The sequence below is a fragment of the Castor canadensis genome, chromosome 2, assembly GCF_047511655.1.
Source record: "Castor canadensis chromosome 2, mCasCan1.hap1v2, whole genome shotgun sequence".
NCBI classification, from domain to species: Eukaryota; Metazoa; Chordata; class Mammalia; order Rodentia; family Castoridae; genus Castor; species Castor canadensis.
The window spans coordinates 162,745,732-162,867,627 of record NC_133387.1 but is presented as its reverse complement, the minus strand read 5'-3'; the positions used below and the strand labels follow the sequence as shown (position 1 = coordinate 162,867,627).

Sequence of the window (121,896 nt, the reverse complement as noted above, 5' to 3'; positions counted from 1 at the left end):
CCATGAATAAGAATGCATGGTTCCTACACCGCAGTGAGCTAATAATTGAGTGGAGTCCGAACCTCATTAGAAAGTGAAGCAGTCACCCTAGAGACCACTTTTGGTGGGTTCTCTGAAACACACGAACAGGTGCAGAGACAGAGATAAGATAGGACACAGATGAGCTCAGTTAAGGGAAGGTGGCTGTGGAAGTCCTTGCGGAGGCTGGCATCTCCGAGGAAGGTGGAGCATTATGGAACAGTGCTCACCATCTCTAGAAAATGCACCGCTCTGGCCCTTCGCATGCCAACGAAGTAGCAGTGATTACCAGAAGGCCAATGCTGTGCTGACTGACAGCAGGACCCTGGCTGGACTTCACAGCTCTAGTCCCAGCTCTGCAGCATGAACCATGTGATGGAAATGGTTTTTCTTCACTGGTAAGTCTCAGTGTCCCTGTCTAAAGTAGTAAGTGCTTCAAATATCATCACATACTAAAGTGAACCAGAGATAAATCCTCAAACTCACCATCTTCCTTCCTTCAGCCCCCAAAAGGCTGGGATTACAGGGCACCACCTTGCCTGGCTCCCCTGTAAGTTTTTATGCTGCTTATGTCCATCAGTGATGGATTGAAGTATTTTCTAACTTCCCTTATGGATGTATTCTTTGACACATAAGATTATTTAGAATAATATTTCTGAATTTCTAAGTGTATTTTCTGAACTTTTTGGATATTTTAGAGTTACCATTTTTGTCATCAATTTCTTACTTAGTTTCCCTGTGTCTGAGTACCTTTAAAAATATAAAGGTATATTAGTTTGACACAGAGTCTTCATTCATACATATTCTGATGTATGCTTGATAGGCTATGCATATTTTGTAGATTTTAGATCAATGTTCATATATATCTGTTTGTTTTATTTTATTAGTTATTTCATTTCAATTGTTGTGTATCTTCACTGGTTTTTGTTTGTTGAAAGTCCTTATGAAACTTTTCATTATCGTTGTGGACTTGTTTATCATTTTTTCAATTGTGCTAACGAATTTTGAGTTATACTTTTAATTTCCCTATAAGATGGTACATATATTCACAGTAAATTCAGATTTTATCATCATGATATAGTCTTCTCTAGTTATTCTTCCTGTCTTAAGGTCTCATTTTTCTGATATTAACAGAGCTATATCACTGGACTATTTCTACTTCACTCTCCTTCTACAGCACAGCCTCTCAGGGTCCCAGCCAAGAGTACATTACTTAACAAGGGTCCCTGTTACCCAGTTTTCCCACTATTATCCTTGTGAGAGTATAAAGGCTCCTCCCACCTTCTTAGTAGCTTTCCTTGAATAAGTAGGTGTTTCTAGTAGAAAAGCTACCTGGATGTCTCCTTGATTCTTTGTTTTCTTCTCCTAGATCTTTGTCTTATAATTCTTTGTTGTAATGCAAACATATTTAAAGGATTGTGTAGCTACTGTCAGCAGTAATGTTCATCTCTGTTACCTAGTACTTCCGTTTGGAAGGACAAGAACCTGTTTTTACAAACTATAACCTGTACATCACAGGGCAGGAGCAAAGGTAGCATCACCATGAAGGGTGATGTTCTCATTCCTAGACAGTAGCACTTTGAAGTCCTAGGCACTTTGTACTCTCAGCTCACCTCCATGCCTAGTGCCATCAGCACTTCACTCTTGCTCTGACTGGCTTTCACTTGCCAGTGTGAATCTGTTCCTACCTCTCAAGTCCTCATCCTTTCCAGGGCTGGGATTATGGGTTTGTGTTCATCAATGGACGTAACCTTGGGCTGCATTAGAAGACTGGGCTTCAAGAAACACTTTACGTTTCTGGGGTCTGGCTTCATCCAGAGGTGAATTATCCCAACCCCTGCCTTGTGGTCTCATAAACTTTCAACTTGGTCTTCATCCTTAGAACACAAGATGCAGTGTCTTCCTCACCTGGAAGTAATGAGGTTTAACCTTTCTTACTGTCAATTTTCCATTCCTCCAGATCATTCTGTTTGAAAAGATGAAAAGTGGTTCATATATGCAGTCTACAGACAAGCCCAACTGAGACTGTTTTAACACATTTCTTGGACTGTTGGAATTTAGCTCTAAGTAGTTCTTCAGATTGCTTTACTGCTAAGAATAAAAAAACACAGTATTGTTTGCAATGGCAAAATCAGAAAATAACCTAATAACTAACAGAATTAACAGGGGAATTGTAATGGATTTTATGGTATATCCACATGATACCTATTTTTAGCCTACAGTCGTCACAATATTTAATGACTGATTTATCTAGTTAAAGGTTAATCTTTAGCAGGTTCTTATTCTCTGATCAAATGTACAAATCCAGTTTTTGCCTTCTCATACTCAAATGAAGGAAAGACAGTGCTCTAGCCTAGGGAAGGTTAAGGAAATTCCTTTCTTGTCTGAGAGAGTACTGCACTGATGGCTGGCACATGCATGGTCTCTGTCCTGTGTGTGTGTGTGTGTGTGTGTGTGTGTGTGTGTGTGTGTGTGTAGGAGAAGGAGGAGGAGGAGGGGCAGAGGAGGGTAGAAGGCAATTATCAATGTCTTTAGGCAGTTTCCTGAAGCTATTTGTCTTCAAGGTGACCTGTTATATCATATCCAACCAAAGATGAAACAGCAAGTTGGTTTTTTGATCCAGACATGTGTAACATATGTAAGTGACAGCAAAGCCTGGTCCCAAGTCCTCTGTGTCTCATTCCTCTTTGGCTATCTGGGTATTGTTGAGTTTCATTCATAACTTGGGAAGATTTTAAAAATCCTTTCAGCAATCAAAAAATCTATTGAAAATAAGATTTAGGGATTATTCTGATAAACTTTTTCTTTTAGCTCTCACAGAGTCAAAATTTTGTCTTCTGAAAGTGCTATCCTAAGTCTGTCCTTTTATATTTGATTAAGAATAAAGTGTGCCTAATCTCTAACACTTTCATCTTTGCTTCATAATTGTTCTTTAGTTCATCTGGATATAAAATGGTTAATCCAGATGTAACTGCATATGATTTTGAAGATTTTTCCCTTATGAAATTGTTAGGTGGCAAGAATTTCTAAAGAAATAAGTAATGTCCCAAAGATCCCTGCGATATTATCTGTAGTCAAACCACAGCAAATGTTATGCACCAAACAATTCTACACTTGATCTTAGCCAAAAGGCCGAGAAGCAATAACAATTCTAAAATACATATTTTATATTTTATTTTATTATCTTTGCTTTGAACTGAGGGCTTCACACACCAGACAGGCACTCTACCACTCAAGCCATATCCCCAGCCTTTTTTGCTTTCATTATTTTTTGAATAGGGTTTCCGATTTTTGCCCTGGGTGGCCTCAGACCATGCTCTTCCTATCTATACCTCCAGTGTAACTGGGATCACAGGCATGTGCTCAGCTTGTTTGTTGAGAAGGAGTCTTGCCAACTTTCTGCCTGGGTTGGCCTTGAACAATCCTCTCTATCTCTGCTTCCAGCATAATCTCACCTTAATCACAGCCTACATTTTATATTCTAAAAATGATATCTTTTATGTGCATTTGTTGGTCAAGAGGATATCATATTCTTCCTAAAGTTATAGCTAATGTGCTTTGCTAATTTATAAAATATTTATTTTCCTGTGTATTTAACTATTAGAAAGTTCTTAATGATTGTTTTTGGAAATTACATTAATAATTTTCCCAGTAACCTTTGACCTTTGTTTTATTTTACTTTAGCTTATTGATAAAACTTTCATATTTCACTTCATGCCACATCTCACATTCATACCTATATTTTGAAAGTGAATGTTCAGTCATTAACCACAAATTCCAAGACACATCCAGTTCTCCATTCTGGTGAAGAACACGGTGCATTTGAAAGTAAGCTGAACTGCAGTGATGCCCTAAACAATGCCAGCTACCCCTTAAAGCACATCTATTTTGCCATCTCAGACTACACTTCGTCTTCTCTTTCTAAACCCATTCCAGTCAACTTCTCCTACCTCATGACCCCAACTCCTTCTGAACTGTCAGTTTGGTCCAGTTACTAATATCTGACACATGCTGCATCCATTGGTCAATTCTCAACCTTTCCTTGATTTGTCTCTCCAGAAGCATTAACACAGTCCATCCCTGGTCACTTTTCTCTCTCTTGGCATTCAGGATACGCTGCTTTCTGACTTTTCTTCCTTCCTCAACTCCTTCTAGCCCAGTTGATTTCTCCTCTTTTCTCATTGAGTGTGCCAGGGCTTATTTTTGGTCCTCTCTGTCATATGTAGTTCATTGCTGATGTCATTTGGGTTATTTTTCTCTGTTAAGTCCTAAATTGATATCTCCATCCCGGGAGTCTTTCCTTCACATTAGCTTGTACATTCACGACCTTACAAGATAGAGTCACTAGGATGTTTCATATACATCTTTTTTTTCTTTATTCATTTATTCATATATGCATACATTGTTTGGGCCATTTCTCCCTGCTGCCCCTCGCCGCCTCCCTTTCTCCCCTACTCCCTCACTTCTAGGCAGAACCTGTTCTGCCCTCTTCTCCAATTTTATTGAAGAGTAGACATAAGCAATAATAAGAAAGACATAGCGTTTTTGCTAGTTGAGATAAGGATAGCTATACATATGTATTACAACCCGAATTGATTAATCTCCACAAGACTTCTTCACTACTTCCAGGTCACTTTCCCATTGACCTCTGTCATTTTAAGGTTACTGTATTAGCTACTCTGCAGTGCGGACATCAAACACTTTCAAGTTTTGGATTTCCTACCTATCCCCCATTCCTCCCATATGTGCTCTCCCCTTAGTGTGTGACCCAAGTCTAACAACATTATTGCATTTGTTTTGGATCTAAAGTCATTCACATCCTTTGTTAAGTTTACTCCTAGGTATTTGATTTTTTGAGGCTATTGTAAATGGAATTGTTTCCATATATTCTTTCTCAGCTTGTTCGTAATTGGTGTATAGAAAAGCTAATGATTTCTGTAAGTTGATTTTGTATCCTGCCACCTTGCTGTAGCTGTTTATGGTGTCTAGGAGTTTTTGTGTACAGTTTTTTGGGTCTTTAAGATATAGGATCATATCATCTGCAAATAGGGATATTTTGACAGTTTCTTTCCTTATTTGTATTCATTTTATTTCTTCTTCTTAACTAATTGCTCTGGCTAGGAATTCCAATACTATGTTGAATAGGAGTGGGGTAGTGGGCACCCTTGTCTCATTCTTGATTTTAGGGGAAATGGCTTCAGTTTTTCACCATTAAGTATGGTGTTGGCTATAGGTTTGTCATATATAGCCTTTACAACGTTCAGGTACATTCCTTCTATTCCTAGTTTTCTTAGATCTTTTATCATGAAGTGGTGTTGGATCTTATCAAAGGCTTTTTCTGCATCTATTGAGATGATCAAGTGGTTTTTGTCTTTGCTTCTGTTGTTGTGCTATATTACATTTATTGATTTGTGTATGTTGAACTACCCCTGCATCTCTGGGATGAAGCTGACTTGGTTGTGGTGAATGATCTTTCTGATAAGTTGTTGGATTTGGTTTGCTATTATTTTATTGAGGATTTTTCCATCAATGTTTATTAAGGAGATTGGCCTATAGTTCTCCTTTTTGGAGGTATCTTTGGTTTTGGGATGAGTGTAATACTGGCTTCACAGAATGAGTTAGGCAGTGTTCCTTCCCTTTCTATTTCGTGGAAAAGTTTAAGGAGAGTTGGTATTACATCTTTTTTAAAGGTCTAATAGAATTCAGCAGAGAATCCATCAGGTCCTGGGCTTTTCTTTTTTGGCAGAATCTTTAATGCTGCTTCAGTTTCATTTTGTGTTATAGAGATATTCAGGTGATTAATATCCTCTTGGTTCAATTTTGAATGGTCATAAGTATCTAGAAATTTGAAATTCAAGATTTTCAAATTTATTGGAATATAGTTCTCAAAGTAGTCTCTGATGATTCCCTGTATTTCCCTGGTGTTTGTTGTTATCTCCCCTTTTGCATTTTTGATTTTCCTGATTTGGGTTTTTTCTCTCCTCATTTTAGTCAGGTTTTCCAGGCATATGTCAATTTTGTTTATTTTTTTCAAAGAATCAGCTTTTTGTTTTGTTGATTCTTTGTATGGTTTTTTTGTTTCTATTTCATTAATTTTGGCCCTTATTTTTAATTATTTCTCTACTTCTATTTGTTTGGGGTTTTGCTTGTTCTTGTTTTTCTAGAAGTTTGAGATATAGCATTAGTTCATTGATTTGTGATCTTTCTGTCCTTTTAATATATGCACTCATGGCTATGAACTTTCTTCTTAGGATTGTCTTTGCTGTGTGCCATAGGTTCTGGTAGGTTGTGTTTTCATTTTCATTAACTTCCAGGAAACTTTAAATTTCCTCTTTTACTTCATCAGTGACCCATTGATCATTGAGCAATGTGTCATTCAATTAGTTGGATATTTTCTGCTGTTGTTTTTGTTGTTGAGTTCTACTTTTATTGCATTGTGATCAGACAGAATGCATGGTATTATTTCTATTTTCTTATATTTGCTGAGGCTTGCTTTGTGCCCTAAGATATGATCAATTTTGGAGAAAGTTCCATGGGCTGCTGAGAAGAATGTATATTACACAGAAGTTGGATGAAATATTCTGTAGACATCAGCTAGGTCCATTTGATCTATGGTATGATTTAGCTCTAGAACTTCTTCATTGATTTTTTTGTTTGGATGACCTATCTATTGGTGATAGGAGGGTGTTAAAGTCTCCCACTACCACTGTGTTGGAGTCTATATATGCTTTTAGGTCCTTCAGAGTATGTTTGATGAAATTGGATGCACTGAAGTGGGGTGCATATAGGTTGATAACTGTTATTTCCTCTTGGTGTATTTCCCCTTTTATTAGTATGGCGTGTCCTTCTTTATCTTGTTTGATCAATGTAAGTTTGAAGTCTACTTTGTCCAAGATAAGTATTGCTAATTCTGCCTGTTTTCAGAGGCCATCGGCTTGGTAAATGTTCTTCCAGCCTTTCACCCTAAGGCAGTGCTTGTTTCTGTCAATGAGATGGGTCTCCTGTAAACAACACATTGTTGGATCTTCCTTTTTAATCCAGCTGCCAAATGGTGTCTTTTGATGTGGAAGTTAAGTCCATTAACATTCAGTGTTAATATTGATAGGTATGTGGTGATTTCTGTCACTTAGTTGTTTTTGTTGTTTAAGGGTTTGATTGTGTGCAGCTGAATCAGTGCTACTCTCTGATTGCTTGTCTTTTCTTCTCCTGTGGTTTGTTATTGCCTGTCCTCTCATGGTTTTGTTTGCTTTCATTTTCTGTGTGCAGAATTCCTTGGAGAATCTTTTGTAGTGGTGACTTGGTGGTCATATATTGTTTTGTTTCTGCTTATTGTGGAAGACTTTTATTGCTCCATCTATTTTGAATTATAGTTTTACTAGGTAGAGTATCTTAGGGTTTAAGTTATTTTCATTCAGTGCCCAAAATACCTCACTCCATGCCCTTCTTGCTTTTAAGGTTTCCATTGAGAAATCTGCTATGGTTTTGATGGGTTTACCTTTGTATGTTATTTGGTTTTTCTCTCTTACAGACTTCAATATTCTTTCTTTATTCTCTGTGCTTGTTGTTTTAATGATAATATATCATGGGGTAGTTCTATTTTGGTGTCCTGGAGGCTTCCTGTACCAGAAAGGGCCTAACTTTCTCTAGATTTGGGGAATTTTCTGTTATTACTTTATTGAATATATTATGAATACCTTTTGTTTGCACCTCTTCTCCTTCTTCAATGCCCATGATTCTCACATTTGGCTTTTTGATGAATTCAGTGAGTTTTTGCATATTCCTTTCACAGGTCTTGAGTTGTGTGACTAATAGCTCTTCAGTTTTCCTTTAATTTCCATTTTATCATCAAGTTCTGAGATTCTGTTTTCCACTTGTTCTAGTCTGCTGGAGTGACCTTCCATTGTGTTTAGTGTTTCTGTTTCATCCTTTTTTCTGAGGTTTTCCATATCATGGGTCATTTCCTCTTTAATGTTGTCTATTTTTGTCTTTAATTCATTTATCTCTCTATTTATAGTGCTCTTTGTTTCACTTTAGTGTTTATTTAGGGCTCCTATGAGTTCATTTATTTGTTTCTGTGTCTTCTCATATTCTTTATTTTTGGTGTCTTGAAGTTTCTTGAGTGCCTCTTGTATGTTTTGGTTAACCATGTCTAGTAACATCTCCATGAAATTCTCAGTGATTACTTGCAGGACTTCTTCTTTGAGAGTGTTTTTATGGACATCATTGGGTTCCTTGGCATTATTTATCTTTATTTTGTTGGAGTCCAGAACTGGTTATCCATTTCTTTCATTTCCCTCTGAATCCTGTATTAAATATTTAGGGGGTGTGGAGAATGGTTTCCATCCCTTTTTCTTCTTCCCATCACTCCACTTGGTACTGTGCAACTATGTTCTTGATAGGCTAGTTGGTGGTTTCAGTCACCCGTTTTCTTTCCCTTGGTTTAATTTTATTTTGTGGCTGTATTGGGTTTTTGACTAAGTGTATGTGTGCTATTTCTGTCCCTGGTCCAGTTGTAACTTAGTATTAACTAATTTGCAATAATAAAACTAACAAAAAAAAAACCCCAAAGAAATCAACAGGGAGAGATGAACAAACAAACAAGCAAAACTCCAGGTTCAGGAGCAATAGAATTTCAGTCTTAGTTTAAGTTCTGGTGTTACTCCTCCAGCCTCCAGTCCTTTGTTGGTATTTAAGCAGAAGCTCTGTCATAGGCTCACCAGGTGTTTGGCTTGCGGGTAGTTTTTTTTTCTTCTGTCTTTCAGCGGCAGCTGCTTGGTCATCTCTTCCCTCAGTGAGGTGTGGCTGTTTAGTTTACATGCTGTCCTCAGGTTCAGGAGATCAGCTCTGTAGTCTACCAGCTGTCCTGTTTTGGAGCTGGCTTTTCTCTGTGCTTGTTTACTGGGGGCTTGTTTCTTTGCTTCACCCCTTTCTCTGGAGCAAGGTCAGTGATCTGTCAGCTGGCCCACTGCTGTCAGTGTATTGTGATGGTTAGTTGTTTGTTTTTCAGTTTTGCAGAGCCGTTTGACTTTGGGTGTTGCTCACTGGCTCAGGAGATGAGCTTTGTAGTCTGCTACCTGCCCTATTTCAGGCAGTGGCTTATCACCCGCCCGCTGTCGGCCTTCCTGCTTTTCCAGCCATTTGTTTACTGATAGTTCTAGCAGAGATTAGCTCCTTGCTCCTCCTCCCCTCTGCAGAGTTCCTGCCCTTTCTGCTGTATGCTAGTTTTCAGTTCATTGTTTATTGTTCAGTGGTTTTTTTTTTTGTGTGTGTGTGGGTAGTCAATCTGCCCAGGGGGCTATGCTGGTTTATCCCTTGGGTGGCTGGGGGAATACTGTGTGACATTTGGTGCTCACCTGTTTGGTCTGCTGAATGTCTCCCAAGCAGGTTTGGAGCCCAAGGCTGGTGGCAGTGGCAGCCCACCTGTTTTCTCAGTGTAACATGGTGTGGAGAAGCTTTCTACGGGCCAGGGGTTCAGGGTGTCAAAGTTTTGATTCTCCATGGTGCTTTATTTCTGCCAAGTGTGGCTCCACCATCTCAGCAAGATTTTTGATTCACAGAGCTCATGCTGTCTGCTTTTGCCCCCTAGTTGCCATCTTTGATCCTCCTCATATATATCTTAAGCTCAACAAGTCCTAACCCAGTTCCTAATATTTCCCACAAACCCATTTCTCTCCCAGTCTTCTCCATCTCAGGCAATGGCAACTCCATTTCTCACAGATTCTCAGGCCCAACATGTTAAAGTCATTTTTGAGCCCTCTTTACTTCTGTCACCCCACAAACAAACCATGAATTGCAACAATCCTCTTGCCTTTGCTTTCCAAATATTTCCAGAAGACTAACACCTCTTACTACCTCCATTGCTCTCCTGTTTGCTTGAACCAACATCATTTCTCACACAGTGCTATATTTTGGATTTTGAATGTTTCCCAAAGGCCTATATTTGAAGCCTTGATCTTCTGAATGGTGTTATTGGGAGATAGTGAAACCTTTAAAAGGTGGGGCCTAGCAGGAAGTCTGTATTTGGTATGCACTCTCAAAGGAGATTGTGGAATCTTGGCCCCTTTCTCATTCTCTTCCTGGCTATTTGCTTCCTGGCCATGGGGTGAGTGGTTTTGCTTGCCACCCACTCTCTGTTATAAGTGTTGCCTCTCAGGCCCAAAGCAACCAGTCCAACTGATCATGGACTGGAATTTCTGAAGCTGTGAGCCAAAATAAACCTTTTTTCTTGTTGATATGAAATAACTACCCTACTTTAAGAAAAACAAGAAAATAGTTTATTCTGAGCTTAATATGAGTAACTACAGTACTGAAACACAATACAAGTTACGCTAATGATATGCTCCACTGTGGAAGAGGTTATAGAAACCTTTATAGTTTCAGAACAAAGGAAAGTTATGAATCAATTTGTTTACAAAATATGCAGGTAAGGTCATCAGGTAGGCTCAGCAAGACAGGTAAATCTCTTCTGTGGAGTTCAGATGTTACCTTATCACATTCTGAGCCTTTTAGTCAGTAGAGGCTAGAGGTCCATCAGGCTTAGCATACATTCCAAGAGTCTTAAAGAGCAGTCGTGAGTATGTTAAGTCAGATGCAGAAGTTGATAGCAGAGAGCTATTAAAAGGAACTAAATACTGCCCAAGATAACTTTAGTGCTTTATCTGCAACATTGCATCTCTTCACAGTCACAATGTTTTTCAGTCTGCTCTTGAATATGGATGTGGCTTTTTCAGAGAACTTGAGTTCACAGTTTTATAAGTTGAATGTCTAAGGTATTTTGTCATAGTAACAGAAAGCTGACTAATATGGACTGCAATAGCCTCCTAAGTGATCTCTTTTTTTCTACTCCTGGAGATTCTTTAACATGTAGCCACAGTGATCCTTCTAAGTTATGATCAATGTCATGTCCAAAGCCTACAGTGACTTCCATTTCATTCAGTCTTAAATACCGTACATGACCTGGCCCTTGCATTTCTCTGACCTCCTTTCCTGCCTTCTCACCTTCACCCTTTTTTTCCCATAATTGACCTCTCCACCTTTCCTGGAACACCTGGTCATGTTCCTGCCTGATCTCCCTTGTACTGGCTGTTCTTTCTGCTTGGGCAGCCTTTCCTCAGGTAGCAACATGCATGGGTAATTCCCACTACTTCCAGCTCTTCACTTAGGAACATTTTCCCAGGAAGACCTCCTCTCTGCATGCCCCTCCCACTTCACTCCTAATCCTCTACCTTTATCGACCTTTTATTTTTGCTATGGAGTTTATTATCTTTGAATATACTCCTGGTTTACTTATTAACTTTTCTTCCTCAGCTAGAATGAGTTTCAAAAGAAAGGGATCTTTGCCTCTTCTGTCCACTGATGTAGCCCAAGCACCTGAAACAGTGTTCAGCAACTAATGGATGATTATTAAAAATTTGCTGTTCATTTCTTAATGAGTAAGGAGGTGTCGAATTTGATGTTCCAATGGTTTGAAGCTGCAAAGTTACACTTTTGGCCTACTAAGGCTAAAAATGAAGTTCATAGCCTCCCCACGAATGCACACAAGCTCCTTTGAGTCCCACTAACACATCTTTTGGGCTTTGAAACCTTGTCTATCTCTTAGCTCTGTTTTCCTTTTTTTCCAAGGCCCAACTCTGCATCCTAGAATTTTCTATGTCCTTTTTGTCTAGAGTGGAAAAGCCCCTCATTTACTCCCAGGAATTTCCGCATGTTCTTAATCTCCTTGCTCAAGACCCTGAACTGTCCAGGATGGGTGGGGAGGGCTGGGTGAAGGTGTCTATCAGCATGAAGGAGGTGTTCCATCTTAGGCAGGGGCTCCAGTGACTGTGATATTATAGAAGTCATATTTTGCATTTTATCCTTACGTCTTAAAAGAGGTCTTGCCAAATATTCTTCTAAAATTCAGATGTACTGTATTTAAAGCATCAGTAGAAATGAGTTATGTGAATGACTGAATGACTGATCTATAAACTTGTTACCTATTCAAAATACAAAGTGAAACAGCGATTGAGCTTAGTTTGATATGATTATTTTTCTTGTGTGTCTCCACTGTGCCATCCTGAATGATGGCAGCTTTTATTCTCCAGGGCTCCGGGGTATAGTGTTACATACATTTCTATTCTCCATTCACTATTTGAAACATGGGAATTTTTTTTCCTGTACTGGGGATTGAACTAAGGGCTTGATGTTGTGCTCTATCACTTGAGCCACACTGTCAGTCCTTTTGCTTTTAGTTTGTTTTTCAGATAGGGTCTTGCACTAACTTTGCCCTGGCTGGCTTCAAACCACCATCCTCCTGTCCACGCCTACCAGGAGCTGAGATTACAGGTATGTGCCACTATGCCCAGAAGAGCATGGTAATTCTTAAGGGAGTGCTGTGGTCCCTAGTTCTGTTGGAACAAAGACTTAAAGCAGGGGGCTGAGGATATCAATTGGACTTTTCTCCTCCTCCTCCTCCTTCTTCTTCAGTGCTGAGGATGGAATGCAGGGCCCCACACAAACTATGAGTAGTGTGAGTCCACAGATCTGGCCTTCCTACAAGATTAAGGACTGATTGATTTCAGCAATGAGTTATGTGATTTATTTCTGACACAAATTTAAAACAAGGGGCATAGGTGTGTGCTGAAGAGTTCAAGGTTTTTTTTTTTTTTTTATTGCTGGGGATCACATCTAGGGCCTTGTGCAAGTGCTCTACCAGGGAGCTACATTCCCAGTACCAATTCAGGGTTTTTAGAGCCCATGTTAGTAAGAGTTTACTAATAAATGAAAAAATGGAGAAGCTGGAATTGCTTGACAACTTGGTACTGTCCTGATGTTTAATAATTCTGCTACTGGTCAGCCACATGCAAGAGTGAGGGATGAATGTGGGATGGGTGTACTTATACAGGTAAAAGTACTACCAACTTTTGACCACAAACTGAGGTCTTTTTCCCTCTCAGAATTTAGGGACCAATCCAAGATATAGTATTCACTGGGCAGAAAAGGAAAGTGTTATTCTTGGCTAAGAATAGAGTGAGAGATAGAAGAGCAAAGAAATTTTCACACTGTTGGGAGTCAGGAGGCTACAGATATTGGGTAAAGGAAATGAAGGAGAGGAACAGACTAATAAAGGAGGAATATCTATGTATTTTCTGTGAATGGGCAGAGATTTTCCAGGAATTCAGGTGCCACCTCTTTTTGTGTCTTTTATGGCTCTTTTTGGCCAATGGTGGTGGTATCATTTACCATGCAGATGCAATTATAAAGAAGTTAGAGGTTGTCTGGTGTTCACTCTGGCAGCTCTTTTCTATACAGCTGGTCTCTATTAGCCCACCTAAAGAGGAACTTCTGGCTTATAGGCACCCCATCTTCAAATATAAACAAGATTAGGATGGGGTAGACATTCATCTATGTCACCTACACAGCACAAGATTATGGCAGGGTAACACACAGGCCAACCTCTGACACTTTGTTTATGTGTCTTTATCATTTAACTATTTATAGTTAAATGAAATGATTTCATCATAGTTGTGTTACCATAACCAGTGACACTCCAGGAAGGAGTACTCCTAAAGGAAGAAGGCCTCCATCTGGCCTCTGGGTACAGAGTTCTTCATGTTGTCGCAAAAAAAAAAGAATTTTAGGGCACATCGAGTTAGAGAACAAGAGTTTCTTAGTAAAGCAAGGCAGAGGAAAGACAGAAATATAGTATTCAATCCAGACACAGGTGCGGGTACATCTGATAACAGGTGCAATGAGTGTGCTAACTTCAGGGGTATTTATGTTGAAAAAGTGGGTTTGGGTTTGGCTCAAATTTGCCTTAGGAAAGAGTGCTCCTCTTTGTTATGACGCCTGGTATATTTACTTGCTTTTGGAGTTACATTGTCTTATCAATTGGGCCCAAAGATTCGAAGGCTGGGTCACAATGACATAGATGTTTGAATACCCCTTTAAACAAAGGATGGGTCCTGCCAGATGCTCCCTTCAGGACAGGTGTCCATCCTTGAGATAAGTATTTTTCTTTGTAGACATTTGTTGTGCCCAAAGGAGTCATTTTCCAAAGACTTATCTCCCAGAATGTGTCTTTCATTATGATATCCTTGCTCAGTTCTCAGAGTGCACTAATTTCTTTTGGGCAAGTGGGCAAAATCAAGGGGAGAAGGCTGCTCTTTTTCCCAGTTTTTTATTTCCTTTTTAGTGAATGTTGCAGTTTGTTGAGGAGGGTGTAAGGCTTAAAGCATAGAAAGCAGTGTCTATTTGTTTTTAATCAAGCTATTTGGTAGTACAATACTTATTTGTAAATTCCTGCCTGCTGCTTCCCATGCCTGAATCTTAGCAACAGTCAAGCAGTCATAGGCATAGCCTTAGCAAAGGAGAAAAGGCACTGATTTTGGAAATTAGTATTTACTGATTTCTGGGGCTTACCACTCTGTCTGCATGCTCTAGGGATGCTTCTGGCCCTGCCGTCACAGCTGCACTAATCGGAAGCCACAGCCCCTACTGTCTGATTTTGGCAGGTTGTTTTTCTGTCTTGTTTACTTGTTTGCTTTTGTCTCTGTTTAAGTTTTGCTTCTTGACTAAAAAGGCCCCTTCCCACCAAACTGCATGCCTTTGTTCCAAGAACTGAAATTTCAAGTAGCTTCTGTCAGCTTTACAAGTTCAATTATGTATATGTGTGGGAAATGGATTTAAAACATGCAACGGGGGAGATAGTCTAGAAACCTTTATGCTCTGAAAAATCATTTGTCCCCCTGAAATTTCCTTCAGTACAGTCTGAATTTTGCTCCTGGAAGGAATTGGTTTGTGATTGCTAGAAAGCATACATTTCACCCAAATATTAGCTACTGTCCTTTGGGACACGATTCTGTACCAGAATCCTTTCCTAAATTGTGAGGATGTTATTTGGACCTTTTATTAATTTATTTTTGGTGGTGGGTTTGAACTGAGGGCCTCCCACTTGCCAGGCAGGCACTCAACCACTTGAGCCATGCTCCCGCCCGGCCCGCCCGGCTTATCTGAACCTTTTAGAAGTAAAAATGACAGTGCGGGGAGTGAGGATCAGAGTAAGACCCAGAAAGCCAAGGACAGAATATTTTGATTTCCACGGGCCACCTCAGAGCTATTACAACATTGAACCAAGCTGAGACATAAAATATGCCTACAGAAAATTCTGCAACGTCCTGGCTTTTCACATGAGTTGTTCTTCAAAGATTTTTTTCCCCCCTTCAAAATCTGAATTTCTCTAAGAGTTTGTCGTTTGCTCCTGCTCGGTGGTCACCTTTAATATCTGCTTCCCAATGCTGTGAGGTGGGGGCTGTCTGCCCCAGCATTCAACGAGCACGAGAGGACTAACACCGACCCAGGGTTTCGGCACCTGTCTGCATTTCACGTGCAGGAAAAGACCTGAAACTTGGAATGTCTCTCAACTAGGGGGAGACCAGCAGCTGCGACCCCGCGAACTTCGGGGGAGCTGTGAACCTCCAGGGACTCGCTCTGTCCCCGCCCGCCGCAGCAGACTCCGCGGAGAACCGCCCCGCCCCGCCCCGCCCCGCCAGGCCAGCACCCGGTCGCTGCCCCTCCCCCCGCCTACGTGAGGCCCTGCGGCGCAGGGGCGGGGCCTCGAGAAGCAACCAATGGGTGTTAGCCGGCCGGCTGGCCAAGGCACAGTTGCCTAGGCGACCAGCACGCGGCCCCGCCCGCCGGGCCAGGGCTCCCGCGCGCTGCAGAGTTCAGGCTGGAGTAGGAGCCCGGGTCTCTGCGCGCCCGAACGCGCGATGACCACGTGGAGCCTCCGGCGGAGGCCGGGCCGAACACTCGGACTCCTGCTGCTGGTTATCTTGAGCTTTCTGGTGCTCCGCAGGTGAGAGAGAGCCCCGCCTAGCACCTGCGGGACTCTGCACATCCCAATCTTGCACACCTCGGGTGCTCAAGTCGCTAATCCCGAGTTCCCTCGGGAAGCAGTCCCCGCCCTTTCTTTTTTCTTTTGGAGCTCTGCAACATCCCGGAGTCCTTTTGCGCCTCCAGGAACTCTGATCCTGCCTGGAGATCCAGGCCTGTCCGTGACACCTGCCAGGCACTGCCCTTTGAGTCCCCAGGCGTCAGCAATGTAGAGCTTTCCAGTCCTCAGCACCTGTGATGCTGGGCTCTGCTACTCGTGGACAGTCAGTCCTCTGGGGAGATCGGCAGAACTGGTCTCCACATCTCAGACGCCGCCCATTACTGCTCTGCCTAACAACCTCCTGCTTTTCTCCCAGACCCCCACAGTTCGTCCCAAGTCTGCAGGGAGTCTTCTCTATGCCCCAGAGACCAGCTCCCCAGCTCCCACAGCCTTGGTCGATTTAGTCCGACCAGTACGGTCACCAGGATGCTTCCAAGAGTCCTCCTAGATCTTTGGCCCTGATTTATTTTCACCATGCTAGTGTTGGTAAATGGATCTTTTCTCTTTCCTTTCACCATCACCAGAGTATTCCTACCCCCACCCCATTTGCAAAACATTGTTTATGGCAAGTTGTAGGATCCAGTGATAGAATGATTTGCCTACCGGCTGTGTAAAAAAGTCTTCTGGGTGGGTGCTGTACCCTATTATTTTTCCAAACTATATCTATTTATAGGAGCCTATAGCCCTGACCATCTTTCAGGTCGATGCCTGGCACTTTCCATATTCAAAACCTGCCTTGTTGCTAGGAAGCAGACCAGCGGCATGGAATGGTCTGGTGTTGGACTTGAGGAGCCACTGGAACTGATGGTGGGCACACCACCCTCAGCTTTGGCTTTGTCTTCTTTTCTGCCCCCCTTTTTCATTCTCTGGACTTCACTTAGGATACAGGGATTTTTTTAAATGGATATAAAGATCTGAGGTTTTTTTTTTCCCCTACCAGAAGAACACAGGTAGAAACTCTTTACATTTACACTGTTTCCAGACATACATTCCTTCTTTGTTTCTGAGATTGTGAGGATGTCATAAGATTTGTTTGGAAGAAGAGAAATGGATCTTTTCTCACTCTGGGACCCAGAAACCTTAGGAGGCATTTCATTTCCCTATTTATTCCCAAGACTTTTCCCATCTTGATAATGATCTCTAGCTTATTCTTCTTTTAAAGATTAGTCCTGGCTTTTGTAGAAAACTCAGGTTTCTGGGAGACACAAGGCTGATGCAACCCCCAGAAGAATCACTGAGGGCAGAGGCAGCAGGAGCATCTTGTATACAGCAGGTGTTAAGAAGCCTGGGCTCCAGAGAGGTGCAGGTGGCTGTTGTCAAACAGGAGTGTAGCTGTCTGTGCACGGGTCCCAGACAGGTCACTGTGAGAGGCAGCATCAAAGGGCTTGGGACTTGTCAGGTAGCATACTATTATAGTCCCCAGGAAAAGGTATGGGAAAGAGGCTGGGTGTTTGTTGTTTTCTGGCAGGTCAGAGATGAGGTGTCAGGGAGCTGACTGGGCTGTCAAGAAGCCTGATCTCCTGACAGGTGAGTTAACTGTGTCTCCACCCAGGTGGATGGCCACAGTAGGGTTCAGGCTGGGGCCTGTGGAGTGGCTGAGGAATGGCAACAGAGAATAAATAGCTGTGACTCAAGCCTGAATGTACTTTGAAATGCTTAGGAAAGTTGTTTCTGCTACCCCTTCTTTCTCAGCAGGTAAGACAGAGGCCAGAGAAGCTCTGAACCAAGTTCAGAACCATCTTTTAGGAGCCTTTAGAGTACATGTCTTTTGGCATTTTTTTGATTGTTTCATTCTCATGGGTGTTTTCTGCCCAATTCCTTCTGTCTGACTTTGGCTGTACACCTGTGAGTATGAGTTGCTCTAATAGTTCTGGAGGTGGGAGGGAGGAGACTCTTTGCCTTTCCTTCTTCCTGGCTTACCCCAGCCTTGACAAGGTCATTACTTGAGTGGGAGGTGGGTGCCTCTCCCAGCTGTTGTTGGGGAATGTTGGTGTGACCAGTGAAATATATAGGTCACATGGAAACTGGCCCCTCAGCTCACAGCTTTGTGGTGCCCAGCATCAGAACCAGCTCTTCTCCTGAACTTCAGAAGGCATGTATTTGGAGGGAAGCTGGGAGGGCAGGTGTTTGGTTTCTAGATTTCTTTTTTTATTTTCCTAGAAACTTTTCCTTTAGTTGATTCATGATCAACCATAGCTGTTGATTATATGAAATCTAAGAAATAAGAGAACCAGATTGGCTTTTGGGGAGGATTTCAACCTTAGATTTTATTTTTTCAGCTTGAGCAATGATTTTTCTTAAGAACTACCTTTACTCAAGTACAATAAGTATACATAGTTGATAAGCTTTTAATATATCTATATATCTGGATATAGATATATATTTCCACCTGGGAAACTACCACCACAATTAAGATCATGATAATATCCATAAGCCTCCCAAATTTCCTTGTTCCTTTTTGTTATCTCTCTCTTTCCCTCCTCCTCACTCCTAGCCCCAAGTAACCACTGATTGCTTTCTGCCACTGTGTGTTGGTTTCCATTTTATAGAGTTTTATTGAAATGTAATCTGAAGTGTGTACTCTTTTTTGGCTTCTTTCACTTAGCAGTTACTGTGAGATCTATGATGTGTATATCAGTGTGAGCCTTGTCTTTGAGCCAGTTGCCTTTCCTCTTCCTTCTTCCTTCTACTCCTTGAACACAAGAATGCCTGCTTGATATGATCAAGGTATGGCTCCCACTGTGATTTTCCCCTTAATATAAATGTATCACTGAACAATAATTTATTCAGCCTTGCATCTCTCAGGCCTGAAATTTTAGCTGGTAAAAGTTGAGAGAGAAGAAAACCTCCAGTAAGCAGCCAGAACTAAGCTCCTATAAAGGATAGATTCATTTTCTCTGTGTCATTCACTATTCCTGCACAGCTATTATTGGGGTTCTAAAAACTCCAAGCTCTTCCTGAGGAAAGAAAATGGAGAAACCTATTAAACTCTTTGATAAAGGCAGATAACTTAGCAATGCAGGTCACTTTCTTTGATCCAAATCATAGCCTGTATTCCAAAACTATGTGGACAAATTGTGCCTGTCTTTCTGAGCTTCTGTAAGGTTATTGATTTTATGAGCTTTGCCTACTGTAGGACTCTACTCTGCTTGAGGCGTGAGTCATAGTCCCTGGAATGTTCAAACTCTTTGCTGCTCTTTCATCTTCTAGTGGTGAAGTTTTCAGCATCCAGGAAGTGTCTCTTCAGCAGGATTCTTATAGCGTCATGCTAGCCAATCACAGAAGGAGACTAGAGTCATCTTGGAGCATTGACGTTATCAAATTTGTAATATAAAGGGTTAGGAAGTGGGGGGAGGGGGGAGAAATGACCCAAACATCGTATGCACATATGAATAAAATAAATAAATAAATAAATAATGCTGCTGAAGCTAAAAAAAAAAAAAGGGTTAGGATGCAAAGAGATGCAGAGCCTCAGCAGCAGATATATCAGAAAGTTGGTGAAAAGGTTGTTCCCACCTTAGGTCAAGGAAGTAGCAAGTGAAATCAAAGTACTTAGTCTTTGATGAACTGACAGAGTTCCATTATGTCAACTCAAATGCTTCTCTAGAGAAGAATTCAGGAGATGCTGGAGTTTGGAGAGTGAGTTCAGGACATTTTGTACCTGAAAAAGACTGGAACCGAGGATCTGCCTCTGACTCTTCCAGTCTGCCGTCTCAGCAGAGGCAGAGTTCTTTTAGCATGGGGATATTTGCTGTTTCCTTTCCACTCAGCCTTTACTTTTTCTTAAATCTGCTGCTCTGCATGTTGAAGGCTATATTGTAAAAGAGATCTCCTTATGTGCAACTGCTCCTGGGATGGAAGGGCAGTCACAGTAAGGAAGCAAATACTTCTTAGCTGGTATCTGCCTGTGGGAAAGTCAGTGGATACTCACTGCTCTGTATTGACACTCAGCAGAACAGTGGGGTCACTCATTTCAAAAACAGATTGTGTTTTCCATAAAAATTTAATGTGAGAAGAGGTAATGGTAACTATTCAGAGGATAAAAGGGGATCTAATGAAAAGAAAGTCTGTCTCCCGGCCCCTAGGAACCCTTTCCCCTCCCTCCCAATAGAAGCATTGCGGATAATGGCTTCTTTTAGAAGTATCCTATATAAGAAGATAGCTATATGTACTCTCCCGTTTGTCCATTAGACACATAATTTATTTAAGCAGCCCTCTATTGATGGGCATTGATTGTCTGTAATCTTTTAGCTACTAAAGTAAATAGAGTCACAATGAATTATCTGTTGGGTATATTTCTATAAATAGAATTGCTGATCATAACCAATATTCATTTTAAATCTTGGTATTTTCAAAATAGCAATTCCAATTTTGCTGGTTCAGTGCAAAGGAGATTTTGAGCTGAATTCTGTTGTCTAGAGAAGAAATTTCGTTTATTTATTTTAGGGCAATATAGCTTCCTTGGGTCTTGTAAAAACTAACCCATCTCTCAAATACCTTTGTCAATGTGATGTGTTGTTTGCTATTTCATGAAATAATTCCATTTAGACTCTCAGAACATCTTCAAGATCAGAGGGTTGCTTTTAAAAGAAGAGCCCTTTTGAATCATCAGACCTTTCGCTTTTCTTTAGGCTGAGACATAATTCATCAATTAATGAGGCTATCAATGGAAAATTTTCCCATAGTGAATGTATAACATCACAGAACATCCCTGTAGTGGTTGCTGTTGTTATGTGTTGAGTTACTAATGAGGAATTTTGTTATTTCACTGTTGGACCTCAATGTGTTGGTCTACTCCAGGCTTCATGTACATGGTTCCTGCAATATTTACAAAGCATTGCCCTCTGAAACACAGTATTGTTTAATGGTCAGGTAGGTAGGCACCTGGCCTGATTCCTGGAGCTTAGGTGCTGACTAGTTCCTGGCTTGCCTGAGAGTCTTTTCAGAGGGAAGGGCCGAGGTGCTAGGATTGTAGTAGTGTCTTGGACGCTGTGTCTTTGAGGAATGCAAAGCTTGCTTTGGGAACAGAAGGTCCATGTTATTTGGGGGTGTTGATGCTTCTTCCAGCAAGCAAGAGCCCAAAGCACTGGGCTCAGACTAAGGGATATCAGGAAGCTGGGCTAGCCACAGGGACTGACTTCTGCTTCTTTGGGGCTGCAAGTTCTTGCACCCAAGGATTGGTCCAAGAAACAGTATTTGGAAATAGAGACCAGAGCCAAAGAGTGAATTGCTCCTACCTTAGGCCTTTCAACTCCAACTGCTGAGGGCAGAGAGAACAGGGTTGACGAGAGGGGGGATTGAAATGCCCCAATTGGACTTCATGGGAGCCTATATCCAAATCAGAATCTTGAGAGCAATGAATAGAAATTTGCATTCTTAACCCAGGTGAGGAGATTGCTACGTAAGATGTCTTGGGCAATTTAACACACTTTCCATCTAAAATCATGGTCTTTAGCCTTGCCCATTAGATGAATGAGTAAGAGAGTGTTTTCTTGGTTGCTGTGTTTTAACATGATGCCCTGGACTTAGATTCACTTGAACCTCTGCTCTTGAAGACACTAGTGGGTAGCAGGGTACCTGGAATTGAATTTGTAAATGGTCATCTCAGAAAACCAAGCATGTATTATGTATATTACCAAAGTAATCAACCCTTGAAATCAGCAAAGACTTGTGATCTGGGAATAAAAGGCTTATTATTGTAGACTTGGACCACAGGTACCCAGCTTTCCCATACCCTTGGGTTCGCCTGCCTTAGACTGTGTGAGTTTTGCCTGGTCTTTGCTGCAGGTCATCAAACTCCTATTTGTATCTGGTGAGACTGTGGTGATCACATGTCTGATGGAAATGATTAGATCCACATAAGGCCTCCCATCCCTGGTACTTACTAATCAGGGTTTGCAGGATCTATAGCCAAGGCAAAGGATGCCCTCAGGCATGGCAAGAGGCATTTCAAGACTGTCTGGATTAGCATACCTCCTTCAGGGAGCTCCTTCAAGGAGGTGACTGGATCTGTTCTCCTCCTACCCCAGCTGTCCTATAAGGCCCTCTTTCAAACTTGAGAATCCATTCATGGGCCCATTCAAAGTGACAGAGGTGCCCTTTTCCATCCCAACATATCCACCCAGCATCCCTTAAATTCCCAGGAACATGTTCCTGCCTCCTGGAGACTGCCTTGTACCTTTTGTCCTCAAGATCCACCTCAGTGATCAATAGTAAAGTTTCATAAATCTTCACTCCTACCCTGCTCCGTCACAGAGCACAGCCTGATGAGAATTCCTCATCCTAGGGTGTGGTACAATCAGGGTCTATTTCATATCCTTTGCTTCTTGCTTCCTTTGCAGCCTGTGTTTTGTCTTTAGAGCTTGCATAGCCTACAACATGAACAGTGAATGCTCTCTTTGCAATTGCCAAAGGGAGCTGGCAGAGATGGGCTGCACAGGTCTGATATGCGTGTGAGGCCTCATCAGGAATCCTGACCCATGTGCCTTCTTCCAGGAACCTTGCCCAGACTGTGAACATGGTCTCCCCTTTTCTAGTGGAGGAACAGAATATGACTGAGTGGAGTGTGCTGAGCGAGCACAGACTGCAGGGCACGGCAAGGCCTGCTGATTGAGCCACTTCCCTAACCATCCAAGATATAGAAGCAATGGAAATGGCAGAAGAAAGTGTTGATATAGATTCCCACTCCAAAGAAGGCAAGTGTCCCTGGTTTCATTCAAGAAAATTTTATCATGAATGAAGTAGTCACTAGCAAAAACAACAGAAATACTGGCTTCTTCAGGGTATGGTTGAGCTCCTTGGTGACAAGCCTAATTTAGGAGTAAAGTCCCTCTGACATTTCAATCAGCCAGAGGTAACCACCCAGTTGATATTTCCTTTATGTTTTTGTTACTGAGTTAACTACTCAGGAAATTATGGGGGTTATTCTTAATACGATGATCATTAGTATTAACGATCATGATTAGTGCTAATGACCATTTGCATAGTGCTTCGTTGTTGGTGCTTGAAGCTCTAACTTGCATCATCTCATTTTCTCATTGTGAGCTCCTTGGAGAAACCCGACATTTATCATCCTTATTTTCTCACCAAATTCATCTCTTTTATTAAGGTATCAACCAGAAAATGTCCAGAAAGGAAACACTTGAATTCTCTAGAATTCAACAGCTAGCTTTTTTGTTTGTGATATTTATTTCCTGCCTCTTGATAACTGCCAAGAAGAAATTTTTTTTGTTAAAATCTAGAAATGGTAGAATACAAAGACACTAAAGAGAAGCTCTATCCAGAGAAAGACTGTATATGCAGAGATCGAGAGAGAAGGCACAGATTGGTGCTTCTTCACCTTTAGCATTGGGATCTGATTAAATTGGAAATTTTGTTTCACTAGGTCTCAGTTTTCCTATGTTTCTATATTTCTAGCCAGCTGTGGATGAAAATCCTGTCTTCAGACCAATCTGGAGAAGTTAGCCTAGATTGTTCACCAGCAGGGCACAGATAAAGGTGTCTATTATTGGCAGGGACCATGTTGAAATGAGGGTCGCAGACAGCCTGTCTCCATCTTTGCCACTGTGTGGAGAGGCGGAAGCTTTTGCACCTGTAGGATCAGTGATGTGTGCTTTGGTCAAGAATGAGAGACTGTGCTTTTCAAATTCTGGCCAGAGAATAAGGATTGCTACCTGGTGAAGTGATCACTAAATTGCATTGTCATTGCCATAGTGAGACTGTGGGAGCTGGGAGTGGTGGTACACATCTGTAATCCCAGCTACTTGGGAGGCAGAGAGAGGATTGCAGTCCAAGGTCATCTTGGACAAAAGTGGAAATCTTAACTAAAAAACAATTAAAGCAAAAGGGCTAGTGGCATGGCTCAAGTGGTAGAGCACTTTGCCTAGCAAGTGCAGGGGCCCTGAGTCCAATCCCCGTTACTGCCATAATAATAACAATAATAACAACAAAAATAATGATGGTGATGATGAGATTGTGCCAGGCTTTGTGGTACACACCTCTATAATCATAGCAGTTTGGAGGCTGAGATAGGAAGGTCACGAGTTTGAGACCATCAAGGGCTACATAGCAATTAGAAACCAGCCTGGGCTACATAATGAGACTGTTTCAAAAAATGAACCCCCCCAATGAGATTGTGTGTGTGTGTGTGTGTGTGTGTGTGTGTGTGTGTGTGTATTTTCACCCTTACACTGTCAAAATACACCCCTCTTATTTTTGAGATAGGCTCTTTTCATAGCCCGGGCTGGCCTTGAATTCATGATCCTCTTGCCTAAGCCTCTGGAGTACTACGACTATAGATGTGTGCCATCACACCCTAATAAAATGCTGGGTTTTTTTTCTTTTATTATTCATATGTGCATACAAGGCTTGGGTTATTTCTCCCCCCTGCCCCCACCCCCTCCCTTACCACGCACTCCGCCCCCTCCCTCTCTCCTCCACCCCCTCAATACCCAGCAGAAACTATTTGCCCTTATTTCTAATTCTGTTATAGAGAGAGTATAAGCAATAATAGGAAGGAACAAGGGTTTTTGCTGGTTGAGATAAGGATAGCTATACAGGGCATTGACTCACATTGATTTCCTGTGCGTGTGTATTACCTTCTAGGTTAATTCTTTTTGATCTAACCTTTTCTCTAGTTCCTGGTCCCCTTTTCCTATTGGCCTCGGTTGCTTTTAAGGTATCTGCTTTAGTTTCTCTGCGTTAAGGGCAACAAATGCTAGCTAATTTTTTAGGTGTCTTACCTATCCTCACCCCTCCCTTGTGTGCTCTCGCTTTTATCATGTGCTCAAAGTCCAATCCCATTGTTGTGTTTGCCCTTGATCTAATGTCCACATATGAGGGAGAACATACAATGTTTGGTCTTTTGGGCCAGGCTAACCTCACTCAGAATGATGTTCTCCAATTCCATCCATTTACCAGCGAATGATAACATTTGGTTCTTCTTCATGGCTGCATAAAATTCCATTGTGTATAGATACCACATTTTCTTAATCCATTCGTCAGTGGTGGGGCATCTTGGCTGTTTCCATAACTTGGCTATTGTGAATAGTGCCGCAATAAACATGGGTGTGCAGGTGCCTCTGGAGTAACCTGTGTCACAGTCTTTTGGGTATATCCCCAAGAGTGGTATTGTTGGATCAAATGATAGATCAATGTCTAGCTTTTTAAGTAGCCTCCAAATTTTTTTCCAGATTGGTTGTACTAGTTTACATTCCCACCCACAGTGTAAGAGGGTTCCTTTTTCCCCGCATCCTTGCCAACACCTGTTGGTGGTGGTGTTGCTGGTGATGGCTATTCTAACAGGGGTGAGGTGGAATCTTAGCGTGGTTTTAATTTGCTAAAATGCTGTTTTTAAGAAAAAAAAAATCTGTCCATCCAGTTCTTGCTCGTATTAGCCTGGGGCGAGTCCAGCAGGTGCCTGGGTGGGAGCTCTAGGGAAGGATCAGGTGAGCCTGCTGAGTACTTCAGGCATGGAAGGCAGAAGGGAAAGCAGAGTGCTTTCTTTGGAGGAGATATGGTCAACATCAAGGGAGACACAAATTCTCCCTTCTGAGGTGTAGGAAACTTCAGACAAAGCTAAATGGTCAGAAGCTTCAGCCAAGGAAAGAGCAGAACAAAGAATGACTAAAGGAAGGCCCAGTGGGAACTTCATCTACTCGGACAGAGATTGGCAGGGTTTACTATTTGGAAAAGGCCAGCTATTAAATATTTTCAGCTTTTTATTTATAGTCCCTATTAAAGTTCCTTATGTGTACTGCAAAGCATCTATGTGTAGATGGTAGATGTGGTGATGTGCCAATAAAACTATTTATGGAAACTGACCTGTGACATTCATGTCATTTTGAATGTGTCCCAAAATACTATTGTTTTGACTTTTTTTCAACTAGTTAAAAATGTGCAAATCATTCTCAGCTTACAGGATTCAGAAAGACGGGCAGGCAGGATCTGGCCACTTGTTGCAGTTGGTTATGCCCAGGCAAGGGGCTGGGTTGGTCTGGTAGGATCTCATTGTCCTTTGTTGTGAGATTTTAGAAACTGTAATAAGATAGAAGCCTAGCGCATAAAATATTATAAACTCAAATTGGGAAAATGGCCAGGTGGGAAGAGTTCCATATTAGGGAAGTAAAACTGACAGAGGCCACTCTCTGTAAGATGCAAACATGCTAGCACAAATTTCTTTCACATCATGGTAAGACGCCTTCAGTACACATCAGAGAGTATTTCATTTTTCCTGACCCTCACAGCTCCTTTCTGAGCAGGTGGGATAGACCGTCTCTATTTTACAGAGGAAGAAACTCATGTTCACAGAGATGGTAACATTAACCCAAGGTGACAGTGCTGCCCAGATTCATGTCTACATCTTCCACTTCCAGATATTGTTTTTGTTTTCTCTCCCCCTTATTGGTTGTCCTTGGAAAGACTGAGTCTTCACACGTGAGTTTCAAGTCACTTGTTGGAACATGAATAGGTCCCTGGTGATCCACAGTAGAAATGTAAACCTATAGTTTCAGAGTGAGTTTTGAGGCTGGGGGCTGTGAGAAGTTGGAAGGAGCAAGTAAAAAATGATTTTATTTGCCCATGAATGACCCTAGAAAATTCCCAAGTGGTCAGTGATAATCATGCACTGGCCATCCTGTTGGCATTGGATCCTCCTGTCTGGCCCTCAGAGTCCAGTCCCTCCTGAAACTCAGGAACTGTTTTATGCAGAGGAGTCCTGCCTAGTAGTACGCCCTCTAGTGCCAGGAGCTGCACTGGAAAGGGGTCAAGGAAAAAGGTACCATCTAAAATTTGCCTTTGCCACAGATGCACTCAAGTTCTTGTTTTCTGTTTTTGACTTTCCTAAACCTTCTGGCTGAGAACTTCCAGCTCCCAGCTGCTCTCTCCACTCTCTTTCATGGCCTTCAGGAGCCTAAGTGGAGAAGGAGAATTCTAGGAGCACTGATGCACTGGGAGCAATTTGAAGGGCTCCCCATGACCAAAACTAAGGATGCCAAGAGGGACTTTTAGATGGACTACAACTGTCTGGCAGCCTTCCCAGGTGGGGCTGTGCCTTGCTGGGTTATCCCTTGACTGATGCTTGATCTTCAGAAAGTAATTAAGATCTGGAAATCTGGTTGATGAATTGATACTGGCTTAACCCAGCTGCCTCTTTCCAGGTGTCTGCATCCCAGATCGGGTACCTGTGACCATGAGGGGGCTCGGAGGTACTGTTTCTAGTAGCTGCTGCTTTAATGTTTGGTCAGATGGCCTAGAACAGCTGGCCGTGGTAGGAGCTGAGTTCCTGATGTTAGAGAGCAGTCCCCTTCCTGTGTAGTGTGACCCTGCCTCGTCCTCTCTCTTTTTAGCACATGTGTCCCTTCATGTTGAACGTTGTGTTTGTCTTGTACCTGGCTGCAGCATCAGCTTGCTCCTCCCCTGCAGTGGAGCACAGCCCAGTGAGTGGTACTGAAGAAAGACAACTTCCAAGGTTTGGCTAAGTGGAGGGTGGGAGCCGTGCCTGACTGCCCCGGGAGCAGGCTCTGTCAAGAGAGAGAGAGAGAGAGAGAGAGAGAGAGAGAGAGAGGCTGAGGGTCTTCGAAGGAGGCAAGGAAAAGGGTCTCCTCTCTGTGCCTGTGCTCACTGCTGCTGAGGAGCTCTGAGGCTCCATGAGGCCCTTTCGCTTTCCAGGTTGGACTGGAGCTCTCTCATCCCTCCATGGCTCCGGCACCGGCAGTTGGGGCTGCAGGCAAAAGGCCAGAACTTTATGCTGGAGGACTCCCCTTTCTGGATCTTTGGGGGCTCCATACACTACTTCCGTGTGCCCAAGGAATACTGGAGGGACCGCCTGCTCAAGATGAGAGCCTGTGGCTTGAATACTGTCACCACGTGAGTGCTGTACCCTTATCCCCAATCAAGCCTGGTTACCAAATGGGGGCTCCTGGTGTCTATAAGAGGAAAAATGTAAGAGGAAGAGCCAGCCCAAGCCTGCTGCTTAGGTCTGCAGGGTAAGATTCTCCCTCCCTCCTAAGCTGTACAGAACTCCCTACTAATGGGCATGAAAAGATATGAAATGGATACAAGGTCTAGAGCACTGTTATGCAAAAGAACAGACTAAGAGAGTTGAGTGTAGATATAGGGGATGATGATTCAGAGATTGCAAATATTTATGCATTATTTAGTGGCTTGAATAATGGAAATTTATCCTCTTACAGTTGTAGAGGCTAGAAGTCCAAGACCAAGGTTTCTCCAGAGGCCTTTCTCCTTGGCTTGCAGAGAACAGTCCTCTCTGTTCCGTCACCTGGCCTTTCCAGGATGCACACCTCTGGTATATCTCCCTCTTTTTATAAGGATACTACAAATAGTTTTCTTCACAAGCAACCTTGAGGCCCTGACTTATGCTGCAGATAAGCATGGTCCTCTTCAGAGCAGCCACCTATTTTGGAATGAGCTTCAGATTGCTGTGGCTGTCATCCTAGCCTGGGGACTGGCACACAGTAGGCATACAATAAAATGTTGAACGTGCAAGTATTTTAAAAACTAGGCCCAGTTTTGAATAATTGTGATCTTTTCATGAGTTTTTTTTCAAAATTGCCAACAGATTCATGGTAATAAAATAAAGAGGGAAATATGTGATTAGAAATCAAGTAGATAGGTTTTCTTAGGTGGTCTACCAAGGACATAGGTTTTAAAGATAATTCCTAGTTCAAAATGTCCTGAGCTATGGCAGCATTGTTGAAAGATGTGGGTAATTTCTCAGAAGGACTCCTGAGGGTTATGGGATAGGAAGTTGCAAGTTATAGGAATGCCCAGCGGGAAGTAGGACAGCCTGTATTTGCCTCAACATGGATCTCTTGGGTCTGAATTGGAAGCCTTCCCTCCCTTCACCTGTGAATATTCTTTGCAGTGGGAGAGGGCCCTGCTAGAGGCCAGCAACTTGGTGCTTGCATTTATCATGCAAGAAGACTCCCTCCCCCTGACTTGCGTTGGCTTCTTTAAGAGCCCCAGTGGGGCAGTGTGGGCAGCCCTGATGCTGGGAGTCAGGGCAAACCCAGCTCTCAGGGCCTCTGGCCTCCGATCTGGTGTCCAGATGCCTTGTTCTCTTGGGCTGGGGCTGAACTTCCTTCCATACTTACTGCATGTCCATATCTTTTCCTTAGAGTTAGAAACTCCATTCTGTGTGAGTTTTGGAAATCCAGATGCTTCAGTAAGAATAGGACCAACAACTGAGCTTTCCTCTTACCCTTCTTTTGTCTGTTTTTCTGAAGTTACTTCTTTCTCTCCAATGAAGGGTGGGGATGGCAAGCTGCCCTGTGGTCATAGAGCTTGGCCTTTTGCTCTGCATGGCTCATGCTTCACCCCAATCTAGTTGACTGTCTCTCTTCCTAAGGAGATGACATACTAGTCCCTCAGGACTTGCCCTGGATGTTCTACGATCCCCAGGTCTATTCAGTCAGTTCTTGGTTCCACTACCAAAGGCCATCAGAAAGGTTTTGGAGATAAAAAATGTTAATCTGGGAGGTAAGGTGAGATGAATGACAAGCTCTTGCCTGTAATTATTTTTTCTATTACAGTTATGTCCCATGGAACCTCCATGAGCCAGAAAGAGGCAAATTCGACTTCTCTGGGAACCTGGACCTGGAGTATGTGGTATTGCTGCTTCTGTGACCTGGGCAGGGCAGGCAGTAGAGAGGTGGTCACTGCGGATTGATTAGGAACCCTAGGGAGGGCTGGGGTCTGGAGCCTTGTTCTCAGGATGCTGAGAGGGGCTCTGAGCCCAGACCCAGGTGCTCCCTAGCTGTGACCGGTCACCCGGGAGGCTGGGCCTGCAGTCTCTAACACCTCTTCTGCAGTGTAGCCCAGGAGGCCCAAGACCCTAGGTGACACCTGGCTCTGCTGTGGGGTCTAGCCACCTGGGCTAGGGCAGGGGCTGCCTCTGGATTAGCAGGTCTGTTGCTCTTGCTCAGGCCCCCAGTGGGGCTGTGTGGGCAGCCCTGACGCTAGGAGCCAGCGTAAACCCAGATCTTAGGGCCTCTGGCCTCCGACCTGGTGTCCAGATGTCCTGTTCTGCTGGACTGGGGTTGAGCTTCCCTCCTCCAGTCTTCCTGGTAGAGAGACTACAGAGAGGGAGGAGCCAGGCCACTCTGACACCCATGATGGCTGTGGCCTCCTCCCTACACAGCATTCCCTCTGGACCATTCTGAGAGGAACTGACTTTGTTTCCCTCCCCAGGGCATTTGTCCTTTTGGCTGCAGAGATTGGGCTGTGGGTGATTCTGCGTCCTGGCCCCTACATCTGCAGTGAGATTGACCTGGGGGGCTTGCCCAGGTGAGTGGGGCATGGCAGGGGAAGGGAGGCTCTCCAGAGTGCTCAGGGTATCTGTATGCTCATGCAAAAACTCCCAGAGGTTGGTTTAGTTTTGCTTTTAAGGTGCAGTTTTGATTCTGGGCTGAATTTCTTTTTCAGAATAAGCGGCACTTATTCTATTTCAGAATAAGGCATCATTTTTGAATGAAGTCATAGTTACTGCCCTTGTAAAATCTCATTGGGTCATTTTGTGTGGCAAGCAGTAGCAGGAGGGCTGGCCATTCTGAGGCATTTTGTTGACACCAGGCAGATCATTTTGCTCTGGACCTTACTTACCCTGACTACAAAATGGGGAAAATGAAACTTGTCCTGTTGTTTCTTAGGGATGTTACCAGTCATTTATTAAAAGTCCAAGGACTAAAAGAAGTAGAAGAGAAGCTGTTGTTACTATTTGTCTTCAAATATCCTAAAGTATAATCTTCCCAAGTGAGGCTCTTTTGAGGTCGGAACACTCAGTGTTCTACAGTTGGAGTGGAAATCTGGGCAGGAGTCAGCCAGGATCATTCATTCCTCATCCTCATCATTATTGCCTTTATTTTCAGTGAGAAGATGTTCTTGTTTATAGAGGTGAGCTTTCCAGTCTCATGCTGTCCCAAATCCCCTACCCTGTGCTTCTCCAAGAGGGAAGAAGGCTGAGCCTGTTCACCCAAAGTCTCCTGGGAAATCCACCTCCCCACAGTGCAAACACTGAGTCCTCGTCTTGTTTCCTCTCTGTTTCCATCACTACACACCATTCCCTCAGGGCTCAACCTCTGTCTCCATCTCTCCAGTACCTAGGCTCATGTCTCTGAGCTGGCAGAGTGTCCCAGACAAGAGCGTGAACACAGCCAGAGCAGCTGCCTCCTCCTTGCAGATTGGATTAGAAATCTGGGCCTTGGTCAGCGATTTCCTGGGGCTCAGCTGGAGCCGGGCATAGGAGGACAATAGGGTTTAACAGTCTTAATTTAGAAGCAGCAGTGATGCTCCCTTCAGACCTTCCTGCAGGGGACATCTGCCCATTTATGAGGGGGTCCTGGGGCAGAGCTTAGGTTGTGGCCCCCAGTGTAGCTAGGAAGTAGGCCTGTTTGATACCACATGTGATGTGGACTCTTGTCTCCTTTTCTACTGTGTGCAACATTGGTACTTTTCTGACTCTGGTCAGAGCTTCCAAATCAGGGCAGAGACGCCTCAGAGCCTTTTGTTAGAAAATGTGTTTCTCAGTGCTTCACTGGAGAAGGAAGTACGCCAGCACTAGTGCATGGTGCTGTGTTCCACCTGCAATTTGTGATCACAGCATAAAGCAGAGAAAGACATCATCTTGCCTTCAGGCCCATCGCAGTCCTGTGAATGAGTCCTTCCACCAGCTTCTCACAGTTTGTCAGGCTCATTTTTTGGGGTGACCTGGGAAGGCTATGCCTGGGTCCTTCTCTAGCCTCAGTGATTCCTAAACCTTTTGACTTTACCCATTTTTGTTTGTTTGGTTTTGGTTTTTTGAGTCAGATCTCTCTATTTAGCCCAGCCTGGCCTCAAACTTGCGATCCTCCTGCCTCTGACTCCCAAATGTTGGCAGCCATAGGGCTGGTAGACTTCTCAGCTGGACGTGGACTTCCCAGGGCTGTGTTAGGTTAGGAAGCAGTGAAGCATAGGCTGGGCCTGTGGCATGCTCGTCCTAAACTGTTTGTACTGATTTCTGGCTTACTGACTGACTAGAGGTGGCAGGGTAGCATGGCTCTTGGCTCGCCCTGGTCTCCAGATTCCTTCCTAAGTTGTTTTGAAGCTGCTTCCCTTTCCCTGCACTGTCAGTCCTCCCAAGGCAAACCCCCAGACCCTGACACTAATGCCCTCTGTCCTCCCTTTTGTCTCCAAGCTGGCTACTCCAAGACCCTGGCATGAGGCTGAGAACAACATATAAAGGCTTCACCGAAGCAGTGGACCTTTACTTTGATCACCTGATGTACAGGGTAGTGCCACTCCAGGTAAAGCAAAAGGACTTTTTGATCTTCATGTATTCCTTCTAAGTAGTGGAATATCCTAGCTTAGTTCTCAGACAAGTGAGGGGCTCATAGTTCTTGTCAACATAGGTACACCCTCTTCCCCACTACCTGAGATTTACATTTAGAATTGGGGGGCTTTACTACTTGTCTTTTCAAATAGCTGTGTATTTCAGTGTGGTCTCAGCCAGTGCAAAACAACACACAGATGGAAGGAATTATACTGTTCCATAGGGTGCCAGAGAACCACTGGAGATGGTAAATAGAATGTTGGTCAGTGTTCTGATAGCACCAGGGCTTGGTTCTGCACAAATCAGAACACATATGGACAGGCCCTGGATAGGACATTAGAATGTTTTATAATTGTAAAATTCCAATTGATTTTTATTATACTTCCCTCTGCTACCAAAAGGTGCTGCACAGTATACATTACTACTCAAAACAAATGTATTAAAATGAATCTTTTTGGGGAAAGTATCTTCATATTTTATGTAATAATTGGAAGCAATAAAAAACAGGAATTGAAATAATTAACCCAGTTTCTTATGTAAAACCACAAAGAGTGACATTGAGAAATTAGTATATCAATAAAAAATTAGTACATCAATAAAAATTGCTCTTGAGTTAACCATTTGGGACATTCATGGTACACATAAATTAAAGTGAGGTACTTGGTGAAACAAAAGATGGCTCGTTAAATTTGAATTTTAGATAGGCAAGGAGTAATTTTTTGTATAAATAACCTCTCAAAATCTCATGAGCCATACTTACATTTAAAAAATTATTCATTGTTTGTATAAAAGTCTTCATTGTAAATTCAAATGGAACTGTATCTTTATTTTCTAAATCTGGTAGCCCTAATCCTGCAAGAAGCCTGGAAGTTATTAGCCTAATTTTCACAGGGAAGATGGCTCTGCAGGTGGCAGCAGTAGATTGGGTGGTGGGGGCTGGGAGGGGGAAGTAGGGAAGGTCATTCTGGGAGCACAGCTCAGACATGTTCTTAGGCACTGCAGTAGTATACCCAAGCCTTTTTCTGGGCATAGCATCATTATTTTATTTATTTTTTATTGTGGAAAAAAGACTTAATGAAAAATTGGCCATTTTAAGTGTGCAGTTCAGTGGCATTAAGTATACGGAAACTCACACTTATCAGTGTGGGATATATTCCAAGATGCCTGAAATCATGGATGGAGGAATGCTACATATGCTGCATTTTTCTTATACATACATTCTTTAAAATAGTTTAACTTATTAATCAGACGCAGTAAGACATTAACAATAACTGATCACAAAATAGAACAGTTAAAGCAAGATAATGTAATAAAATTGCCAGAATCACTAATATTGTACTGTGAAGCCATTTTTAAGTCAAGTAAGGGTTACTTGAACACAAGCACTGTGATACTATAACAATTGATCCAATAACTGAGATGGCTGCTAAGGGACTGACAGGCAGGTAGTGTATACTGCGTGGATACATTGGACAAAGGGATGATTCATGTTCCAGGTTGGGCAGAGTGGAATGTGCGAGATTTCATCACACTACACTCGTGCAGTTTAAAACTTATGAATTGTTTATTTATGGAATTTTCCACTTAATATTTTCATGCTGCAGCGATTCATGGGTAATTGAAACCTGCAAAGCAAAACCTCACATAAGGAGAGGTACCGTATTCATACTGTTGCATGATCATCATCAATATCTTCACTCAGGCTGCCATACAAAGTGTTAATTGGCTGAGTGGCTTAAAAACAGCAGAATTTATTTCTCATGGTTCTGGGGGCTGAAAGTCTGAGGTCCAGATGTCAGCGTGGGCATGTTCTGGTGAGGGCCTTCTCTTCAAGCTGGCAGACACATGGGGAGTAGAGAATGAGAGAACTCTCTAGTGAGTCTCTCTCTCTCTCTCTCTCTCATTCTTTCTGTACTGAGTATTGAACCCTGGACTTGTATAAACTACCACTACCACTGAGCTATCTCTCCAGACTTTGGGTTTTATAAGGACCCTAATATACTCCTGAGGGCCCATCCTCATGACCTAACCACCTCCTGCAGATTCTACCTCTTAATACCATTGGGGGGGGTTAGCATTTCAACATGAATTTTGGGGGAACACAAATATTTACCCATTGCAGCCACCTCTGGAACTTTTCTTCTCCAAATGAAACTCTGTACCCATTAAACTTCCCACCCCTTCTTTTCCACAGTTCCTGGCAGCCACCATTCTATTGTCTATTTGTCTCTGTGAATTATTCTGTCCATCTCATATAAGTGGAATTATTTAATATTATGACTGGCCTATTTTAATTAGCATAATGTTCTTGCAGTTTATTCTTTCCTTTCTTTTTAAAGGTTGATTAATATTCCATTGTCTGAATATACTACTTTGTATTCATTCACTCACTCATTGAGGAACATCTGGATTTTTCCCACATTTTGGCTACTGTGAATAATAATTATGAACATGGGTGTACAAATATCTTTTTGAGTTCCTGCCTTCTCTTCTTTTGGGTGTACACCTAGAAGAGAAACTGCTGGATAAAATTATAGCACTTTTTGAGAAAGTGCTATACTGTTTTCCACAGAACTCACACTGTTTACATTTCTACCAGCAATGTACAGTTGTTTCAGTTTATGCATATCCTAGCCAGCCCTTGTTATTTTCTGTGTATTTGGTGAGAGCCAGCCTCGTGGGTGTGAAGTGGCATCTCATTGTGGTTTTGATCTCTATTTCTCTAATGATAGCTAGTGATGTTGGATATCATTTCATGTGCTTATTAGCTATTCATTTTTTTTTGACACTAGGATTTGGACTCAGGGCCTACACCTTGAGCCACTCCATCAGTCTCCTTTTTTTGTGGTGGTTTTTTTTTTTTTTTTTTTGAGATACAGTCTTGGGAACTATTTTTCCAGGCTGGCTGCAGACTGTATCTTCCTGATCTCAGCCTCCTGAATAGTTAGGATTACAGACTGTGAGCCACTGGTGCATGACTGGCCATTTGTTATCTTTGGAGGAATATTTGTTCAAGTCCCTTGTCTATTGTGGAATCCAGTTTTTTTTTGTTTGTTTTTTATTGTTATTATTGTTGTAGGAGTTCTTTATATATTCTGATATCAGTTCCCTAGCAGATACATGATTTGCAAATATTTTCTGTCATGCCACAGGTTGCCCTTTTACTTTGTTGGTAGTGTTCTTTTATTAACAAAAGTTAGTAATTTTGGAGTTGGAGATACAGCTCAGTGGTAGAGTACTTGCCTAGCATACACATACAGGGAGTCCTGGGTTTAATCCTTAACACTGAAAGAAAAAGTTTTAAATTTTGAGTAAGTCTAACGTGCCTATTTTTGCCCTTCTTGACTTTTCTATTGGTGCCATATACAAGAAATCACTGCCAAATACAAAGCCATGAGGATTTTCTCCTAAGGGCTTTACACTTTTAGCTCTTAGGTTTAGATCTTTGATCCATTTTGAGTTAGTTTTTGTATATGGTACAAGGTAAAGGTCCAACTTCATTTTTTAACATGTGGATATTCAGTTTCCCTCCATTTGTTGAAAAGACTGTCTTTTTCACATTGGAAATATGAAATGATTTTTAGTAGACTATGTCTTTATGCTAGTTCCATATCGCTTTAATGACTGTAACTTTGTAGTGAGTTCTAAAATCAGGAGGTGTGAGAAATCTCTAAATTTGTTCAATTTCAACATTGTTTTGGTGATTTGGTATCCTGTGAGAGCTTGTATTAATTTTAGGATGTCTTTTCTATTTCAACAAATCATTGAGATTTTAACAGGGATTGCATTGAATCTGTAAATCATGTATTGACCTCTTGACAATGTTGAGTCTTCTAATTCATGAGCAACAGAATATCTTTTCTTCATTGGTGTCTTTACTTTCTTTTAGCATCATTTTGTAGTTCTCAGTGTAAGCATTTTGCTTCCTTGATTAAATTTATTCCTATTTATTCTTTTTTGATAGTACTGTAAGTGGAATTGTTCATTGGTGGTATAGAGAGATAGAATTGATTCTTGTGCTTTCATTATGTATCCTGTAAGTTTGTTGAATTTGTTTATTTGCTTTAATATTTTTTGTGAAATCTTAATGATTTTCTATATTTAAAATCATAGTGTCTATGAGTAGAGATAATTTTGTTTTTTAATTTGGATACAAGACTTCTTTATCTTGGCTAAGTTTTCTAGCTCGGCTTCCTGTACTATATTGAATAGAAGTGGTGAAAGGAGGAATCCTTGTCTTGTTCTAATCTTAGAGAAGAAGCTTTCACTCTTTCACCATTGAATATATTAGATGTGGGCTTTTACATCTGTTGTCTTTATTATGTTGAGGTCATTTTCTTCTCTTCCTAGTTTGTTCTTTTTTTTTTTCTTATGAAATCATGTTGAATTTTGTCAAATATTTTTCCTGCATTATTTGAAATCATGCAAGTTTTTCCTCTTAATTTTAATCAACTAATTATTATAATCATTTTTGTATATATAATAATTCTTGCATTCTAGGAACAAATCCCACTTGTTCATGGTGTATAATCCTTTAAAAATATTGCTGAATTCAATTTTGTAGTATTTTGTGGAAGATTTTTTATCTGTATTCATCAGGGGTATTAGTTTCTGATTTTCTTCTTTGTAGTGCTTTTGCCTGGTTTGACAATGCTGGCCTTATAGAATAAGGTAGGAAGTGTTCCTCCTCTTCAGTTGTTGGGAAGAGTTTGAAAAGGATTTGTGTTAATTCTTCTTTAAATCTCTGATAGAGAAGTGAGGTATGGTGGTGCATGCCTATAATCCTAGCACTTTGGAGGCTAAAACAGGAGGATCAAAAGTTAAGGTCAGTCTGGGATACACAGGGAGACCTCTTTCTCTCTCTCTCTTTGTCTCTCTGCCTCTGTCTGTCTCTGTCTCTCTGTTTCTCTTTCTCTCTCTCTCTCTGTGTCTCTGTCTTTGTCTCTCTGTGTGTGTCTCTTGTCTCTCTCTCTATCTCTCTGTGTGTCTCTGTCTTTCTGTTTCTCTGTCTCTGTGTGTGTGTGTGTGTGTGTGTGTGTGTGTGTCTGTCTGTCTCTCTCATATATCCCTGGGCTTTTCTTTGGAGGTTTTTGACTTTTTATTTAACCTCCTTATTAGTTATAGTTCTATTCAGATTTTCTTTTTCTTCATATTCTCTCTTGGTACATTATATGTTTCTAGGAATTCATCTGTTTCATCTAGGTGATTTAATTTGTTGGTGTATACTTGTTCAAACTCCTCTCTTATAATCCTTGTAATTTCTAAAAAAATCAGCAGTAGTATCCCTCTGTTTGATTTCTGATGTTAGATGAGTCTTATCTCTGTTTTTCTTCATCAGTTTAGCTAAACATCTTGGCAGTTTTGTAGTTCTTTTCAAAGAATCAACTCTTAGATTTTCTTTTTCTGTTCTCTCTCTGTTTTAATCGGTGCTCTGATTTCTTCTGCAACCTTTGAGCTTATTTTGTTTCCCTTTTGTACTCCCTCCCTTACTTACTACTACTTTTTAAAAATTTAAATAAGGGGAGTTCTTTCATATGGAAAGAGCTAACACAACCATATGTTTGAAAGGAGAAACAACTGTTACTTAACTGGAGGGAAGGAAGGCCTGAGTGTCCAGCATGGCTGGGTGAATCTGTGATTCCATTTCCCATATGAGATAAAGTTTCCCTAAATCACTTATAAAACAAGCTGCCCAGTTTATCTTAACCATCATCTGCCTTTTCACATGTCTGGTCTAAGGAAAAGACAAAAAGAGGAAAGGTCAAAAACGAAAGGAAGCAAAACCAAAACATAACCTTTCAAAAACAAATAAACAAACCCCAAATCCTTTTTATTCTGCTAGGCATGAGGTTAAAAGCTTAGAGTACAGGACCCCCTTTCAACAATGGAAGAAAGCTATCTGCATGGAGCCTTCATAGGAAATGTCATTCTGAAGCTTTGTGACATGCTGAAGGCAAGGAACTGGGGATGCTGCTATCATATGGGAAACCATCCAAACTGGGTGGGAGAATCAGGAAACTGCAGGTCTCCTGCACCTGGAAGACCCTTGTTCTAATTTCTTAAGGTGCAAAGTTAGATTATTGCTTTGAGACCTTTTGTCTTTTAAATGTGTTTATAGTCATACATTTTTCTCTCAACACTGCTTTCAGTGCATCCCATAAAATTATTGTGTTTTCATTTAAAATATTTTCTAATTTCTCCTGTGATTTCTTCATGATCCATTGATTGTTTACCAGTTTGCTATTTAATTTCCATGTATTTGTGAACATTCCAGTTTTCTTTCCTGTTTGTTGTTTTCTACTTAATTCCATTGTGACTGGATATATATATCCTGGAGAATATTCCATTTGCCCAACAGAAAAATTGTGCATTTGAGGGTAGAGTGTTTTATATATATAGCCATTTAGATACAACTGGTTTATAGTGTCGTCTGAGTCCTTTGTTTTGTTAATTTTCTGTCTGGTTGTTCTTCTATTATTAATATTGGAATACAGAGTCAGCTATTATTATTATAGAACTATCTATTTCTTCCTTCATTTCTCTCAGAGTTTGGCTCATATACATTGGAGTCCTGATACTTGGTGCATATATATTTATAATTGTTATCGTTTCTTGGTGAATTTACTCTTTTATTGTTTTACATATATTATATACTGTACTTCTTTTTCTTCTTGCATAAGAGGTGTTGTGTTTGTTATTAGTAAGGCCACTCCTGCTCCCTTTGGTTGCTATCTTTTCACTTTCACTGTATGTATGTATCTTTGGATCTACTCTGGGCAACTTACAGAACTCATTAGTTGGGTACCCTTTTGTCATTTTTTTATTCATTACCTGTGTGTCATTTTCCCCATTGCTACTTTCCTTTATATCTAGCTGATTTATTGTTGTAACACTTTTTTATGTTTTTTCCTTTTGTGTATATTTTATATATGTTTTTTCCTTTTGTGTATATTTTATAGATTTTTTTCATGGTTACCATGGTATTATATATAATACCCTAAAGTTGTGGTACCCTATCTTTTTTTTTTTTAATTTTGGATTTCTTCTTTTTTTTTTTAATTGTTTTATTATTCATATGTGCATACAAGGCTTGGGTCATTTCTCCCCCCTGCCCCCACCCCCTCCCTTACCACCCACTCTGCCCCCTCCCTCTTCCCCCCACCCCCTCAATACCCAGCATAAACTATTTTGCCCTTATCTCTAATTTTGTTGTAGAGAGAGTATAAGCCATAATAGGAAGGAACAAGGGTTTTTGCTGGTTGAGATAAGGATAGCTATACAGGGAGTTGACTCACATTAATTTCCTGTATGTGTGTGTTGCCTTCTAGGTTAATTCTTTTTGATCTAACCTTTTCTCTAGTTCCTGGTCCCCTTTTCCTATTGGCCTCAGTTGCTTTTAAGGTATCTGCTTTAGTTTCTCTGCGTTAAGGGCAACAAATGCTAGCTAATTTTTTAGGTGTCTTACCTATCCTCGCCCCTCCCTTGTGTGCTAAAGCTTTTATCATGTGCTCAAAGTCCAATCCATTGTTGTGTTTGCCCTTGATCTAATGTCCACATATGAGAGAGAACATACGATTTTTGGTCTTTTGGGTCAGGCTAACCTCACTCAGAATGATGTTCTCCAATTCCATCCATTTACCAGTGAATGATAACATTTCGTTCTTCTTCATGGCTGCATAAAATTCCATTGTGTATAGATACCACATTTTCTTAATCCATTCGTCAGTGGTGGGGCATCTTGGCTGTTTCCATAACTTGGCTATTGTGAATAGTGCCACAATAAACATGGGTGTGCAGGTGCCTCTGAAGTAACCTGTGTCACAGTCTTTTGGGAATATCCCCAAGAGTGGTTTTGCTGGATCAAATGATAGATCAATGTTTAGTGTTTTAAGTAGCCTCCAAATTTTTTTCCAGAGTGGTTGTACTAGTTTATATTCCCACCAACAGTGTATGAGGGTTCCTTTTTCCCCGCATCCTCGTGTGGCACCCTATCTTAAATTGATATCAACTTAATGTTAATTGTACATAAAACTCTACTCCTTTATAGTTCTGTTCTCTCACTGTACTTTATTGATGTCACAGATTGCATCTTTATATATGATGTACCCAATAACTTAGATTCTTATTTTTATTTGTCTTTTAAATCTTACTAAAAACATGTCATTGTAAACTAAAATTACAATGATGTTTTATATATTTTTCCACATATTTACCCTTACTGGAGAACATTATATTTTATATGGGTTCAGGTTTCTTTCTGGCATCCTTTCATTTCAACTTGAAGCATTAATTGGAGAGCAAGTCCAGAGAAGTCCAACACTTTCTCCTTTTTTTTTCTTTCTTTGACAGTATAGGGGTTTGAACTTGGGGTGTCATGCTCACTAGGCAGATGCTCTACCACTTGAATCATGCCTCCTGCCCTCTCCCTCATTTTTGAAAGACAGTTTTTTTAGATATAGAATTTTCAGTTGACATTTTTTTTCTTTTAACACTTTGAATACATCATCCCCCTGCCTTATGACCTGCAAGGTTTCTGCTGAGATATACCTGATAGTCCTATTGGTGGTCATGTGACAACTCACTTTTTCTGCTGTCAAGCATCTCTCTTTCAGTAGTTTGATTATATATGTGTCCCTGTATGGCTGGCTGGGACATCATAGATATAGTTTATTAAGCTTCTGGGATTTGTATATCATATCCTTCCCAAATTGGACAGGTTTTTAGCCATTATTATTATTTTTTTTTTTTGTTCGAGACAGCACCTTGCCAGGTAGCTCAGGCTGACCTTGAACTTGTGATCCTCTTGCCTCAGCCTAATACACACCTGGCTAGCCATTATTTCTTCTAATAATCATTCTGCATCTTTATTCTCCTTTGGGAGTCCCCAGAATGAGTATATTTGTCTGACTAATAGTGCTTCTAAGTCCCTTTGGCTTTGTTCAGCTTTGTTCATTCATTTTTCTTTTTTTCTCTTCAGACTAGATGATTTAAATGACCTGTTTTCAAGTTCATTTATTCCTTTTTTTCTGACTGTATAAATCTGCTTTTAAGTTCCTCTAGTGACTTTTTATTTAGATATTGGCTTTTTCAGCCCCATAATTTCTGTTTTTAAATGTTTTTATTTTCAAATAAATTCTGTTTTATAATAATTTCTCTTTGTTTTTATTCTCATTTTGTTCAAATTTCATTTTCCCAATTTCTTTTAGTTATTTCTCTGATTTTTTTTCTTAAGTTTCTGAACATATTTTTTGACAGTTTCTGTAAGGTCTTTGTCTAGTAAGCCTGGTGTGTGTGTGTGTGTATTTAGTGACTGTTTCTGGACATTCATTTTGTTCCTTTTAATAAGCCATTTTCCCCTATTTTTTGTATTCCTTGTTTCTTTTTTGTTTTTGTTGTTGAATATTTGGCATTTAAAAAAAACAATCATCTCTTGCTGTCTTTGCAGACTGACAGGGAAGACCTTCATTAATTAATGGGCTTCTGAACCTGGAGATCATACCAGGGTGAAGATGTAAGATCCCAGATGCTTTCTGGGCCTATATCTTGTCTGCACTTCTATGTTGCCTCTCCCCCCTGCAACTCTGGCTGCTTTTAAATGTTTTCTTGGATGTTTTATCATATTCTTCTGCCCACAATTCCTTTTCCCCAGGCTTCCACAAGTTTGTGGTCCTCTTCAGTTTTCACATGCTGCAGCATCTGCCACTGTCTTCTGTGGCTTCCGGTCTGAGGTCCAAACTATGCTAATGTTCTTGTCTATGCTCCAAGTCAGATGGACTAGGAACCAGTCCACTAGGCAGCCCATAGCATTAAACACAAGTTCCATTTTGCACCTTCTACCTGGGGGGAGGGAACTGGGAATTTCGCATTTCTCTCACCAAATTATGCTATACTGAGGAGGGTTGGGGGCAAGAGTGAATAAAAACACCACAGATTTTCCTACTATCTTGCATGGGACTGTTTCTTGATTGAGTGGTCACTTTATGTGCTTAGGTCTTTGGCTGGTTTCCAGAGCTCCTATAACGTTGTTTAGTCAGTCTGTGGTTGTTTATTTGATATTCCTGTGGGAGAATAAGTGCCTGCTACCTCCTGCTCCAATGTCTTGATGATATAACTCTCAAATCTTTTGAGACTCTTGTTTTCAAATAGGGCATGTTACTAATAATTGGTAAGAATATGACAAATTTAGATAATATGGTTCCCACTACTAACCCATCTTCTGATTCTGCATCTCCCCCCAGTACAAGCATGGGGGACCCATCATTGCTGTGCAAGTGGAAAATGAATATGGTTCCTATAACAGAGACCCTGCTTACATGCCTTACATCAAGAAGGTAAGAGCCAGCCTGGTTCATTTCTTCATATTCCTTGTTCTGGAACATTATCGGTTGAGACATGTGTGTCTGATAGTTCTCTCATATTAATGCCATGTCTTTCAACACCATTTATTAATTAGTGAGTTTTTCTCCATTGTTTTATTTCAACAGGATTGTACCTTATTTACCTTTTGTTGATTGAGTTTAATTTGGGGTTTGTAGCACATGCATGGTGTTACATGGGCCAAAAATTAAGGAATTGAATTAAGTTTTTTTTTTGTGGCCCTAGGACTTGAACTCAGGGCCTATGCTTACTAGGCAGCCACTTGAACCACTACTCCAGTCCTCTTATGTATTGGTTATTTTTGAGATAGGGTCTCGGCAACTGTTTGCCTGGAGCTGGCTTTAAGCTGTGATCTTCCTAATCCCTGCCACCCCAATAGCTAGAATTACAGGCATGAGCCACTGGGTGCCCAGCAGAATTGACTTAATTGAGTGGTAATGATGAAGGCTTTGTGGAGTGTCTGTCTCATCCCACTGTAAAGCCATCACTCCCAGCCTTGGCTACACATTGGCTTTATCTGGGGATTAAAAAAAAATCCTTATGTGCCAACTATATGCATACTAATTACAGTAACTCTGAGGTAGTACTTACAGACCTGATGTCAATGTGAGGGGGAGATGGAGAACTGCTGATTTAACATATGGCATATCAAAGAAGGGCAGGCCAGACTGACACTCAAGGAACAGGTTAACATTCAGATGTGGTTTCTTTTGCTTGGTAGCTGAGGCCTTGTACAAATACCTTAATTTTTCTAAACTTCCTTTTTCTCTGTTACAAAATTAGTAAAAGAATATCTAAAAAGAATTCTGCCTCTGGCAATTGTATTTTATGAGGTCATGTGGATCCACATGTCCTAGGTATCCAGTAAATTGTCAAAACAGGACTTTGATAAAATCACTGGGCTCATTTTAGAGGACTCTGGAGGTCTGGCCATGGTGTGAGTTGAGGAAACATTAAATGGTCTCTGTGAATCCATCTAACTGAAGGCTGGATAGCCTTGGCTTTGGCTTTTGGTGGCCTGGGTAGCATCTCTTCTGCTGTCACACACAGATTCATGTTTCATCTGGAAATTACTTCTTTTTCTCTAAACTGGCGCTAGAGGCTCAAACACTCTACCTGGTCGGCTCATGGCCTCACCCCCTTCTTCCTACAGAATGCTCTTTTAGTAGGGTACAGGCTGTGTCTGGAGGGCTTTCTTCAGGCTGGATAGGAGCAAGTTCATTCTGATGGTCAAGCCAACGACAGCCTGGATTAAGCATACATCTGGCTTCCTCTTTATCTTTGAATTACCTGGAAAATCCTGCTATAGGTTTAGGATTTGTGAGTTTCTTCTAATACACTTAGTTCCCTCGGACTATCTCTGGGGCCCTGGGATCTCTGGCAGTTGTTTACTTGATGACACAGCTGCAGAGAAGGAAAGCTCCATGGAGCTGCAGAAGGGGAGTATCTAGCTCCTTTGGGGACCTGCTGAGCTTGCTTCCCTGGTACCCAGTGCCCAGCCTCTGCCATCTTGAAGCTCTTGGGAGCACCCTCTCCTGAGCAGCTTGTGGTGTAGCTGAGATGTGGACCCACCAGCATTGGATGACCTTGGGCAAGTTGCCTCACCTTTCTGAGCCTTAGTTTCACCGTGAGCAAAATGGTGACATGAATGACTTTCTCCAAGGCTGCATTCGCCGGGGGCTGGTGCTCAGAAAATAGTAATTGTCCCTGATAGGATGGAGCCAATAAATTAAACCCATGAAAAGATAAATATATGAGTATATGGTAGGAACCTAAGTAAATGTTTGTTATGTCAGTGAATGACTGGGTACTTGAAGGGGGTCAGGCCAAGGGCTTTGGGTAAAGATCTCACCCAAAGACTGTTTAACCTGGGTTAAACAGTCTGGCTACTGTCATTCCTGAAAATTATAGCACATTCTGCTCTGTCCTTGCTGGTGCATAGGATTTGACATAACCTTTTCTCACCCACCAGATCATCTCTCTGCCTCCCCTATTTCTAAAGGAATTAAGTTAAAATAAACAATCTTGTCATGAGATCTTCAGGGAATATTCTAGGAAAATCACCTTTGCAAGGGTTTCTGATCTCAACAAGCCCAAAGCCCCAGAGCTTTGTAGGTGGGCAAATCATGAGTTCAGCTCAAATTCTCATTTTCTTTATTCACCCTTTCTTTGTACTGGCAAGATGTGAATTATAAAGATTGAATGAGACAGTCTGCAAAGTGCTTAGCACCATAACTAATACTCTGTAATTGTTGACAGTTATTCTGAGTGATAACAATCATTACTGCCTCTCCACACAGTGTGCTTCCTATGCTTTGTGCTCAGAGTTAGAGTCGCCCAGGAGTGCTTCCATACTACCGGGTATGGGCAGTGCCCCATGGACATGTCACTGAAGCCCATCCTTGCCCCTGCCCATGACCAAGCCCATGCTAGCTCAGAGAGGGGAAGAAACAGTTTGCTTGTTTGTGGTGTGGGTGAAGGAGACAGGTGGGCATTGTCCCAGAGTTCTGACCCACTCACTACAAGCTGGCCTGGGAACTGCAAATTGGCCAGACCTTCAGAAGCAGCCAGAGGCTGCCATAGCTTAGCAGTCCTATGCCCTGTTGCAGTGGGGGATTGGAGGTGGTGGAAGTGGGGTCGAGCTTACTGGAGCTTTGCTGAATATGGTGGGTACAGACCAGGTACAGAGAAACACCTTCTTGAGATTTCTCCCTCTTGCTGTGGAAGCTGCCCCATCCCCAGCAGGAAGACACTGCAGAAACTTGGAAGAATTGGGACAGATTTGAATTTGTCTTTTATCTTCCCACAGGCCCTGGAGGACCGTGGTATTATAGAGCTGCTCTTCACCTCAGACAACAAGGATGGCCTCAAGAAGGGAGTGGTCAATGGAGGTACCTGCTAGGAAGCTGTGTGGGTGGCTGTGCTGTGCATGTCCCCCCAGGTGGAGAAACAAACAGGAGTTTCCCTGATGTCTTCTTTTTTCTGTGCATGACACAGTGCTGACAGCTCTGGGCTGCAGGGGCTGGACGGTCCCTGCACCGCCCACTGCCCCTTTCTCTTTTTAGCAAATGCTTTACCAAAGGTCTTCCCACTGCCAAGTGTTGTGGCCAGCTGTACTGCTGCTGAACTGCAGCTCTGTGCTCAGGGCGCTGACAGTAGTCTGCAGTTTGCAGGCTTCCTTTTTATCAGAAAGTTGCAGCTGTGCTCCCCCTCAATTGCTCAGGCCCTAAACATTGTTGCTTTCAGCTCCTGTCTTCCTGCCGGACACCCAAGCCATTCACATATCCTTTTATCTTTAGATTTCTCCTCAAAATCCTTTGGTCACCCTCTCCACTATGCCATCGTTTCCCACTTGCGTTATTGCCATAGCATTGCACCAACTTCCCCTTTTCTCAACATAGCAGCCTGTGTAGCCTTTGAAAATGCAGCTCAGATCATCTCGCTGCCCTGCGTGAGCTCCAGGTGCCCTGGAGAGAATGGCACATTCTGAGAATGACCCTGTGTGGTCTCCCTGTCTCCCATCCTGTGACCTCTCCCATGGCCTTTCCCACATAGCCTCCCCCTTTGCCTCTCACAGGCCTCCCCCGTGGCCTCCCGCCATGGCCTCCCAGACTGGCTGAGCTCCCCTCCTGTCCTGTGCTCACTCTGTTCCACCTTCCTTGCTTCCTGGCTGTTTCTCAAGCACACTGAACACTCCAGCCTCAGGAATTTCACTTGCCTTCTAGAGAGCCATGTAGCTGTCCTCGCAAGTCGCCTTTCTGAGCATCCTTCTGAAATTGCACTCTACCTCTCCAGGAAGCTCTCTCTGCCCTTATTTTGTCTTCTGACCTTCAGAGTCAGAGTTGTTTGTTTGCTTGATGTCTCTGTTTCACCCAGCAATGAATTGGTCCTGCATGCCCCACCCAGCAGCACCCTCCTGTTGGTGGCAGTCCAGCTCTTTCTATGGCTCCTGCACCACAATTGCTTCTATCCCAGCACATTCTCTGCTCTATTTTGTTTCTTTTGCATCTCCTTCTATAGAATGCCCTGATTGCAGACAGGGACTTTATCTCTACACCCCTCTAGCAGCGCCTGGTAGGTGGTTGGCTCAGGGTATGACTGCTGGTGAATGGGAAGAAGAAGGCTCTTGTCCCCTGCACAGCTAAAGGACCTGATCCCTGCTTCTTGCAGCAATTCCTGATGTTTCCACCAGGTGGCACTGTATCCCTATGTGATCTGGTCATGGTCCTGGGAGGGCTGTGGCCAGAGTCCTTTTGACTCTGGTGCACAGTTCAGCGTCTCACACCTCACAGTCTGCCGATTAAAGGCCATGCCCTCCCCTCCTCCCCTGCAGGCCCCATGCATCCCTGAGAATGACCATTTTGAAGTCTTTAACTTTTCTCTTTGGTACTTTCCTCCCTGTTTCTGTATAATGTGCACGTAGGGCCCTACATATAGTAATTTAAGAGCCTCCTTACTTTCAGTTCCAGTGGATGACTTAGTGTTCTCTGCCTCCTGTGTCCACCCTTTCCTGCCAGGTCACTGTGAGTGTTGATGGGCACCCTTGACTCAGGAGGTCTTCCTGCAGTGGCTCAGTGGGCCTGGTTTTCACTTTCAATTGCTGTTTTTCTTTGCATGTCAGTTCTTCTCTTTTTCTCCCTCTACCCCTGCCCCCACTGCTCTTTTCTTTTCTTTTTTTCTTAAGAAAATGCTTTGCAAAGATCTTCCAGTCATCCACCACTTTCTCAGGCTGGTGCAGGCCAGATTCCGCTGCTAGCTCATCCACACAGCTTCTGTCCTGAAGGCTAAGCTATGTCCCTCCTGTGTTGGACCCTCTTCCTGGCTTCTTGGAGTTTGTTCCAGCATTTTCCAACATCCACGGGTGCTGCTGAAACCCAGTGACATTCTGGCTCCCAATCCTTTTGCATGTTGTGTGTCCTTTCTCTCCCCCCATATCTAAAATCTTTTAGAATTTCCTTTTTATCTGGGCATTTCACAGTGATGCCATTTGGAGTGAGATTTTTTTGCTCTTGTGTCACTTCTGTGAGTCATTTGAGTTGACACTGTTTTGTTCATCAGTGGTCTTTGTGCTTCTTTGAGAATACTTTACCATCTTTTTCCCTGATCCTTTAGTCATTTGAGTGATTTGTACATGGACCCTCCTATTGATTCTCAGTGTCTCTGATCCTTTCTGATTTTTATTTCTTTGCTTTTTAGTTCTACTTTCTGGGTGCTTCCTCAGCTTTTATCTACTAGTCCTGTTACTTTATCACATTTTCCTTAAATTTATTTCTTTGCTTGTGGCATACTTTTTAAACAGATACTATATTTATTTAAGTATGTTTTCCTATTTTCTTGTGTGTGTGTGTGTAACTAGGGCTTGAACTCAGGGCTTTCAAGCACTCTACCACCACTTGAGCAATGCCTCCAGCCCTTTTTTACTTTCATTGCTTTTCAGATAGGGTCTTGTACTTTTTTTGCTTGGCTGGCCTCAGACCATGACTCCTTCTTCCTCTGCCTCCCTCCTAGCTGGGATTACAGGCGTGAGCCATCATGCCTGGCCCTCTCTTTTTAGTCTTAAGTATTTTATTCATTCCTTTCATTGGTTCTGCTTGCTCTGACTTCTTGTTACCTTTGCTGCCCAGTCTCCCAGATGAAGAAATGTTGTCTGTTTGGTTCTTACCAGGCAGCAGCCACTTGGAGCTCTGAGGTGGAGAGGATGGTGGACAGGAGCCCTTCCTTGTGACCATCTCAAGGAGGGAAACACGTGGGTGTCCAGAGATCCTGTCTTTAGCACTGTTCAATGTTTCTAGTAAAGAAGTCTTTGGTTTCTTGCTGTAGGTACTTGGGGAACAGATGTGAAGAATGGAGAGGAATCGCCTGTTGTGTTTTCACTTCAATCTTCCCTCCCACCTCTCACCCTGCACTTTCAGTTTTCTAATAGTGTATGGGTCCCACTGAGGGATGGGTGTTAGTGGTAAAGGAGGCTTGAGGACAGGGACGTGAAGCTGGGAATGGAGTGGGGGCTTTCACCTGTCTGGGTCTTAGAGTAGGGTAAGGCCCTAGGCTGGATGTGGGAACCACTGGAAACTTCTTCTACTCTCCTAGGCCAGCTACTGTCCCTATGCTTTCTCATTTTCCCAAGATTTCCTTAACACGTCTCCTCTGCTAACGTCTCCTCTGCATTCTTATTCCTTGTGGCCATCTGTCTCTCCCTTGTCTTGTACTTGGCAAGGATCAGGAAGGATAGGACATAGCTGCTTGTGCGCAGCTAGTGTGTGCATCCCATTGACTTGAGGTTTCTGTGTGGTTAGTTTCAGACAGGTCTCCTGAAGGAAGCTTCTGACTTTAGGTGAGGAGGGGTCTGGGGTGTAGGTGTAGGGTCTCGCCCAGTTGGTTGCTGGAGGACAGTGACATCACGGGACAATAGGTTGGTGTCAGAAGGGCCTGAGTTAATAGCTGTTCTCTTCTGCTCACCAATTGTGTGACCTTGAGGTGTGTTATTGTACTTCTGGGGCCTCAGCTGTTGTTTTTCTTCAGTGGTCATTAGGGGCTGATGTCTTGTAGGGTAGCTGGACTCACCAGCTGGACTCAAAGGCTGCACCAGTCTTTGTCATCATTCCTGGGCCCAAGCATGGGAAGCCAACTGTTTAGGTGGATAGCAAGCAGGCAAGGACCCTCAAAGTCAAGCACTGCTACTGGTCTAGGCCAAGGGATCCATGGCAATTAGATCACCATAGTGCCTCTTTCTTGAGCGTACATTTCACTGATGAAAAAACATAAAAGAGCTTTAAAAATTTGGCACTGGGGTTTTAATTCAGGGTCTCACACTTGCTAGGTAAGTGCTCTACCATCTGAACCAGTCCTCCCAACCCTTTTTTGTGTTGGGTATTTTCAAGACGGTCTCAGGAACTATTTGCCAAAGGCTGGCTTTGAATCTCAATCCTCCTGATCTCTGCCTCTTGAGTAGCTACGATTGCTGGTGTGAGCCACTGGTGCAAAGCATCATTTAAAAATTTTAAATGAACACATTATGGGGTAGAGTAGAAAATGAGCCCTCATTGAGAAATAAAGTGACTGTCTTTGTTGAGCTAGTTGTGCTATACTGAATGCTTGGGATACAAAGAGAAGATCAGATTATGGGTCCTATAAAAGAATAGTTAAGAGAAGAGCACATTCTGGCTGTAAAAGTTATACTCAATCAAGAATAGGTGCTGAGTGTGTGACTGCTCTCTCAGCTCTGTGATGAGTGGTGGAATTTCCAAGTTGAGCAAGGTAAGTCTCCTGGTATCAGAGTAGCTAATTCTAATCGGGGTAGGAACCAATGCCCAAAGTAGTTGACCTACTGTGCTGGTGGACTGAGAAAGGTCTGGTGTAGTCAGAAAGTCTTTCTGACTTGAAGACAATGTTTGTTTCTCCTTTCCCTTCCCAGTGCTGGCCACCATCAACTTACAGTCACAACAGGAGCTGCAGTTACTGAACACCTTTCTCTTAAGCGCACAGGTAAGTCTGGCCCAGGGAAAGCAGGGCTTCTCAACACCGTGTAGGTATTAGATGGCCCAGCTGCTGTGCTTAGATTCCCCTGACTGAGAAGGACCCGGGTTCTCCTAGCCTTTCAGCCCTTGGCTGTGTTGCCTCAAGCCTGCAAGGGAAGAAGCAAAGAAGCAGCTCTGAGGTTTTGCTATGTCAGTTGATGCACCATGAGTCAGATTTACTACCTCTTGAGAAAGGGCACTTTGTGAAGTCCACGACCCCCAGACTTGCTCTGAGAGATTGAGAGAGGAGAAACTTCCCTGACCTTTACCTCCAAGGTCTCTTTGGTTCTGGAAAGATTTTTGTCGTCCACCAGACAAGGAGTCTTGGTCCATTCCAGGTTTGGATGGGAGAAGAGTTTCTGGATGTATTTTTTTTGCAGCACTGGAGTTTGAACTCAAGGCCTCATGCTTGCTAGACAGGTACTCTTACCACTTGAGCCACTCCACCAGCCCTTTTTTTTGTGATGGGTTTTTCAAGATAGGGTCTCACAAACTATTTGCCTGGGGCTGGCTTTGAACTGTGGTCTTCCTGATCTCTGCCTCCTCAGTAGCTAGGGTTACAGGAGTGAGCCATCAGTGCTTGTCTCTGGATGTATTTATGGGCATGTGCAATTCTGTTACAATTTAGGAGACAGATGTGATGAGGGTCAAGCTGTAGTCCGTGTGCAGAATTGAGGACCCCGCCTCTTACCCTGGCTTACTGAAGGGTGTGAATGCCGCTAGATTGTCCTGACTGTTGAATTACCTCCTTGATTCCCAGATCAGAGTGGAGTTGTTGGATTGCTTTTATCAGTTGTGAGCAGATGCACATGGTGGTGCTGGGCTGATGACTTGGGCACACTTAATGGTCCATTCATTGAGTAGAATGTCCATTCCAGCTGATGGCCTTTCAGAGCAGGTGTCATGTCCTCAGGCCTGAAAACATGCAGTCACCACAGCAAGATGAGGTCTTTCAGGGTGAGGACTATGTGTGTCTGGTGCTCCTGGAGTGAAGGCTGTCAGAAGGTTCCTAGGAGATGGACGGGGCCCAGATGAGCATCCACTCAGAGAGAGAATGGGTACAGTGGGTCCAGGTGGAATCCCTTTATTCTCTCTTTCCTTCCTCCAGTGTGACCTGAGTGCCTGCTCTGTGCCTGGAGTGGTGCTAGGGCCTATTACACTGTACAACAGACCAAAGGGTCTCTGTCCTTATGGAGTTTGCAACCTGTTTGGAAGTGAGAGACACAGGAAATACATGGCCATACCATAACTAAGTAGAATTGTACTTGAGACTGCCCAAGGAAAGTACAGGATGTTCTTACACCCACTTGGCCACTTCAGCATGTGACCTTGGGCAAGTCACTTAACCCCTTTATGCTTCTTCTTCTTCTTTTTTTTGGTTAAGTGAGGATGAGAGTCCCAATCCAGGGGGCCATTTGGTGACTAAGCATGGCAATATTTGGAAAGCAACACATTACTGCTGCTGATAAGAGTATCTACTCTTGGTCACCTGAAGTAGCCATGCCCATGCCATCTGGACTGACTATCCTGACAACAGACTGGCACTGCTGAAGCACTTTTTTGTGCAGTTAGGTGATGTCTATTTTCCTTAAAAAAGGGCTCTTGGATGCTTCCTTATTTAAATCAAGAGCTCTGGTTAACTGATAGCATGTCTGTGTGCCCATGATGAAGGTGACTGATGCAGATGCTTCTTGAGCATTTCCTGCATGCTAGACACTGTGTACTAAGGGCTTTATGTGCACTCCCTCTTGCAGTTCTCCCAGCAATCACAGGCACTAACTACTGTTACTACTATTTTACAGTCCAGACAGACCCTGGAATGAGTAAAGCACTTAGAAAGTAGTGAACTAGGGGTTCTAGCACAGTCTGATGCAGAGCTCGGGAGCTTTACCACATTGTGCAATGTGGTGATCTGAGCCACTGCTGGACATTCACCTCCCTGCCCCTGAAGCCCTTGAGACAAGGAGCCTGCTCCTGGCACTGGAGATTGCCAAAATATGGGACTTAGAATCTGCTTCTCCCTTTTTTGGTGACCAAATGTGTATAGTATATTCCTTCTTGGGAGGTAGAGAGTTTGTAAAGAAAACAAAGCCCCCAGTCTTGCTAAAAAAAATATTGTGACTGTATTAGCTTTTCCCCAGGAATCACTGATACCTTTGACTCAGTGGATCGTAAGTGTATTCCATGTCCTAGATCAGATTTCATTGCTCTGTGTGTACGTGACCTCAAAATCTGATGCTAACACGGAGGATACTCAACCAGCTGTCACTGAATGTGTGAGAAAGGCTCTTGGCACAGCACCTGAAATCCTAGTAGTTCAGGTGTTGCACCTCCCCTAGGTGCTCTGGGGCTTCTGCAAACATGGTTGGGCAGGGCATGGCCCTGGGAATAACCTCTGCATGCTTGGGCAATCAGGTGCCAAAGTCAATATTCTGAAATAATATTTAAGATTTGTTGAAAGTCCCAGTCAAGATATAAATCCAAGAAGGTAGCTATAGAGACTGTGCTGTGAATAGTTTTGTTGGAAGGCCCTGATTTTCTGATCCAGTTTGGCAAACTTCTGTTTAAGTTAAAACTTGAAGAGGACCCACTGTGCATCCCTCTGCTTCTTCTGAGGGAAGCAGCAACTCTGAGGGGTGTGCATCTACAGTGTTCCTCAGATGTGGAGTCATCCTGGATAGAATGTTCTCCTTCCCCAAGAGGATAAGCAGAAGTTGGCTTGATCCACAAAGCAGCCCAACCAATGTAGGAAAGGGCTTCCAAAGTTGATGCTGAATTCTGAGGAAGGCTTAATTTGAACAGTTACCAATGTCTTCTTACTAACACCTACCATATGAGCCATTAGAACCACATTAAGTCATCAGAGTCTATGAATCAACTCTAGTAGCCTCTTCTACTCTACACTTGTAAGTGTGGAGCCCACACATGTGTGTGAGCTGTCCTCATCTGTGCTCTGCTTCCCCAGGCCTGTCAGGCGACAGGTGTGTGGCCGGGGAATAGGTGGGAGGACAGAGAAGGGCATGCCTTCTCTGGGTTCCCTCCAGGAAGGGCATGCCTCTTTCCTTTATGGCCAACTTGCCTGTCTGACTCTTATCTTATGGCATGCAGGGGATTCAGCCCAAGATGGTGACAGAGTACTGGACCGGGTGGTTTGACTCATGGGGAGGCCCACACAATATCTTGGATTCCTCCGGTGAGTGCTTTACTCTGCCTATATCTGCATGTATGTTGACCCAAGAAGTAAGAATGAGTTTCACATTCCCTGCCAGTTGATTTATGGAGCTTTAGGGTACAAGGCTCCCTGGATCATTTGTGTTAATAATCAGTTCTTCATATCTCATTCATTTCTCTTGACATTTGAAGTGAACATTGCTTTAATGTATGTTTTTATAATTAGAAAAGTAATTCATGCCTATTACAAACATTTAGAAAACAAAGTATAAAGAAGAAATAAGCATCTCAAATCCCAGAGAAAACTTTTTATTTTGTAGTACTGGGGAATTGAACCTTGAACCTAGGGCCTTCAGCTTACTAAGCAAGTGTTCTGCCACTTGAGCTGTGCCCCCAACTCTCCCACGGAAAACATTTTGACCTGTACGGTGCATGCAGCCCTCAGGTATCTCCAGCTGCAGCCCACATGTACATACAGATAGAGGTAGAGACAAATGTGGAAAGATTCTGCCCTCTGTCACCTGCTGGACGTTATTGACACATGTGGACAGGTTCCTATACTACTAAATGTAGCTTTACATTACTGTCTTAATGAATGCAGAGAGCCCTGTTGTACTGATGACTAAACCACTCTGTACAGCCAGCTCTTCTTGATGAACCCTTAGGTTGTCTTCAGTGCTTTTGTTTTAATGAAACACTATTTCAGTGATCATCCTTGAACACCCAGTTTTGCACACCTGGCATATTAATTCCCTATGATAAGGAATAAATTGTGACATCAATGCAAAAAATTTTAGTATATTTATACTGAATTGCCCTCCAAAAAGATTGTAGCAAGTTCATTATTAAATGAGAGCACTTGTTTCCTGTAGATTCAACACTGAGTATTAAATAATTTTTAATATTTGCAAACCCAAGTCATTGTTGAGTTTGCATTTCTTTGGTTCATATTAATAAAATATGTATTTTTAACTATTTTCTCCTCCTATATTATCTTTTCATATCATTGGTTGATTTCCCAGCCAAGGTAGAACTGGGGAGGCAGGTGGGACTGCATCTGTAATAAAGAGTCCCATCTTTGTGCATTTTACTAAGTGAGAATAGACACTGGGAAGTATGCCTGCTGGCAGGGGTGGCTGGCCTGGTGCATGCTGTCCACATGACAGTAAGTAGACTCAATGAAATAAGAAAATAGGGGGCAGATTTTCTTCCTCCTTCCCTAATCTTCTATAGTTCGGGTTTTAGTGGAAACTGAAGGACAGAGTAATAAAGTGGACGTTGAGGAAGGTTGGGAACGTGAGGGACTCCTGAGGGCTTGCCTCGGTTTCTAACTTGCTCTGCATACCCCTCTTCCTCCCCTCCTTCTGAAGAGGTTTTGGAAACAGTGTCTGCCATTGTTGATGCCGGCTCCTCCATCAACCTCTACATGTTCCACGGAGGCACCAATTTTGGCTTCATAAACGGAGCTATGCATTTTCATGAATATAAGTCTGATGTCACCAGCTATGGCAAGTATACCCCAATATTGGCCCTCCCTGTCCTTCTCAGCATTTGCAGGGCCCGGACTTTTTATGCAGAGTCCTTTAGGGACAATTTCAGGCATCTTCAATTGGCTAAAAGGTAGAGGCTTTACCTGAATTGTTGCCTCTGAACTTTGAGTGCAGCAGGAGACTCCAGCCACTTGGTGTCTGTGAGCCGCTTACTCTGCTGAGAGAGCTCTTTGCAGGAAGAGAGCTAGGGGAACTTTCCTCCAAAGGAGGGGAGGCACATCTAGTATGATGGGGATGGGTGTGGCCTGTCCTCCTACTCAGGTGTAACCTGAAAAGATGTGACCTCTGTCTCCCTTTAGATTAAGAGTGCCCGAAGAGTAGGAAAGAGGCCTCATTTTACCCCCACCTGCAGCTAGGAATTCAGGGTCATGCTGGGATGGAGGGCAGTTTTATTTTATAGTATTGAGTATCTATGTCATTTTTACTGAATGGTTCATTCTAGAGGTGTGTTGCCTTCAGAATTGCTGGGCTGGGGACTCTGCTGCCCTTCCCCAGCTCTTCCTCCTTTTTGCTGCCCTGGGCACTGCCTTGTTATAGGGACAAGAGTGAGCCTAACAAACCTATGGATTTCTTGCAGACTATGATGCAGTGTTGACAGAGGCTGGAGATTACACTGCCAAGTACTCCAAGCTTCGAGACTTCTTTGGCTCCCTCTCAGGTACCAGCAAGCAGTGGACTCAAGCACCCATGTGGGCCCCTGCTTTTGCTCTGAACCCTCAGAATTATCATCTCACTGTTCCACCTGAACCATAGTTGATCTGTGCAAGAAGGTCCTGGACTGCTGGGAGGGTCACTCAGTGGTAGAGCACTTGCCTAGTATGCACAAGGCCCTGGGTTCCATCCCCAGCACCCCTCCCCTGGAAAGGAAGTTTGAAAGATTTCTCCACCTCCATCTCCACCTCTTGTTTGCTTGTCTGTCAGTACTGGGGTTTGAACTTAGGGCCTTGCACTTGCCTGGCTGGTGCTCTACCACTTGTGCTCCACCCTAGCCCTGAAAGACTATTTTCACATTATTGTGCATCTTTGTATTTGACAGATGCTAAAACTTCTTGTGTGGAGGACATAAGAAAGTCCTGCCCTAGGAGGCCATGCCTCCTAGAGTGGTGTAAGCATATACTGAGAAGGGGTCTGTTGCTCCTACTGGTGCAGGAGCACATTGTGCCCATGGGTAGGAGGCCAGAGGAAGCAGTGACAATTGGGTCCTTTAGGGATGACCATGTTGTCTGTCTGTTGCAGGTACCCCTCTGCCTCCCCCACCTGACCACCTTCCCAAGATGTCTTATGAGCCAATGATGCCCTCTTTCTACCTGTCACTATGGGACACCCTCAAGTACCTGGAGGAGGTGAGTTCTGTGGGTGGGAGGCAGGGGCAACCTCTGAGCAGGAAGGCCCAGAAACTCTCCAGGTGGGGTGCTGGGAAGAGCAGAGCAATCTTGATGGCTTCGAGGTCTGTTCTCCAACTTGAGAACAGAGTGAAGAGAACAAACTGGTGCTGGAGCACAAAGTGGGAGGGAACAGAAGAACTTGGAAATGATGGGGACTCCTTCAACCAGCCTCAGGGCCTGGAGCTGTTTCTCTAGGGCAAGAGGAGGGTAAGGGGTAGAGAAAGGGCTGACCCCCTCTCTCATGGAGAGGGAGGCAGGCACCTCCGGTAGCCTCATGTGGAATGTTGTGATGCAGAAATGATGGTAGCTTAAGTTACCCCCTTTTCCTATCCTACTCACCCCTGTGACTTTGGGGGGAACCAAAGTTTTAATACAGTGAGATGTCAGAATAGAAAAGAGGTTAGAACTCCCCCTACCTCCTGCCCCCAGTGTCCCTCCAAAGCCAGGCTTTGCCTCTGCCCCTCTAACCTCAGGGATCAGGGTGAGGCAGCAGCCTGGCCCCTGTGCCTCCCCATGTCTTCTGTATGTAGCCAATCAAGTCTGAAAAGCCAATCAACATGGAGAACCTGCCAATAAACAATGGGAATGGACAGGCCTTTGGATATGTTCTGTATGAGACCACCATTGCTTCATCTGGAGTCCTCAGTGGTCTTGTGTGTGATCGGGGGCAGGTAGGAGCATCTCTTCTTAATTCCTGGAGACTTTGAGTGACCAAGCTCTGCAGTATCCATCTTACTCTCTCTGCCCTCAGAATTGGCTTTTGCCAGTGTGTAAAATTGCCCATCCCTGATACCTCTTTTCAGCTGTGATGGCGGGCATTCGTTTTTTTCTCCGTGCCTGCTAAGCCCTCTCCTATGCGCACACACACACACACACACACACACACACACACACAGAGATGCCTGTTTTATTGCCTGGCAGAGGCCCCTCTCTCCCTCCCTCCTGTTGACCATGGATGCTTTTCATCTGCTTGCTCTGGCAGGTATTTGTGAACACAGTGTCCATAGGATTCTTGGACTATAAAACGACGAAGATTGTTATCCCCTTGATCCAGGTTTGTTATCCTCGGGAGCTGGGTGATGGCTATCCCTGGCTGCTTCCAAGGAAGTTTGGTGGGAGTCAAAGAGGAAGACCCAGAAGACAGCAGGCTAACCACAAGCTGCGGATGGAGAGAGACGAGCATGGTTTTCTGACCAGCCAGGGCTCTCACTCCCATCCTCAGAGCATAGGGAAGAACTGGGGGCCATAAACAGACTCCCAGGTGCAGCAATGACCTCATGGCTGGGTCATCAGGCGATCATCATCGGCCACTATGTTCCTGGCAGGGTTACACTGTGCTGAGGATCTTGGTGGAGAATCGTGGGCGAGTCAACTATGGAAATAATATTGATAATCAGCGCAAAGGTGGGTTCTAGCCTAAGCCAAGAGAAGAGTTGCCACTCCTCCTTATAGACATGGCTTTTTTCTCCCTACAGCACATCAAAAGGTCATGGAGGCCCCCTGGAGGGAGGTGGGTTGTGGAGATCCGTCATAGGGAGCTGGGTAGTAGAGGTCCTTGGAGGGAGGTAGGTCATGGAGACCTATTGCAGGGAAATGAGGGCTGAGTTAACCTACACGTGAGGCCAGGTGAGTGGGCTTGAAAAGCTTAGCTGGGGTCTGAGCACTTTCCCTTTAGCATTCCATGAGTATTTTGTCCAGGTGCTCAGGAGGAATTCACATGAATCCTGAGCTGGCCTCTCAGTCTCTCCCTGAGCTGACATCTGCTTTTGCCAGAGGTTGCTTGTGGGGGTAGTGGGTGAGGAACTGGGGATGGGATTTCCAGGAATCCAAAGAGAGGCATAGGACCCCTGCCTTCCTGGATCTCCACATGGAATTTCTTTTCTTCAACTCAGGGAGACTCATAGGGTTATGTTTCTGTGTTAAGGAGGAGGAGCAAGGGATGCAGTAAGAAAATGCCTTTTGTCAGCATGCCCCTCTAGGAATATCCCATCAATACACTTTATTGTTCCTGGCCTTCTGATCTTTTATTCTTTAATTTAGCTCTTCTTTTATCTGTCTACCTAATGTGGGTGGTTTCAAGCAAGCTATTAAAAAAAAAAAAGAGCTCAGATCAAATCACCCTGCTGTGGTGGGGAAGACTGGTGAACTTACAGTTCTCTCCCAGCGGTTCACATTTGTAGTGGAGGAAACTCATCCTTCTCTTCCCTGGCCAGAATTTTAACAGAGAGCCTTCTGGCAGCCTGCCAGGGAAGCATGTGGCTCCGGCACTGGGGCTTTCTCTCCAGAGAGGGCACAGAGTAGCTTCTAGCACCATCCAGGCATGCCTTTCTTTTCCCAAAATAGTTCTATGGTTCCTCTCTGGGTTCCAGTGCCTTCCTCTGCTTCCCTCTCGAGTCCATCTCATTTCCTTTGTTCTCCTGGGGGTTGGAAGGATCTGTCGGCTAGATCCTTGTCGCTGGTCTTTGCTTTCCTAGGGAAGTGTGTGTCCTGACCTGCTGGGGAGTCCTGTTCTCTGGGCCACAGTTTGTAGGGGAGTCCTGTTCTCTGGGCCACAGTTTGTAAGTCCCTGACCTAGCCTCCAGGAATACAAGTACTTGTGCACACACTTGTACCTGCCATGTTAGAGCATCTGCGGGCTCTGAGAAGCCTGTTTGCATTCCTCAGCCTCTCCCAGTCCCCACTGTAGCAGCCCTAGTGGATACACCTTCTGGGCTATCATGGGGCCTGTTCCAGGACCAACAGAGCTGGCCTTGTTCCTAACACACTGATTAATGCCTATTCAGGTGTGCACAGTTCCTTTGTGTTGGATACCCATGTGATGTTGCCATCTGCTTGCAATTTAAATGCTTTTTTAGACCTGAGTTACCAGGTCTGTTTAGTCTGGGACCCTACTGATGCTGACCTTGAAGTTAGACCTTTGTCACCTCTTGATCATGCAGAGCTTCCCTCAGAGAGAGGCAATGCAGTTCTCACCATTGTGACATGCCAGCTCTGTCACTGCCCTTGGATGCATCGTTCTTCCGTGCAAGTGCAAGGGCCTGACAAATAATGTCTTTGTTCATTGTCATCCCCTTTCACATATCTAGGAAAGTTTTAGTCCAAGTGTAGAGCTCCTTAGACAGTGTATGCTTTAGGCAAATCTTCATTTGAGTTTTCTGGGAACTTTCCATGCATAGCCCCAGTCATAGAGGGGTCATCTTCCCCCCATCTTCCTTGTGTTTCTTTGCTTCCTTCCCACAGGTTTAATTGGAGATCTCTATCTGGATAATTCTCCCCTGAAAAACTTCCGAATCTACAGCCTAGATATGAAAAATGGCTTCTTTCAGAGGTGGGTCTCTTCCCTGTGTCAGAGTGTGAGCTCTTAGATAATATGTAGCAGGAGCCAGGAGGGGCCCTGACCTCCCATGTCAGGATCCTGGAGAGGCCTAATTAGACCCAGAGGCCAAAGCCTCTTGCCCCAGGTGAGGGGCTGGGCCAGCAGTGAAACCCCATGTTTTCATTGCTACCTGATTCTCATGTCTGGGTCCTGGTTAAGAGGCAGGGGGCTGGGGGACCTGGGACAGGAAAGAGGTATGCCTTAGGAATTAGATGCCGGCTGGAACCACATCTGAGAAAGTCCCTCCTTCCCTTTCCTGCCCCTGTCCTGTCCTTAGGTTGGACATCCACAAATGGAGTACTCTTCCAGATACTCCCACGTTCCCTGCCTTCTTCTTGGGCAGCTTGTCAGTTGGTCCTAACCCTTCTGACACGTTCCTGAAGCTGGAGGTTTGTAGCCCCTTTCCCTTTCCAGTTTGTTCATCTCTCTCAGGACTCTGAGTCTAAACCCACTTGTGCTTGGCCTGGGTGGGGCACTATGTAGTACCTGGGCCCAGGAGCCTCCCTTTTTGTCACCCTGTCTGACAGGGGCTCTGAGGCCTCCCTGGGGTGGAAGAGGGGGCTCAAAATGGAAGAAACACCTGGTGGTGCTCCTTGGGGCCCAGGTTCCTACATCCAGACCAAGCTTGTGTGCCCTGCATGGAAGGATCTGAGATAGTGAGAATGGGAGGCAGAACAGGTCCCCTGTTAGCCTTCATGGCTGTCAAAACAATGGCTTATTTTGGTCTATTGGAAGCTGAGTAAAGAACTCATATATGTGTCTGTCTGCCTTCTGATGTTACATTATCTTTGGTGACTTTTGTGGTACACTAACACCCTTCCTACTCTTTTTGAAGGGCTGGGAGAAGGGGGTTGTATTCATCAATGGCCAAAACCTTGGACGTTACTGGAACATTGGACCCCAAGAGACCCTCTACCTCCCAGGTGCCTGGCTGAACAAAGGAATCAACCAGGTGAGAACTCTACAAGCCTCCTTCCCTTCTCCTTGTGACTTCCTTTCTATCTCTGCCCTCCCTGGTACCAAATTGCTTCCCTGGAGCCTTTGGTCAATGAGGAGAGGGCAGAAGTTGACCCTCTTCCTTGGTGTCAAGTTGGTCCTTGTTCCTTTAACTCTGTTTTCTAAACCCTTCCCTTTCAACTCCATACCATGTGATTCCCTCATGGTTCCAGGACAGACCTCATAGCCCAGCCCTTCTCTCTCCCACAGATCATCATTTTCGAGGAGATGATGGCAGGCTCCGTGGTCCAGTCCACTGACATCCCCCACCTGGGCCGAAACCAGTACATTCACTGAGTAGCAGCTCCCATTCCCTCCTGTTCTGGTGGGAGGCTCCCTTCTGCCTGCCCTGCAGGAGTCTCCTTAAGTAGCCACCTCAGGGAGCCAAGGGTTATAGGCTCAGTCTAAAACTCTAAACCTGGTGGAATGAAGAGAAAGTTGGGGTGGCCTGGGGATGGGGACCTCCTCATACCTAGATGGCTCTCAGCCTGGCTTTGTGGATAGAGTCTTTTCTGCTTCTCTGATCTTCCTGGAGAGGCTGGAGGGATGTATCTGAGAGGGTGGGAACATTAAGTCAGATCACCAAGGGTTGTCCACCTGGGGCCCTCAGAAAAGGTGCTGAAGGTGGGTGGCACCCGTTCTGGAAGTTGAAACCCTGTTGGCCAGTCTGTTGGCCACAGGTGTGCCTTCTGAATGCTTCTGGTGGGGTTTGGTGACCACCTGCACAGCCTCTTTTTGTTCCTGAGATGCTAGATTTGTTACTGTTAGTAGAGGATAGGGAAGGGGGAGTTATCTCTCACCTGTATCAACTTTTTCTTTCTTCACCACCCTCCTCAATCCAACTGTAGGACTGTGGAAGAAATTCCACTTGAGAAACCTGTGTTTTCTACTTTTATTCCCTTCTCACTGCATCTGATAGGTTGACAGACTGAATCTGAGGATTTGCAGTTGTATTCAGTGGGGAGGAGTGCCAGCTGAGGAGGGATCTTGGGTCCCAGAAGAAACCACATCTTTATCTGAGATTTCAGTGAGGTAAAAGGCAGAGGCCCAGCTAAGTGACAGTGGGAAGGTCTGTCCCCTGGAGTTCTGGGGTAGACCCACAGGGGTTTAGCACAGGTCTTGTCTTCAGCTCAGTGGATCCTCTGCCCCAGTGACCAAGCAGCAAGGAGAGAGGCAGCCTTCTGCCATGTTGTCTCAATGTCAAAACTGCAGGCTCTTGTTCTAGAGATCAAGTGCAATGGTTTGGCTCAAGCTTGCTATTTTGAGTGGCAATAAAGCAACAGAGTGAATCAAACCCTGTTCGACAAGGTCTTCAGTCTCATCTGTGCCACTCTAAGCCATGGGGAGAAGGTGGCACTCTAGGATCCAGACACTGACAGTACTCAGCTGGTGGATGGTCCACACCCCTGTATTCTTACTTCCCCTCCTGACCTCGGTTCTCCTTGAAATGCTGCCGCATTGGAAGTGCCCCTGGAGGTGAGATGTCAAGTACAAGTCCAATCGCATGCTGGTGGGCAGGGGGAAGAATCTGCTGGATAGCTACAAGTTACCTACAGGGGATAGTTTTACTTCACAAACTACATCTGGCACATTCTGCCCCAAACTAATTATCTTCAATAACAGTCAAAGTCAAATAGTGCACACCTTCTGAGCACTGTCCACGTAGGAACCCAGTAAAGACGGGTTGAGGAAGAGTGGGCTGAGGGGCTCACAGGTTGATAGGCTGGCATCCTGTGTATGGCTGAGGACAAGGTCTATGTTCAGGGTGGAGGCTGGTGGAAGGGAGCCACTGAACCAAGAACCCAGCTGGTTCAATGGCAGATGGTCATGGGGCCTGGCCCCAAGTGTCTCACTTGGGGCAGAGAAATGAAGCTTTTTTTTTTTTTTTTGAGGCAGGATCTTGTCCAGACAGGTTTAGAACTTGATTTGTAGCCCACGCTGACCTCAGACTTGTAGTCCTCCTGCCTTAGTCTCCCAAGTGCTGAGATTATAGGCATGTACCAACACACTTGTCTGAAATGGAACTTATTAAAGTGAAGGCTGTGGACAGTGGCTGGAGAGGAAGACAGAAGCAAAGTCCCCAATTTTATCCAAACTCACCAGCTTTTCTGAGATGTCATAGAATGGCAAGCATCAGGCTAAAGAGCCTGGGGGATATTTGAGCATGGCTTGAGCCAGAGAGCAGTGTCACAGCGTCATTTTGTATTGTGTTACATAAGAGTGGGTTTCTGCAGAGCTGAATGTAAGCTGGACCGTGTTGAAAAACGTGTCAGGAAATTGGACTATAAGGGAATCTTACAGTGAATCCTTTTGTAAGGTGAGGAATCCCCTGAATTACTGTTTTATGCAAACCTGAGCAGGGATGCACTGGCCTTTTAAGCGAAGGTTTTCGTCTGTATCTGCTTTCCTATCAAAACATCCTTTGGCAGAGCTTGTTCTCCAGAGTTCAGTAAAAGTTCATTCAGGTCTTGTGCACCATATGGCCCCATCTCAGCCTCTTTGGAAGATTCCTCCTCGTACACCAACTTCTGAATGCTAAGGGTCTCTAGGCTCATTTGCTGGGCTCATTCTTTCCTATGTGCATACTCTGTGTGGTGCCTGTGAGACCTGTGGCTTTGTAAACAGCCTCAACACCAATACCCTCCAATGTCCTTCCCATCCTCGCTCCAGTTATATGGGCCATTGGCCCTCACTATCTCTTGTGTGTGTCTAATAAGCATCTGAAACAAAATTCAGTTTCCCTTACATGATACTTCCTGCAGTCTGTCCCATATCAAGAAATGGAAATTCCATTCTGTATCTCAGGTTTTTTTTTTTTCCCTCTCTATACCTGACATCTAATCCCTTGGCAAATCCTCCAGGCTCTAGCTCTTAAACACATCTGAAATTCAACCACCTCTTCGCTCCAAAACTGTGCCCACAGCCAGCCCACCATCATGTTGTGCCTGGGTTACTGCAGAGCACCTGCCCAGTCAGCCCTCCCCTGCTCCATTTGTCCTCAGAGCAGTGCTTCTAAAAGGTCAGTTAGATTAGTCTGGTCCTCTGCACTGAACCCTCCAAAGACTTCTTATTTCAGTCAGTGTAGAAGCCTACCCTGCTCCCAGGGCCAACAGATTCTGGGCTTCCCCCCTCACATGCCCTTCTCATCTCCCACCCCACCCAGCCCCCTTCCCTGGCCAGGTCAGTTGTAGCCACATGGCCATTCTGCTGGGAGCATGCAAAGCACTCTCCCATCTGGGGAGTTCTCCCTTCTCTGAATGCTCTGACCAGGAAACTGCATTTTTGGGGCATTGCTGCTCTGCACAGTCACCTTATCAGGGAGGCCTTTCTGACACTTTAGAGAACCAAGGTCCTTCTCACTGCTACACACCATCTCCTCCATTCAGCCTCATTCTCATAGGGTCACATCTGGCACGCTATCCAGTTATTCTTTGAGGATCTCCTCTCATTAAAGGGTAAGCTCCATGAAGACAAGTGCTTTGTTTCTTCACTGCTGTCTGCTGGCTTCTAGAATAATACCTGCTTAGAGTAGGTATCCAACAAATGGATGGTTAAGCTAAAAATGAGAAGAAAATAATGCAGGGCTGAAAAGGATTAGGACTGTTAAAAATCACGTTTGACTTTTAATTTTGAAAACAAATTAAATACAGTTAAATTAAAATAGACCAGGTAGTCCAGCTGCTTGGGCTCCACCCTCACCCCAGCCTCTGCCCTCAGAACACCTAACCTCTGGCCTCACTCTTTTGTGGTGAGGCTTGCCAGCGAGGAACCAGGGAACAGACTGGGTTTGAAGAACAAATTGTTACGGTCCCAATTCTGATTTATAACAAACTCATTCTCAACAAAGATGAGGGCTGCAGTCCATCAGGGTTATAATTATAAATAAATACACATGCAGCTAAGAGAGGATATTAGGTGAAAACAACAGAATAGTGTCTGCCCAAAAGAAAAAAAAAAAAAGTCTCCATTAAGTTGTTCATTATCAATTTCCTGAAAATGAGCCCTGGGTTTTTGGCTAAGAAGGCAGCCTCAGAGCAGCCAATTTGACCTTGGCATTCAGGGCTAGTTTCCATGAGCAAGGCAGTAGAGTGCCCAGACATAAATTCATTCATCTGATGGATGCCCTGAGACCACCTCCTCCCTCTCTCCTATGCTACCCCACTTGATGCCACAGGGCCAATTTCCAAAGCAACATCCAAAGTATAAGAAGTTGGGGAAAATGCCCTACAAGGTGGCTACCTTCTGGGCTTATGAATACCATGGGAGGTTAAATACATTTCAAAATAGGCAGCCAATGCTATATTCTCAATGTTAGGTCTTTGGACTGAGTCCCATCCACTCACCACCCACCTAGAAGTGGGTTCTGAATGGCCCTCAGACTTGTCCTGTGAGTTTTAATGGAGTTGGGGGCTGTTAGCAGTTAAAAATAAACATCTCTTCACTGGGCTTGGGCCCTTTCCTTTTCCTCCACTTGGGAAGAAAATTGTGCTTTCCACTTTCAGGAACATGAACAAGATCACCACCAGAAGGCCCACCGGGTCAGAGAGCCAGGGGCCTCTCCCATGGCCTGCATGACCCTGGGGAGATGCTTCACCCAGGGGAGGGCAGCAGCTCCTGGCATACTGTTCTCTCTCTGGGGTGGAGAGGGGCCAACTGAACATGAGGCAGGCTGGCTCTGCACGCTCCCAACTTAGGGATAAATGAGATTTCCTTCACATTCAGTGTTTAAAATAGAATGATTTCCAAAGCAGTGTATGCTTAGGTCTCTTTTCCTTCCAGTGTCCAACTAATCCTTGCCCCCATTCCTAAATCCCTCTGCTAATCCACCCCTGACCCAAGCCAGGGGCAGGAAGGATTTGGGTACTGCCCTGGCCTCCCTTCACTCTCCAGGGCTGGAGGAGCTCACTGCCTGCCCACCACTGCTCGCTCCTGCCCCGAAGTCTTCGGTTATCAGGAATCCCAGAAGAGGGCTTCTCATCTCTCTGGTCCAGGCCAGGCAAGGGGCCCCACAGCTCAGGGGTAGTGGGGAGGCAGTGTGTGGACAGTAGTGTCACATGGTTCTTAGTCCAGGTCGTTGGTGACCTGTGCTGGCTGTAGGCCCACCTCCTTGCCAGTGATGGAGGAGAAGGCTTGAGGGACATGGGCGAGAGAAAGGGGCTCCGCTCCCACCCAGCCTGAGGTACAGGGGGACCTACTGCAGGCCCAGGTTCCCCTCATGCAGGGCTGGGTGCCAGTTGTGATCCAAGACAGCCTTATGCTCTGTAAACATGAACCAGAGGAGAGCCAGAGGTATGTCTGATTGGAGCAGCTCTTAGGAAGAGCAGGTGCTGAGGGTGGGGGGGGGGCACCTGTGATGCCCCAGGGCTGCTCTCTGGTCCTCAGAATTCCCTGGCTGGGCATGCTGAGTGTCGTGCTAGGCCCAGGAGTGGAGAGCCGGGGTGGGCCAAGCTCCACTCGATGGCAGGCTCTTCTCACCTCCCTCCTAGCCCCAGCATCACTGAGGCAGGCCTGGGTACCCACACAACTGCTCTCATGACCCTGTCAATGCAGGAAGCTTCAGGGAGGTGTGCTGGGCATGGGCTTTGCTGGCAGCTGGAACCCAGTCCTCAGGTCCCTCAGGCCCCCTGGTCATGTTAGATGGAGAGAACATCAGGTCTGAGATTTATTTCTGTGCTTAAATTCTCTGTCCTTTGTCCTGGCATCAAGCTGGGCTCCCTTGGAAGCCCACAGAATAGAAAGGAGGTGATGGTGGTTCCTTAGGAGTCTGCCTTGGAGGGACCATCAGCCATGGGAAGGCCTAGAATGGGCTCTGAGAAGGAGGCTCCTGTGGAGAGGAGGAATGAGAGAGGTATCAGCTGAGGGTGTGGTGGAAAGGGGATGGCCAGTGTGGCACACTGCTGGATCCCGAGCTCCTAATGAGTCAGATGGAGCTTCACAGAGCCTCAGACCCTGTGACCTCTGGATTGAATTTAGGGCCTTGGGCTTGCTAGGCAAGCCCTCTACAACTTGAGCCACACCTTCAGCCATTTCTACTCTTAGTTTATTTTTCAGAAAGGATCTTGTGCTTTTGCCTGACCTAGGAGTACAATCCTCTTACTTCCACCTCCTGAGTAGCTGGAATCACAGGAACGAAGCATCACACTTGGCTTGTTTTATAGGTCATGTCTCACTAACTCTATGTCTAGGCAGGCCTCGAACTATGACCCTCCTATCTCCACCTCCTGACTAGCTGAGATCAGGTGTGAGCTGCCGTATCTGGTTTGGAGACCTTTTTCGGGGCAGGTGGGGAAGGCTCTCCCAGTAACCTGGTGGGAACAAGAATCTGTACTGATTCATTCTAAGTGGCCTGGCCAGATAACTTTTTAAGTTCAGGGGACAAAACAAGCAGTGACACCCTGTAGTCCTCTGTGGATAGGATGGCTGCATATGTCCTGGGGCCAGAGGACAGATATTCTTCCACTATCTAAGTGCCCACCTCTATTCGGCATGTGCATAAGGAGTCTTGAGTCAGAGGCAGGCTAATGTCAGAGAAAAGTCCCTTGAAAATTCTTGTGCTAATGTGTCACCTTGGGCAGCTTTTCTGAATATCATTGCTTTACCTCTAAATTGTAGGTCGATCCTGGCCCACCTCCATAGAAGGATTTAAAGAACTATGTAAGAATAGCAACACTTATACAGGATTTGTTATTCTGTGCCATAGGCTGTTCTCAGTGCTCCTAGCAACCCATTTTGCAGGTGAAGAAATTGAAGCACAAGTATAGTTAGACAAAACAGAAAGGTAGTAGGCCTGGGCACTGTAGCGAGCTCTGGGGCCCATGCCTTCACCCTGCATTGTACTGTATTGAGAACCATGGGGCTGCTGGCATGGACTGAGTGACCCTAGCCACAGCCACCTGACTGAATGGGAAGCCAGAGCATCTGGGGAGCAAGTCTCAACAGCAATCCTTGCTGTAGTTCAGACACTATGACCAGCATGACTATGCCATGATAAGCTGTCAGGAGGAAGGTGCTGCCTTTGGATGTGTCTGCTGGCAGAAGGACCCATTTGTGTCCTTCACCTATCAACTGTCAGGTAACACACAGGAAAGGGACTTTGTCATGCCTCTTCCTCTGCTAGCATTTGCCCTATCCTTCCACAACTGAAGACCAAGAGGAAAAGCCCTAAGACTGATGCTGAGTCCAGACCTGGTATTGTGCTGCCCTCTTCCCCACTGTCCTGGTCTTCCCTCCTACCTGTATCCTGAGGCTCAGATCTCCACCGAGGGGTCAGTGAAGCCCTTCTTCCCTTCATTCACCAACACTGGCTTCTCCGTCCGTGTATGCCAGACCAGAATCTGTGTGTCCAGAGACAAAGTGGGGCAGGTCCCCAAATCACTGTGCCACCTCCCAGCTCCTCCCACACCCTAAAAGTATTTCTCCCACCCCTCCCTTTCCTCTTCTGTTCCATCAAGATTTTCTCAATTGTTCTTTATTTCTACCTGCCCCCTCATACTTGCCGTTTGTACACGTGATGCATTCAGAATATCTGTTGCAAATGAGAAGTCTAGAACTACAAAAAACAGACAAATCCCCAGGTTTCCCAAGCACGTGTGTGTGTGTGCACGTTTATGCAGATGCGTGCTTGTGTGCACCTGCCATGGCTTGTGCATGTGGCTGTGTATGTGCTCACTAGGGAGGTGATGGAGCACAGCTGTTCTGAAGGAGGGCAGCAGCCCTTGCTATGGCTCCCTTGTGGTCACCCCTCCTCATTTCTCTGCCTGCCTTCAGTGTGGCACCTTACAGGTGATAAACTTCTTTCCTGGGTGAGGCTGCAGGCAGGCAAGGCTATTTGGAAGCCTCTCTTTCCTTCCCCCTTGATCTATAGAGGGTATGGATGAGCTTGGGAGTGCTTGCATTACAGCTGTGAGTCAGCAGCTTCTTACCTTGGTGCAGTTGGCTGCCTTGGGCTCTAGGTCATTGAGGGTGACAAGTTCTCGCAGGAGGCTGCTTTCCTGGTAGCCTCCCTTCACACCACGCAACTTAAAGTAAGCCTGGCTTCGCTGCAGGATGAGCCGTAGGTTGACAGCAAATCCAGCCATGTCTATTGCAAATGGTCGGTGGGGGTCGAACACCGTCTTCCAGCCAACCACCTTCCCTGCCCCATTCACTCGTGGGGCCTCATACCGAAGGCCACCAACAAAGGCCACAGGCCACACAGACACCTTCCTAGTGGTACGCATCTACAAGGGGAGAAACCAGAATCAGGACACCTGGGTCTTCTGATAGAGGTGAAATCCATGAATTGGCATTGAAGCCATGGGAGGTCCAGTTCAGCCACCTGCAGACACTGTGCCAGATGGGTCCCCACAGAGGAATCTCCCCTAGGCTGTAAGACCTGCCTCAGACCAGCAGGTGGTCACTTTCTTGACATGGCCCTGCTGTTTTCTCCCTTGCATGAAACCTTTCGATTTTACCACTTTATAGTCTGAAATGCCCCCTCCCTTTGCATGGCCCATGAACCCCAAAGAAACTCAAACTGTTTTACTGAAGCTTCTGCTGGTTGTACTGAATGGCCCACTCAGAGGCCTCATCAAAATACACATTTAAGGCCAAGGAACTCTAAACCCACCCGTTTTCCCTTGAAGCGGTGGGGGATGCTTTAATCTGAGTGAGGTTTTTCCATTCCTTTCCTTGGTTCTCTGCTGTCCACATCCAGCCAGCCCAGGGCTCCTTATGTGTGTGTATCCCCACCGTAGCGCCCCCTTCTGTTCTCCACCACCAGAGGCCCCAATACCCACACTGTCACTCTCTCCCGCACCTCTTCAAAGAGCTCCAGACTGTAGGTGTTGTCATCGTCAGCGAAGTACACGACGCCGGGCTGGGTGGAGTTACGCGGGAAGGTCTCTCGCAGCCAGCGCAGAGCCAGGTTGCGCTGCATGGTGCCCCGCGGGATGCGCGGGTCTCGGGCATCACCTCGCAGCTTGTAGTTGCGGGGCGTCTCCACGTGCAGGTGAGTGTAGTTGAGGCCCGTGTCGCGCAGCAGGCGCGCGGTCAGCGGCGTCCTGCGCGGCGCGTCCTCCACCACTAGCCAATGCAAGTTAGGAACGTGCAGCAGTGTGTTGGCCATGCGCGTGAGCTCGGCCTTCTGCACCGGGCGGCTGTAGGTGGGCGTCACCACGTGGATGGTAGGCAGTGTGTCGGACCACGGCGGCGGCCGAGTGTATACGTACTCTGTGCGCACCACCTCCACGATGTCGCGATCCGACATGCAGTACTCCCTGGGGTCCGCACCGGGGGGCGCTTCGCGCCTGGGGTCACCGCCCTCATCTGTGGAGTTGGGAGAAAGGCAGTGTGGGGAGGAAGGCACTGCTCTGACCCCTGATACAGAGCTCTGCCAGGGCAGCCTTCTTCTCTGCCCCTCTGCAGGGCCTACACCGGGGCCCTGTCTCATCTGCATCCCTAGACTTCTCAGGAGTGTCTCTAGTTCTGACTCCTGGGACGACTCAAAAATTACCTCTTCCTGCTATATTTGAGCCCTGCAGCTTTGAGCATAGTTGGCCATATTTCTCGGTTTCTAAATGCCTCCAGTTTTCTGTGACAATGTCCTCACCCTTACCTCCCTTGTTCCCTCATCTGTGAAGCTGACTACACAGTAGAGTGGCACTGCCACTGTTTGTGGTGTGGATGCCACATAGCTGAAGAGCAGTGCTGATGTTGTGGCTGTGACATACTTTGGATCCCAAGGCATCTCAGGGTAGCTTGCCCCAGATTTTTCACAAACCCTCCAATTAAGTGGGCCTCTCTCCTCCTGACCTTAAGTAATCAACTCTTCAAATCTTGGTGCAACTCAGTATTTAACTACTGCATTCCATCCCCAGTGGGTTTTGCCCATGGTTGTCAAGATAGTTTTGAATCCTGAGTGTTATTCCTGATTTTAGACCTTTCTCCATGTGGGCATACAACTGCTTAAGTTCTTCCATAGGTCTGGTGTGAGTCTCCTTATTGGCACTTCCTGGACACAGTCATTTGACCATCCTGAATACTAACTATCCCACTGTCCTGGCATCCAGCTGATGTTTCTTGTCTCCACCTCAAGGATGCCATGAGGGACACTTGGAGAAGCCTGGCCTTTGGTCACACAACTCATGGGTATGGAGAGCCATTACTTCCTGAAGGCATCCTGCTCCTGTTGGGGGCAGATCTAGTGACCAAGGTTTTTTACAACCTGGACATGTTTCTCGTTGGGGAATCTAGCTGTCCCATTAAAGAGGAGAAATCAGGTCCATTGGCATTGTATTCTCCAGGGTCCATCTTTCTGTTTGAAGGGCTCATGTATAAACCAGGTGTCTCACATGCCATCTCAGTGGTAATGGTCAGAGGGCAGACCTAGAAACCTGAATGCCTGAGCTTGGACCCTACCTTCTGCCACCAATTTACATGTCCTTGGGCGAGTTACTTAGCTTCTGCCTTGATTTCATTGATTGTAAATTGGAACTAATAAGAGCATCTTCTTGGGCTGAGTATGGGGCTCATGCCTGTGATCCTAGGTACTTGGGAGGCAAGTACCTCAAACTGAAGTTTGAGGACAGGCCCAGCAAAAAGTTAGCAAGACCCCCATCTCAATCAATAAGCTGAGTATGGTAATGTTCATGTGATCTCAGCTATTCAGGAGGTCATAGGTAAAAGGGTCAAGTCTGAGGCTACACTGCACAAAAACTTGAGACCCTATCTGAAAAACAGCTAAAGCACAAGGGGTCTGGGGGTGTGGCTCAAGTGGCAGAGTACCTGCCTAGCAATGCAAAGTCCTGAATTCAAACTCCACCTCTGACAGCTCTCCCCAGTAATACTGAATTAATGGAGTTATCATGTGGCTTAATGAGTCAATCATGTCAAGTGCTCAGAACACTATCATTGCCTCATGTGTAGGACACTTAGCTGTGGTTCCATGAACTTACAATAAGGATGAAATGAACAAGTCACATGAAAGGCTGGAGTGTGGTCACAGAGAAGACACTTACCTATGAGACTCTGTTCTCTTCCTCTCTTCCACCTTTAGCAGCAGGTGGGTTATGAGAGTACTTGTGAGGAGGCCAGTGTGATGAACCCCTAGAAGGGAGTGCTCACAAGCTAATGGTGCAATAAACACACAGCCACAGCTGGGAGCCTGTTACCCAGGCCACAGACACAATCCTAGGGGTGAGGGTAGGGAGGAACCTGGCAGAGATGGAGGTCATCAAAGGTGGCTTTTGGGGGGAGTTTAGGTCATACCAAAAAGCGAGCAAGGTTGAGGAAAGTGGGATGATGGGTGTCCAGGATTAGGACAAAGATTTAGAGGCATTTTGTCCAACCCTCTGCTACTCAGATCATTCCCAAAAGTCTTGTATCCTGGGGGAGGTTCTCTCTGTATTGGGACTCCCAGCAACCTGCATTCCACCCTTCGCACTGGCTTCAGGCATTCTGCAACTCCACGTCCTAAAGACATCCTGGTGATCCCAACTCCGCTTAGCTTTGGGTTTCTTTCCACCCCTCTTAGCATGCTCTGGGGAATTAGACATTTTATCTATGGTAGTTGTAACCCCTCTGGAATGGTGCATTTATAGGATAACAGTGATTCTAAACTAGCAAGTGCCAAACAGAGGAGCTGGAGTCAGGAGGAGACTGACTTTTGGGAGGCCCAAAGTGCCCAGCTGGGGCAGTGGGGATGCAGCAATCCTGAGCTTGGTCCTTCCCCAAGGAAGCTTCTGGAACTGTAGGGGTGTTGCAGGACATTTCACTGTGTGGAGCAGCACAGCATGGGCTGTGGTTTGTGAGTATGGCCTGCACCTCAGTCACTTGGGGTCACTGGCTATAGTAGATTCCCAGGCTCTACACTAAAGCTGCCATCTTTCGCTGAGAAGGGCTTGGGTGCCTTGCCATTCTATTGAGCCCTCTCTCAGATAAGATGATGCACATTGCGATGGGAGAATTGCTACCTGTTTCATCTAGGTGTGTGGGGGGGTATGTGGGGTTGTGGGGGCAGAAGATAGTGTAAGACTAGAGACTAAAGAATGATGGGTAGCCAGACATACGGGATGCATGGAGGGTTTGGGTATGCAGAGAGCTCAGGTGTGAGAGCAAAAGGTAACCTCTGGACTCAGAGCTGGGAGAAGCAGTTCTTCTAATCCCAGCTTTTCCCCTAGTTCCTGGTAGGACTCCTGCTCTCTCCAGGCTGCTGCCACTAGGTAGTGAGAGTTTCCTAAGCAGGAGAATGGGACAAAGGATACAGTCTCCTTGAAAAGTCTGAAAGCACAATACAGGCTGGGGTGTGGCTCAGGAGTCCTGTACTTGCCTATCATGCACTAGGTTCTGAGTTTGACATGCGACTCCCAAACAAAACAAAACAAACAATGACAATAAAAACACAATACAGGCCAGAACACCTCTTCTTTCCTCCTCACCCCCGGATGAGTGGTTCTGTCCTGCATGTTATGGAATGGGACACAGAGCTATGCAAATGTTTCTGTGTGTGTGTTGATCATTTTTGTTTTAAATTTTTCTATTTTTGATGATGCTTTGACATCTCAGGACCTTGTGGAACTGAAAAGTGACTGCCCCTCCCAGGGGTAGCCCCTTCTTAGAGAGAGTAAATAATTGCCTGCAAACACATCTTTCTTTCATATGTAAACAAATAAAGAGTAAAAAAGAAAAGAAAAAAATATGCAAATGAACCAACCCTGAGCCCACACCCCTAACTGCCACCTTGATCAAACTTGCACACAAGTCAATCTTCCCCTGCCCTAAATCACCCTATGGATAGGTACAGAACATCCTGAAACCACCCCCATATCTAGAATTTACTGAAATTATTCAAACTATCCATTTCTAAGCTTATTAGCTGCTTGTTTGACCCTTTCCTACCTGAAAAAAGCCACAATAAAGGCTTTGGCCCACGCTTGCCTTGCACCCCTCTTTCTCCCGATCAACTGATTCCAGTGCTTCCTCATGTGGTTCCGTATAGCATGATATGCCCCCTCTTTTTGGGAACTGAGAGTAAAACAAGATCTTTCCAACCACTTATCTTAGTATCTGTCATGTTACCATGTTGGATTAAAACAAGTCCTGAGTAGCTTAGAAGTCTGTGTGGGAGTTTTCATTAGCTTCCCAGAAGGACCAGTGCCTCCAAAGAGCCAGGTCATTGGCCCTGATGATGCTTAGCGTTCCTCCTAGTAGCTCAGTGTATAAAAACAAGAACTCCTCTAGACCACATTTGCTGTGGCTTCTCTTAATACTGAAGGTGGGCTGGACAAGGTGGGGCTGGGGGCAGGGCTCACCCTTGTGCACAGCAAGCAGAGGTGCGAGGGTGCTCTGGTGCCAGACAGTGATGAGCAGTGTCCAGGGCAGCACGATGAGGACAATTGCAAGGATGTCCCGTCTTTTCGGCATCTCCAAGGCTGGCTGCACCCACAGTTCCTCATTACCTGATTGGCAGCAAGGTCAGGAGAGAGGTGGCCACGGAGCACCGGCAGCACAGGGGAGAAAAGAATAGGCATGGGCCGGCCGGCCAGGCACGGAGAGACAGAGAAGCCAACACTGGCCAGCAGGTCTTACCAGCGCTCACACCCACCCATTGTGGAAGCAGGTTTGCAGAGTCCAGCCCAGGCAAGTCTGAGAAGGGGTCGTTGTCCAGGGGCGGGGTCAGGAACCCTCAGAGGAGGACACCTGCAAGACAGAATAGGCGAGGATGACCAGAGACCTGGGCCTGGGAGACACCCAGCAAAGGCTGCCCTGCTCTGGGACACAGAATATCACATGAGGAGTTTCTCAGTGGAGTATCCATCTCTGAGGACTTCTTTTGTCCATCTGCCTGGGTGAATGAGACTTCATCCTTCCCTGGGCACAGGGACAGGTCAGTGGTCCATTTACAAGAGCAGTAGAGTGCAGGGGTTAAAGGCACAGACTTTAGACACCTGCCTTGGTTTAATACCAAGTGTGCTATTCACAAGCTGTGTGAGCTTTTATGTCAACTTTCTGTACCCCAGTTTCTCATCTATAAAATTGGGCACTGACTTGCCAAGGTTGTTCTGAGAATTCAGTAAGTTAATACTTGTAAAATCCCTCAGATGGCCCTGATGTAAGTATTCAAGAAACCTTGGCCACCATGTTGTCCAAACATTTGGGCCCAGGTGGTCAGAGTTTGGAGGCCTCCTTTGAGAACCAGAAAAAGTGTTTTGGGGTCAATTCCTAAGTGGAAACATTCAAACTCTGTCAATGTTTTTAGTGAATTTTGTGGAGCACCTGCTCCTCACAGGAGGAGAAAATATGGTCCCTATGGGTCTACTGTGTCGTGGGCAGACCCTTTGTAAAAGTGGTAGCAGCCAGAGCCCCAGGAAAGGCACCTGGAGAGAAGAATATGGCCAACTCAGATTTGTTGTCCGTCTTGCAGAGGATCTGCTGACAGTGACTCCTTCTGCAAGGTGCTTCTTCTCATAGCAAGAAGTTAAGCGAGTATGTGGCTACTTTGGAAATTGTCAAATCCTCTTCCTGTCCTCTTTTACTTCTGTGCCAAGTAAGCACTGTGAAGATGCTGCTGGGCTGGCAGGGGTGGATTGGGCAGAGGGCAGCCTGGCTGGTCCTCTATGCCGGACACGCTCACCACCCCAGAGCTCTGCATGGTGACCAAGTCTCCTCGGAGGCCATGCTGTGTGCTCTAGCCCTGGTTCCCATGTGCCCTTCATCTCTGTCATGGTTGAGAGCCATGGCCACTGAGGGTTTTGGAAATAACGTGCTTTCTTCTCAGGTTTTCTCTTCACAAGTTCCAATGCTTTCTGGAAGACCAAGCTTTGCCTTCCACTAAAGAACATGTGTCCTGCTGGGTCAGCTAGTGTCTCCACCCAGCCCTTCTCACCAAAGGCCCATTGCTTCCAGAATCAGCTTGGGGACAGATGGTGTCACCTTCCTCCCATCATTCCTTAGGGAATGGATGGAACACTGGGGTTCAATGCCACAGGAAGAGGCCAGTGGTGGGACACACAGGAGGGGTCACATGCTGAGCTGTGTGCCATATCCCCCATAGCAACTCCTGGCTGGTGTGGCAAGTGACAGAGACCAGAGCCCACATAAGGATGTTTGTGGGACTTGTGTGAGAAGCAGATTGACCTTATGTTACATCCTGCAGATCAAAGCTTAGCTTTGTCCCCCACACCCAGGTCACTAGCAGGTCTCTATGTCAGGTCACATTTTGACTGGCATGATCTTAGGTCACATTCAATGAAGGATGGGGACTGCTATGGCTTGAATATGCTTTGTTCTCTCTGAAATTCATGTTGAAATTTGTCATGTTGCAGTGTTGGGAGGTAGGGCCTTTAAGAGGTGATTATGTCATTAAGAGGGATGAATGCCTTTCTCATGGGAGTGAGCCTGCAAAAGCATGGCTGTTCCTGTGTTTCGTTTCTCCACACACACCTACCTGTCTTCTGCTTTCCTCCATGAGTTGAAGCAGCAAGTAGATGCCTATGCCTTGGCCTTCCAGCCTCCAGAACTGTGAGCCACATAAACTTCTTTTCTTTATGAATTACCCAGTCTCAGGTATTCTGCTATTGCATCAGAAAATCAACTGAGATAGGGAGGCCAGGCATGGCTGGGGCTTCTAAAATGTCTGGGAAGATTTCTTGTGTGTTCTCAGAGACTCACAAAAGGAGTCTCACAAAAATGTCCTGGTTTGGGTGAAGGTTGTTATTCCATGTTTTAAAAATGGGGAAAAAAGTGAGCACCACATCCCCTCAGCCATGCAGGCCAACTGGGGACGGGACGGCGCTTTCCTGCTTTCACTCCTTTTCCTTATGGGCAGCTGTTCTGTCCTGGCTTGTTCAGCCTCCTGAGTGTTTTCAGGGCTATTGTTAATGGTAACCAGCTTTCCTACAGTACTCATAGTGTCCAAAGACAAAGACGTCAACACTTTGTACACATCTGCTCTGTACTTCACTCACAGCCACCCTGCACAGCAGGTACTGCTGAGGCGCCCCTATTTTCCATCTGGATTCACTGATTCCAGAGGGGTAAGTGATTTGCCCCAGGTCGATGAAGGAGTCAGAACTACATTGAAGCCACTAGCTTGGTGCTGTCCCCAGGGGAGGGGATAGGAGGGCCCAGGTGCTTGAGCACCCAGAACCTGGGTCAGGCACATGTAGATGAAGGACATATACAGGCCAAACACTTTCTCTGGTTAGGACAAACACCACTTTAAGAGCTATCCTGCTCCACCACAACTGCCAACACTGTGTGTCCCAGCACCTGCCTGATGCTGGAGCAGGAAGGAAGGGGAAGAAGGGACAAGACGAGGACAGGGACACTGTGCACGGGAGCTACAGAGAGTGTCTGATTCCATCCAGTTTTTTTTTTTTGGGTGAAAATATCTATAAGAGGAAAGGGAGGGGAGTGAGGGAGAAAAGCTCTAAAAATAAACTTAGCAATAAACCCAGTTGTGCATTAATTACTCTGGAAGCCATTACGGCTTGAAAACCCCATAACTTTAATGGAGGCTATTATAAGCATAGTGGCAAAATCGTGGAGCTAATTACCAGGCAGTTATTAAGTAGAACAGAGAGTACCCCAGCCTTGGAGAAAGCTATCTGGCCAGCAGGGGGCAGGTGGGAGATGGGCCTGGGCATGGGCAGGGGTCTGGTGTGGGAGCTGCACCTATGCCAAGCAGGAGACTGACCAGAGTAGGCCATCCCTCACCATGGACCTCAGAATGGCTTCTGGGCCACATCCAGGAGTTCCCTAGAGAGGAGTAGAGGCAAGGGAGGTCTTTATGGTGAGACAGGAAATACTGGTAGAAGTGTGGGTACCCAGAGTCTGCTGTGCTTATGACTCCCTACCCCAACATTGACACTTATAGTTGTGACTGAACCCAATAATGACTGGTGTCTCTCCACAGCAAGTACAAGAAAGCCTCCCCGTCCTGGGTGTTCTCAAAGCATCCATGGACAGAGACAAAGGCTACATTGTGGGCACAATGGGCCCGGTGGGGGACTGTCACTGGCTAAGGAGCAGGGGATGGGGTAATGGCAGGCAGAGCCCTGTCCTGGCCCCCCCACTGTGGGGACTGTGGTCACACTGCTCACCCACTTTGACCTCACCTTTAAAGCATGGAAATTGGCTGGAAGAATTCTAATGAATTTTCAGTTCTTCCATTTTAGCATCTTCAGGCTGAGACAGCTGGGGCTCTGTGAGAATAAAGAAATGTCCTATATGAGGAAAGTAGGGGCCAGGTGGACATCCAGGCCAGAGTCCAGACCAGAGGGCCAACACAACAGCTCCCCATGGAATAAGTCATGACAAATACTGGGAAGCCCCTGTGTCTGGAAAGACCTGTCAACAGGAATTTATCTACGGGTTTCAGGGTGCAATGGCTGCAGGTGTGAACTAGATGGACAGGCTCTGATCATCTCAGGCTAGGGTAGGCAAATCACACTGGACAGTGCAGGAATGTCTGGGGCCTCAGAGGGCCAGAACTCAAGGCTGGCCAATTCTATAGGCTCAGAAGGGCTTTCTTCTGAGCCGGCAGGTGTTCAAATGAAAGCCTAAGCAATGCTCCTTGATCCTGAAGACTGGGCTTATTGAATTCCATTTGGCAAATATTAATTGTGCATCTGTAGCAGGCTCTGTTAGAACTGTGAACAATACAGCAATGTGGGGAGGAAGCAGGGGCCTCCCTCAAGCATCTCCCAGTCCAGAAGGGAGGAGAGACTTTATACAGGTCACGTCAAGGCAGGCAATGTGGGAGGTGTAGATAATGTTTGAGAGTTGTGTGTGGACATGTGCATGTGTGCACACACATGTGTGACAGAGGTCTGTTACAGCGAACTCAAGACTCATCCTTCCACTCATCTCTGGAGGATGATCAAAGCCTTTCACCCAGTTGTCTGGTCAATTAGAAGGACACACACATTTCAGCACAAGTGAGCCAGTATTCAATGGTTGATGTTTCCCATGATTGTGAACATGTGATTATTTTTCCAAAATCCAAACTGCCTGACCCTGACTGGCTTTTAGCATTCCACTTTATGGATGTCAGGTTGAGTCTGCAGATGGGACTTCTGCATCAACCTTCCATATCACCCTCACCACTGCTAGTACTGCCACCTCCAGTTTTGATGTCTCAGAAGTGACTGGAGGGATGAAGGACACTTCAGAGCAGTCTGAACACAGTGCCTAATAATGCTTACAACTGGTTCCCATAAGTCTTCACCTAACTTGGAGAATTTTTATCCAGACTCACGTTATGGGGTCTTTGAGAACATTCACTTATGTTTTCATAGAAACAACATGGCATTTCAGTGGTTTATATAGCAGTCTGTGTGATAACAAACACTATTATCATCAACAGGCAGGGAACAAGGCTCTGACTCTAGGGAAGTAGGTGCTCAGCCTGTATGAATGGAGACGACCCCACTCTGCACCATTTTTGGGCACTAGCCCTGTCAGGGCTCTTTACAGACTCTGTGGAGTACAATCAGGCAATTTACTAAGTTGATCAAGGAATGACTGCTTAAGAAAGTTCCTGCTGGGCTGGGGATGCTCAGTGTTAAAGTGCTTGCCTAGCACAAGTGAGGCCCTGAGTTCAATCTCCAGCATTGTCAAAAGAATCTCCAAAACAAACAACCCCCCCCAAAGCTTTCTGTTCATGTGCAGAAAAACATGAACACTATCCTGGACCTGAGTCCTGGAACTGGCAGAGGCAAATGCTGAAGCCTCCTCCTCATGCAGGACCATAATCAGCCTCACAGGGGCAGCTGGGGAGCCAACTGGAAAGGCCCCCATCCCTCTGGGCATGGGAGAGGGGAGGTGGTGACAGGAGGAAGGACGAGGGGAAATTGGAAAGAAGATAACAAGAGGATGCCAGCCATGGCTCCAGCATCTTGCTCCAACCTACACAGCACCTCCCCCCTCACCCACGCAAAGAGAAGGAGGTACCAACTTTGTCCCAGAGATCTGCAGGAGCCCCTAATGGGATCAAGGGATTAGTATTGATTCTGTAGGCTGCTCAGGAAAAGCCCAGTGCCAGAGCTAATCAGCTCCCAGCCCAGGCAATCCATACTTCATTAACCCAGCCCAGCCCTCCAGCTGTCAGCGCTGCTGCCCCCAAGTCCCACAGCCCCTGCTAGTGATGGGACACAGGCATTGACCGCTCCCCACGCACAGTCCCCAGAACACATGGACTCTCCTACTCTTCATCTTCCTCTTCTGGCTCAAATCACTTACATGGAAGGGGAGGGAAGAGGAAGAGATCCTCTTGTGGATTTCACTCTGAATCCTACACTGAACCACTAGGGTGCCTTAAAAAAAAAAAAAAAAAGCTCCCAAAAGCCCGGTCCTTTGATTCATGACAGCCTGTGAGGCCGGCAGGGCGATCTTGTCCCTATCTTGCACAGGAGGCCATGGAGGCTTGGAGAGGCTGCATGATGGGCCCAAAGACCTAACTTTAGATGCAGGCAGTGGCCTCAGCCTCTGGATCCAGCTGCCTCCCAGGCTCACGCTGTGTCCTTCCTACAGCTTCTTCTAGGTCTTGCTTTCTGGCTTTTTCAGTCCACCTATGGATCCACCCACTCAGGGGCTTCTGCCAGAGGGCCCAATTACCCTGACCTTGCTAGGCTCTGCCCCTGTCCTGCCCACACTGGTGGCCAGGCCCAGGACCTCCAGGAAGGGGCTACAAAGCTCCCAAGGTTGCAGAGCCCTTATCCCCCTACCCCATTCCCATGGTGCCATGCAGAGGAGGAGAGGAAGGCCTGAACCTGGGCAAGTCCATGTCCTGTCCAGCCTCTGGGCTTGGCATACCGCTGGCTGGCAGTTGTGCATGCTTTGATAGGAAGGGCAGCATACGCTCCAGATCTCCTACTATCTTGCTCTCTTTTAACTGGGAAAACCAAGCTAAGGACTCATACAGAAGGAAGTGTTATATCAGTTCAGACTAAGAGTGTGGAATACTCGTAGGCTTTGGTTCTCTTCTAGCCCGATAGTGTCAAAAAACATGTAATTCACAGAAGTTTGTAAGGTAATTCCTGCACTTTGCTTTTCTTTTCCAGAAATAGGCTTTGGATTAGATTTAGATTATGATACTATGAGAAATGAAAATTGGATTTCTGGTTTAGTTGTGGGTCTTGGCAAGTGAAAGTCCATTCTAAGTCATGGCAGGAATTTGGACAAATACTGGTTTCGGCTAGTTCTACTGAAGTTTCCTGAACTGTGCAGTTGTTGGTCTCCAGGCAGAGATACACAGTACACCACTGGCCCCAGAGCCTCTATGTGGGAGGACCTAAGAGCAAACAAGTGCTTTGTCCTGTTGGGACATCACATGGTCCTGCTCCATGTTGGGACTTAAATAGGCAGGGCACAAGCAAATTATCCACTGCTTGGCTCTTCAGGACAGAGAGAGATGGAGAGGGAGTGATAGCCAAGGATACAAACCTGATGGAGAACTAGGGATAGTTGGACAATAGTCAGCAGGCCTATGGAGGATCCCAGTGAACAGCCACCATGCAGTGGGTATTTCCAGGTATGTGTATGTGGAAAGTCCTCTGATATTTTGAGTAGGGGAAGGCATTCAGCAGGAATGAGGACAATAGGACACCAATAGGGAAGTGGTGAGATCAGCACAAGGCCACTTGAACCTTCCTGTGTGACAGGAGAACAGTGACTATTTTGGGGATTTGCAGGGCTGGGAAGCAATCTTTGCAAAGAACCCTGCAGTCCAACCTGAGGTCAGGGGAGAGGTTTGGTTTTGGAAAGGGCCACTCCCTCCTCTCTGGCCCTTCTTCCTTGCTATCTTCTTCTCCTTGCCCTAGGACATTCTGGCAGCCATGCCTGCTTTTGGAAGAGAATGCCACTATTTCCAAGACAAGAGTATTCATTTTCTCTTGCTGTCTAACAAATTACCACATTCTTGGTGGCTTAAAACAGCACACAATCACTTTTTTCAGTTTCTGAGTCAGGAGTCCATGGCTTTGCAGAGTCTCACCAGGCTGCCGAGGATTAGCTGGGTTGCATTCTCATCTGAAGGGTCACCTGGGGAAGAATCTACTTCCAAGCTTACTCAGATTGTTGCCAGAATCCACTGCCTGTGGAGGTAGGCTGAGGTGTGAGGCCAGCTGCTTGCTGGCTGTGGCTGGGGCTTGTCCTCAGCTACTAGGGGCTGTGAGTCTCACAGTGCCTTTCCTCAGGGTTCCCTCCCACACAGTCTCTTCATCAAGTAAGCAAGTGGAGAATCAGAAGCAGATTGGAGTCCTACATAACAATCTAACTATGAGAATGACAACTCCACTTTTGCTATATTGAGGGTTAGAGGTTAGTGACATGGCCAGCCACACCCCAAGGGAAGGGATCACATAAAGGCATGAACACCTGGAGAAAGGGATTGTGGTGGATGCCTTAGGGTCTGCTTATTACAACCAGGCAGGTGGGCCACCCCTGCCCCTAACTCAACAGCTCTTGCCCAGCCCCCTCCATCCCTGGAGGTGAGCTGCCGGCAGCCATGACTATCTGTCACCTCTCTCCTATCTTCCCTTTTCCTTTGTTCTCCTCTATCCAGGAAGATTGACCCATGGAAAAATGGAATAATAATGGGAAGAGCCTGGGTCTGGACACCTGTTACCCTCTCTCCTACTTCGCTGTGTGACTGGCAAGGGCACCTCTCTGAACCTTAGTTTCCCATTGTAAAATGAGAATCAAATAGTGTTTTCTGGGCTAGGTTGTTAGAATAATTAGAAAAGAATCAGCATTAAACTATCTGATATGTGGTTGGTGCTAATAAACAGAAACCTCTGTAGCTGTCAACCTTGCAGCCTGTCAACCAAGGGAGGGAGGAAAAGAAAGGCTGAGATAGTATGAGACCATTCCATCTCAAGGGCTGACCTTAGCCTTACCATGTGGAGTATAGACACTGAAAATCATCTCATTTACTGATTAAACCCTTCGAGTCCCAAAGCATTGTTTTGTTTTACAGAAAAAACTGAGGCACCAAAGGAGTTTCATGAGTGTCCTAGCCTATGAGCAGTGTGACCCTGTCACATTCCTCCTTGCTTGCTGTACAATACTGGCCTCCTCTAGGACAGTCTCCTCCCACTGTGGCTAGCCGGCCCTCTGCCTTCAGCTCAGTGGGAATGAAGGGTTCTTCCCAGCTGGCAATTGAGACTCCCCTGCCTTTTGCTCATCAGGGCTATTGTGTCCTTATAACTTCTTCAACCAAACTAGGACAGCTGCGAAGGTTTGCTGAGGTGATAAAACAATTAATAGGAGCCAATGATCAACAACAACAGGTATGGTCTGGGACCAAACTGAGCACAGTGGGAATCAGGTCCCTCAACCAGGGCCCATTGTTCCCCCTGTGCAGGCGCCGGGTATGGTAGGGAAAGAGTGCCAAGCACAGATGGGTGCTTGTGCCCGTCCCAGGCAGGGTAGGTCTCCAGCCCTGCATGCAGGCCTCACTGACCAATCTTTAGGAGCTGACAAACTGGAACAGCTGCTTTCCCCATAATGCAGAAGGTTCATAATGCATTATGAACTCTGGGAGCAAGCAAGTCTGACTTGCTCCAGCTAGGAGTATTCCCCATCTTCTACCTACTCCACCTCACCTTGCCCTCCTGGAGACAGAGGTGCCATCCACCTCACCTCAAGGAAAAGGCCACACCAAGATTTGGGTCTTACCCTTGTTCTCCACATATGGCTACAGAAAATATTCTTTTTAAACATACAGACCTTCTTGTTTGGATGCACTCCCCACCCAGCTTTGCAATTCTCAATATAGAGTGAGAGGCTCATGGGCTGCTCAGGACATCAATGGGTGCAGCACTACCTCCAACTGGCACCCACCCACTGCGTTAGCCCTACCACAGGGCACCTGCTTAGCGGAGGAGGGTTTAGCCTATTCTGCTACCAGATGAGCAGTAGGGGCTAGTGAGGCAAAAGAGCAAATTTATAACTGCTAACAAAACAGCAGCAGCAAGGGCCACGTGGGCGGCTGGCCAGGAGGCCCTGTCCCTGCCTCCGCTAGACTGCCATGCACTAGCGTTGGCAGTGAACAGTCCAGAGCCCAGAATGGCTGCAATACCCTGAGAATCCTGGGCTCTGGAAGCTGGGAGGAGTGCCACCCTCACCTTATTAGACCCTCAAGACAGAGAACAGACGTTAGCTGAGTGCTGGTTGCACCGAAGGTGTCTCGTGGCCAGTAAGGTGAGGGTGCCCCCGCAGTGTGGGTACCGGAACTAAGGCCGGGTAACCCTGGTGGGTCTGGCCCTGGAACTTAGTGTACCTTGAGTGGGTTGAGGCAGAGCAGGGAGCCTCTCAGTTCTGGGTGTCCCAGAGGGAGGGTGTGGACTGCCAACACATCTTTCCCCACAGCTCTGTCCTTCCCACTCTGATGCTGTCCCAGGCTGCTTGGTGCCTCAGTTTTCCTTGGTGTTGATGTCTGTGTTACTCTGGCTGAGGATGTCGCCAGGTGAGACTTCTGGGCTTTGTAACTTTTGGCATTCCTTCTCCCCACTCTGTAGCCTTCATTGGTCTGGCCTTCCCCAGGCCAGAGCATTGGAGATGACTACATTGCCAGATGCCCAGCCACGTAACCTGCTATGCATTTGCTCATTTTCACATTTGTCCCCATGTCCCAGGCCATGAGCATTTCTGGGGGCACCAGGTTGCATTCCCATCCTGGGACAATGACCTGACAAAAAGCAGAAGCTCCCCCAATATATCTGTGACTCAGTTTCCTTAACTGTTATCCTTATGGGCTACTTTGGGATCAACTGAGGAAATCATGGGAAACATTTGGCTCATAATTAGCCCTACAAATATCAGGTTATAAAAGTATGATAGTACTGATACCTAAGGAGACACTTCAGCTCCTCCCTTGGGGTCAGCACTGATTGGCTTCCGGGCACTTTCAGCAGATTTCTCTCTCCCCAGGATGAGATGGTGCAGAGACTAAGGCTCCAGGGAAAGCAGGCTGGTTGGCATAAAGTTGTGAGATAAATGGGGGTAGCATTGGGAGGCATGTGAGGCACAGCCTAGACTCTAGCGCTCTGGCCCAGCTCCCTACCTCTGCTCCCAGCAGGCTCTCTCTTGCAGGCACGCACTTCACAGTTTACAATGCATTGCCACTCATATTCTCCCACTGTCTCCCTTAAGATGGTCATTGCTTTTTTCAGATTGGGCAGCTGAGCCTGGGAACTGAAGGTTGTAAGACAGTCAGCCAGCAGGGGCTGCCCTGGTGCTCTGACACCCACCCATGGTTGTTTTTCTCTTTCCTCACTCCTACACAGGTTAGTCCTGTATCTCTGCCCAGAATCCATGCTGCTCACTCAGCGAAGGATCAGAGATTTTGTTAGGTCACATATCTCCTTTTCTCCTGCCTCCAGAGCTGTCAGAGTACTGAGGCACATCAGCTGCAGTCTAGGGCCTCAGACCCCCAAATACTATCATTTCCTGGCCTTTCTTCCTTGGTTGCAGATTACTGGAAAACTTAATTCTCACCACCTCCCACCTCTGAGGGTCTCCCACCTCCTTTCCCTTATGTCCACCCTTTCCCTAAATTTCCTGCCCTGGGGCATTAGTGAACCCCACTGCCTGAAAAGCAGTTACTACTATAAGGAGCTTGAAGGGGCTGGAGTGAGCACAGTGTGTGCCCCTCCCAGCAAGCATAGCAAGTGTGGATATGATGAATGGAGGGGTCCTTAAATCTGAGTTCCACTGGCGGTACATTATGCTGACACTATCTATATGTTTTACAGGTCATATATTACACAGCAAGCTGCAGGGTGGCTATGGATCACTGGTCACCAAGATGGAGCTTGAACATCACACAAGTACATATTGATGGCAGAAATGCGACATCCCAGGGCTCTCCTGGGCTCCCGCCCCACACAATGATTCTGGAGGTAGCAGGCAGAATCATTGTCAGGGTCCCAGGAAGATAGCAGGGTAGGGAGGACAGCACAGGATGCAGGCATCCTGCCACTGGCCAAGGCATCTCTCTGGGAGGATTGTCTTTCCACCCACCTGCTGAGCTGCTCAGCCCTAGGGCTAGGCAGGGTGCACACATCCTGGAATCCTGGAGGCTGACCCCTGAAGATGCTCAGGATGGACGGCGTGGATGAAGAGAGCAAACAGAGAGGCCTGGCCACACCAGATAAAACTGGGTCCTTCCTGCTCTGTGCTCCCCAATATCTAATGCACAGCTTCACTCTGAGCCCTGAACTATTTGCTGGGTCACCCTATGCTTAGACATCACCTGGGTGGGAAGGGCAGGTGGGGAAAGCCACCACTGACTGAGCACTTTTGCTCCTGGCCTGGTGGAAAAGAACCCACCCACTGAATGAGTGAATAAGCAAAATGTGGAGTGTGCATATAGCAGCATATTGTTCAGCTACACAAAGGAGAGAAAGTCCGACTCATGCTATGAAGTGGATGAACCTTGGGGACGTTATGCTACATAAAATGAGCCAATCACAAGAGGACAAAGAGGGAAACCACTGGCAGGTGCTCGGAGCTGACAGGGAGGGAAGACAGGCATTGTTTAATAGATACAGCTTCCAATTTGCAAGAGGAAAAGTTCTGGAGATCTGCTTCACAAGACGTGAATATAGCGGACTACTGAACTACACACTTAAAAAGAGTTAAGAAGGTAAGTTTTAGGCTATGTGGTTTTTACCACAAACCAAAAGGAGCCTGTGAACCAGGTCTGTATGACCTGACCAGGGATCTGGAAGAGAGGTCCAGTGAGCTTTCCCTGCAGTAGGGGGACTGGTCATAGATGGGCTGCCCTGTGAACCTCCATGGGCTGTCACTTGGGAGTGTCACTATGAGGAAGCACGCATAGGGCACACTGGGAGATGTCCCCTTTGAGATGCCAAACCTGCCACTAGGAGGGCTATGTGGCCACCTCCTGCCTGGGGCCTGGGCAGCAGTGGAGACCGGGAGCAGCCCGTTTGCTTGCTCTGAGACCCAGAGAGGGAGATTGGTGAGTGGTAGAAGTTAATATCAACAAGTGGTGAGTTAGGAGAGTGATGCTTCAGCTTAAGTTCAGAAACTGATGGAGAAAGACAATTCCATGCCCAAAGATTGTTTCCCAACCTGAGGAGGCTGGCAGAGCTACAGCCTGGGTCTGTGGTTGATCTCAGTGTGGGTACTGAGTAACCAGTACCCTGTCCTCTGGAGGCTTGGTGGCTTCCCCGTGGGACAGGCAGTGTTGCTCATACCCTGAGGTCTGTGAATGAAAGGAAGGTGAGGGAGGGAGAGAAAGAACTGATGGGAGAAAGTGAGAAGACAGCAAGGTGCACCAGAGTTGAGGGAGAACTAAAACTATGTTCAGAACAGCCTCAGGAAGGAGGCCTTTCCACAATGACAATGTCCGTGTCACTATTGCGGCTGTGCCTCCAAGAGCACATAGCACTAACACCTCTGAAGGCAGCTCTGATCTATGAGGGTATCAGGGCAGTGGTGATGGGGAGGTGGCTGAGACCCACCCCCAGATTCCCTCAGGCTCAGAAGGATACCTCAATCACAGGGTTCCAGATCTGGGCTGGGCAGGAGCCAGGCAGCCCTGGAACCCAGATCTTCAGACCCTGAGGACCACCAACAAATCACTTAGCCTGAGTATTCTTCACTGACCTTATTTCTTGCTCACAGTGTTCAAGGACACTCTATGGCAGGCTAAGGCGTCACTGACGTAATTGAAGTGTGGTATGTGTTTCTGATTCATTGCCAGGGCCTGGAGGAGCTGACTTTTCCAAGGGCCCTCTCAGAGAGGGTCCTCCTGGTCCCCCTCATCTCCCTGCTCAACCACATCTGGACGATTGGGGCCCTGACCCCAGAGAAGCTGCTGCCCTATGCACCTCTGTCCCACCAAGAGGACAGACGACCCACTTGTGGGAGGCAGAGTTTCAGGGTATTAGGATACAGTCTGTGACAAAGCACTGAGGTGCTATGTGGCCTTAGACAAGAGTGGGACCACCCTGAGCTTCTGCTCTAGGAAGCAGCCTAGAATAACAAGGAGAAGCCTGGTAGGGCAGGCAATCTGGGGTGTTCATCTCTCAGTCTAATGACAAATTCTTGGTCCTTACACCCCTCCTCACCCCTTCTGCACTCTCCTATCTTTGGCAGCTGAGCTCCTGGGGTGTCTTAGGGAAAGGTAAGTGGTATAATTTACCTAGGTGGGGAGAAGTCACCTGGCCAGATGTCATATTTTAGATGGGCAATGGAGGCCCTACAGAGTATATCACTCAGTGAGCTGCTGGTACCATAATTTGGGGCTCCAACTGCACAGTCAGCTAGGCGTGTGACAAGAGCCTCCTGGCTGCCTATCTTCCCTGAGCTCAGGGCTTTGGGCTTTCTTCCTCTCAAGACCAGGGACAGGAGAAAACCAGGCAGAGAACTTCGAATCCCTTCCTCCACCCCCATTCAGCAAGACGCCGTGGTGGCTGACCTCACTACTTTCACTGTGAACCTGTGGGGCTTCAGAGATGCTTTTAGATGAGAACGTCCCAGTGAAATGCAATTTCCATCTCCCCTACCTCCAAGCAATAGCTGCAGCCCCTCTTCCCCTGGTAGCATCCAAGGAGATAAATTCCTAGTCTTATTTTTCTACTCACAAGGCCACATTCCCTTCACAGGCAAGGAAACTGAGGTCAGAAAGGGCCAGAATTGTAGACAAGGTCATGTGGTGGTGGCAGACAGCCTGGCACAGAGTGGGCTGTTCTGTAACTGCTTCAGTGAGTTGGATAAGTGAATGAATAATACAAACTGATTTCTATTTTCAAATAAAAAGTCAAAAAGCACCTGCTTATTGCATGTTCTGAGCGATTAGCAGGATGAAGTGCAATGACACATCACTCCTCACCAACATCCTACCATTATTCCCATTTTAGAGATGAGAAATCTGAGGCACAGGGAGGTTGAGCAATGTCCCAAGGCTGCATAGCTAGGAAGCAGCAGAGTCAAAATCTGAGTCCAACTAGTCTGGCTCCAATGATCACACTCTTAGCCACCCTGCCAAAGCATCTGTGCAGAGGTGAGACTATAGTAAATCAGTCCTCTGGAACTTTCTATGTTGCAGGGAATGTCTGTGTTGTCCAAGATGGTAGCCACTGGCTACTGAGCCCTTGCTGGAGTGGCAAGGGACTGCTCAGGGTAAGGGAGAAGCAGCCCACCCCTCACTCAGTTTTAGCTCTAACAGGTTCTCACTGACAATCAAATGAATAGCGCAAGTCAGGAGCCTAAAGAGTGATTCCTGGCTTCAGGGTTGGACTGCTCATCTGCAAAAGAAAGGAAGCCACGTGGGAAGAGGTGAGGGAGCTGACCGCACACTCCAGCCAGTGAGGACAGGAGAGAGCCTGGCCTTCCACCATATGACACTCATGATCCCCATGGCCACACCTTCTTGTCTCTCTCTCTCTCCGTGCCTTTTCTCCGTCCTGTGAGCAGGTGACTGGCTCACAGTTCCCAATGTAAGAAGGAAGAAATCCTGCCTGCTCAGGGCTCTGAACACAGAGTGGGAGCCACAGCCCCTCGGGCAAGGCGAGTCCTTAAGTCCAGTCAACTCTTGATCCAGACTTAGACTCTCCACTTTGGGGCTTATCAGCAGTGGAAAAGCCTTAATCCCTGCCAGGCACTTGGCGCGGAGGCTGCCTCCTGTGCTGCTGTCAGCTGGTGTGTGCGCAGGGAGAGCAGACTCATTTTAATATTGGCCAGAACTAAACCTCATTAGAAAAGTAAATTTGCTGTAGCTGCAGGAAAAAAAAAAAAAAAAGCATCAACCCACACAACCCTTCCAAAGCTAAATAGAAAACACTAATTTTGGATTGTTTGATGCTGTATGTCCCCAGCACCTGGTGCAGAGTCTGGGACACAGTAGGTACTCATCTGGTGTCAGTGTGAGTGGACTGAATTTTGAGTGATCTCAAAGGTGGCCACTCTCACCTTTCAGAATGGATAATAAGTGGTCACAGATTTGAGTTTTTGTAAGTTTCATGAATATTTTAGACAACCATTCAGCAAGAAAGTGGAATGATTACAATTGACAATAATTAGACATGAAAATATTCTCCTGTTCTTTAGTGGAGGGATGCTCTGGGTTTTTTATTTATAGATAAGAAGGACTGGGTCCACCTCAAAGTGTGGAGGTATGGTTGATCAAACAAGATGAAGGTGGGAGGGGGAGGGGCAACTGTGTTAATTCTAGTGCAATTGGCTCCAGTGCTGGCCTAACAAAAAAATTGCCATCCCAAATTCTGCAGCCATCCAGATTCTAAAAGAATGGGTGAAGGGGAGCAGGAGGATCTATAAAATACATGAATTGACATTCATCTAGCACTTCTCCCCAAAGAGTCTGGTGAGATGAGGGTCCTCAACCTATAAACTTTCAAGAAACCCGTGCTTAAAGGGCACAGTTTTTTCTAAAGTCCACTCAACTGGCTACAGGACTGAAGCGGGATCCCTCAGAGAGCCTGGCTGGGGACCTGTCCCCTCTTCACTATATCCATGTCCCCGTGCTGGTCTTCAGGAGAACCTCCAAAGGCCTTCCTGCCTGGATGAGGAGGGCAGTGCATGCGGGAGCCTTCTCGTCTTCCTTCTCCCCAGGTGCCAAGCCTGCCCAGGCCTTGCATCCTGACCCTCATACTATTCCAGAACCAGGAGGTATGGTCAGGGGCAAAGTCCTCAGCACTGGGAGATGACACAGCAGGAGGGCTTTCCTGAAGGTCCCTATACACTTTCAATGCTCATGATCTCACAGCCTGTCCCCTCTCTGCCTCTTGGCCTCCCTCTGGCCACCCCTGCCTCTATCAGATCCACACTTCTACTGAAGGGCCTCTCACAAGGGAGGCTGACTACCTGGGTGTTGGAGACTTGGAGAGGAAGGGCTTTGCCTGCCCTGACTTCTGCCTGTGTCTTTGTGGTCTCACTCTGCCTCCTTCTCTTTTCCTGTCTTGGGCTCTGGATTCCTTCTTTCCCCAAGTTCTCTCCTCCAGTTCTCAGCAGAGAGGAGCACTCAGGCATCTCTGTGCTAGCTCATTCCTCTCTTTCAGCTACACTGGATCACCAGGCTCCCAGACCCAGAAGCAAGGTGCATCCTTCTCCATGTCATATTATGCAAAGCTCCTGACCGGCCTTATCATCCTGTGCTCCAGAACCAGAAAAAGCATAGTTGATTTGCTCCCCTCTTCCCTAAAAACTACTGTGGGAAAGTCCAAGTCTATCCAAAATCCCAAGAGGAAGAAATGAGCTTTTTTTCTCTGGGGACCTTGGTCTCTGCCATGGGTGCCCAATCTGTTACAGGAGACGTCTCCCTCAGTGATTTACCTGCCCCACGCTTCAGGTGGAACAATCAGTACCTGCTTATCCAGAAACATTCATGCACATATTCAACCTGGCACACAGAGCTTTGAGCACAATTGAACAGGGGGTGATTCCCAAGCATTCAGGGATCAGGTACAGAAACCGAGAAGAGCAAGACATTGGCTCCAGGGCTGAATGGGGCACAAATGCATTACCTCTCTCTCTGTTCCATCATCCTGCAAGCATTTTTGCTCCCATCAAAAGGGACAGAGAGAAAACAGTATGCAGCTCCAGAACCTTTGGGGGGATGGGGTTCTAGGAATGGACAGGGCAGAGTGGGAAGTCTTTTTGTGAATCTCAGAGGGAAGATACTCATTTCATATGAAGGAAGGGAGGACTTGACCTTTGCTCCAGTAATACCAATGATGATAACCAACTAAGCAGGTTCTGCAAAGAATTGTATGTCTCATCTCTGTAGTGGCTCTTAATAGAAGCAAGGAGTTGCAAGGTGCAGAAAACAACTCTTAGAAAGCCCTAAAGCAATAGCCCTGCACAGCAGCATGCCCCCTAGACCCCAGCAACTCATGAAGCTGGGCCTGCCATTTCTACACAAGCACACATCACAATTTGACAATGCCATACACTATCACATCCACCTCAGTCATTTTAAGCATGCCATATAGCCCAGCTCAAGGTCCCAATGGGTATCCCACCCAGACTGGTACTCATGCAAACACAGCAAGCTCCAACAGCCTGGGTTAGCTACTGTCACCTAAGGCCCCTTGCAGGATCCTGGGCAATAGAGATCTCAGGAGTCCCTCGGCTCTAGCTTGTACAACAAGCCATGAAGAGAGTGTATGGCTAAGACCAATTCTGGCTGGGCAGGGGAAGGACAAGCTGGTCAAGACCATGTTTATGGGGTTAGGGAGGCTTCCTAGTAGGAGGCTGTCACTCACTCCTTGGCCTGGCACTGCTGGATTGGAGCGGCTTCCTTCTTTCTTGCCTCAACCCTCAGTTTCCTTTTCTGAAGTTGTTCCCTCAGACTGGAGAAATCAGGGCCTCACATCTGCGCCCAGGTGCAGAGCAGAGAGGGAGCTGGTCCAGCCTCCTTCCTTCTTGCTGCACTGAAGGTCCCAAGGACCAGCTGCTACTCTTGCTACCTCTCAGCCCTCATCATCCCCAGAAGGGCTGAAGAGCCTGGCTCCCCTGAAGAGTTGTGTCAATGTCTGGGAGCCGCAGAAGGGTTGGGGGTGACTGCTGGGGAGCAGGAGTGTGGCAAAGGGGGGGGTGCTGGCCTGACTCCTGTGGACCACCAGGAACCACCTGCTGAGGTGGCAAGGGACCAATGGGCTAAGTACAAGACCAATTGTTAGAAGCAGCTGAGAATCAGCTCTCCCTTCATGTCGGTCCGAGGAGGGCAGGCAGTGCCCAGTTTTTGTTTTGCAGCCCCTCGGGTGTTGGCAGGGCCTCCCAGCCCTGGCCCCCTTTCCAGCTGCCCTCACTGTGCGACACACACACACACACACACACACACACACACACACACCACACAACGCGCGCACTCGGGAGGACATGGCGTGGGTACTGATGGGGAGACGCATAAAGGGGCTCTGTGCGCAGCAGCGGCGCCCGCGAAGAGCGCGGGGCGCGGGGGCACTGACCTGCGGCTGCGAGTCCGGATCGTCTCCAGCGCGGTCCATTGCGGGCGGCGGCCCCTATGCCCCGGCCCCGGCGCCCCCGGGCTGCAGACCTGGGCCGCGCGCACCTCCCTCCCTTGGGGTTCTCGCGCTCCGGGCCCTCGGGGGCCACTTCATAGCCGCGGGGTCCGCGTGCCCACCCGCCCCAAGCCCCGGCCCGGCCCCGCCGCCCCAGCCCGGTTCCTTCTGGGCTCGGCGAGGCGGCGGCCGGAGCCTGGGATCGCGCGGGTGGGGGCGCGGGGAGCCGGAGATGGGTGGCGCGGGGAAGGAGGGACGCGGAGAGAGCCACGCGAGGCGGAAGGGAGGCACGGGGCGGCTAGGGCGCGCGGCCGGAGCCGAGCCGACCGGGCCGGCGTGCGATCCCCTTGGCGCTGGCGGCGGCGGTGGATGCGCCGGTGCAGCAGCGGCTCTGACAGCACCTCCTGCCCCGCCCCCACCCGCTCCCCGCCCCCACTCCCCCCAACCCTCAGCAAGCGCGAGCTGCTGGCGGGACCCGAGCCACTAATGGTCGGTACCAACCTCGCCAGCTGAGGCGGGGGCGCGAAGAAGGAGGCCGATGAGGATACCCCACCCCCGATTGGTTTCATCTACCCCCATCCCCTACCCGAGTACACACCCCCTCCCCAGCGGAGGCGGCTCCAGCTTTAGACGCTGGAGCAGGGGCTGCGGGCGGGGCGGAATGCATCCTGGGCCTCGGCTCTTTAGAGTTAAAGCGCGCCTGGCCCCTGCCTGCACCCCCAGCCCACCCCGCCTCCATCCTGGCTGCTCCTGGTGCCCGGCTTGGCAGCCTCTCTCAAAGGGTGATTGTTTCTGGGCTGTGCTGTTGAAGGGAGGTTCTCTGGGACCAAGTGGCAGAGCTGGAGAGTGGGGAGGGTGAGGCACCCTCTGTGGCTACAGGCGCCCCGGAGTGGAAGGATGCTGGTGAGGGCGGCTGGTGTCTTGCCAAGGATATAGGGCTGCTTGTACCTAGTGGACACAGGATCCTCAGGCTGGTCAGTGGGCAGTCCCACCTGTGGGAACTGCTCTGTTGTGTCAGAGGGCATGTCAAGCAGCTGAGTGTCAGCGTTTCCTCCCTCCTCCCACCGGTGCACTGAACATTCTAAAGAGGAGGCAGGGAGGCACTGCTGGGTGCAGAGAAGCAGAGAGCTGGCCAAGGGGGGCAGCAGACCAACCAGGAATTTCCCAGGCAATCCTTGCTACTGGAACTGGATGGGTGTGTGGCCAGTGAGTAAGCCTGCATGGGTGCGAAAATGTGTGTGGATGTTGTGTATGCAGAGGTAGGGTATTGGCAGAGCCATGGCCGCTATCCATACCCCTGTCGGTCCTCCTGGACACCTGTAGTCAGGGCCATCCAGCTGTGTCCTCCTTTCAGGCCCAGGAGGCCAGCTCTTATAAGACATCTGTCTGTGCTTTCCTGAAGGGTCTGTCACTTCCTTTCTTAACTCAGTGACCCACACTAGGCATTGCTGATTCAGAGTTGTGGGCAGAATCTGAGGCCACAGGTCTCTTGGTTCATGCCAGGTCCTGGGCCTCCCCTTGGGTGTATGTGGTTGGGGTAGGCTCCAGAATCACTCACTTTGGTCAAGACTTTGAGGTGTTGGAAAAGGCCACCATCCACACCATCCCACAGGAACCTGAAAGTATAATAACTATCTCTGGGGACAGCTCTGCACTCTCCCTCTTCCATGACTATGCACCAGCAGGAAGTTTCTCCAAATCTGATCTGAGTATTTCCTGCTGCAGTGTGGGATCATTTCCTCTTTTTAAGCTCTGCTGTGCTTTTTCGTTCCCCTGTTGGGTGGCCCTTTCTCCTTTAGACTTTGCTAAGAAAACCTTTCCTAAGACTATGATTTCCTTCTGATTTCTCTTTCCCTCTCACTCTGCTCCCCAACCCCACCCTGGACTCCATACCAAGTGGACTGCAAGTGCAAGAGCAGAAAAGAGGAGCACCAGACAGAGTAGGGCATACTATACTGCATCTCCTCCTCCCTGAATGAGCCAGAACCACCACATCAGAGGGCAGAAATGACCTTGGAGAATGTCTGATTCTAGCTCTGCATTTTACTAACAGGGAAACCTACACCCATAGAGGGACTCATCAGTGTATAGGGGTCACACCCACTTCTCATTTCTTCTCCCCAAATGGGTCCCAGCCCCCAAGAGGTTAGCTCAGGATAGGCAATGAGGAGGTTTAGGTCTGAGCCAAATTGAAATCACTAGCCAAGGGAGCTGGCCAAGGACTGTCCTGTCTGGCTCTTGGGTAATAAAGTGATGTTGCACTAAGTGGTCAGAAGTCCATCTGGTCCTGAGGGGAGCTGGCCTGTTGGATACTCTCTGCAGCTGTTCTTCAGAGTGCCTTCAGGGTGACAGGCTTTATCTCACCATTTTTGTAAGAACAATAGCAACCATAAAGCCCCTTCCTAGGGACCTGTCTTGCAATTTAGCCTCAGGCTCTGTTTATGACTCTTTTTAATGTTAATTTTTAAAACCAACTTAAAACAGTAATGTGAGATAAAATTAGCATGAGAAGGCCTGGTGAAGAGACAACAGCCAGCAACAGTTCATCTTGGTGAGAAGTTCTGTCAATGCCCCAAGTGTGTGGACACACACAGATACACCATCATCTGTGTAGACACCAAATATGCACAGAATGCAGCAAAACCAGTGCATACAAATGGTCTCTCATGCACTTCATGTATACATTTAAATGCATGCACATGTACCTACCTATGCCCACTAGTTCCCACCAGGAGGTCTGAGCTTTTCTACTCATTTTCTCAGTTCTGTTTGGCCTCTGCAGGTCTGTGGAAGTCCTCCATTTCACATGTGGATTTTGTGCATTCCCACCACTTGGTCCTTTCTCCAAACATCTGGAGCAGCTTCTGGACCTCCATGAATGACTGACCTTTCCCTCCTTCCTTCTCCACTGCCAGGACAGAGCCCCTCTTCTCAGAGGCCCCCAAAGCCTAGCATCAGGACGTTTAGTATGCAAAGCCTGGGACTGTCCTCTGGGACAAGCCATTATGTGTTTATTGTGTAGTTAAGCAGGACAAGAGCCCTGCCCCCCTCCCCCCCTCTGGTCCTGGCCCAGTTCCCATAATCTGAATCCCAGAAGGGTCCCATAAAAGCATCATCTGCAATGCAAAACATCTGGGAGGGTCTGTAGGTTTTCTCCAAGTCACCTGTGCCCTAATTTAATATGAATAACAATTAGTTTACTTTTATCAGTTAATTGATCCCCTAGTGGGTTCTCTCTGCCTTGGTCTCTTTCATCAGGAGCTTTGGTCTGCTCCAGGCTTGTCACCAATGATTCCTTTTCAGGCCAGTCTTTCCTTCTCAGTTACCCTCTCCAGAGAGCTAATGCAGCAGAGCAGGACCCAGGCCTTGCCCTGCCCTCTTAGCTGTCTGATTGCTGGGTCCTCCAGTTTTAGGGAGCCATGCAATATCCATTCAAGCACTGGGAATCTATAGCAGTGATTTGGCTGATGTGAATGGAAAGGCCCTCTTAGAGGAGTCCCACAATCTAGTAGTGCATGAGTTTACCCATCATCACCCAGGCATGGCCACACAGTGCACACATGTGCATGTGCACACCCAGGCACACCAAGAAGGGGAGGAGCTAGAAGAGGAAAGCTGCCCCTCTGTCCAGACATGCTGGGTGAGGACCTGGTCATGCTTTCCAGAGTCTGGCATGCTCACAGGAAATGCTGTGGTTCCCTGCTAGTTAGGTGTGTGTGCTATTTGGGCTGGTGGAGTTCATGGCTTAGTGAAAGAAGGAGAGGAGACCTTTCAATTTTTCCATTTTATTAAGAGGTTTCTGGTCTGAGCTTTGGATCTCAAACAACCCTGCTTCCTCATAGCAAAGAGGAAATGGTTATTTGGCACCGAGGACTCTCAAGCCTTGTCTTTCCCCTGCCTCCTGCCTCCTTTCTCCACTCTTGTTATCCACGGCAGGGTGCAGATGCACGGCTTCAGAATGATTTTGTAATTTAATGTTTGTTGTGCTATACTTTTTCTGTGGCTGAGAGAGTGGAGAAGTATCTGCACTTTAAGGGAGCATCTTTCTGAGGCAAGCCTAGGACCAAGTCACCCCTTGGCTTTGCCAACTACTCTGCAGAGCCTGCTCTCCCTGAACCTGAGACTCCTGCTGTCCCATAGCCTCTGCTGAGCCTCGGGGGACTGACTTTCCCTCCTCTGAGTCCCACTGCACACGTCTGGACTTCTGTGGAGGCTCTCGTTCATATTGTTTGAGCTCCTGTCATATTCCAGGCATCAGTGAATGGCAGTCATTAGAAAAGCAAACTTTGATTAGGCCCTCTACATATACCAAATAATGGTCTAAGTCTTTGGGCACATTAACTAATTTCATGACTCAAGTTGTTACTTTTTTTTTTTGATTTTTTTTTCTTTTATTATTCATATGTGCATACAAGGCTTGGTTCATTTCTCCCCACTGCCCCCACCCCCTCCCTTACCACCCACTCCACCCCCTCCCTCTCCCCCACACCCCCTCAATACCCAGCAGAAACTATTTTGCCCTTATTTCTAATTTTGTTGTAGAGAGAGTATAAGCAATAACAGGAAGGGACAAGGGTTTTTGCTGGTTTCAAGTTGTTACTTTTGAGGTGCCATTTATGATAAGTTGCCATTATATATATTATATATAATATGTATTATATATATCATATATATATGATACAGTTGCCATTTTATAAGTCAGTAATCTGGGGCATGGTGTTTAGGTAATTTAATCAAGGTCACATGCTCAGTAAGTGACAAAAGTTGGCCTTTGATCAGGCTATCGAGTTTCAGAACTCTGTTCTTCATCATCCATGTACCCAAGGAGCTTCTGTGTGGTGGGTGCCAGACACAATCAAGATATCCATGAATATTGAATGAGACAGAGAGGAGAAATAATAGGGTCAAAGGCTAGAGAGGATCCTGGGAGTGGGGGACCAGGGAATGCCTCTTTAGAGAGGTCATATTTGAGCTGGGACCCACAGGACAAGAGCCAGTGAAGCACAGTACTAGGAAAATGGGGGCTTAGGCCAGGGGAGCAGGAAGAAGCAAAGCTGGTGTGGAAGAGGTGTGGTGTGTGTGAGGAAGAAACCAAGGCAAGTGAGGCTGGACCATGGAGAGCAAGGATGGAGAGCCCTGTGAAGGGAGAAGGACATTTTTTCTTCAGAGTTTGAGGATTCATGTGCAGGTCTGACCTCCTGCACTAGTGTCTTCCAGGGAGAAGCTGTTCAATAAATATGATGGATGTAGTTGTTTAATTTCCTGCCTAAACTCCCCTCCACAGCCAGGTGATGGGTAAACAAACACCCCAGACCTCTGGCATCAGTAGGACTTCTACAGAAGTGCTGCACACGTCTCTGCGCACCTTCCTTTGGGTATTTGGAAGGCATAATGAAGAAGTTAGGACTCCTCCCTTATGGGTGCTCTGACTTCATTCATTCATTCATTCATTCATTATTCATTCATTTGTTCATTCATTCATCCCAGTTTCTGAGAGGCTCCTCTGACTGGGAATTTTCTTAGGTGCTGAAAATACAGACATTAAAGCCAAGCTCCTGTTTTCTGTCTGGTGGTTCAAGGTTTCTGTGTCTCGGTTTTTCTACCTGCTTTTGCCATGGTGCCCTATCACCAGGTTCTTCTGAAGGAAGGAACAGATGGTCAGCAGAGGGCAGGGTTGTTGGGGGGTAGATGGAGGGCTGGGCAGAAACCGCTGCAGAGGACAAAACCTGGAAGAGGAGAGGCAAAGCAGCAGAAGCTGCCTCCAAATTCTTCGTGCTGTTGTCTAAAGGTTTGGTGTAATAAGTTTTTGTGAGCTAGGAGATGAAGAAGAGAAGCCTGTAACAATTGTAGGTAAATTTCAGACATCTAGGAAAGATTTTTGATCACACATATTCTGAAAGAAAATGTACTAAAAGGGTTGAAAAACAGTTCCCTGTTTTGGAAGCAGGACTTTCTCCTCCTCTTAGGCCCATGACCTACTTTCTTTCCTTCCTTCCTTCCTTCCTTTCTTCCTTCCTTCCTTTCTTCCTTCCTTCCTTCCCTCCCTCCCTCCCTCTCTCTTTCCCTCCCTTCCATCTTTTCTCTCTCTCTCTCTTTTCCTGGAGCTAAGAGGATCACAGAAGTTGGGGAGAGGAAACTGATTAGTGGACTGTGATGTTCTTTGCACAACTTGAATGTGACCTGGACTACATGTTAGGCCAGATAGGAAGAGAGAGATCACCCTAACTACTCCCGGCATATTCACTGCTCATGAGGAGCTGATGGGACTGCAGAGCATTTCCCTGCTGGCTTTATGTGACAAATCTGAGTCTTTTGGGATACCTGGGACATAAGAAGAGGAAATAGGGCCTCATGAATGGGAAAAGTGATCATGGTTGGGGACAAAGCTCATCCTTCCTCAGGAATCAGGAAGACATGATGGACAGGGCCATTTGGAAGCCTAGACACCACTCTCAGCTGTTGGCCCTTCACTAAGACCCCAAACATCGAAGTCCTGGGCTGACTTGCCTGGACAATTACCTCCGCCCCACACTCCCAGGTGACTGTGCTTCACCCATACCTGGAACTGGAAAAGCTGCATTTTATCTGATGGCTACTTCCTGGATGAAAGCATTTGGAGTCTCTGTAGGGGAACTGGTGATCTGTCCTCACACAGCCGAGTAAGGGATAAAGGGTCTGCCGAGCAAGGGAGAGCTTTAATAGGGCCCCCTGGGTTTGAGCACACATCTGACAGTTTTAATTCTCCAGCTCTGTTTTCTGCAAATGGATGGTCATTTTGGGCTTTCTGGTCTCTAATCCCTCATTCAGCAAAGCAAACACCCTAAATCCTCAATAACGTAGGTTTCACATTCTCACACGCACATATCTATGCTTCAGCACCGAGGCCAGCACCACTCACAGAGGCATATGTTCTCGCATCTGGACAGAAGCAGTATTAGAGCTTCTGCAGGCCCATCTTGGGCTTGGCAGGAGGGCATCACGTTGTGGAAAGCAGGCTGACATCCACATGGAGTGTGTTTCCAAGGCTGGTACTTGTGTTTCTTCCCAAAAGACAGGATTTTCTTTAAAAGTGGAAATAGGGTGTTCAGGGGGAGGACTGAAGAAGGCTAAGAAGGCCTACATTCCAAATGAGCTAGATCAAGAATACCAAATCAATTTTATCTGAATCATTGCATGCCAATTTCAGCAAATTGCTTGTGCATGTATAAAGTGCTGTGAGCTGTTCCGAGGCTGCATCTGTGCTAAAGAGGACAGAGCACCAGCCATTCCCACTTAGTGGGTGGTCCACAGTAGGATGATTATGTATGGGGGGGAGGGTGGGGGAGGGAGAAGAAGAGGGAGAAGGGAGAGAGAACCATTTCTGGTAACCAGGTGACATCTAAATATCTAAGATCCATTTAACTTTGATAATTAATATCATTAAAATCCAGCAGTTCTATGTGTTCTCTTTCTTTTAATTCTTCCATTTTTTTTTCTCTCTCACTCACTTAATAAACATTTATTGAGTGCTTGCTAAGTGTTTGTTACTGTACAATACATTTCACTTCCCCTCAAGGAACTTACAATCTAATATGGAAAAAGGGACAACTAAAGAGATGCAAATTGGGGAGATAAAGAGAGTATTCTATGAGATTGGTAACATGTTTTTGGGATATAATGAAGGTATGATGAAGTCCTGGCCCAATGGGTTCCCCAAATCAAGTTGTGATTTTCTCTACATGATGGTGGCCCAACTGGCAGAACTCGAAAACAGGATTTCCAAGAGTTATACTCTGACTTCCAAAAAAAAAAAGAGGCCAAGAGTTCTGGGTCATCAATATTCTAATAAATCTATACATGACTTTGACTTTGCTAAGGGACATTAGCCTGTTGGTGCAGTCTAGGTGATTACAAAGCCCTCTCCTAGTCCTACCCTGGATGTGGACACTAACAGACCACCTAGTGCAGCTTGTGGTTGCTACACAGGAAGTCCCAGCAGGTTCCTGACTTAAAAACACCTTTAGAGCTATTGTTTTTCTTTTGAGGGGGAGTGGGGGTAAGGAGACTGAAATGCCCATATTCTAAGGATTCTAAGGATCAAGTGGAAGAATAGGAGTGTCCAGGCATGTGAGCACTTGGGAAGACCACTGAGATGCTTCTAGAAACCCAGCATGGGTAACTTCTGGTGTCGCTCTGAAAGCAGTTTCTGATGTCCTTTTTCTTCATTCTCTGGTAAACCACTACCATCTTGGTGAATCTCAGCAGATTTGTTTATGATAAACAAATAAGAAACCTTACACAATGGGAAAGTAGATGCTAACATTACAACTGGGCACATTGAGGCCCAGGAAAGGAAGCTGCCCAGGCCACATTGCATGGCCAAGCCCTGCTGCATGCACTGACCCCAGCAGGCTTGGAAAGCCAGGACACAGAAGTCAGGGGCCTCCTTCGGCTGATGCTGAAACTATCTATTTATCTCAGTGGTGAGCGGAATGATGGATCTTCCTGCCCTTGTTGAAGATCCCACAATTAAACAGGCAGAGAAATGTATTTCATAAAATATGCATATTGTTTGCTTCATACAAAAACATTTTAAGCTCTCTTAGCTCATCGCCCAGATGAGCAACAGGAAGAACGATCTCTCACTGCACATTAACATCAGCTGCCAGCTAGCAGGTCTTCTGGGGTGAATGCCTGTTGTCATCATTGTCACCACCACTACCACCATTATCATCCCATTACTACTACTATTTGTTGTCAGTGTATAAATTCACACAAGTTCCATGGAAGTTAGGCTCTGTTTTGTTCATCAAGTTAGCTCTTTCACCTATTGCATTTGACATACCTATTGCATTTAGGCATGCTGCCTAAAGAATATCAGCTAGTGCAAACATTTATTTAAATGAACGAATGAAAGAGTTTTCTCAACAAGGTGTTGCTTATTCCTAAGTACAACCCCCTCTCGACTTGATTTAAGGAAATTGAGGCATGAAGGACTGCATTGTCTTCCTGTGGCGTGACCCAGGCTCACAGAGATGTGTAGTCAGACTGTGGTCAAGTTTCCCACCATGAGCATTCAGATCCCCAGCCTCCCCACCTCTACTTCTCTCTTGACCCTGGCCTAGGTACCTGCCATTGGGGCTGAGAGCAGCCCCCCACCTATTGCTCCTGGGTTCTATCAGCTAATCTCACTCCCGTGGATAATGGCTCCTGTCAGCATTGGAGCCTGAGGAACAAATTCTTCATTATTGGATGGAACTGACATGCAAGAACAATTGGACTAAATTGATTGTATTTTCCAAATCATCGCCCAGCTTCTAATTCTATCTGCGAGATGGACTAATTTGAACGAGAATTAGCTTCTAAATTGAGAATCCAGGCCTTTGACCAGGAAGGGAGAAAGGGCCCTTATGCAGTCTTGTCAGGGAAAGGAGTTTCCAGGACTGCAATAAGCCCAGTGGCCTTCTTGGAATCAGTGAGGAGGAACTCACATAATCTGCCTTATGCTGCACCCTCCATACTTGTGACACTATCTCAGAGCCAGCCCAGAACATCAGTGATATGGATTCTGGCTCCACAGCCACTGTGGATGAAGTGAGGGCAATGGGTAGAGATAGAAATAAAGAAGCCTCCTGCCTCAGAGTTATAAAGGAGCCACTAGTCATGGCTTCTAAACTCCCATGGTTGCTCCATTATCCTGTGAAGTGTGGGCCCCTGTTCTGTTTCAACCCAATGGCAGAGGTCCATTGTCTTCCATCTTTAGTCTTCTCTATATAGTAGAAAGTTCTTCCTCTTCAAACTGAAACCTGCCTCTTTGGGTCTTGTCCCCTTGGGCAGTGTCCCTCAAATCTCAGAGCCCTCAGGAGTCTCTCAGTTCTGACTGGACCTGATTACAGTGTAGGTTCAATGCAGTATCCCTGGGTGCTGCATTCCCAAGAAGAGCCCATGGGATGCAGGCGCTGCTGGTCCACGGAGCTCAGGAGGCTTTGGAACACAGATGGGACACGACTGATGGCAGTGCTCGTGCTCATCTTTTGATTTCTCTTCACCGAGGTGAAAGTCCTGCATTTCTCTAAGTGCAGAGGAAGCTCATTTTGTAAGTTCATGGAATGCCAAGCCTAGATGAGAATTTCTCCAAAGAAGATCTTGTCTAATTTCATTCATTTTACAAAGGAGGAGGCTGAGGCCCACAAAGGTCTGGAGAATTGTTTGTGATTATAGAGCTGCAGAGAATAACTAGAATTGAGGCATGCTGAGTTAGGATCTTCTCTTAAACTGTGCCACCTTTAGATATTGGAAGTAGGAGCAGATATGAGAGTGATAAAGTGTGTCACCCAGGTGCTGCGTGAGGCACTGTGCTCCATAAGTGGAACACAGTAGGGTTTTATGGCTTCTGCCGGGGACCAGGGGTTGGAGAGGCAACGATCACCAGAGATGGAAAGTGGAGGAAAATGTAAGGCTATTAGGCACTTGTTGGAGAGGAAGAGGTAATGAAGATGGAAGGAAGAAAGAAGAAATTGGATTCCTTTACATATGTCAAAGAAAATAGGCAACTACACTTCTGGTTCCCATGGTATTGGGTCCTTATCCCCACAGTACTTAGCCTGGTGTGTATCCTTCCTGTTTCCCTACTTCCATACAATAAGCATCTTGGGGTAAATATGCTTATCATTGTTCCCGAACACCTATCCCAGGGCTTGGCATATGGTAGGTACGTAATACATATTTGTTGTGTTCCTGAATGTCTGAACAAATAATTAGAAGTAGGATGTCAAAATCCAGGGCTGTACATCTTCCTAGGGAAAAACCTGACTACTGTAAACATAGCACAGACCTGGGATTTGGGTATGCATGATGAGCAAAGTTGGGGAGTCAAGGATGACTCTTGTGTTTCTAGACTGAAGAAGAGGGGGTCATTACGAGTGAGAATCAGGTTTCTCAGAAAAAGCCAAGAATTCTGTTTCGGACATTTGGTTTGAGATGAACATTGGATATGTCAGGGAAGATTCTATCAATTGGATATAGTTGGTCTCTCTGGGTCCAGAGAAACTGCTAGAGGGTGGAGGCATGGGCTGGGTCCCTTCCAGCCCTGAATCTGAGACCATGCCAGGTCCACTGTGAGGGGGCAGAGCAGACACTTCCCCCTAGAGACTTAGTGGAGAACTGACCACCAGAGCTCCCAGGAGGGGTCACAGATTATCTCTGCTCACACAGCTCAGCAGCCTGGAAGAAGAGCCTGAAGGTAAGCAGTGGAAAAACAAAACATGCCCAGGGCGGCCCTTTGACATTGGAGCAGCAGTCAGAGCACCCAGAGTTCCTCCAGGACAGGGAGCAAAACTGGAACTACACTAGCTACAAAACCAGAGCACTGAGGAAGATTAAGGCACAGCATAATGAAAACTTTCTGGATTGAAAAGTTCTGTATCCAGGCCAGGTATGGTGTTACTTTCCTGTAATCCCAGCTACTTTGGAGGTAGAGGCTGGGAGGATCACAGTTTGAGGCCAGTCTGGGCAAAATGTTAGTGAGACCCTATCTCAATAAACAAGCTGGGTATGGTACACATCTGTAATCCTAGTAATTTGGGAGTCTTAGGTGGAGGCTTGTGGTCAGAGGCCCATCCTGTGCAAAAAATGTGAAAACTTATTCTAAAAATAACTAAAGCAAAGGGCTTGGAGGCATGGCTCAAATGGTAGAGTGCCTGCCTAGGAAGCATGAGGCCTCAAGATCAAACTCCAGAACTGCCAAAAATAAAGGTCCTGAACTGAAGATGAAAACTATCAAGAAGTTAGTGGCTTCTAGAAGTAAACTTAAATATGGAGCAAAAAATGAAAAGTTGGAAATTATAAGGAGAAATAAGACATTTGGAGGTCAGATTCCTTCACCTAACAATGTTGGATTAAAGTGAACAGATAGAGAAGTAATGAATAAAGAGAAACTTCCTTGGTTTGCCAAATACTTGAGTCTAGAGATCGAAAAACCACTGAAGTCCTTGAGAGACTGGCCAGGTGTCCTAGAAAGGCAGGCATTGGGAAGAGCGCAAAGTACGTCATCCCAGAAAGAGGAGGGCCTGCCCGGAGAGGGGTTTGGCAGGTTCCACCTTTGGGTGAGGGGCTGTAGATCTCACCCTACTATGGGAGGCCACACTCCATCTGATATCCATGAGTCCTCATGAGTACATAAGAAATCAAATCTCTCATGTATGCTGGGGAAGAAGAAGGCTGGGACAGGGTCTCGGTGTGAGCCTAAGGAGGTGGACTGGGAGAAATGGGGCGATTTCAGATACCTGAGGTTTCTTTGCCACACTCCCTTTCAGGTGAATGCATGCGGGTGTCTCTGAGCAGCCCCAGACTTATCACAGTGTTGTGGGCAACAGATGCTTAGAACTGAGCTGTGATTCTACATGGCTGGCCTGTTGTGATGATGGTACTGGGGCAGAGACACTGTGGTGTCAGCTGTGTGTTCCTGATGGTAAGGTACCTGGCAGAGCTCTTTGGACATCTTGCTGAACGCCAGGGTCCTCAGATAATGAAATGTACTTATAGCAGGGGCTTAATGTTGACTGAGGAAAGGTTAGCAAGGACACAGACTGCCAGGTGTAGACTGCAGTGAAAGGACTGGACCACTGGGCTGGGCACTTAGAGATATCACTGTGGTTTCTCCAACAGGAAGTAACAAGTAAGTCTTATGTCTGCCAAAGGTCACCTCCTGGGGAGTTCTTCACTGTGCTGAGGGCCTGGAAATGAGCAAGGAAGCCATGTGGGTGAATCACAGTATGCACTGGGATATAACCGAGGCCTGCAGAACCTGGCAGTACATAGAAGTCATCTGGCTACCACCCTCCTCCACAACAGAGACTCCCATGATAGGAATGATAATCACATTAGCTAATGGGCACTAGCCAAACAGTGAGAGAAATTACTGTCAAATGCATTAAATCACTACAAGCTTACAATACTTCCATGAGACAGCTAGGCGCAGGACTTCCTATGAACCCAATTTACAGATAGAAGAATTGAGGCTCTTTTGTTGGTGAAAAACCAGTGAACTCTGAGGGTCTACTAAGTCTGCAGAGGGGCCCAGACAACCCAGGCTGGCCTCAAACTCAGGATCCTCCTGCCTCAGCCTCCTGAGTGCAGAGATTATAGCACCACCACACCCACCAGGAATCCTTAACTTGGTGCTTTGTGGTTCTGTGAGAGGTTGCTTGCCTACTACACACTGAATGGGAAGAGCTCTTAGGTGTCTCACATTCACCTGCGGCTGGGGTGTGTGGTACATTTCCAAGCCCAGGACTTCTGGCTGTCAGCGTGCAAATATTTGCCCCTCAAAGCCCAGCTACAACAGGTGGGGATGGAGTGTGGCCGGGCACGTACGTATTAGCACCTAGGCTCCCCCGGGTCTGCGTGCTGCGCCATGGTGTAGTTCTTTCTCATCGAGCTCATTGTTCCAGGAACTTGGTTAACGCTGTGCTCTAAGCGGCTCACAGCTGCAGTTTCTTGAAGCGAGCTGCCCCTCCCTGCTCCCGCGCACGCAGGCGCGCACATGCACCAGCGAGCTGGCACTTTTCTTGATGCGAGGATCAAATTGGCCTCCTTGTTGCCTGCTCAAAGCAGCTGTTTATTTGTTGTTTTCGTGTTTTCCACTGTTGTGATGAGGTTTGCTTCCTTCTCCTTTAACTGAATTACGTGCCATTTAGCTCTTTATCGCAAGCTGCAGATGGAGCTGGATCCTCTGCGGTGCAGGGCTTCCATTCCTCCTGGAGCTACAGCGCAGCCATCAGGTACTGGGCCTGAGGCCTCCCAAGGAAAAGGCCAGAAGTACAAGGTGTTCCTTGGGCTAAGCCTGACCTTTCCTTCGTCTTACCTCCCTAGAGTGCAGCTCTGAATGGGGCCAGGCAGGCATTGGGGTTGGGTCCACTCTCATGCTCTGCATCTAGAAAGCGTTCAGGAATTCAAGAACCCAGATCTGGAGTACTTTAGGGGGTGCTGCCAACGTTGAGGTCACCTGTGGTAGTTGAGTGAGTGCTTGACAAAGAGAGCAGAACCAGGAGTCCAGAGACTGGGGCCTTGGACATGCTGGAGGCAATGGAATGGACCAAATGTGATCAGAAATTTCCTTTTGTCTCTTGGGCCTTAAGTTCCATGAACAGAGACTCAGCAGGGCCAGAGAAGCTGCGTCAGTCAACAGTTCCTCTCATTTTCCTGCAGCTGAGCCCAACCTTTAGCCCTGTTCCAATCTCCCAACAGGACAAGACAAAGACCACCTCCATCCTCCATGGGTGCAGAGGAATCCATATTGCTTTCAAAAGAGATTGACTTGCTGTGTAATGATTGGCAACTACTTCCCCTTTCTGAGCTTGAGTCTTTTTAATAGCAAAATGAGGTGGGTGGGGAGATTAGCTTGATTTAAGTTTGTTGCTAACAATAAATATGTGATTCGAATGTATGGCAATCTCTAAACTTCATCACTTCCTGGCAATTCTGCAATGTCAGTTTATTGTCCCTGTGATAAAGAAACTTGATCCTCAGGTGCATTAGCTTTGGCTATGGGTTTCATAGCATTCAAGGTAGCTAGACTTTGGAACCAAGGCTTCACTCTGCAGCAGGGGAACCAGGATGGTGGGGGTCAAGAGACAGCATCGCAGGGCAGCCATCAGAGCAGGCTTTGGCAGCAGGAAAGCCCGCCAGGTGGGTTATAGGGCTCATGAGAAGCTGAAGTGGGGGCAAGCTGGGTCCTGGGAAACCTAGAGAAGGTCTGACTGGCAGGCTGCGGATGCAGGAAAGCCCGGCAGCTGGAAAACAGGGCCTGCTGTTCAACCTGGGTTTTCTGAGTCTGTGCAGAGCTAGAGACACATGCTGGGGAACTGGCCCTAGAGGAAAGTGAGTGCTGAGCTGGGAACAGAGGCAGGGACTCACACAGAATGGTGAGGCATGGGCTGCTGTCCAGGGCACAGTATGTAAGCCATAACTGAGGCAGAGCATTGCTAGCTATTGGGGCCTTGCACACTCTGAGCCAGACATTCTGAGGGCAAGCTCCAGGTTCCTTCTCTTTCCTGGGTTCTTGTCTGATTGAGAATCTGCTGGATGAGGTAGGCTGGAGGGAGGGTCTGTAGGGGCAGCAGATGCTCTTTTCTCTGCCCCCTGCCTCCTGCCTCCAGCATATCAGCAGGACAGTGAAGTGTCCTGCTAGCAGCCATGGGCACAATTTACTTCTCTAGAGCCCCTCCCAAGTTCACTGCAGCTCTTCACAGCGGGATTAGCTGATGCTTTTAATAATAATGCAAGAAGATTATATACATTTTCTTCCCAATCAAGCCTCTGTGAAGAAATAAGCCCCAAAGAGACTTTTGAACAAAAGAACACTGTTTCTTAAAGCACCAAGCCAACGCTCTCTCCTTCTGGCAGGAAAGGGAGGATCTCCCCTGTGTGTCCCACAATGCAATGTGTCCATGTGGAGCTCCCATGCTCAGTGCAGCCTCACACTAGCAGGTATAGCCAATCAAGGTGGGACCTGGAGAACAGGAAATAAGTGCATTCTCTCTGGAGAGCAGCTGGGGCATTGTGGAGGGCTCCTAAGGAGTCTGGAGCCCTTTCTGGCCCTCACTGCTAGGTGTGGGCTGCTGGCCTGTGGTCACTGTGCAGTATAGTAACCTGCAAAGCACTTTGCCAGCTTTGTTTACAATTGGCATTTGACACCTCACCCAACCCAACTCACCAGAAGTTAATTATTCTCCATACTCCACATAGAAGCCTTTTCTGGGTGGTGGTGCTGGATTTTAAAGTACTGTAAAGTTCTCATGTTTGCATTCATTCTGATAAAATGGATCCTTTCAGTGGGGCCTCTGCCCCCCCATGCGGTGGCTCCTAAGGGTGGGGTGGGGATATTCTCCTTGCCTCCCTCCCCCAATCCCTGAAGTTGATCCTCAGCACATGAGTGGCTTTTAGGTCAATTTGAATTTGTTTCCAACTGAGTGTCTACTATGACCCAGCCCTGGAGGTATAAACAAAAGCAAGGTGCAGGCCTTCTGCATGTGGAGAAGGGTAAACAGAGTCCATACAACCTGGTGAACTCTGGAGGAGACTGGGCCCTAAAGGAGGTCAAAGAGCTAAGTGAGAGAGGGTGTAGGAGAAGCACCCTACAACAGGATTGGCAGGTGCCAGGACACAGAAGCCAGAGAGTGTCGATTTTGTGGAGAGCCAGGGACTGTATATGCAGCCTCTGATCCTATTTTTCTGGAAAATAACATTATAGTGAAAGAAAATCACCCTAGAAGAGTCCCCTGTTTCCAGCCCAGAGGCGGCTGCCCAGCTGCACAAGGCAAAGCCAAGCCAGGGAATCACTCTTTTGGCTGCCCAGAGATGGAGAACACCCCTGGGAAGGTTAACCCAGGAGCATCATCATTAGCATGAGTGAGCAGAAGCTCCTCTCCAGACCGGGCGGGCGGCCTGCCGATCTGCTGTAATGATGGGAATCAGCACTAATTACTACAAAGTGACCCCACACGGCAATGGGCAAGCTCTGGGGATCACCAGATGGGTTCTCTTCTGTTCCATAAAAATTGTAGTCTTACCTTCTCATGACATGACAACACTTTGGTTGAGGGAGACTGCTCCCATCCAGCTATCTCATACTTGTTGTTGGTATAATTATTCCCATTTCACTAGTAAGAAGTGAGGATCAAAGTGAGAGAGGAGCAAATTCAGTGTGTTGGTAGGCGGAATTTGCTTTTTGACCAGATCTCCTTCTTTGACTCTGGTTTGCCCTTGAAGTCACAGATAGTAATGTAGAAGTTAACTTATATTTGTATAATTATAGTTGGGCCCAGTAGGTGTGGATTGTGAGTATTTATCCATTTGGATATCAGAAACGCAGAGAACAGGAATTTCAGGAATATGTGGTCCACCCTATTCACTTCCCAATGTAAAACTGAGGCCTGGAGAGGACAAATGATGTCTCTGCTCATGAGTTGGTGGGCAGGATGGCCAAGAGGATGTGTTCACAGGTGTTTCTTTTTATTTCTTCTGTAATTACACCTCGATATTACTACTTTCTACATCCTCTTTCTCATCTTCATTTTGGCCCAATTTGCCAAATTAATCCAGATCAAAATGTTCATTTGGGCTATAAATTAGCTGAATAACTGAGCTTCCTCAGAGGTTCCATAGCCTGAGAGAGGCCTGAAGCCAGCCTGGGCACAGTTCTGTTGCAATGGGGAGGGCTCTGGGAAGACAGAGAACTTGCTAGCCTTGGGCCGTGGTCTCTCCCTATCACCCAAACAACACTTAGCACCTGCAGGAAGACCCTAAGGAAAGGCCCATGAGAAAACTGAGTCCATAAAGACAGAAATTTAAATTTTTTTTTAAATTCAGATTTTTTTCAGAGAGAGGGGAAGACTTGACAAAATAATGTTTAAGTTTATCTGAAAAATGTGTAAGTGTAAATAGTAAGAGTTATGACAGAGAATTTGAATAAAGGGGCTTGTTTTTACATATATCATAAACCACAGTTGAGCAGTTAAGGAAGAGACCTGTTGCATGGCATAACCCAAACATGGACCCTAAGGTAGGCAGGACACTCAGAATAGGACGGGTGGATCACTGCACAGATAGCATCAGGAAAAATGGTTTCTTTGGGAAAAAATAAAGTTTAGAACCTCTTTTTATACCATATAGCAGGTGGGATATGTGGTAAGGGAAGAAAATAAAAACATATTAAAATTAGAAAAGAGTTTAATCCAGTATCTGCCTCTATGTGAAAAATTATATTCTAGGCATAAAGGTGATGGAATAAATAATAGCAGATTTTATTGCATTATTTTAAAAGAGCCTCTGTACTTTTAAACTCAAAAGGAGTGTACAACAAAAAGGTGAATGTTACAACTATCAAAGAATAAAGTGTCTGAAAAACTCATTCCTATATTGGTATAAAAAATATTAAGCCCCCTCTAGGAAAATGGGCAAAGATCACAAATAGGCCATTTGATATACCAATGACAAAGAAGCATGTTTAAAATGTTAATTCTTCCCAGAAATCAAATAAAGGCAAATGAACAAAGACGAGATTCTATTTTCACCTACCTTGTTGAAAGATTTAAAAAGGTATACTTTTAACGTGCTTCAATATGCTGAGGATGTATTACTAGCCTTTTCCTATAGTAATTGCTGATTGACAGATAAATTGGTGCTGCCTTTAATTAAGACAATCTGCATATATGTATTAGAAGCCTTTATAAACACTCAGACAATGTGGTTAAATAATCGTCATGTTTGAGATTCATGCACCAGAATGCTGATTGCAGTGTTACTTACTGCAGCAATACATTGGGAACAATCCATATGGCTGTTCATTCTTTTATTCACTGTTATAAATACTGTCTTAGATGCTGGAGACAAACTGGTGAGAGGAAAACCACATGGGTTCTGCTCTTCGTGTAGCTTAAGGAATAGTTCACATTTTCTACTTTAGTGGAGGAAGGCAAGCAATAAATGAGTTAACCAATAATTAATAATTGTTCAGCAGTTATAGTTAAGCAGTGGTATTATTCAATATGTTAAATTGTGGCACATCCTTACAATAAAACATGTGACTATTAAAGTATAATAAGAATGATATCCATTCATCCATCCATTCACCCAACAAATATTTATTGAATACCTAATAGGCCCCAGTATCTGTGACAGACGTAGAGTATCCAACTGTCAAACAGATACAGTTCTTATACTCACAATGCTAACATACCCAAGAAATTATAATACTGTTGATTAGGACTGTGATAGAACTACAAGACCAAGACACAGTCTGTAAAGAGACTGAGGCAGTGGTCAGGGAAAACGTCCTGGTTAACTGTCATCTATATGAGATCCTTTTTCCATTACTATGACAAAATAACTGAAGTTGGGTACTTATGTAAAAAGAAGGTTTATGTAGTTTACCCATTAGGAGGCTGAAAGTCTACGAGTGAGCAGTCACATTGGTTTGGCCTCTGATGTGGGCATAACGATGTATGGCTTCCTGGAGGGGTAGCACTTGCAAGAAAGAAGATCACAAGAAGAGACAGGAAGTCAGAGAAAGACTGGACAGGGACCAGTTTTGCACTTTTATAACAAGAACTCCATGAGGCTAGCATTAAACCCTTCCCATGGACGTGGGGCTCAGGGTATAACTCAGTGGTAGGGTGCTTGTCTAACATGTGCAAAACCTTGGGTTAGATCATCATTATCAGAGATGAGAGCGAGAAAGGAAAGAAAGAAAGAAAAGGCAGGGAGGGAAGGAAGGAGGGAGGGAGGGAGGAAGGAAGAAAAGGAAGGAAGGAAGGAAACAGTAGTAAACCCAGACGTGGGCAATATGTATAAAGGGCATAGCTATACATACAACTGGGCATTGATAGCATAAAAACTGTAAGAACAAGCCAGATGCCTGTGGCTCATGCCTATAATCCTGGCTATCCAGAAAGCAGAGATCAGGAGGGTTGCTCTTTGAAGCCAGCTGGGGCAAATAGTTTGGGAGACCCTATCTCAAAAAAACCCATCACAAAAAAATAGGGCTGGTGGAGTGGGTGTAGGTCCTGAGTGCAAACTCCAGTACTGCAAAAAAAAAAAAGTAAACGCATAAATGTAACAAGATGCAATACGTTAAGATATCAGCAGTAGTTGGTGGGGTGATATGTGCTTTTCATTCTCTACCTCATTCCCTGCTGTGGGGTCAGGTCACTGGTTTTTAGAACTCTGCTTTCTCTTCTTCATGTTCCCCAGCCACTCTGGGTAAGTCATCTATGCTGCTCTGGCAGCCAGCTGTGGAAACACAGAGCACAAGAGGTGGTCACCTGGGCTGTACAGACTTCCAGTGAAACCACAGATCCTGTTAGCAAAGTGCCCAGAGCAATGAGGGAATGGGAAGGGAGCCACCCCACCCATGCAGACAAGTGAAAATGGCAGCTTCAAGTGTTCAGGGGCTTTGGATGTTTTCATTTTGGTTTTGATGATAGGGAAAACTCTCTGAGTAATAAGTGTCCCTCTGTGGTGTGATGTTGGAAGGCCATGGGTGGAGGGACGTGGAAGAGATGGTGGTTTTCCAAGCCAGTGAAGGGGAGACTAGTATGTCCTCCCAATCCTAGGGCCAGGTATGCCTGGCCTTTCCTCATGCCCACCTGAACTTGGCTGACATTAGCTCCCGGTTCTTCTGTTTGCCACGCCTCCCTTGGATCTAACATTTCAAAGTCTCCCACTCCCAAGGATAAATACCTAATTCTGTGACCATGGGTTCCAGCTGTCCTAAAATCTGGTCCTTGTTGACCTGGTTTGTCTCTGGAATATATTCCCATTTCTACAGCTGCTCAAGGAAAACTCTCTGATTTTGGAAGCTCCGGATAAGAACAAACCCCTCCCTGTGTGTATCTGTCCTGATCACCCCAATTCAAGCAGGCTTCTTTCTTTAACTTGTCTGGCATTTGCTGTCAGAAATGCTCATTTGACATTTATCACATTCTGCCCTTTATTTCCAGTTATTTGTTAGTGTGCTTGCAACTGTCTTTCCTGTGTGATTTTAACACTATTCTCTTTACTTAGAAGATTGTCAGTTCCTTTTTCCATGTGTTGAACTCCTACCAAACACTCTGAGGCCCAGCTCAAAAATCACCCACCTGCCCTGGGCATCTACTGTCTATGAGGCAAGAAACTGTATCTGACTTGTCTTAGCATCTCTCATGATGCCTGGCTCAGTGCTGGGGCCTAATAGGTGATGTAATTCAATGCTTAGTCAATGTGCAAGTGAGAAAATGGGAGTGGGTGGGGTTTTTGAAGGTCTGTTGGATGTGTTACCAGTTATAGTTGGCTGTGCTGTGCTTTTCCCTCATTTTGCATAGAGAATATTAGGCACTTAGCAGGTACTTAGCAAATATGAATTAGGATGTATGCATTGACAAATGTGTCATCAACATTATTATTCAATACTGTCACGTCTACTGAAATCTGTCACAAATTGAAGGTGCTTGATCTGTTGCCTTCTCATTCTTGGGTAAGAGAACTTTCTTCTGGATCTGTTCCTAAAGGAAGCCCTTGTTCTCAGTAGGTGACGCAGCCAGGTTTAGATGCTATCCTTCTCTGCCTCTGGGACAGGGTCCCAAGACTGTGTCCAGCTGTGTCTCCAGATAGGGTGCTTTCATACATGGGAGTATGACATCCACCCAGGCCATTGTGCCACATGAGAGTTGCAGGTGGAAGTAGCAGATGCTCAAGTCTTCTTCCAGTCTGGCCACCTGTATGTCATGTCCATCTGTGGCAGAGGAGACAGGATTAGGACAACAGTCAAAACACCTGAGTAATCCTAGGGAGTGTGAAACTCATTATCATTTGGATTGCCTTTTAGTCCCTATGATTTGCTGTTAAGATCAGGGTCTGAGCTCTGGGCTCAATCTAGACTCAGAGGTTTTGTCTGACACACTTCAGCCAGAAGCTGGTGCCACCTCCTCCCTCTCCTGCAGAGAGGTGCTGTCAGTGCCTCACTAAGCGTCTTAGGAAAGAGAAAAGGAACAAAACCAAAGCAACTCCCCAGAACTCCAACTCAGCAGAACTGTTTAGCTCTGTTTAGCTGACTGTATTTATCCTGACAATCCTCTGTCCTTTGTTCTTTCCCCTGGAGTGAAGCTGTTCTTTTGATCTCAACAACTCTTTGGGAGAAGCATGGCACAGAGATGATTATTTTTTAAAAAGTGCTGGGGCATCACAGCCACAGAGAGCCCTCTGTCCCTCAAGAGATGTTCCTGCAAAGACAAAGACTTCCATCCTTGAGGGAAATAAGGCCTTGGCTGTCCACCTGGTCACCAAGTAGAGGTGAGGTAAGCACACATATCTCAAGTGGTCACAGCTCTTAGGGTTGGCATAGCATGATGCGTTTGAGTAAGGCTGCTCCTACAGAAAGCTCTGTTGGGTGTTAGGTTCTTGTAAAGAACCTGGGGCTGGATCTCTAAGCAAAGGGAGTAGGGTGGGGCAGAGGGATGAAGAGACAGAGTGGGAGATAGTACTTTCCTTCTTATATCACATTTACCATCCTGGACAGTGAATTAGGTGTCAGAGTCCATTTGGGGTCAGGGAAGATCAAGAGCAGTTCCAGTGGAGCATGGATCCCCTTTGTTTTTGGCTATGCCAGACTGATTCTGGAACCATTTTCCTTTACCCTAATTGGGACCTGATTGTCAGGAGCCATGCCTAAATGGCAGATTTCTGTAGCCTCATTGTGGTTCTGAGACAGCACTAACTCTTCCGGGTTCCTTTGGCTGGAATGGCCCCTACACTGCACTTGAGATGTTCCTTTCCTACACAGTCCTACACTGGTCTTCAATAGGATAGGGCTTGCCCCTTGTGTCCTATTAGGGTCCAACCAAGTTGCTAGGGTCAGCCCTTGCAGTCTGTTTCTCCTGGGGATGTCTTGCCTGGGTACTCCTCCATGCAGTCCCATTGTCCAGACAGTGGGCAAGGCACACCCCTGGCCTCAGGAAGCCAAGGTCGTCTGTAGAGATGTTTCCATCTCAAGCTTCCTTCATCACAGAGATTCTGAGAGTAGGAAGCAGAGCCCTGCCTTAGTGCTCAGGACTGGTCTGGGAATGTGAGACTGGATGGGTGCAGAGGCCCTGTGGATGGGCAGCCTCCCACCAAACTCCCAGCTCAGAGATTGGGGCATTTTCTAGGGTGCACTTGGGTCAGGGTATCCAACCTCTCAAGTCCTGGGGGACTTAAAGTTCCAACCAGGAGCTAACAGCAGCCTTCTCAAATCACCCAGATAAGAAAGACTTTGATCTAATCTCCCTTGAAATTTTCCCCTGAGGCTCTTGCTGCTCTTTGCTGTGGTCCCAAAGCCTCATTAGTTCAGGCAAAGCACCTTAATAAATGGGCTGTGACTTCAGAGGTCTGCTCACTGATGGAGACATCTATTTGAGGGGTTGCAGGGAGGGGGCACCACAGAAGCTTCTAGAAAATTCCTGATGGGACAATGTATGTGTCCTATCTCAATATTCCAATCATCAGATTAGACAGCTCCTTATCACGGCCAAGAAGTGATAGAAGGGTGTAGTTTCCCGGATGGGTCATCGCAGTTACTGCTTTGCAGTCCTCTGGGTCCTGGCAAACCTGGATGAACTTCGAGATCTGTCTGGATGGCACTATGAGGGAAACTAAGCCTTCCATGACTGTGCCTGGGGTTTTCCTCCCACTGGTTTTGGGCAGAGTGGCGTCCCATGCCCACTGGTAGCATCCTGCTCCATCCTCTCTGCAGTTTCTCTTGAGACTGATTCTGTCTTTCCTCTCTGAGTAAGAAGGGGGGTGAGGTGGATTTGTGGGCTCTGAAGAAGAGTTTAAGGAAAGGAGGAAAAAGGAACAGAAAAAATTGGTTTTGTAGGCCAACTCCATCCTTCAGAGACCAAATGTGCAGAGACCTGAGGGTGGGTGGTAAGGCTGGCCAGAGGGTAAGGTGCCAGCCACAGGCCTATGCCCCACCCTGTGTGGACAGGGTAACGGGAGCCAGAGGGGAAGAATGAGGTCAATCATTTTCATCCGAGAAGAAGAGCTGTTCTGCCAAGCGGCTGTCCAACCACGCTCAGTGGGCCGGCTCTGTCTATCACAAGAGTTTGGGACAGATGCAGGTTATAGCAGATGGCAATTCTCAGTTCTCTTGTTCCTCTCTTGACACATTTTCCTTTGGTTCCCCTTCTCATTCTGTGTGTTAGGGGTGGGCAGCTCCAAAGACCTCTACTCATAGCCTTCATCTTTTCTAAGGACATCGCCACAGAATGCTCATCCCCCTTTCAGATTTCTTACACCCCAGAACAACTCACAGGTGTAAGCCCCACCCCAAAGATGAGGTGCATCCTTCTCTCCTGAGAGTCAGCTGCCCTCTGCCTCCAATCAATACCTTCAAAATAAAACTCATCCTCCTCTAGCTTCTCTGGCCCTCTCCACAGGGCTCTGTCTCCAGGTCCTTCCAGTTTCCACTTCTGGCTGGGGCGTCCGCCTCATCTACTGCCAGGACAGCCACTGCCCTGACTTGGGCTCCTGGCTGCCCCACAGGGCATGGGCAGCAATCCCTGCTGGACTACTTGGAGACTGCAACCAGATTAATCGTCCCAAAGCTTTGCTTTGATGATATCGCTTTTATAGACACATAAAAAGAAGCATTTAGGCAGTCAGTCATGCTAAATCTTAACCATCTTTACAGAGTTTTTATGCAGCCCATCAAAATTGTCACCAGCCCTGAAGGTCCACATTTATAGTGCTCAGTTCCTCCTGGGCAGGAGCAACAAGCACTTTTGGCAAGCAGGCGCTGAGCACACACTGCGGGAGACACCTTGCCCAGATCTGCTCTCACTTGGCCACAGCCAGCTCTGACTTAGGCTGGGCCTGGTTCCTCCTTGTACTTCCTGGACCCTGACTTGGCCTTCTGCTCCTTCCACTCAAGAGGCACCAGCAGGTCCTCCCACTGGACACTGTCAGCAGTAGGTCACAGCAGTTGGACACGGGACTATTGGGGATTAGCCTGTTAGTTGATGGGTGGGAGGAGGCCTGGGGTCCTATGCAGGTACTGGAAAGGGCAGGATGGGCTGGCTTCAGCAGCAGTTATCAACCAACAGTGTGGGAGCAATCATGTCAACAAACCCTCCTGACTTAGGATGGTGACATTGCTTTCTCAGCTCTACAATGGTGCTGAAGCAGTACAAGTTCAGCACAACCAGACTTTGAAGTTTGAATTTGCATCTTTCCCTGGCTAGCAGTGTGCAGGAAGACTGATAGTCTTAAGATACTGGGCAGCAGGACGTCACAACTCCCTTTTGGCCTTGCCACCACAGAGGTGAGCACAGATTCTCTGGCGTTTGTGTGGCTGAGCTCAGATTTTCTGTAGGCTAGGTGCATTCAATGCCTGTTCATCTTAATGAGATTTTCAACTGCTGATTGGCTAATGAAGACATAACCTCACCACCTAAGTAGGGAGCCTCGACAGAAGGAAACAGCAACCAGGACCCATTGTTTTGCTTTGTGGAGGTTGGGTTTGGGTGATTGTTTTCTGTCAAAGTGCTGCTGATTTTGCTGCTATGTCTAGTAATAGTTAACAAGATGACACTTCTGAAGAAATAAAGGCACAAAGAAAAAGCAGTTTGGTGGTCTCTAAAGCCAGATTCTGAATGACTTTGGCCCAGTCAGTTAACCTTTTTGGGCCTCAGTTTTCCCATTCATAAAATGAGTATGAGATGGTATAAAATAGTATCAAGTGTATGATATTGTTGATTTGAATAAGTAGATAGGATCTGAAAAGAGCTTAGCTGGTACTCAGCACTCTGTGACTGCTCCACAGTGGTTAGACCTGGGCTTCCTGACCTGGAGTCATGCAGGTATGATGGTGACATGGTAACACACTGGTGGAGTAGACAGGCTGGGGGGATACTGACCACTGGCCCTCTGGTGTACTTTGTTCTGAACCTGCCTCCTGCCCTTTGTTTGCATTAGTAAGTCATTCTGTCTACTGGCTGTCCACTTGAGATAACACTTCCATGCCCATGTGTCATGCCTCTCCTTGGACCCACAGGAATGTCTTCCAAAGTCCTGATTATCCAGCAAGCCTAACATCACCTATATGTCTCCCCAGTCTTTCCCCGACTGTCTCAGTGCACTGTCACCTCTATGTCTTTGGGACATATCCTTTATATTATGTACTCTGCCCTTTGTATGTAGACCCTTTTAAATGAGCACTAGGTCTAGCAGTGACATTGGCGGGGCCATGTATACAGTATGTTTCTCAATTGCTCTGTAAACTCTTGAGTACACGGACTCTATTCAAATTCCCTCTGGACTCTGTAATGTGCATTGTGTGTAGGCTATCTCATTGTTTTGAATTCACTGCCCTGGCCGGTGCATGCTGTCAGGTGGCCAGTAGAGTCAGGGATGATGCTGGTCCACAGGGGGCACTGACCACCAACTTGACATTGGCTCTGTTCTTGCTCTCTCACTAACCCCACTGAAAGCACTCCGTGTGTGTCAGGATATGAATAAGCAGAGTCTAGGAGGGCACCTCTGCCACTCACTCTGCTGAATTGCAAGGAATAAGGGCTCCCTGCCTTATATAAATCACGGGGAAAACAAACCCAGAGCAGAGACAACAGCCCTTCTCAGCTGCACAGGGGCCAGGTTCTAATTGCAGGAGGCCCAGGTCTTTCTAGGTGCACTTGGCCTCCAGACTCCCAAAGGCATTGGCAGGGCAATCTGTAGCCTCCTCACTCTTGAGGGGTGGTTGAGAGGAGGCTGGTTCTGCTGTGTGCTGCACAGGCAGCTGGCATTTCTATGCCGTTAAATAATTAATGGTACTACGTGGAGTAAAGCATGCATTGGTCTTGGTAAAAGGCCTCTATTAATTGCTTTCACTTCAGCAGTGTACTGCATCTCCAGGAGGAGATAAGAGAGAGAGAATGTAGGTTTGAAGCCAAGCAAGAGCTATTCTCATAAAAGATAACAAATGCTCCTCTTCTCACTGAGTTGGCTCTGCTCAATTATACAGGGGTGGGGGTAGTGGCTGCCACCCATCTGGACTCTGGTCATCTTTCACTGGCTTCTGGTGAGCTGGAACAGAGGACATGGGGATCCAGTTTCTTGCTGATGTGTGGCATGTGAATAGTTTCTTTTGATAGGCTGACCCAGTTCTGCAACAGAAGAGACAGCATCATCAAGCTGCTTTTCTGATGCTGTGATTAGAAAAAACTCTGAGTCATCACACACCTGCTTTGTGGGCCTTGCAGAGGAGGCCTGGTAGTTACTGCAAGAGCTGTCAAGGCCAGAGACATTCACAGTGGCCCCTAACATATCACCAATTACAGGAGATGGTGAGAGGAGGCTAACTTCTCAGAGTTTTGCAGTATATGGATCAAAACCTACCTCACCATCACACAGCTTTTTATTTTTAGTTTTGGGGTTTAAATTCAGGGCCTTGTGCTGTGCCACTTGAGCCACACCCCCAGCCATACACAGCTATCATTTGCTATTGCACCAGCCTCACCCAGGCTTCCTATTTCTTGAGGATGGAGATTGTCTTTTCTCTCTGTGCTTCTTGCCTGGAGCACAGAGCCTAGGGTCTCTATTGCCAGATGGTTCCATGCATAGAGCACAATGTGGACTGAGCCTACTGAAGTTGTGTGATGAGTGGCCCTGATCACAGCTGCTTAAAGAATGATTTTGAATAGATAATGACAAGGAGAATGGCATCAGGGGACAGACAGGTCTTAACTGCTGGAGGTTAGACATAGGAAGGATAAACCTCCATCCAGGCACTAAGTATTTAATTTAGGACTTTCACCCAGGACGAGAGGGTCCGGGGGTCCTCAGGTTTTCTTTGGCATTCTGGGCATTACCATCCTTATGAGGGTTCAGAGATAACTGGTTCTTCTCATTGCTTCTTCCACCCATTCCTGTGGGTATATTTACCTGTTTGGTTGTCTCAACTCTACCTGTAGCGGCTTCTTTAATGTGGACTGTATACTCTTTCTACTACCCAAAACTAAGTTTCATTTTCCAAATGGTTTTCAAAATTTCCCTCCTTTTAGAAGGCTTCCAAGATTGATCAAGGGAGAATCAATAGGTTTCCTAGCTCCATTGTCTGATGGGCATGTGTCTATAACTCTCCACACCCAGTTCATTTTTCCTAATGTGATTTTGATATTAAAGCTATCATTATTAAGTAATGTTGGTCCGTGGTAGGTTGACTTCCCCCAATGACCTAATGATTGTTTTTCAAGTAAGTAACTTTTATGATGTCTTTAATAGAGTCTTTGACTTCAGTACGCTCCTAGAAAGCCGTCTACCTACCCATTCACCAACACACCCACCCATCCATCCATCCATTTATCCATCCATTCATCCATCCATTTATCCACCCATTATTACATCAGTCAATCAGTTGATTGATCTATACATCCATCCTCTCCATCCTTCCATGCTTACTGAGCCCTACTACATGCCAGGTTCTGTACTCAGCAGGAGGCACTGAACTGTAACAACGCAGGCATAGTTTGTTTCTTTAAGAGGACTTCATTCTAGTGATTTTGATCCAGTGATACAAGCCAGCATTTAAATTAAATTTCTTGAATGCTGGCTACCTCAAAAGAGGAAATGACAGGTCACCTTATAAAAACCTTTCATTTTACAAATGGGAAATTTGTAAACAAGAGGAACTCAACACTTTGTCTAGGGGGCTTTCTATTGCATGATGGTGGTCCCCTCTGTGATTTCTGGGTTCAAGCCCAATGTCCATGGGCAGATGACTTACAAGCCTGATTTTCACACATTGTGGTCACATTTGGGACTGCCATATAGTGATATTCCAAGTGACTGAAACCCAGATGAGAGGGAGCACTTCTGTGAGAAGAGATGCAATGGTTCAGTAGGGAACGTCTCTTCAGAAGCCTGAGAGGACTGTCCAGAGGGCAAGAGGGCAGGTAAGTGAAGTTGGCTATGCAGATGTTCACCAGATTGGAGTTGAACTTCCAACCCATGTTCCCAGGAAGGGGATGTGAGCCTCAACCTGGCCAGGCTAGGCTGTAGCTGCCAGTAGCTGCACCTTGCACTTGACAGCTAGCAGTCCCCTTCACAGTTCTCTGTACTAGTCCCACCTGGAGGTATGCTTGTCAAGCACAGAGCTCTACGGGAGGGCTGCTGAACTGTGGCTGGCCTGACCCACTCTGTCTATGTCATTTTCTACTCTCCTTTCCCTGGCACCTTTCCACAGTGCTTCCTGATCTTGCTTTTTCTTCATGACATGATATACACAAGAAAATAACTGGAAGAAGTTTGGGACGTCCATATGGAACTTGGAAAAACATGTTCATCACATGTCTTTATGTCACTTAAGGTTGATGAGAAATTGCAAAAACCACAATTTTAAGAAAGATCAGATGATAAATATTAAATAAATTAATAAAGATTTGGAAATCCATTAACTCTTTTAAATGAGGAAACACAGCTGTCTTTCCTGACCATAACTTTTTTGTACAGCAGTGTCGATGCTTAAATGAGCAAAAATGCAATTTATATCTCAGACTTGGTGATCATTTGCTCCAATTCTTGATAGGCACCATTGAGTAGGAATTTTGTTCGCACAAGTAGTGATAAAAGTTTTAAAACCATTTTTTATAACCATTCAGAAATTTACAACAGTTGAAATTGTATTTTAAAATTTCTTGGAATAATATAACTGGATTTCTTATTGGATTTTTTATATCAAGTATTTGGAAACACTGAGTGTGCATGTTGCTCAAGCAGTCTGCTGGGACAC

At 46.1% G+C, this 121,896-nt stretch overlaps 2 protein-coding genes and 1 pseudogene across 11 annotated transcripts; 1 reads left to right on the top strand and 2 right to left on the bottom strand.

Moving 5' to 3' along the window:
* Positions 1–3,005: 3,005 nt before the first annotated feature.
* On the bottom strand, positions 3,006–3,162 carry LOC141420953 (U2 spliceosomal RNA; annotated as a pseudogene).
* Positions 3,163–15,694: 12,532 nt separating this feature from the next.
* Glb1l2 (galactosidase beta 1 like 2) lies at positions 15,695–61,918 on the top strand. 8 transcript variants are annotated; one of them, XM_074066301.1, is made up of 20 exons: positions 17,869–18,023; positions 27,277–27,398; positions 27,599–27,796; positions 29,482–29,550; positions 30,140–30,235; positions 32,121–32,229; positions 42,494–42,586; positions 45,442–45,523; positions 50,044–50,114; positions 53,255–53,339; positions 54,688–54,825; positions 55,445–55,525; positions 56,104–56,210; positions 56,783–56,923; positions 57,235–57,306; positions 57,578–57,656; positions 59,493–59,580; positions 59,906–60,017; positions 60,464–60,580; positions 60,835–61,918. In XM_074066301.1, exons 1-20 carry the CDS (start codon positions 17,949–17,951, stop codon positions 60,919–60,921), a joined length of 2,022 nt encoding a protein of 673 aa, XP_073922402.1. In that variant the 5' UTR covers positions 17,869–17,948; the 3' UTR covers positions 60,922–61,918. The 8 variants fall into 8 exon arrangements, with proteins under 8 accessions (XP_020006944.1, XP_073922406.1, XP_073922404.1 ...); XM_074066302.1 differs by lacking the exon at positions 17,869–18,023 and adding an exon at positions 24,389–27,135; XM_020151355.2 differs by lacking the exons at positions 17,869–18,023; positions 27,277–27,398 and adding an exon at positions 15,695–15,853.
* A 2,300-nt stretch (positions 61,919–64,218) lies between these two features.
* On the bottom strand, positions 64,219–92,994 carry B3gat1 (beta-1,3-glucuronyltransferase 1). 3 transcript variants are annotated; one of them, XM_074066300.1, is made up of 8 exons: positions 92,565–92,994; positions 77,721–77,807; positions 74,191–74,301; positions 73,914–74,060; positions 69,422–69,930; positions 68,547–68,843; positions 67,858–67,958; positions 64,219–66,448 (listed from the first exon to the last, which is right to left on the bottom strand). In XM_074066300.1, exons 4-7 carry the CDS (start codon positions 74,023–74,025, stop codon positions 67,872–67,874), a joined length of 1,005 nt encoding a protein of 334 aa, XP_073922401.1. In that variant the 5' UTR covers positions 74,026–74,060; positions 74,191–74,301; positions 77,721–77,807; positions 92,565–92,994; the 3' UTR covers positions 64,219–66,448; positions 67,858–67,871. The 3 variants fall into 3 exon arrangements, with proteins under 3 accessions (XP_073922401.1, XP_073922400.1, XP_020006945.1); XM_074066299.1 differs by having other exon boundaries at positions 74,207–74,301; positions 92,565–92,993; XM_020151356.2 differs by lacking the exon at positions 77,721–77,807 and having other exon boundaries at positions 74,207–74,301; positions 92,565–92,993.
* Positions 92,995–121,896: the final 28,902 nt, after the last annotated feature.

Bases quoted from the DNA above. Each gene is read 5' to 3' on its own strand.
- B3gat1 (XM_074066299.1), bottom strand. The intron at 69,931-73,913 runs GTGAGCCCTGCC...CCAACTCCACAG, and splicing joins TCTGCTTGCTGTGCACAAGG to ATGAGGGCGGTGACCCCAGG. The intron at 68,844-69,421 runs GTGCGGGAGAGA...CTCCCCTTGTAG, and splicing joins GTCTGGAGCTCTTTGAAGAG to ATGCGTACCACTAGGAAGGT.
- Glb1l2 (XM_074066301.1), top strand. From the start codon at position 17,949: ATGGAAACTGGCCCCTCAGCTCACAGCTTTGTGGTGCCCAGCATCAGA. The intron at 32,230-42,493 runs GTAAAGCAAAAG...ATCTCCCCCCAG, and splicing joins ACAGGGTAGTGCCACTCCAG to TACAAGCATGGGGGACCCAT. The intron at 56,924-57,234 runs GTAGGAGCATCT...TTGCTCTGGCAG, and splicing joins TTGTGTGTGATCGGGGGCAG to GTATTTGTGAACACAGTGTC.